We start from the raw sequence: 144,179 nt of genomic DNA, 5'->3' as shown, positions 1-144,179 counted from the left end.
ACCAGCCAACCAACTCACCAACCAACCAACACATCAACCAACCAACACAACCAACCAACCAACCAACCAACCAACCAACACACCAACCAACACACCAACCAACCAACTCACCAACCAACCAACACACCAACCAACCAACACACCAACCAACACACCAACCAACCAACACACCAACCAACACACCAACCAACCAACTCACCAACCAACCAACACATCAACCAACCAACACACCAACCAACCAACACACCAACCAACCAGCCAGCCAACCAACACACCAACCAACCAACCAGCCAACCAACACACCAACCAACCAACTCACCAACCAACACACCAACCAATCAACACACCGACCAACCAGCCAGCCAACCAACACACCAACCAACCAACCAACCAGCCAACCAACACACCAACCAACCAACACACCAACCAACCAACACACCAACCAACCAACACACCAACCAACTAACTCACCAACCAACCAACTCACCAACCAACCAACTCACCAACCAACCAACACACCAACCAAAACACCAACCAACCAACTCACCAACCAACCAACACATCAACCAACCAACACACCAACCAACCAGCCAGCCAACCAACACACCAACCAAACAACCAGCCAACCAACCAACACACCAACAAAGACACCAACCAACCAACTCACCAACCAACCAACACACCAACCAACCAACACACCAACCAACCGACACACCAACCAACCAACCAACCAACCAACCAACCAACCAACCAACCAACACACCAACCGAAACACCACCAACACTCCAACAAATACACCATCCAACACACCAACACACCACCAACACACCAACCAACCAAAACACAAACACACCAACCAACCAACCAATCAACCAACCAACCGAAACACCAACACTCCAACAAATACACCATCCAACACACCATCCAACACACCAACACACCAACCAACCAAAACACAAACACACCAACCAACCAACCAATCAACCAAACAAACAACACACCAACCAACACACCAACCAACCAACACACCACCCAACTAACCCGACAACCAACACACCAACACCAACACACTAACACACCAACCAACCAATCAACCAACCAACTCACCAACCAACCAACACACCAACCAACCAACACACCAACACACCAACCATCCAACCAACTAACACACCAATCAACCGGCCAACCCACCAACCAACACACCAACCAACCAATACACCAACCAACCAACACACCAACCAACTAATACGCCAACCAACACATCAACCAACACACCAACCAACCAACACACTACCCAACTCACCAACCATCCAACCAACTAACCCACCAGCCAACCCACCCACCCACCAATCAACCAACCAACCAACCCACCAACCCACCAACCCAAGAATAATATCATCATTATTCTTTTAAATAAATTATTTTACAACTTCTTGTCTTAGAACCTTTGGCTAAAACCTTATTATAGTGCAGATACTGTAGACTTAAATTATATGATCGCATTTCGCATTCACCTTTTCAGCATTTACTTTCTCTCTTCAAGGGCCAAATTATAATAAGTAGCTCTCTTCCTATTTAAGTCCAGTCAGCCATTAAAAAAAGGAATTGCACTTTCTGAATTTGTAAAATCACTGCTGGAATTAACTTGTTTCTGATTCTACACAAAAGACAGAACTTCAAATGGGAACCGCTGAGCACTATTCGACCACATTTTATTTAATTTTTTTTTACCATGATCACACAGATGGCCACGCCGACACCTGCCGTGCCAAGTACGATCCAATTATGCTGTTTGGTGTTCACCACCTCCATCATCAAAACCACCGACTGGTGAGATAAGCGAGGGGAGGGTGAGAGAGGGGGGATAGACACGTAAGAAGAAAATCATGAAATAACTGGAGATTTCCTTCTGAATGCTGTCTTCTCTTTCATGGAGACACCGAGGCTGGCGGTGGTGGAGGTCAGCGCTAGTACTTACATCCATTCCGAAGATGGGGTTACAGGGCAGGATGAAGCCCAGATAGAAATCTATGACCTGCAGGGCTTTGTAGATGGAGGAGAGGGGCCCGTTTCCTTCCACCACAAAGAACACCCAGTAGCCCTGGAGGAGGAGAGAGGAGGAGAGGAGCAAATTGCGACTGAGGGTAAATAATCTAGAGCGGAACTAACATTGAGGACTGAATAAATAGTATATTATGATTTATTGATTCAGTTGAATATATTATACATGTATTGTTATATATTTTTACATATGCAAATTCTTATGGGATATATGACAAATTGATTAGACAATTAATTCATCACTTGAATGAAATTGTGGTGTTACAGCAGCTCACCTCAGAACCAATGGGTGATAACAATGAAGTAAGAAAAATAGAAGATAGAAAATAAATGGCACCGTACAAAATTGAGATTTTTTTGGGCCAACACAATAAATAATACACCTACAAATTCACAATAAGCAATAAACCAGTAAACTTACAGTACGTATCAACAATTCAAAGTTTTGTTCTCGTGCTAAAAGTTTGGGAATCACTGCTGTACATAGACACACGGACACAAACACACACTCATTTTGTGTGTTTGAGGGCTCTCACCCTCTCCACCTCTCGACAAAATAACTGTCTTAAAAATATGCAAATTGAGCGGTAGCTTGACACCAAAACCCCATTTACAAAGGTTTTATTTAAGATATGATAATGTTTCCCCTGTATGTTTTTTCAAATTTTTATTAAGTTCAGAAAAAAGGAGAAAAACTGAGAGAATATTAGGAGATGCGTCAATAACACCTGATGGGAAAGTACGACGTGACCACGTACGAGAGCGCACTTGAGTCAGTATTCAGTCCTAATAAGGTCTCTGACTGAAGAGAATCTCCATAAGTTAAAAGAAGAGGGGAGAATAATGTGGGCCAGTGGCAATATTACCATTGCAATGCACTAATTACAGGACTTGGATTTACAGAGCGCTACATCGCGTGCAGGGCTGAAAACTGAAGCTTTTCAGGGGGCAAATGGTTTCAGACCTTTTCCATCCATGCATTGAACATGAGAAAGGAAAACTATCTTATCAATGATGATCACTTTCTCTATCCTTAGGTTATCTTACAAATACACGCAAAGCTACAACCAGGTTTTGTTTATCCCTTCTTCCCCTATAACACTTGTGTGTTGTTTTTTCAGTGATGGGTATATATTAGTAGGGGGGTCCAGCCCACAGGAAAAATCGGGACACACAGATATAGTCGCGATTGGACTTTAACGAAAAGAATATATGATACGAACTCTGAACCATACAAAGTTACAAAGTGACAGGCATTATTTCATTACTATTAAACTTTATTAGGCTTGAAAAAAAAAAAAATTATTACCAGAAGACAATTGGATTAAACAAAGCGCAGCGTATTAAACGTCATAAATAGATACACTTCGGAGCACAACTGACACGCACCAGAGTAAGTTCTACAAAATAAAAACCCAATAACATCACTATCAGAATTTATATATATTCCATTGTAATCAATATATACAAACTTCCTGAATTTGAATTACTAGTAACAATAAAACCAATATTTATTGTCTTTGTGTTTTGAAATGTGTTCATTATTTTTGTGTTTTTGGTGTAGCCCACTACACACAATTCCCTTCATTATATATCCTCTACAACTGAAGTCAGTTAAACCACTTACATAAGTTTATTTATTTATAGCTTCAGAAAATACCTTATTATTGTGAAGGCAGTTTTCTGTTGATTTACAAAGTGCTATAAAAGAATTCTGTTCCCAGAAATGGATGAATAATCGTGATAAATAATCGCCATCACAATATTGACTATAATAATCATGATTATCATTTTTGCCATAATCATGCAGCTCTACTTCAGAATGATAACTGTTGTTAGTTGCGGCGTAGGAAACCCACCCACAGCCGATCATAGAATTACACTGTCTAAATACATCTGCTGATGGCTCTGGACACATCATCAGTGATGTTCCTGGAATCATTGGGTGTTTCGGGTCTTTCAACATCATACACCCTCATCCAGGTGACCCAGCCAGGGCTGATCAGACCTCGGCTTGTGTCCAGATGGCTAACTAACTACCATGTCTCCACTGTTCTCCTCTCTTGAGCCACAGCCGTCTTGAGGCCCTCTCTGCTGCTTCGTGGTACTGCGGATGGCTCTCCTCTTCCTCTCTCCCTCGTTGCCTAAACTGCTGAAGGCTCTGGCCAAAGAACGAGCCGCAAAAACCTCTGCATTCCACCTCCACTGGGAGGCACCTCGCTCTCCATCCAGCCTGCTGACAGTCGCTGACCAGTCCCGCATACTTGGAGAGCTTCCTCTCAAAGGCTTCTTCCAGGCGGTCTTCCCACGGGACTGTCAGCTCCAGCAGCACGGCTTGCTTAGTGGTCTCAGACACGAGGACGATGTCTGATCGCAGAGCGGTAACAGCAATGGGGCTGAGGAACTTCAGCTGCCGCTCGAGGTCCACCAACAGCTGCCAGTCTCTTGCGGAGGTTAGGATGCCTGCAGGAGGTTAGGATGCCTGCAGGAGGTTAGGATGCCTGCAGGTGTTCTTCTGGCACAGGTGGCCTGCTCCCCAGCTCTGACAAAGGCGATGGTTTTCTTGCAGGGATGTAACTGCTTTGCCCATCCAAGTCCAGTGCTGATGGCTTCAGCGATGGTATAAGAACTTGGTCAGGCCTCTTCACAACTATATCAAGTTTGATCCACATCAATCTATATTTGGAGCAGACATTTGTGAAAAACTGTTGCCAATCTCCCGGAAGTAGGGAGAACGTTGGTGGAGCAGGGCGGGCTGCGGTGGTATAGCTGGCTGTGGAGCGGGGCGCTTCCACCTAGAGCCACAGCCTGCACATATATAACAAATTGGATGATGATGTCACAAAGGGCCCCGCGACATCATCATCCAATTTGTTATATATGTGCAGGCTGTGGCTCTAGCTGGGCATCCACACGGGGCCACGTACACGGTGCACTGCAGTCTAGACTTCATTGGTGTGTTCGCGCAGGATCTACGCCAGGTTGGGAGAGGGACCCGATGCTGCGTTCCATGGGAACTCTGAAAACTGTAACTGATAATTGGTAAAAATTAATGCTGCGTTCCATGGAAACTCTGAAATTTTATGGAACTGATGCTGCGTTTCGGCTCGATAGGAAATGCTGCTGTGTTTCACGGGAACTCGGAAAACTGTAATTAACTGTAACTAATGCGAATAACTTGGACCCCATGCATTGCTGCCTGCACCTATATTTATTATTATTATTGTTTAAAATATGACCTTTCTATCCCTTTTATCCTATTTTTTCTTATTTTCTCTTCAAAAAATTCCTGTAGGGAGGGTCCTATGACTGACTTCTATTGTTATTGATAAGTGTGTCATTGATAAGGGTGATATTATTTATAAGTGCTATTGATGTTTTTGTGTTATTGATAAGTGTGTTTTGATAAGTGTATGATGGAATGGAATTGAGTGTGTTATAATTTTAAGGAATTATAAGCCACATAAGGGTGCGTTTAGGGTTTTTTCCACCTGTTCCAGCCTGTCCACCTACCGTGAGCTGGGAGAGGATGAACAAAGCGGCCCAGCAATGGATCTCCACCACCAGCGCGTACACTTTGTGCATGAACACTTCCTCCGTCCCCCTCTTCGGGTCCCGGTGTCCGGGCAGGAGGATACCCTTCTCGGACTTGAGGGCCACCACTGGTTTGAGGGCTCCATCCCCGAACTTGTCGCCCCTGGTGGGCTCGTCCAACCACACGGGATCCTCGTCGGGCTTCAGGAAGATGGAGTCCTCGGTGTGGGAACGGGTGGAGCTGCTCAGCCGACGGTTCATGATCTCCCTGAAAACCAAAATAACGGAGTTTAGAGAATGTAGAGTAAAACGATGGAAGCAAGTACAGTAGATAGATAGATACTGTAGATACTGTAGCTAGATAGACAAACAGACAGATAGATAGATAGATGGATAGATGGATAGATAGATAGATGGATGGATAGATGGATAGATAGATAGATAGATCGATAGATAGATAGATAGATAGATAGATAGATGGATAGATAGATGGATAGATAGATAGATAGATAGATAGATCGATAGATAGATAGATGGATAGATGGATAGATGGATAGATAGATCGATAGATCATCCCGTCACACTCTTTGTCTTTGTGACAGTGATATACTGTACATCCGCACTGTCGCCTCAGCTAAACTGGATATTGATTCTCTTTCCAGCTCAGTGACGTGTACTAACTCTGTTTGTCAGGTTGTGTGTGTGTGCGTGCATGTGTGTGACAGAAGAAAGGCTGGGTTTATTCCACAGGCCTATTCACAACTATAGCTGTGCGGCGTGGAGAGGCTCTCATCTCCGGATCCTCTTGTCTCTCTGAGATTGGACTCTATTGTGTGTGTACGAGCGTGCGTGCGTGTGTGTGTTCGCGCACGCGGGTGTGTATGTGTGTTTGAAATAGAGAGTGAGAGAGGAAGAGAGAGACAGAGATAGAGAGATAGAGAGAGAGGCTCTATTGTAGAGGGATGAGTCAGTGGTAGCTTGTTTACAGCCCTGTCCGTTGCCTTGGAAACAGAGTAGCTCTCATCCCTCTCATCCATCCTGAGCATAATCATCCACCGACAACATGCGTGCTCGCGCGCCCGCGCGCGAGCACACACACACACACACACACACAGCCTTTGTGTATCAATCAGTAATATGTCTTAAGTCCTTTTCTGACCTTCTGCTTTACCCTCCAACCAAAAGAAAGGGGGTGCACACGTGCTCTTGATTAGTGTGTGTGTGTGTGTGTGTGTGTGTGTGTTTCTGTGTGTGTGTGTGTGTGTGTGTGTGTGCGTGCGTGTGTGCGTGCGTGCGTGTGTGTGAGTACAAAGTATATGTTATTGTGAAAATCCCAGTTTTAGCCATAGTATATATCAAAGCAGCCATATCCCAGAGACTCGAACCACCTGAGCCATTCATATGACTCACCTATGGTAGGTGGAAGGGAATCGGGGAGGGGAGTCGGATCACATGATCAAGGTAAACGCTGTATCCCGTGGCAACCACCAGTTGTCAGCCATGGTGTGGCAGAATCGGTTCTGAATGACAAAAAAGATAGATGGAAAGAAGTAACAGTCACAAAGTTATTATTACGCCGACTCACGTCCTCAAAGAAATGGAACAGTTTATGATATAGGGTCTAGCATGTACACGCGATTCGGTGGCTCGGTAGGAGTCGTACATTCTGTACGATTGGCACAATTCACACCATTTGTTTTAAATTCGTCTTGACACACTGTTGGCTGTGAACAGCCGCAATGTATTCGTTGCGTTTCAAAGAAATGAAAGGGCTCGTGATACGGGGTTCACGAGCCCGCACGGTTGGGTGGATTCCGTACGATCGGCACGATTGGTTTTAAATTCCGTCTTGACAAAGTGCTGCATGTAAACATGGCATGACAGAGATTAGTAATCAGGTTTCATATCGCAGCGGATGGGAGTAGCACTCTCGCTGGCCTCCAGCTGTGCTTTCATGAGTGGAGGATGGTGATGTAAGGTGACAGAGTAAACTGTTAATTTCTCTCCTGTGCACTACTTTCCCCTCTCTCTCTCTTTCTCTCTCTCTCTCTCTCTCTCCCTCAGACAGATGGACAGACACCGACCAGAGTTTTGGAAACAGAGGATGCCCCCCGAACTGTTCAGCCTCCTCGGAGTCAGGTGTCCTCTGATCCCTCCCCCCATTTTTTCCTGATCCACCTTGTTTTCCCTTCGCTTCTTTCACTGTTCGTCCATCCTCCCCGCCTCTCCTCCCCATCCCTCCTCTCGTCTACACTCCTCTCCTTTCCTCCTCTCCCCTCCTCTCCCTTCCTCTCCACTCCTCTCCTCTCCTGCCCACCCTTCCTCTCCTCTCCTCCACTCCCCTCCCCTCTTCTCCTCTCCCCATCCTCTCCTCCCTTCCTCCTCCTCTCTTTCCAGTAGACCTGTTGAATGAATGGCGTACGCTCAGCAGGATGAGACCACGCTAGTGGCAGGATTCATGTCTGTGTTGTGTCTTAAGCGTGTGTGTGTGTATATATGTGTGTGTGTGTGTGTGTGTGTATATGTGTGTGTGTGTGTGTGTGTGCGTGCGTGTGTGAGTGTGTGTGTGTGTGTGTGTGTGCGTGTGTGAGTGTATGTATGTGCATGCGCGTGTGCGTGAGTGTGTGTGTGTCTGTGAATGTTCGTGCATGCATGCATGCTTGAGTGTGTGAGTGTGTGACTGTGTGCGTGCATGCATCAGTGTGTGTGTGTGTGTGTGTGTGTGTGTGTGCATGCGTGCGTGTGTGAGTGTGTGTGTATGTATGTGTGTGCGTGCAAGTGTGTGTGTGTGTGTGTGTGTGTGTGTGTGTGTGTGTGTGTGTGTGTGTGTGTGAGTGAGTGGGTGGCAAACAGAGGGGGGGCCGCTTTGAGTCCCTTCTATCTCTCGTTGCTCGCTGCAAAGGTGGTTTTGAAGTGATGACGCTCGCCAGCCTGCCTAGTATCCATGGCGATGCGTGTACATACAATGGTATACTTTATACTGTACACATAATGTTTACACACACACACACACACACAGACACACTCGGTCCACACTCTCCCTTTTCTGAGGCAGGAAACTGGTTGAGCTGCACTGTGCGTCTTCCTCAAACAATAGATGGACAGGTTGGTGGCAGGATGGAGGGATGAATAGAGGGAATGTATCATTATTTTGTCTGAAGGTTGTTGGAAGCGGTGACGCACTCCAGGTTGACGCTTTTGGTAACTGTGGCAACAAACTTACCCAAGTTCACGCACATGCACACAAATTTGCATTTAAGTGATATTTTAAGAGATTATTCACACTCGCATTCACATTTCTCTCCGATTTGGGCTGTTTTTCCGAGGCAGGCTTTAAAGTCGTTGATAATAAGAAAAAAAGGAAAGGAAGGAAGTATTTCTTTCTTTAACAGTTACCCAAACCCTACCCTTTACAGTCCATTTCCATCGTTTTCCTGAAATTTTGAAGAAACATCCGAGAGACACGCTAATGCAGCGGTTCTTTACATCGGGTCCTGGTCCCCAGAAAAAAAAGTTTGGACTAAATCATATCTAACTAAAAATATTCTCAGTTACGGGGTTTGTGGCATAATATGTATGAAACTGAGGGTCCTTTGCATGAAAAAGAGAACCGCTGCACTAATACATACTGTACATGGCAGGGATTGATTGATTAATACAGTAAATCACGGTAAATACCAAAACTATAGGGAGGATATTTCTTAGGATGTGTATCAAACTGGACTCTCGCTGTAACCATCAAAATCATGTGACAAATTACAATCTTGTATTTAGAGTTGACATTTTATCCCAGAGGGGGTGTTTAGACATATTAGTCTTCATTACTTAGTATTCAACCGCTTGTTTTTGTTTTAGCGTCCTCAGCATTCCTTTACCCCTTAATTCCCCCCGTTATCGGAGCTTGGTAAAAGACAGGGTTTCCCTCCTATGAGGTTGTAAACATCACGGAAACACTCCAACAGAGGGAAAGGCAGCCCGGACCTGCTAGAGAAACTCCGCAGCTTATTCGGAATCGCCCTCCACTGAGGACACGCGCGCTGCCTCTGAATCCTGAAAGACTGAACGACTCCCACTCATTAGTCAACAATGTGCGCCGATCTGTGTTTTCATCAATCGGGCGGCGAAACAAAAAAAAAAAAAAATGCCCATCGTCCAGCCTGTTCGCTGCTGAGACTTCCGGAAGGAGCCCCACGCGCCAGGTGACTTTGCTTGACTTTGAGGAGGAAGTGCCGCTGGGAGATCCTGTCTCAGGAGAGCGTGACGAAAAAACAAGGCACTTTACACCCACCGATGTGTTTAAAGCTGGAAGCCAAGGTAAAGGGTAAAGGGTATGTTCCTTCCCACATACAGCATCTTTGATTGGGTATAGTCTTTATGGGATTCTAGATTTCCTGGGATGATAATCCTTTAATCAATGAAAAAACAAATCCTATCATTTTCACATGTTTACCTCCCGGACACATGAGTGCGAAGGGCCGGTTTAAGGCGTGCGCTTTCTGGGCGAGGTGCGAGCAAGACGCTGTCGCTACGCCTGCAAAGTGCTGCCGGGGGCAGGTTGACAAGGTAAGAGGAGGCTCCCCCTGGAAGTGATGACGACTCGGTAATGCGAGACCCAGTCACGAGGGCCCAGACCCAGACCCAGAACCAGCCTTCCCCTGTGATTCACCCCTCACACACACACACACACACACACACACACACACACACACACACACACACACACACACACACACACACACACACACACACACACACACACGTAAACCCCAAACTTGATGTGTAGGGCTGGTTGATATCTCGTTATAATCTCGATATCGTGATACAAGACTAGATAACGTCTGGGATTTTGGTTATATCATGATGGAGTTAAATGTTGTCTTTAACTATATCAAGGCTCCATTACAGTGAATGATTGCATTTTTCTGAACTTCGTAGACCGTCAAGCAGTTCTGATCTTATAGCATGACATATAATGGTTTCTCTATCTTGGGAAAATATCATACGAAAGCAACAATAGTCATCGCGAAAATATTGTCACACATCAAGGATATTGAGGTATTGGTCTTTTTTGATTTTGTCAGTGTCTCTGCTCACATGTACTGTACATACTGTACAAACATACAAACACATATGCTCACACTAACTTTTTGTTAAATACACACTTGAAAACGACTAAACAGTTGTAGGCAGAGATTAGAATACAGAAATTGCCCCCTTTAGTCACAAACCAGGAACCTCAAGTCTACATATTTGTCCCGCAGGCCCCATGTTTACAGCAGCATCTTCTAAAAAATAAATAAAAATAAAATCCCAACCACTCACTGTGCAATTCAGAGGGGGCTGGACTCGTTATTTAAAAATGCTCTGCATGGGAAATTGATTTTTCAGGCAAAGGGGATATCGCAACGCCATCAGAACATTGACAAAAAAACAAAACGGCCCCTCATTCATAGCGAAGACAAAACACCATTCATTGTATCGCTACGGTGAGCTGGAGCGACCACACAGCGCAGGGGCTGGAGGATGTGTGGATTAGTAATGAATCACCCGGGGAGGAGGTGGACTGTTGCATCTGTCTGTGGTAAAACTCCCACGTTGTAACGAAGGGGGAAATGATGCATCCTGGATGAAGCCAGGGACGTAGGAAACACAACAATGGACAACAAGAAACTAAGAGAAATACATCGGTATGGGTGGAGGGTGGAGGGTGGTGGTGGCGGGAGGGGGTGGGGGGGGGGTGCACAGGCTGTGTTATGAGAAGCAAATTAAGGGTTTCCTCCGTGGCTCCAGTCAACAAATGGGAATCGCAAGTGTTGTTAGATCCTCCGAAACGCCATCCATGCATCCATACACAATACCCACAAACACCCAAAGCAAAGCATCCCCCTTACCTTGTCCAAGCAGTCGGGAAAGCGAAGCGGCCATGGAGTGTGGGGCTGAGGGGCTGAAGCATTGGTATTCATCCCGTGTCGCACAGACACACAAGGAGCCAGAGAGAGAGAGAGAGAGAGAGAGAGGGAGAGAGAGAGAGGGAGAGAGAGCGAGAGAGGAGGAGCGGAGCGGGGTGCCCCGTCCAGAGCATTAAGGCTGGTTAAGGATAAGTCCTCTTACCTGGATGAGCTGCTTCTCACATCGCCATCTGCCGCTCCGCTCCCCCCCCGTGATCCTCCACCTTTTGACACACCAGCGGCTGAGACGCACCGCCGGCCAGGCCGAGAGAGAGAGAGAGAGAGAGAGAGAGAGAGAGAGAGAGGGGAGGAGGAGGGGGGTGAGAGAGAGAGGGAGAGAGAGACAGACTGAAAGAGCGATAACTCCAGAGATAGAGACGGAAAATGAGTGTGCTAGAGCGAGGCAAGGAAAGAGAGATTGTACCAATCTCTGAGTGTGTGTGTGTGTGTGAGATAGAGAGAGAGAGAGAGAGAGAGAGAGAGAGAGCGAGAGCGGAGTGTGATGGCTTTTCTTTTGTTTGTTTCCTAGAGGAGAGGTAGATCCACAGGCGGCAGCCTCGTCTAGGTATATGCAGCAAGAGGCTGTTCGGTAGCCTTGGCAACAGAGCTTGGATGAGGGAGAGCGAGCGAGGAGGGGGGGGGGAGTCTGTCTATATGTGTGTGTGTGTGTGTGTGTGTGTATGTGTGTGTGTGTGTGTGTGCGTCAGAGTGTGAAAGAGAGGGAGAGAGAGGAAGTGAGAGAGAGGAAAGGGGGAGGAGGTGGAGTGGTATAGGAGTGTGTGTTTGGGGGGTGGGGGGTGGATCATAACACATCACTGAGCACTGAACACACACACACACACAGACACACACACACACACACATACACACACACACACACATATACACACACACTGTCACCTCCTCCTGCTTCCAGGCTTTGGGCTCCGCCACCCACCTCTTCCACCTCTTTCGCACTCGTCTCGATTTCCATCCCTCCGTCCCCCCCCCTCTCTCTCCCTCGCTCCCCGTATAGCCTCCACCACATCTCATCGTCACCCAGTGCTCTACTCTCTTCCTTCCGTCCTTCTGCTCTACGCACCATTTGTCGTCCCATGGTCTCTCTCTCTCTCTCTCTCTCTCTCTCTCTCTCTCTCTCTCCCTCTCCTCCCTTGCTCACCCTTCCCCATTTCACTCCTCATCCCATTGGTCCCCTCTCCCCATCTTTGTCTCCTTCATCACCTCCTGTCATTTTCTTTCAGTCTATACCTCCACCACTCTCTGATCCCCCCTCCCTCCCTCCCTCCCTTCACCTTCCCCCGCCCTCTCTTTCTCTCTCCCTCCATCCTGCTCTGCCATATGGTGGCTTCTGTCTGTCAGCTCCTTCCCATGACCAGCAGAGAAACACAGAGACACCTTCTGAACAGTGAGGTACATGCAAACACACATGCAACACGTGTCCCCCCCCCCCTCTCACTCTCTCCCTCCCCCTCCCTCCCCTCTATCTCCCCTCTATCTCCAATTGTATTTATGACCCACTTCACTGCCCTCTCCTCAATGTCTATATATCACTCCCACACAACCTTGCCTGTTCCCCATCTAATCAACTAATTGAACACCGCCCTTATCCTACCACCAACCTACCTTTCTACACTCTCTTCCCCGCCCCTACATACACACACACGCGCGCGCGTGCACACACACACACACACACACACACACACACACATTCTTGTACTGGTATCAAGGTGATCTTTAATACACTTGGTAAGTTAGGACCCCGCACATGCACATACACACACACGCACAGATACACACAAACACACACACACACACACACACACGCACAGATACACACACACACACACACACACACTCACACACACACACACACACACACACACACACACACACACAGGTCCATCTAGCCTTCTGTCCCTGTTTTATTGAAGCATCATCATGCCTTCTTTCCTCACTCTACTATGCATCCATCCATCCACACACACACACACACACACACACACACATATTCTTGTACTAGTATTCTTGTCTGGCTAAATACACTTGGTAAGATAGGACCCCGCACATGCACAAACACACACACACAGACACACACACACATGCATGCACGCAAACACACACGCACGCACACACACACACACACACACACACACACACACACACACATGCACACACGCACAGATACACACACACACACACACACACACATTCACTCCACCCTCTGAGCCCACTTTCAGGTTGTGTAAACAATGGAAGAAGGTTATTGGTACTCGAGAAAGGTTGAGTGAACCGGCTCTGCATCCATGTAAAAGGTTAAAAACAGTTACATCACCCCATCACCACCTTCTCCAGCTGACCTGCTGCATACAGCGCTATTTGGAAATAATACAACTTCAGCTTCAGAAATAGCTGCTTACATACGATTCTTAACTTTAACTCGATAATTCGTAATTGTATATGAATGAACATTTTCAAGGTTAAAATGTCTCACAGCCTCCATAACTTCATCAGTTTCAAAAACAATACACCAAACAATAACTGAATTATGAAGGAGCCCCTGTTTCAAAATGTCGCCATCTAGTGGCCATGATAGGTAACTGCCAATGCCTGTGTCAAACGCTCATGGACGTCTCAGTGTGCTCTATACAGTATATAAGCATCATTTGAGCTCATCGCTCAGTGGTTGAGGAGTAATTTGACAAATTTACTCTATATGTTTGGTTATTTCTTTTCTGTATATTTGGCTTTTTTTTCCTAGTTTATTTTAACACTGTTAACCTTTTTTACGCTAAGTGTCTGCAGGCACTCCGCTTGGGATTCAAGGCCCCATGAGAAAAGCCGAAACCGTACATCTAAGAGAGCTATTATAGTACTGACACAGTCTTCTGCCTTTAATTTACTGGAATGTTCTGAAACAGGAAATATTTGTTTGCAAGACAAATGATGAATTAATTACTTAATAATTTGAATTTGATTTCATTAGACTCGCATTTGTCTAATCTCGGTATTCACAAAATTTACAAAACTATTTCCACAGGCGGTGATGGAACGGTCCAGACCCGGTGGACCGCGGCTCCTGGAGTAAATGAGCAGAACTGAATTCCACGTCTCCCGCTGTGGTAGAAGCAACCCAGCCCGACCGACCCATCTCCAGGCCTACGGACGGCTGCTTCTGGAGGCAGAGCAGCGGTCTCAAGCAGCTTCCAGCGTTTCTCAAGAAAAAGCTGAGGAGTCTCTCCGACGGCCAAGGGTCAAAGACGGAGGAGGGAACTGTCCGACGTATGTTGAGGGGATCAGGAAGGAGAGACCGAATGTCTGCCAGATCAATTATTGGGGCTCTCGTTGGATCGGGAACTTAAGGCTGAGAGGAACTCACAAATCAAGACGCTGAACGACGAACAACATATAAATAGACTTATTTGGTCGTGGAAGGGACATGACAGTTCCGGTGCTTCTCCATCTACAGCAGGGGTCTCAAACTCAACTTACCTGGGGGCCGCAGGAGGTAGAGTCTGGGTGAGGCTGGGCCGTATCAAGTATTCCAAAAAAAAGTACAAATTATTTTCCCTTTATCATTGCAACACTATGCTGTCTTTATTAGGTCACTGATTACTCTTGTTGAGTCCGCCCACTTCCTAAGTCCTCTGTACCTTGCAGTGGGTGACAGGATATATTTTCCTCCCACTTAGTGCCACTCCGGAATCACCTTTCAACTAAGTGACTAATGCATTGGCTAACTTGTCAACAAACACCACCGGAAGCTGTCACGAGCCTGAGCTATGGTAGCCCATAAGTGATAAAAGAAATAATAAAACGCCCAGGGCAACGACTCGCGCAACGACTCAGCAATGTGAGGAAAAACGCGCAGGCCGCACTAACACTAAACTTTGATGTCAAGTAAGGGGCCACAAAATATCATCCCGCGGGCCTCAATTGGCCCGCGGGCCACGAGTTTGAGACCCCTGATCTACAGAGTAGCTTGAGAACCGCCTGGGACTGTAAATTCACCCCGTCATGTTGAGGATGCGGTGGTTCTATTCACACAGGAGGTCACACAGCGTTGGACACAACATTAATGGTAAACGCGATACTAATCGATTTCTCAACTCTTAAGACTTTAGACTGGTCCGTCTCCCACAAAACCATTAAAGCTACAGTACACTCTATTGCCCAGTCAGTTGTTTCATTACAGTCTCATCAGTGATGAAGACTTGTCCTACGGTGTCATTGAGATGCACAAGCTTGTCATCATACACACGAAGGCTGTGAAATGTCTTTCCTACATCCTTCCTCCAGGGGGCAGGCCAGGAATGGTGGGCAGCGGGGACCATCTTCCATCGCTGGTCAGATGATGTTTCCAGTGGGGAGTTCTTATATATTGTATGGAGGAAACCCCACGTGACCGCATGCAAACTCCACCCAGAAAGGCCACTCACCGGTAGATAACCTCCAGAGCACCGTGCCAACGGCGTCCCCGGCGGGAATCGAACCCAGGACCCTTCTTGCTGTGAGGAATTGGGACATGTGGACGCTGCTCTGAAGTGATCTCAAATGTGTCACGCTGATTCTGCAACACTAAATTGAGAATATAAATAACAATATTTATAGGTTTGGCTGTCCTGTCATAGCTAATAGCCGTGATACACCTGCCGTGGCTGTGTCCTGGGCGCCCTCCCTCACCTGGCCAGCAGGTGTCCTCGGCGTTCCCACATGCCCTACTGTGTTTGCCCAAACTCTTTCACATTAACCTCATTATTCCTCTCGTATATATACACTGCCCCTCTGTTGATCTCAGTACTTGTTTGTTTAGTCCAACTCACAATGTGTGCTATCTTGTGTAAGAACGTGATTCTCTGTCTTTGTTCCCCTACCTTTACTGCTTTTTGCACTCTGCATGTTTCTCGGAAAATGGTTGAACTTCCCCCGCCTCTGCATTTGTGCCCCTGCTGGTGTCCACCTCTAGTACTAGTTCCAACACCTCCTGCTAAACACGATTGGTGGGATTTCCTTGTTTTGAACACTCATGTTTGAACTTATTTTCTAAATAATGCCGTGTTTTCATGAAAGAGTCAGGCAGCACGTGTTTGCTGAATTGTATCTCCGGGAAAACTTATTGTATCTGGTGAGGCATTAATATCCAAAAGGGGGAAATTAATATTGTGAGAAATTCGATTCTGGCTCCCGCTAAGCAGCAGTCATCGGATCATACGGAGAAGTTCTCAATAACGGTTGTATTTGTCCGAATTTGGTGGGGGGGAAGAAAGTAGCCGGGTTTCACAAGCTTGAAATAACGCCACATTTTCATCAACGCCTCCCGGTTCCCGCTCGGTTTTGGAAATGCCTTGACACGTCTCTCCGTTGCCTGAAGACGCAGGGACGTGGAACTAGAATGTGGCCGGACGGACCCACGCGTAAACACACACTGTCACGGCTGTTTGCGCCGGAGTTTAAAACAAGACAACAAGCAATGACCCTCACCACGAAAACAAACACCGCTGGCCATGGGTGACCGCGGCAATTATGACAATTTGCCCAACATAAACAAGCAACAGAGAGAGAGGGAGAGAGCGAGAGAGAGAGAGATGGGAGAGAGATGGGAGGCAGAGATGAGTCCTCCAGGGGATCATAGCGTAAATAGTTTCATCTTGGCAGAAATCCAACCTTTATGTCTCAGCATCAGATACAAACAGTGGTTTTTCAAAGGAAATGTCCTTTTAAAACTCAGTGTTGGGAAACAGAGTTCACGGTCCAGTAAACTCTCACACACACACACACACACGCACACACACACACGCACACACACACACACACAAACACACACACACACACACACACTCTGGGTCTTTGTTGTTGTTGTTGTGGGACTTTGTCTAAGTAAGAATTAGAAACACATGAATTCTCGTTGCGACCGAAGCCGCCCCCCAAACCATCCCATAATATTTAATATTCTTATATGGTTTGTATGAAAGCTCTGAGAAACCTCCGTTTAAAAAAAGTTTAATTTGTTTCAGCTCGAGACGGAATGGGACTTGAAATGCGTGAGACGATGCTCCTCCAGGCGCTTCGTAGCCTTCACGGCCCCCGGTCGCTGGATGTTCGTCCGTGTTTGGGCAAACTAAAAATAAACCAATTTTTGGAAATATAAGTGACATAGTTCCGGAGGAATTGAGCGGAGATTGACAGGTCTGGGAGCTCGGAGCAGAGAGTCCAGACCAGGCCGCTTGTTTGGAGACGTCTCAGCGGCCACGGAGGTGACAGTGGAGCGACCGGCCAACGATCAATGACTTATACGAAACCCTGGTACAATTTGTAGCAGGGAGCGAACAAAACACAAAATATTACACCTTTAAATCGCCCTGGCACCATCGGATTAGATTGTCACTAAAAAAAAACCCCGAACCCTCTCGAACAGACTTCTTCACTCAAGGGCAAGGGGTTTGCCAGGGATGCAACTTATCTCCAACCCTCTTTAATGTCTACATTAATAAGCTAGCCGTGTTGGTGGAACAATGTGCAGCCCCTGGCCTCACCCTGAAAAACAAGCAGGTGAAATTCTTGCTCTCTGCAGACGACCTGGTGCTGCTGTCACCCACAGAGCAGGGTCTACAGCAGCACCTGGATCTGCTGGAGCAATACTGCCAGAACTGGGCCCTGACAGTAAACTTGAAAATGATCCCAAAATTGTGATCTTCCAGAAAAAGCCCAGATCTCAGGAAAACAGACACATATTCACCCTCGGAAACATCGCACTAGACCACACCCTGTCCTATGATTACCTGGGGCTCAAAATCAGTGCCTCTGGATACTTTTGTCTGGCAGTAAATGCACTAAAAGAGAAGGGCCGTAGAGCCTTTTACGCAATTAGAAGAAAATTTCACCAAATAGACATGCCATTCAGAATCTGGACCAAAATATTTGATAGTATAATTGTACCAATAGCCCTTTATGGAAGTGAAGTGTGGGGTCCACTCAGTCAGCATGACTACACTAGATGGGACAAGCATCCTATAGAGGCCCTGCATGCCCAATTCTGCAGGGTATATTGAACATACAAAGAAAAACACCCACCAATGCATGCAGGGCAGAATTAGGTCGATATCCGCTATTAATAAACATTCAGAAAAGAACAATCAAATTTTGGATGCATCTTAAATCAGGTCCCCAAGATACACTGCAATTTGAAGCACTGCAAACCAGAACACAAAACAAACTCCATTGCTATCTGACCCTAAAAAGAGAATATACATTGCAGATGTCTCTTTACTGTCAGAGATATGAAGCAGAGACAGATCTTGACCAAGTACAGGCTCAGTGACCACAGTCAAGCCGTTGAAAAAGGCGGACACAAAAAAATCCTGGCTGCCTAAAGAGCAAAGACGATGTGGTCAGTGTACGACAGGTGAGGTGGACAGAGACGCACCTCCTACTACGCTGTCAACCACACCAAGACATCGGACAACAATTTTTTTTTAGGCGCAATCTCAACCTGCTGTAACCTGCCCTGTACATACTGCTGCTTTTTGTTTATTTACTTTTTACTTTTATTGTAAATATTCATGTTATTACTGTTATTATTATGAAGTTCGTCTGTTGTTATTGTGTGCATTGTTGTTGATGTTGTTGTTGTTGAGTGCTACCTGCCTTCTAGCTTTGGCAATACTGTTGTAATAACTGTCATGCCAGTAAAGCTGAATTGAATTGAATTGAATTGAGAGAGAGAGAGAGAGAGAGAGGAGGAGGGGGAGGTCTGGGGGAGTGGAGGGGCTTCCCATGGGGCAGTTCACGGCTCGTACAGTTAATCACGCCCTCGCATGGCGACAGTTTTAGAGATCGCTCCATGACCCTTCCTGTCTGTTTACATGTCGGAGGGATCCGATTTCCGGATTTGAAAGCTCGTGTTCCACGAGCGGTACACAGAACGGGGAGGGGGGGGGGGGGGGGGGGGGAGTTTGAAGGGTTTCAAAAACTATTTGACGAAAGCCTCCCTCTCGACGAAAGCCTCGCAGAGACTCGAGAGTCTCGCGCCTGGGCCCCCCCCCGCGCCTGGGCCCCCCGCGGAGCCTCTCGGACGAGGGGGGGGGGCCGAGGCCTCCGAAGTGAAACACCGCTGTGGAGTTCGCCTCCTCTCTTCCCTCCTCATCTTTCTGCCACCTCTCACTGGTTCATTGTGTCCCATGTGACCCCAACACCACCCCCACCCAACACCACCCCCACCACCACCACCACCACCCTAACAATTTTCAGCCGGAGAGATTTACCACTTTCACTACAGCTTTACTCCACTCCCAGACAATAAAAATGGATAATTACGGTTAAGGGTTAATATTGCTTTTCCCTCTGTGTGCTTTAAGATGATCAGTTACAAAAAAATGTGACCTTATGGAAAATGGAAAATGTCCATATGTGAAGATATGCTGCAGGAATCAGCTGTTATTTTTGCAAGATACAGCCAGTGGTTTCAATTAAATGTGAACGGTGCAGTGTAAACGTTTGGAAATTGTGCAAGTGTGAATCAAGTTCAAGTTTATATATATACAAATACATATAACAATGTGAGAAGCTGAGCAGAAAAGGATAAAAAAGCTCCTCAATGTGCGAAATGTTCCTTTCCTGTCACAAACACCCAGCTCTGGTGTCATCTCTGCTCTTACCTCACTCCATGTTTTAGGTTCAGGTCTGGGATCAGCACCCAAACTGTGTCTGTGTGTGTGTGTGTGTGTGTGCGCATGCGTGTGCGGGCGCGTATGTGTGTGTGTGTGTGTGTGTGTGTTTTTAATTCATATCCTCATCATCACATCGAGTCATGTCACTTCCCTGATGACTTGAACCGGTGAACCAGCGTGCGCTTCGGGTTCCTCAGAGAAACTCCTCCGGCTCCAACGTGTGGCCGGCGGCCAAAGAATATAACCGCTCGGTCTTAATTAGGAAATTCTTCCATTGTCTGGAGTGTTTGGCTTGGAAGGCGAAATGCTTTGGTCACTTTCCACGGCTCGTCTTCTTTGAAGAAGAGATCAGCTTTTCAATGTTTGAACCCGAAAAGTCCTAAAATCTGCGAGCCTTTGAAGGTCTTTCAACAATATATAATATTACTCATCACATAGAGACCATCTTATCGCATCGCTTCCAGTCTTTTCTCTTTCTGGATGGTGCAGATACCTCCCTTTATTTAGTTCTGATCGCCTCTCTTACGGAGCAGAACAAGACCGAGCCCGACACACTCAAGGGGGAAATTGATCAATTCGACGACATTTTGAGATTTCAAAAGAATGTTTAAGGGTGCGGTCTAGAGAGAGAGAGGAATACAAATGATGTGAAAAGAGAAGACAGAATGCGGTGGGAAAAAAAAAAAAAAAAAAAAAAAAGCAGAAGTAACGCGTCAAAAACGACATGTTCATTTGTGTTTCTCAGCGATTTCCATCGAAGAGAGAAGTAATAGTTGACCAGACAGAACAGCGCTTTTCCACAAAATGCCGTCGCACTTCCCTGTGCGCTTTATAAGAAACCCCGAAACATCGGTTACATGGACGCTGCGTAGAGATGCAATGAATGTATGCGGTGTTCCGTCTGGAATCTAAAAAAACAGAAGGCGATATCTGTGTTTACACCCGGCGGTAAAACTGGTCTCGGTCACGTTAATAAAATGTGGAAGCCAGCCCAGACACCGCCGATTGAATTTGTGTTCGAACCCCCTCTGCAATAAAATGGCTCATAATGTGATTGTTCACACAATGTCATTTTTCACAGAGGTAATAGTTATCGGCACTGGGAGTGGTGTTTTTTTTATTGTGCTGTTTATTATCATGGACGGTTATGATTTGACAAACAAACTAAGACAACATAACATGACATAAGATTGTATTAATACCAGAGGGGAAATTCAGGCTTTTACTTGTATTGATATATTTATTTATTCATTATTTTGTTTATTTGTTTATTTATGGATTTACTTTTAAGATAATAATAATCAGAAGGAGAAGAAGAAGGAGGAGAAGAAGAAGAAGAAGAAGAAGAAGAAGAAGAAGAAGAAGAAGAAGAAGAAGAAGAAGAAGAAGAAGAAGAAGAAGAAGAAGAAGAAGAAGAATATAATAATAATAATGTATTGCATTGTTGTGTTTTGAATATTTGTTTATCCTACTATTTTGGGTGATTTATTAGCCAACCCTTTGATTAACCCCTCACCTGTTGGAATGGTTTTCAAACTCTTTGGGGAGCTTGTTACTGTTAAATAAAATGCAGTTATGGCAGCCATGATACAGTGATCCCCGGGGGGGTTATGTAACATTTCCTTGGAAATAGTGGGTCATGGTAACCAGCGAGAGGAGCTCTTAAGACCCTCTCTGTCTCCATCCTCCATTATCAGCAGGACGTCCACAGCAGAGGAGGCCACAGGAGGTCAACTGGCGTCCACTGAGACACATCCATGGCCAGCAGTGACAATTAAGTATGAATACAGCACATGAAAATTAATTGTTTTTTCATTACAGTATATGATCATTGGGGGGGTGGCAGACCCTGCCACCAACAATGGAAACAGTGCATAGATGACTGCATGCATTATGCAAATACATCCAATAGCTCTTTTTTAATTTTTATGTGCCATCTAAATGAATCTGCTATGAATTTTTTTTTTTGCACCAAATACTCTTACGGATTTCCACTTTAGACATTTGCCTTTTCCTCACCAGCCAAGTATTGTCCAAGGGAGCCCATCTACACATTCCTCCACCCAGTGTCGTGGAGTTATGGCAAGAATGTGGGGTGGCTTGTAGATTTCAGGCTTCTGAAAACACCCCGGTCGGGTGGTGGTGGTGGTCGTTGAAGGAGGAGGCGAGGAGGAGATGGCGTTGGGAGGAGGACCGGCTCTGCTGGGAGCTCCACCCCGCGGCAGTGCCGGGACCAGGAAGGTTCCTCCTGAAGTAATGTAGAGACTCGGCGCCGTATGGACGGAGCAACAACAACCCTTTCCTTCCTGCTCCGTTCTGCTTCTACAGCGTGAATTGCCGTGCGGGTGATGAAGCTCCGCGTCGGGTGGTGAGGGGCGCTCCAACCTTCCTGCAACGTGTGCGCCACCATGAAGCGACTCCCGCTCCACGGTGTTTTACCGGGGACCCTCCTGATCTTCTGTGCTTTGCTGCAGGTGAGATTTATTTATCAGCTAATGACTAAAAACAAAAAGAGGAGAAGGTGTTTTTCACGGATAAACCCCCAGAAAAGGATTCTTTGTTGCGCGTCGGGCGCTCCGCACGGGCGCGCACCTGTTGCGCGTCAGGAAACTGTTCAACATGAGGATCCAGTGTAGAAAAAAAAGTTTTCAAGTTTTAAATGGTTTTCGCAATGTCACTTCATTCCGTTTTATGAATATGACACGTTTTAAAAGTTTTAACCGTGACACTTAAATGTCATGAGATAGTCTTAGGATATATGATTACTTAATGATTACTTCATTTCAATATAGACATTTATCGGATTTGAGCCAAGGCTGTGCAGCTTGTGCATCAGACTCAGCCTTTCTGATGTCAGCCCTAACCCAAAACGCTATGCCTACAGTAATACTTGCTTTCATAGGTAAGACACACTTACTTACAGTATACTATAGATGAACCCAATTCACTTCATGCCTATCTTCATAGTTATCTGTAGAGAGGAAGCCCCCAAAAATACTTGTACTTACCTCTCCAAAGTAAAAAAAAAAAAAAAAAGTTTGATTTATTCCAATACCTAATCACTTCCTTATTAGTAGTTAATTACCAACCTTGTTTCTCACCAATCTATACTTATCTTTATACTGTACTTAGATGCAATGCTTTATTAAATAAGGGAGCGATGATTTGTCCAAAAATCAGTATTACATTTTATTAGAATTGTCTTTAAAAGACAGCAAAAAGTATTAGGTTTAACTCTCTTAAACCTGCAGACACCCTGCTCTAGTAGTCAGCCATCAGCTCTGTTATCCTGAGCTTATGGAAGCAGTTGAGGAGAAGTTGTATTGAGTTTTTAAAGAGCTTTAATGGGACATCCAAAATTGGTGTTGTGGTGTTATGGATTGCATGATTGTATAATGTCTCTATAAGAATGGTAATTCACATTCAGATGCATATTCATGTCAGCAAGTCATTAATATGCTGACCTTCTCCATAGAGTTTTAACAATGGTGAGCTATTTATTTGGATTTGCAGAAGGAATGTTTCATCCCAGAAGACGTGGGAGCAAAAATGTTTTAAGTATGCAACTTAAATGGAAGATTGTTGACATTTTCAAATGACACTTTCATTCTTTATGAACCACAAGCCAATAGTCTGTCTCGTTGGCAGCAGTTCCTATGTGGAATCTCTTTGCTGGGAAAAATAAATCATTATAATTCAAGCCAAAAGCCATTCTACTTGAACCCCGAACCATCATGCGGATTCATTCCTGTAGCCCAAATAAAAGTCAACCACGGAGCTCCATCACCTCATCGCTTCCCCATTCCGTGATGTCCCAGTCACCTGGCCTGGTCCTACTGGTCTTTCAGGAGCACCGGGGCCGTGGTGCTCCAGAGGTTGAGAATGGCATGCTGGGAAGTGTGTGGCCAACACAGAGGAGTCAGGAGCGAAATGAGGTGGAGCGCAGTGTCCGTGTCACTCTGCTGAGGAGGCTTTCTCAGTGTTTCAGGGCAAACGCACTATAACCCCAGTGATGGTACAGCGGGGTGGGAGTTTTTGGTCATTTTGACCATTCTGTGAGGGCCAGTAACAGTCCATTGAAAGAGATTTTGACCTTAATTTGTTGAAGACATCTCTTCCCTCGATGGGGAAAGGAGGAGCATCTGCAAGAAACCTGCATGGTCGTTGTGTTTTGATGGTAAGGCGCAAATGCTTAAAGATTAAAATACAATTTAAAAGAAAGACAGTTTGTGGGGTGTAGGTAGGGGATGCCCTGGATTTCTGTGTGGAATTTTTGGAAGTTTTGTGAAGCCCTTTGAGAGTAAGGGCTTGAAAAATAAACGTACTGGACTAGAGGTTTGGTTTCTTGTCCTACACAGAACGATAAGGAGTCCATGCTTGTATCAGAAGGCATGAAAGACTTGTGGAACTTATTATTATTAATACATTTGAGGGGATCTTTATATTAAATGTTAATTTCTATTTAGTTTGTTTGTTTATTTAATTGCTCAAAAATGTTTTGGTTTTTTTTGTTGTTGTTTCTTTTACAATTTCTTCTGTTGTAAACAAGTTCCTTTGAAGAATGGTTGATGACTTTGCGCTGTGTCGTTAGAAAAACAAACAAACGGTACAGCACAGATTAGATCTTTGGCTCCTCTTTGGTTTTGGGAGAGACTTGTCAACAAACCCAGATTTAATTGTCAAAACACCTGTATCTGTAATTGGATTTGATATCAGTATGAATAGTCCCTCTTAAGCGAGTGTGTGCGAGCTATAAATATACCACAGGTAATTACCTAATTTGTATTTGTCCCGTCCCCAAGATTCTGATCTTTAAAGCTCATACGGAGTTGGAAAGACCTCTGAGAAACAAGCAGCAGTTTCAGAACTTGATCAAGCTTTGACTTGTGCTCCAACTTGACCTTGGGGTAAAAGAGAGGCATCCTTTGGGTTAGAGCAGGGTTGGTTCATGTTCAAGTTTACCAGTACCATTAAAGCAACACTATGTAACTTTTTTTTCTACCTTAAAATAACAGCTTCAAAATCATTTTGATGGTACACTGACTTGTAATATGGAGAATGGCTCCTCTTTTATTCCCACCTTCCCTCTGAACGCCAGTTCTTGAACTATGTAACTTCTGTGTTTGGGTACGAAACCGCGGGAAAAGTGCGTTACGCTTTACGGCACTACCTCACTTCCTTGATGTTTGGCCCCGGAATTTAAAATTTTTTTACCTGGTAAAATTGATTTTAAAAAACCCGATAAATTCTAAACTTGCTGGTCAAAATGTCCGGTAATAAAGCTCATACAAAACGTAGCCGCTCCACCCCCCCCGACGGCGCAGATGAGACGGGCCAGTGGCGCCCGCACCTCAGCTGACGCGAGACGGCCCAGTTTGTTTCACCCCCTGACTCGTGTGTGCGAGCCGATCTGCCAGGCAGAGCACATCTGGTTCCTACAGCAGGGGGCTCATCCACATGCTAGTGAGCACTCAGTCCACGGCCCCCCCCCCCCCCCCCCCCCGGAGCTTGTCTTCTCTTCGGGAGCCGTGAACTGAGAGCTCGCTGAAGGGGCGAGGTCCGCGCAAGATCTGCTGTAACATTTTACAACGGTGGTTTAAAAGTGCAGAAACTGTAGGGGCGCAAAATCCTAAATACCAAAAGCTACATAGTGCTGCTTTAACAGACCAAAAGCTTGAATAATGAACATTTAAAAGGGCATGTTAGGTGTGGATATACCCTCCATTGTTCTGGGAGCTCAGTGGACATAATCGGACAAATATTTGACTTGAGGAACCCTCAGTTGTGTTCCCAATTGTTTAAATTAGGACATGAAAAAAGGCCCAACACCTATTGTAGGTATGACAGTAGACGTGTTTCTGTAAATGTGTGTGTGTGTGTGTGTGTGTGTGTGTGTGTGTGTGTGTGTGTGTGTGTGTGTGTGTGTGTGTGTGTGTGTGTGTGTGTGTGTTTTATGTGAGATCACAGACATCTGTAACAGATGGGGTGTGGCTGCCCCCTCCTCAAAGCCCCCTGGGAGCTCAGAAATGGGAACAAGGCAAACAGGTGTGACTTAGATGATAAACCAAAAAGAACAACCCTAACCCTAAATCTAAAATACTCCCCAAATGTTTCAAACCCACTGTGTGAAGAGTTTGAGTGTGAGTCTTTAATTTTTATTTTCTGATGGGTTAGAAGCTGTCTGGAAGTTATTTTTTTAAGCCAAAATGGGCAAAGTTTGTAGAAAATAAAGGGTTAAAAAAAGTAATAATTAAAAAATTCTCTAACTCTACCCATGCTGCTATTCCTTATGCTACATATACCAAAACAATACATAAGATAAAAAAAAATTATATAGAATATAAAAATATAATTTTTTTTAGTATTGGAAAAATGGCCTGATTTAAATAAAAAAATCATAATAATAATTACAAATACTTGAAAAATATAATACAATAATAATACAATTATTCAAATTTCATAATTCATAGTGATTATGAACTTTGTGAATCATGTGGTTTTGCAGTCTGGGTGCTACAGTATAATACATTCTCCCTTGTTCTTAGTCACACTGGACTGTTTTGTACTGTTTAAAGAAAAAAAAGTCTGTTCTTCAATGAAACATACATATACATGATCGTTTTCCAATGATCTATAATACATATATATATATTTATATATACAAAATGGATGAATCCATTAACTTTGGTGTGGGCATGTTAATATTCATCCCTTCACGTACCAGGGACAAGTGACTTTGCATGTGTTAATCACGGTGTGACGTCGTGCTCCGCTCTTTCTTTTTTCTCTCTTTTCTTTATCTCTTTGTCCTTCTCGTTGCTTGCAAATCTATAAGCGGTGCCGCCGCGGTGACGTGACCACTACAGCGAGACCCATTTGGAACAGGGAAGTGGAACCTCTCTACCACCTTTCTACTTTCTACTATCACAAGAAGCGCCCGGACGCCCTCGTGCACGTCCTCTCACGACGTTTAATACATATCAAATGTGAACTCACATTGCCACACTCGTAACTTTGAAGAACAGTTTTTCTCGTGCCTCTGATTCCCAGCAAAAAAAAACAAAAAGGAACCATGACGTCCGAGCCACCACTCATCGCCCGTCAGTTCACACGAGGGCATTTCGCTCTATCAAAATGACCAAAAAAAAAAAAAAAACCCCACAGGCCTCCCTGTGTCCTGTGTCTGGCTTTGCGTTATTTGGACCGAAAGTGCTGAAGTCACAGATCAAGTCGTCCTTTGTGGAATGCTGCTGCTCCCTCCACCCTCAACCCCTCCACCCATTCCGACCGAATCAAGACAGTCCAGTTTCCCCGATTTACATCCCCGAGCGTGTTGCTCTGGGTCGCGTGTGATGTGGCTCCGCAACAAAAGAGACTCAGTTCCAAAAGCCCGATGTAAATGAGACGGTTCTGTCTCCGGTCGTGGCCTCAAAGATCATCATTGTCGGCGTCATCGGGTTATCCAGTCACTCAGCGGACGAGGGCAAGCGGAACCAGGCGAAGTGATTCGAACGAAACGAACAAATAAAGAGGTTCAAAGAGTCATTCCACGAGTTGCGCTTTTTTTTTTTTTTTTTTTTTTCTCGCCCTGATAAAAAGTGCCTCGCACCTCGCTTTTTACTTTCCTACACTTCCAAGTGCTCCGTGTGTACTTTGCGTGTGCGCGCGCGTGTGGATTAATATAGTCTTATCTTATCTTATCTTAATCTAACTACAACAATGTATGTTTGTCAGAAAGTGAGTGAGCACATTTACAGCAATGGGCCACCGGGAAAACTGCTTTTTATTACAAGACATTTAGTCATATGGCGTTGCACCAGTTTATTGTTAATCTTCTATCTTATTGAAAGGGACCAATCGACACTGATGCGACTTTTGACCCCCGAAGCCGGCACACCCGCGTCTGTTCCTGCCGGTGCCGCGGCGAGGTAGCTAAAGAGGAAGCTGCAGCATAGAGAAATACAGTGCTGTCAGATGTGTATCTGTCACACTGCAGGGCAGCGGAGCTGGTCCGGGGTCAGTTCGCTGCGATGTGCTAATTTCCATAGTTCCTGATCAGGCCCCTGATAGCGTCAGGGGAACTGTGGTGTGGGAGAATGCAGTAAACACGGCGACACTGAAAGCCATTATAGGCTAGGAGATGCTAGAAAAAAATATAATGACACACATTGTGGAAGTTATGGAAAAACACACACGCACGCACGCACGCACGCACGCACACACACACACACACACACATACATATACATATACATATATATATATGTACACACATATATATATATATGTACACATATATATATACACACACATGTATATAGACATTATATCATACATTATATTTACTCATGTGCATGTGTCATGTTAACTCAATTAAATTCAATAAAAACATACATACAACACAAACAAAAAGAAAACAAAATAACAACAATTCAAATTTATTTACAATTTGTTATTTAATCGAACTTTTTCCTGTTGCGACAGCCTGAATGCCAACATTTCTGCCTCCGTGTCCATTATTAGTCCCGGCTGGCGACACCAGGTAACTAAACCCAACAATTTATTTAGGCAAATAAAATAGGCAAATTTGACTTTTTTCTGAAGGGAGTGAGACTTGGGGGATTATTGACGACACCAGTCAGGACAATTATACAGGAAGCACATACTTTTTTTGATCGTCACATTTTATCGGCTTATCGTTTCGGTAAATTCCCAAAACAAAGGGCGCAGTTCATCAGTACGGAAGTGACTCTGGAGTTTTCAAATATCGAAACACTATTAATTCCGGCGAGGTCAACAAATGATACATTGAAAATTCACCAAAAAAATCCAATTGAAGACACTAATTGGCGTTAATATTTGGCCTTCTTATTCCTTAATAATCCGTTATAATTCATCCTATTTCACAAAGTTCCAATCTGACTGTATCATATAATGCTTACAGTATTGTGTGTACTGTATAAACACATTTTTATCGTGTTTTAAAGACAAACGCACGACAGCAAACAGTCCTCGCGAGAGCTGAGCAGTCCGGGAAAACCCAAGGCGGTGGACAGGCAATGTATGTCAGAGCATTCAGACAGTGCTCGGCGGCCGCAGGAAGCCCAGCGCTGATTTATCAGCCGGTGTCGTGCCACTCATTCCCCGCGTTTGTTCGACCCTCATGAGGTTGGAGATGCAACGAGGAGCATAATGGACGGACTGAAAAAAAAAAAAAAAAGCCCTTTATGATTTTCCAGTTTGTTATTATGGGTTCCTCTGGGCGTTGCCAAGGAAATGTCAAGATATTGTCCGAGTCCAACAACAATGAGTAGTTCACTCCTGAGGAACTGGCGTAATGTCTGGCTCGTGGGCCCCGCTGCCAAGAACATACAGTAGGGGTTGATCAAATACAACAAAAATGAAATCCAAATCATGATGAAAAATAAGGTTTTTATTTCTACATGCTCACAAAATGATTGACAACCAAGGTGCCACGGGGCCTCACACTTCCTCCGGATGCCCTTTTTGGCTATTACTACGTACACACACTGTGGACGTTAATTTAGCCATTTTCCGCGGTCAATTTGTTGGTACGTTTATTTCCCTTCATTTGATTCAATTGATTCAATATCAGCCACAGTCTGTTTGTATTGTGTTTTCCAGGAAGGCCAGGTATCAATAGTGATGATGACCCTTGACCTTTTGCCCTCCCTTGTTGTAGATCTCACCCCATCATTAAATGATCGTTTGCTTGTTTGGCCATCCATCCTTTACCACCCCCCTCTCTCTGATGATATTACGTTATACCATACATTTTAGATTATTTTTATATTACATTTAATTTAATTTGATTTAATTTTATTTTATTTTCATTGTATTTAGTATCATTTTTATTGTTGTTAATTAATATTTTTTGTTTAATAATAATCAACATAAGCAAGGAATTAAATTCTTAGTTTACTTATTTATTTACTTATTTTTGATATTATTTATTTGTAGTATGGTGGTATTTTTCGCATCGGGAACAAGAATAGAAGTCAACTCAACTCAGCTGAGTGTGAGAAAAGTTCCTCGGGGAGAAAAGACGCCTTCCCAGTTGTGCTGTAAATGGATCTTATAAAGTCACACACACACACACACACACACACACACACACACACACACACACACACACACACACACACACACACACACACACACACAGACATTGTGATGATTGTTGACTCCAATGGTAGAATTAACAGATGTAATAAAAAGATAAAATAAAATACATTCATGTCTCTATAGCGACTTAATACATCATAACCCTCCCAACCGTTTGACTTGAGGGAGTTTTATTATTATTATTTTTTTAAACCATGGCATCGTTCGGGGGGAGTTTAGCTTAAGCTGGGCTGATCCTTGAACAAACAGCTTTGTTTAAGGTGATTTCTTCATTTAATTGTTATTGGACCCCGGGTGTTATGATAGAGGAAGGAACTGGTGGTGGTGTTATCAGACTGGGAGGAATGAGTGAGAGAGAGAGAGAGGGAGAGGGAGAGGGAGAGGGAGAGAGAGAATCGCCCCCTCCCTTTAGGGTTGATGTAATGTTTACTTAGTGGTCAGTACAGCTATTTCCTCCCCCCTCACATCCCCCCCGATGCAGACTGGTCCAGCCGAAGGGCACAGATACAGTGGGCTGGGAGGCCGACCCGGGCCCAGGCCGGAGATAAATCACGACATCAGGGTTTAGGTTTTTGAGTCTCCCGGGGCGGAAAAAGAAGTATATTTGGAGAGTCGCTAAGTTGTACTGGAGCCATTTTGTCTTTGAGGATTCTCAGGAAGTTCTGTTGGTGCAGTCCATAATCACAGTCTGAGTCTCAAAAGGCTCTTTAAGCCGACATTAATGGGACAGTTTGATGACATTACTGAAAATATCTGAAAATCTCAAGGGGGGAAGCAGGAAACTGCGAGAATACATTTGGAAGAGGAAGGACTTGGAAGACATGTCATGGCAATAAAAAAAGCATAAAAATAACAAAGTGTGTAATGGAAGCCTATTACATGACAGCATCTGCCATCAAACTGCAGAGTTATTGGGGCGCCGGAATAGGGGGGACACCGCAATCCTTTGTCCGTGTCCCCCCACCACACTACCTGGTACAATCCAGTGCCCATGAAAAGATGTATAAAAGTATTCCACATCGTCTCTTCTATCTTCCTACAATCACACTTCCCATAAACCAGCCTCTTGAATAGATAATTGAACAACGCAGAGTTTTTTTTTGTTGTTTTTTTTTAATAAATATGTCATCCAGGCATTGCAGCATTTCTGGAGCAGCATATGTATCCAAAATGGAGTGGGAGGGCTGGGGCTGAGCTCTGTCTGATTCGCTGCCAAAGGCGTAATGACTCCTGTTGCTTGACATCTTGTTTTGTTTATTTAGTCAAGCCAAAAATAATTGATGCTCAGGACGGGGGCCAAGGAAAAGAAAGATCAGGGAAATTAAGCGATAGAAAGTCCCATGCGCAGAGATCGATGAAGCTTCAAAACGCCGGCCTTGTCTGGCGAGGCTGTGGTGGTAATGAGACGCAAATGTTCACATATGAGAATGTAATCCCTTTTTCATGTTTTATTGGAGTGGTAAGAGGGTTTTATTTTTCTCTCAGGGAGAAGTTACCCATTATTACCTCTGCTAAAGTCCGAAGCTCAAATGGAGAAGGCTTTTAGCTTCATTATTGAATTTTCATATTAAAGAACTGTCCCATGACCTCGACTAATAACTGAGCCCTTGTGGTCCGGACGCTGTTCGACCTTCTGTATTTAAACCATGTCAGTCATTTAGTCCCTTATCAGGTCAGTCAAATAGTGAGTGCTTTGTGTTTTATGGGATGACGTGCAGCCAGCCGGTCATTATCGCAAAAATAATCCCCAAAAAGGTGATCAGTTCTTTTTGAAAGGGTTGCCCGTGACAACGGTCATTCTTAAAAAGACTTTGGCCATTATTCAGAAATAACTGACCTGCTGATTGCCGCTACCGACCAATCGGACCGACCGTGTGGGTTTTCCAGCAACACGTGACCTTTCTCAAAAAAATTGTCCAGTATTGTTGCACTTTTAAAAATGAAGTTGGTGTGTTCGTACCAGATTGTGAACCGGTGCACGTGGGACTGTAAGAGCATCAAAGAGCACGTGAAAGCGCCAACGCCCAAACTCAGCGCCGTGTGGTACCCCTGTCCTTTCACGAAGAATAGGGTCCCAGAGGGGACGGAGGAAGGGCAGAGGGGTTGTTATGAATAGAGGAGGAAAGGTTGGTCGGGGGGGGTCTCTAGGGAAGGTTTTGCAAAGTAAAGCTCAGAATATACCGGTTACTGTCCTGCTGGAGACCATTGTTGGGTTGTGGGGGCTCCCTGGTCTGGAGGGGGCCTGGGACGCATGGTAACCCAAATCAATTCTATTCTATTCTAATACTTTTCATTACATCACTGTTGTATGTTACATAAGTATATTACTTCTCTAATCTTTTACCATTTACCGTCACTGAACTTGAGTCAAATTTCTTCCAGGTGTGTAAGCAAACTTGACAATAAGCTGTTCTATTATATGTATGATTTAAAAAGGAAAAGCCCTTTTTACACACCGTCAGAGATGGGCTCATTTCAGTTAGTTGCCGTGCAAATATCATATGTAACACAAATGCCATTAATAATTGCATTATGAATGAAACTTATGATAATACATGTCTACCTATCATACTACCACCGGAGCATAATATAAGTAATATATCAAGTGCATAGTTAATTTGCTCCAACCCAACTCGCCTCATTCACATTTTATTCTGTGAATATAACGATAATGATATTAGCAAAGAAATAGATAATCGCGATCAGGCGGCTATTCATTAATTGTGGCCGCTCTGGCCTCGTGTGTTCTGTTCACTCTATGGCTCATGCCGCTTAAAATAGCCGTGATCTCTCACCACATTCAATACTTTCTAGCCTTTTGTTTCGGCGGTGGAGTGAAGGACGTTACTTAATCCAGCCTGTGACCTGTATCGACTCGAGCAGCGCGGGGGGAGTTAATAAATGGCCCCGTCTGTGGGTGAGTTCGCTGTGGGGGAGAGAGAAGTGAGAATGTTGAGCCGGTGAAGCCAAAGGCTTAATATTTAGCAGCACGGTAAACTGGTGGAATGCATGTGTCAGCCTTAGTGTGTGACTGTGGACTTTCTTTACTAATAAAGGTGGGAGGGTCTTTCTTTTCCCGCATTAGTAATACAAGGAAAGACTTAAACAGTGCATTCCATTATGGAACAGGGAACTTCCTAGTCACGTACACATGTTAGTTCTTGAAAATGAAATATCACGACATTTTTGACGAATACATTAATATGCATAATTTGACTATATTTTAGGGATGGCGCTTATGATTGGGGCTATCATGAGATATATACCAGATTTAATGGATATTATGAGAAATCAGGTAGAGGCATTGCTAAGAACAGCTAGAACAGTCTATGAAGTTGAAAAAGTGTCATAACTTCACTATAATACAGCATTCAAGACAACATTGACCATTTAACTGTGTCACAACATTACAACAACCAAAATCCCAGCCGAAGTCTAGTTTCATCCATCTATCGGCCTAATCGCCCATCCATTGGAGCATTAATATTTGTTGGCAAAGGCTTGAACTTGTATTTAACATTTGGCTCTTGGTTCACGGATATGCATTCTTGAATAGTTTGGTTTCTTTCCATAGCCCTGTACCTCCCTATCTGGAAAACCAGCGTCCAAATTCCATTTTCATATTGACAGATAAACTTTAACTACAGTGCGGGACGCATTGAAAAGACCCCTTACTTCCTTGTTCCTGGTTTGTTCTCACACATCACACAGCCGTGGAATACAACACCCACTGCCACAGTGCAAGAGAGTTGTTTTTTTAAATATTTCCCAGCAATCATTGCATATCATAACAGAAACACCGAAACGAAAACACCAAATAATTGACCACAAGTTGTTGAATTGAAGAGTTTGTATTTATTTATGTTCTCTTGGATCTACACATGGTACAGTAGGTGGTCTCTGCTTACCGCCTTACCGGTCAAGGTTTATGCATTTAAAGGGTGTTTTAGGGTTGGCATTGTTGGTGGCAGGGTCCGACAAATAAAGAGACCAAGAAAAAATAAATCTATTTATCAGAAGACGACATACTTTAAAGAAAATAATTTCACCGTCTTGAGTGAGGATGAGGGAAAATTGGAATGCTGAAGAAAAAACACCTGTCAATCTGATGAATTACAACTTTAAACAGAGATTATTACTTTTGACGGGAAAAAAAAGGTCAGTTTCAGTCTTTATTGGATTCAGTGGTATGACAAATCCAAAGTCCCTTAGTATAAATCATTATATTGTATTTGATTTATTTATTTATTCATCCTGCATATGTATTCATTAGAGCGGTCTTCCCAGCCAGTCCTACATTGAGCCAAATCTTTACATCACAGGACAGGGGAGACTTAAGGACTGGATTGGGAAACACTGAGAGAAACCCCTTGTGTTTTGTGTATTTTGACTAATTGCTGCCCTCTGTTGGTAGAAACTGACATTCTTTACTTCTTTCCTTTTTGCCTAGCGCTCAAAAGCGGACTGCAGCAGTAAGTAGGCCCTTGCTATTTCTTCATTAATATTTTTGGGGGGAAAATATCAGTTGCTATATTGAATATAATGAATGTATACTTATAATTATTATACCACTATAATTATGTAATAATTTTTTTTTCCAATTCTTTTTTTTATTATCAGTTGGCGGCTGCTTGAACTTTAAGGAAAAAGTAACAACTACGACAATAGATTTGACACCTCTGTCAAACTGCAGCTTAATACTTGACAACACAACCCATGAAGCACCGCTGATAAGTGGACTGACTCCTGGCGTCACCTACCAAGTGAATTTCACATGTCACAACTGCTGCAAAGAGGTCACAACAAGTCAGTATTTTTATACAAAACATTATTTATTATTATTACGGCTCTGCAGAAAACTGGATTCTGATTGCTCAACAGCGGCCATCGGCGGTCAGTTATTTCTGAATAATTTCCACTCTCTGTTAATATATCCACTGTCATGGGAAACAACTTCTAGGTCTGGGTGGACGTGACTCCAGACTCCAGCTCTGTTGTTAGAGTGTGAGCTACATTGTTGTGGAACTACTTTTCTCAGTGGAAGCCATGAAACTAGTAATAAAGTAATAAAAAAAAAAAAATTCAGCCTCAATGTATAGTTTTATTTCATAGGTAGCCGTGAAATAACCAGGATAACGTGCAGCCAGCCCATCATTTTTGCAATATATATGTATTTTTTTGCAGATAATGGCTGCACATTATCCCTTACTCAGCAAGATCGTTAAAAAATCGAAGTCGTACAGCATACCGTTTCTTGGTGAATTTACAGCACAGTACCAACGATTAAAAATATACCAACAATTTCAGGCATACTTGTAGAGATACTGAATAAGATAAGAGTCAAACAAGGGAACAAACTCAGCCTCTGCTTAAACTTCTCCTTCTCCGACAGAACCTGAAGCTATCACGAACATCACTTTAACTGATGTCACAACAACGTCCCTGTCGCTGAGCTGGACCAAACCAGAGGGACAAAGCTCCTTCTATAAACTAAATTTGATGGATGGACAGTTTTATTCCAAGATGATGAATGTGGCTGAAACCTCCAATGTCATTTCCAACCTAACGGCTGGAGTCCAGTATCATTTCACCATCACGGCAGTAGCGGACGATAAGGTCACTGAGGGAAAGCCTACGACTAGAAGTTATTATACAAGTAAGTTATAATTAAATGTTGCAGAATATTAAAAATTGTTCAATACTGTCGCTGTTATGTATATGGCAGTGGTAATACTGTCTATTTCACAGACCCCGACATAGTCAGAAATCTGAGTGTGACTGACATCACAACATCTTCTGTGTTGTTGAACTGGACTGAACCAGAAGGAAACAGCTCCTTCTATAGAGTAGAATGGACCGGTGGGAGTAAAGATGTGAACACAACATACCTGAATGTCACTAAACTGACTCCTGGGGTTGAGTACACATTTAGAGTCAGAGCAGTAGCTGGAGACAATGACACTCTGGGAAGGGAGGAAACAGAAACTCGATATACAAGTAAGAGGCAAAGTTGTTCTTTAATTGGTGTTTGATGTTTTTTTAACACGTTCATTCTTTTCCTCATAATTTTATTTTGTATTTTCACCTTGACCCAAACCTCACCGACTTACCTTCCTACTTACCGACTTATGTTCATACTTACCGACTTACCTACCTACCTAACCACTTCCCCACCAATACCTATCTACCCATCTAGCTACCTATCTACCAACATAACCTTTATTTACCTATCCTGCCTACGCTAATGACCTACTTAAACATACCTACCTACCTACCTGTCTACCTACCTATGTATCATGTATTTGTTCATTGATATAACTTGTCTTTCGTACTCCACTCGTCCCTGACTTGACATTCTCAGAGCCTGAAGTGGTCAGAGATCTGAGTTCCATTGAAATCACAACATCTTCTGTTTTGTTGAACTGGACTGAACCAGAAGGAAACAGCTCCTTCTATAGAGTAGAATGGACCGGTGGGAGTAAAGATGTGAACACAACATACCTGAATGTCACTAAACTGACTCCTGGGGTTGAGTACACAGTTAGAGTCAGAGCAATTGCTGGAGATGGTGAGACTCAGGGAAAGGAGAAAACAAAAACTCTCTATACAAGTAAGATGCAAAGTGGTTCTTTAATTGGTGTTTGATTATGTTTTAAACATGTTCATTTGTTTTTGCATATTTTTCTCTTGTAACTTTTCACTTTAATCTTATACTGACCTATCAACCTTTATTTACCTGCCTATCCACCTGCCTACTGACCTACTTCCCTACCAATACCTACCTACTTGTTTTACCTACGTTCATACCTGCTCATCTACCTGCCTATGCCTATCTATCTACTTACCTACCTTCCTACCAACCTATCTTTAACGACCTACCTCATTAAACCTCCCAACTTACACCTACCTATCTACCTATACCTGTCAACCCACCTACCTACTTAACTACCTACCCACCTATCTAGCTACCTATGTATGATATATTTAGTCATTGATATAACTTATCTTTCTTACTCCACTCTGCCCTGACTTGACATTCTCAGAGCCTGAAGTGTTCAGAGATCTGAGTTCCATTGAAATCACAACATCATCTGTGTTGTTGAACTGGACTGAACCAGAAGGAAACAGCTCCTTCTATAGAGTAGAATGGACCGGTGGGAGTAAAGATGTGAACACAACATACCTGAATGTCACTAAACTGACTCCTGGGGTTGAGTACACATTTAGAGTCAGAGCAGTCGCTGGAAATGGTGAGACTCAGGGAAAGGAGAAAACAACAACTCTCTATACAAGTAAGAAAAAAATGATTAGTGGTTCTTTATTTGGTGTTTGATTATGTTTTTAACATGTTCATTCTTTTAGTCATATTTTTCTTTTGTGACTTTCCACCTTAAACCTATACTGACCTTCTTACCCTCCTACCCATATTTATCTTCCTACATACCTACTGACCTGCCTATGTCAATCCATCTACTTTCCTACCAACCTATCTTTAACTACCTACCTTATTATACCTCCCAGCTTACATCCGCCTATCCACCTTTACCTATCAACCCACCTACCTACTTAACCACCTACCCACCTATCTACCTAACCATGTATCATATATTTGTTCATTGATATAACTTATCTTTCGTACTCCATTCGTCCCTGACTTGACATTCTCAGAGCCTGAAGTGGTCAGAGATCTGAGTTCCACTGAAATCACAACATCTTCTGTGTTGTTGAACTGGACTGAACCAGAAGGAAACAGCTCCTTCTATAGAGTAGAATGGACCGGTGGGAGTAAAGATGTGAACACAACATACCTGAATGTCACTAAACTGACTCCTGGGGTTGAGTACAGATATAGAGTCAGAGCAGTTGCTGGAGATGGTGTGACTCAGGGAAAGGAGAAAACAACAACTCTCTATACAAGTAAGAAAAAAAGGCTTTGTGGTTCTTTATTTGGTGTTTGATTATGTTTTTAACATGTTCATTCTTTTAGTCATATTTTTCTTTTGTGACTTTCCACCTTAAACCTATACTGACCTTCTTACCCTCCTACCCATATTTATCTTCCTACATACCTACTGACCTGCCTATGCCAATCCATCTACTTACCTACCAACCTATCTTTAACTACCTACCTTATTATACCTCCCAGCTTACATCTACCTATCCATCTTTACCTATCAACCCACCTACCTTCGTACCCTCCTACCCATATTTATCTTCCTACATACCTACTGACCTGCCTATGTCAATCCATCTACTTACCTACCTTCCTACCAACCTATCTTTAACTACCTACCTTATTATAACTCCCAGCTTACATCTACCTATCCACCTTTACCTATCAACCCACCTACCTACTTAACCACCTACCCACCTATCTACCTAACCATGTATCATATATTTGTTCATTGATATAACTTATCTTTCGTACTCCATTCGTCCCTGACTTGACATTCTCAGAGCCTGAAGTGGTCAGAGATCTGAGTTCCATTGAAATCACAACATCTTCTGTGTTGTTGAACTGGACTGAACCAGAAGGAAACAGCTCCTTCTATAGAGTAGAATGGACCGGTGGCAGTAAAGATGTGAACACAACATACCTGAATGTCACTAAACTGACTCCTGGGGTTGAGTACACATTTAGAGTCAGAGCAGTTGCTGGAGATGGTGTGACTCAGGGAAAGGAGAAAACAACAACTCTCTATACAAGTAAGAAAAAATTGATTAGTGGTTCTTTATTTGGTGTTTGATTATGTTTTGACCATGTTCATTCTTTTAGTCATATTTTTCTTTTGTTACTTTCCACCTTAAACCTATACTGACCTACTTACCCTCCTACCCATATTTATCTTCCTACATACCTACTGACCTGCCTATGCCAATCCATCTACTTACCTACCTTCCTACCAACCTATCTTTAACTACCTACCTTATTATACCTCCCAGCTTACATCTACCTATCCACCTTTGCCTATCGACCCACCTACCTACTTAACCACCTACCCACCTATCTACCTAACCATGTATCATATATTTGTTCATTGATATAACTTATCTTTCGTACTCCATTCGTCCCTGACTTGACATTCTCAGAGCCTGAAGTGGTCAGAGATCTGAGTTCCATTGAAATCACAACATCTTCTGTGTTGTTGAACTGGACTGAACCAGAAGGAAACAGCTCCATCTATAGAGTAGAATGGACCGGTGGGAGTAAAGATGTGAACACAACATACCTGAATGTCACTAAACTGACTCCTGGGGTTGAGTACACATTTAGAGTAAGAGCAATTGCTGGAGATGGTGTGACTCAGGGAAAGGAGAAAACAAAAACTCTCTATACAAGTAAGAAAAAAATGCTTAGTGGTTCTTTATTTGGTGTTTGATTATGTTTTTTAAAATGTTCATTCTTTTAGTCATATTTTTCTTTTGTGACTTTCCACCTTAAACCTATACTGACCTACTTACCCTCCTACCCATATTTATCTTCCTACATACCTACTTACCTGCCTATGCCAATCTATCTACTTACCTACCTTCCTACCCACCTATCTTTAACTACCTACCTTATTATACCTCCCAGCTTACACCTACCTATCTACCTTTACCTATCAACCCACCTACCTACTTAACTACCTACCCACCTATCTAGCTACCTATGTATCATATATTTGTTCATTGATTTAACTTATCTTTCGTACTCCACTCTGCCCTGACTTGACATTCTCAGAGCCTGAAGTGGTCAGAGATCTGAGTTCCATTGAAATCACAACATCTTCTGTGTTGTTGAACTGGACTGAACCAGAAGGAAACAGCTCCTTCTATAGGGTAGAATGGACCGGTGGGAGTAAAGATGTGAACACAACATACCTGAATGTCACTAAACTGACTCCTGGGGTTGAGTACACATTTAGAGTCAGAGCAGTCGCTGGAGATGGTGTGACTCAGGGAAAGGAGAAAACAAAAACTCTCTATACAAGTAAGAAAAAAATGCTTAGTGGTTCTTTATTTGGTGTTTGATTATGTTTTTTAACATGTTCATTCTTTTAGTCATATTTTTCTTTTGTGACTTTCCACCTTAAACCTATACTGACCTACTTACCCTCCTACCCATATTTATCTTCCTACATACCTACTTACCTGCCTATGCCAATCTATCTACTTACCTACCTTCCTACCCACCTATCTTTAACTACCTACCTTATTATACCTCCCAGCTTACACCTACCTATCTACCTTTACCTATCAACCCACCTACCTACTTAACTACCTACCCACCTATCTAGCTACCTATGTATCATATATTTGTTCATTGATTTAACTTATCTTTCGTACTCCACTCTGCCCTGACTTGACATTCTCAGAGCCTGAAGTGGTCAGAGATCTGAGTTCCATTGAAATCACAACATCTTCTGTGTTGTTGAACTGGACTGAACCAGAAGGAAACAGCTCCTTCTATAGAGTAGAATGGACCGGTGGGAGAAAAGATGTGAACACAACATACCTGAATGTCACTAAACTGACTCCTGGGGTTGAGTACACATTTAGAGTCAGAGCAGTTGCTGGAGATGGTGTGACTCAGGGAAAGGAGAAAACAACAACTCTCTATACAAGTAAGAAAAAAATGATTAGTGGTTCTTTATTTGGTGTTTGATTATGTTTTTAACATGTTCATTCTTTTAGTCATATTTTTCTTTTGTGACTTTCCACCTTAAACCTATACTGACCTTCTTACCCTCCTACCCATATTTATCTTCCTACATACCTACTGACCTGCCTATGTCAATCCATCTACTTACCTACCTTCCTACCAACCTATCTTTAACTATCTACCTTATTATACCTCCCAGCTTACATCCGCCTATCCACCTTTACCTATCAACCCACCTACCTACTTAACCACCTACCCACCTATCTACCTAACCATGTATCATATATTTGTTCATTGATATAACTTATCTTTCGTACTCCATTCGTCCCTGACTTGACATTCTCAGAGCCTGAAGTGGTCAGAGATCTGAGTTCCATTGAAATCACAACATCTTCTGTGTTGTTGAACTGGACTGAACCAGAAGGAAACAGCTCCTTCTATAGAGTAGAATGGACCGGTGGGAGAAAAGATGTGAACACAACATACCTGAATGTAACTAAACTGACTCCTGGGGTTGAGTACACTTTTAGAGTCAGAACAGTTGCTGGAGATAGTGTGACTCAGGGAAAGGAGAAAACAACAACTCTCTATACAAGTAAGAAAAAAATGATTAGTGGTTCTTTATTTGGTGTTTGATTATGTTTTTAACATGTTCATTCTTTTAGTCATATTTTTCTTTTGTGACTTTCCACCTTAAACCTATACTGACCTTCTTACCCTCCTACCCATATTTATCTTCCTACATACCTACTGACCTGCCTATGTCAATCCATCTACTTACCTACCAACCTATCTTTAACTACCTACCTTATTATACCTCCCAGCTTACATCTACCTATCCATCTTTACCTATCAACCCACCTACCTTCCTACCCTCCTACCCATATTTATCTTCCTACATACCTACTGACCTGCCTATGTCAATCCATCTACTTACCTACCTTCCTACCAACCTATCTTTAACTACCTACCTTATTATATCTTCCAGCTTACGTCTACCTATCTACCTTTACCTATCAACCCACCTACCTACTTAACCACCTACCCACCTATCTACCTAACCATGTATCATATATTTGTTCATCGATATAACTTATCTTTCGTACTCCATTCGTCCCTGACTTGACATTCTCAGAGCCTGAAGTGGTCAGAGATCTGAGTTCCATTGAAATCACAACATCTTCTGTGTTGTTGAACTGGACTGAACCAGAAGGAAACAGCTCCTTCTATAGAGTAGAATGGACCGGTGGGAGAAAAGATGTGAACACAACATACCTGAATGTCACTAAACTGACTCCTGGGGTTGAGTACACATTTAGAGTCAGAGCAGTTGCTGGAGATGGTGTGACTCAGGGAAAGGAGAAAACAACAACTCTCTATACAAGTAAGAAAAAATTGATTAGTGGTTCTTTATTTGGTGTTTGATTATGTTTTGACCATGTTCATTCTTTTAGTCATATTTTTATTTTGTTACTTTCCACCTTAAACCTATACTGACCTACTTACCCTCCTACCCATATTTATCTTCCTACATACCTACTGACCTGCCTATGCCAATCCATCTACTTACCTACCTTCCTACCAACCTATCTTTAACTACCTACCTTATTATACCTCCCAGCTTACATCTGCCTATCCACCTTTGCCTATCGACCCACCTACCTACTTAACCACCTACCCACCTATCTACCTAACCATGTATCATATATTTGTTCATTGATATAACTTATCTTTCGTACTCTATTCGTCCCTGACTTGACATTCTCAGAGCCTGAAGTGGTCAGAGATCTGAGTTCCATTGAAATCACAACATCTTCTGTGTTGTTGAACTGGACTGAACCAGAAGGAAGCAGCTCCTTCTATAGAGTAGAATGGACCGGTGGGAGTAAAGATGTGAACACAACATACCTGAATGTCACTAAACTGACTCCTGGGGTTGAGTACACATTTAGAGTCAGAGCAGTCGCTGGAGATGGTGTGACTCAGGGAAAGGAGAAAACAACAACTCTCTATACAAGTAAGAAAAAAATGCTTAGTGGTTCTTTATTTGGTGTTTGATTATGTTTTTTAACATGTTCATTCTTTTAGTCATATTTTTCTTTTGTGACTTTCCACATTAAACCTATACTGACCTACTTACCCTCCTACCCATATTTATCTTCCTACATACCTACTTACCTGCCTATGCCAATCTATCTACTTACCTACCTTCCTACCCACCTATCTTTAACTACCTACCTTATTATACCTCCCAGCTTACACCTACCTATCTACCTTTACCTATCAACCCACCTACCTACTTAACTACCTACCCACCTATCTAGCTACCTATGTATCATATATTTGTTCATTGATTTAACTTATCTTTCGTACTCCACTCTGCCCTGACTTGACATTCTCAGAGCCTGAAGTGGTCAGAGATCTGAGTTCCATTGAAATCACAACATCTTCTGTGTTGTTGAACTGGACTGAACCAGAAGGAAACAGCTCCTTCTATAGAGTAGAATGGACCGGTGGGAGTAAAGATGTGAACACAACATACCTGAATGTCACTAAACTGACTCCTGGGGTTGAGTACACATATAGAGTCAGAGCAGTTGCTGGAGATAGTGTGACTCAGGGAAAGGAGAAAACAACAACTCTCTATACAAGTAAGAAAAAAAGGCTTTGTGGTTCTTTATTTGGTGTTTGATTATGTTTTTAACATGTTCATTCTTTTAGTCATATTTTTCTTTTGTGACTTTCCACCTTAAACCTATACTGACCTTCTTACCCTCCTACCCATATTTATCTTCCTACATACCTACTGACCTGCCTATGCCAATCCATCTACTTACCTACCAACCTATCTTTAACTACCTACCTTATTATACCTCCCAGCTTACATCTACCTATCCATCTTTACCTATCAACCCACCTACCTTCGTACCCTCCTACCCATATTTATCTTCCTACATACCTACTGACCTGCCTATGTCAATCCATCTACTTACCTACCTTCCTACCAACCTATCTTTAACTACCTACCTTATTATAACTCCCAGCTTACATCTACCTATCCACCTTTACCTATCAACCCACCTACCTACTTAACCACCTACCCACCTATCTACCTAACCATGTATCATATATTTGTTCATTGATATAACTTATCTTTCGTACTCCATTCGTCCCTGACTTGACATTCTCAGAGCCTGAAGTGGTCAGAGATCTGAGTTCCATTGAAATCACAACATCTTCTGTGTTGTTGAACTGGACTGAACCAGAAGGAAACAGCTCCTTCTATAGAGTAGAATGGACCGGTGGCAGTAAAGATGTGAACACAACATACCTGAATGTCACTAAACTGACTCCTGGGGTTGAGTACACATTTAGAGTCAGAGCAGTTGCTGGAGATGGTGTGACTCAGGGAAAGGAGAAAACAACAACTCTCTATACAAGTAAGAAAAAATTGATTAGTGGTTCTTTATTTGGTGTTTGATTATGTTTTGACCATGTTCATTCTTTTAGTCATATTTTTCTTTTGTTACTTTCCACCTTAAACCTATACTGACCTACTTACCCTCCTACCCATATTTATCTTCCTACATACCTACTGACCTGCCTATGCCAATCCATCTACTTACCTACCTTCCTACCAACCTATCTTTAACTACCTACCTTATTATACCTCCCAGCTTACATCTGCCTATCCACCTTTGCCTATCGACCCACCTACCTACTTAACCACCTACCCACCTATCTACCTAACCATGTATCATATATTTGTTCATTGATATAACTTATCTTTCGTACTCTATTCGTCCCTGACTTGACATTCTCAGAGCCTGAAGTGGTCAGAGATCTGAGTTCCATTGAAATCACAACATCTTCTGTGTTGTTGAACTGGACTGAACCAGAAGGAAACAGCTCCTTCTATAGAGTAGAATGGACCGGTGGGAGTAAAGATGTGAACACAACATACCTGAATGTCACTAAACTGACTCCTGGGGTTGAGTACACATTTAGAGTCAGAGCAGTCGCTGGAGATGGTGTGACTCAGGGAAAGGAGAAAACAACAACTCTCTATACAAGTAAGAAAAAAATGCTTAGTGGTTCTTTATTTGGTGTTTGATTATGTTTTTTAACATGTTCATTCTTTTAGTCATATTTTTCTTTTGTGACTTTCCACCTTAAACCTATACTGACCTACTTACCCTCCTACCCATATTTATCTTCCTACATACCTACTTACCTGCCTATGCCAATCTATCTACTTACCTACCTTCCTACCCACCTATCTTTAACTACCTACCTTATTATACCTCCCAGCTTACACCTACCTATCTACCTTTACCTATCAACCCACCTACCTACTTAACTACCTACCCACCTATCTAGCTACCTATGTATCATATATTTGTTCATTGATTTAACTTATCTTTCGTACTCCACTCTGCCCTGACTTGACATTCTCAGAGCCTGAAGTGGTCAGAGATCTGAGTTCCATTGAAATCACAACATCTTCTGTGTTGTTGAACTGGACTGAACCAGAAGGAAACAGCTCCTTCTATAGAGTAGAATGGACCGGTGGGAGTAAAGATGTGAACACAACATACCTGAATGTCACTAAACTGACTCCTGGGGTTGAGTACACATTTAGAGTCAGAGCAGTCGCTGTTGATGGTGTGACTGTGGGAAAGGAGAAAACAACAACTCTCTATACAAGTAAGAAAAAAATGCTTAGTGGTTCTTTATTTGGTGTTTGGTTATGTTTTTAACATGTTCATTCTTTTAGTCATATTTTTCTTTGGTTACTTTCCACCTTAAACCTATACTGACCTACTTACCCTCCTACCCATATTTATCTTCCTACATACCTACTGACCTGCCTATGCCAATCCATCTACTTACCTACCTTCCTACCAACCTATCTTTAACTACCTACCTTATTATACCTCCCAGCTTACATCTACCTATCCACCTTTGCCTATCGACCCACCTACCTACTTAACCACCTACCCACCTATCTACCTAACCATGTATCATATATTTGTTCATTGATATAACTTATCTTTCGTACTCCATTCGTCCCTGACTTGACATTCTCAGAGCCTGAAGTGGTCAGAGATCTGAGTTCCATTGAAATCACAACATCTTCTGTGTTGTTGAACTGGACTGAACCAGAAGGAAACAGCTCCATCTATAGAGTAGAATGGACCGGTGGGAGTAAAGATGTGAACACAACATACCTGAATGTCACTAAACTGACTCCTGGGGTTGAGTACACATTTAGAGTAAGAGCAATTGCTGGAGATGGTGTGACTCAGGGAAAGGAGAAAACAAAAACTCTCTATACAAGTAAGAAAAAAATGCTTAGTGGTTCTTTATTTGGTGTTTGATTATGTTTTTTAACATGTTCATTCTTTTAGTCATATTTTTCTTTTGTGACTTTCCACCTTAAACCTATACTGACCTACTTACCCTCCTACCCATATTTATCTTCCTACATACCTACTTACCTGCCTATGCCAATCTATCTACTTACCTACCTTCCTACCCACCTATCTTTAACTACCTACCTTATTATACCTCCCAGCTTACACCTACCTATCTACCTTTACCTATCAACCCACCTACCTACTTAACTACCTACCCACCTATCTAGCTACCTATGTATCATATATTTGTTCATTGATTTAACTTATCTTTCGTACTCCACTCTGCCCTGACTTGACATTCTCAGAGCCTGAAGTGGTCAGAGATCTGAGTTCCATTGAAATCACAACATCTTCTGTGTTGTTGAACTGGACTGAACCAGAAGGAAACAGCTCCTTCTATAGGGTAGAATGGACCGGTGGGAGTAAAGATGTGAACACAACATACCTGAATGTCACTAAACTGACTCCTGGGGTTGAGTACACATTTAGAGTCAGAGCAGTCGCTGGAGATGGTGTGACTCAGGGAAAGGAGAAAACAAAAACTCTCTATACAAGTAAGAAAAAAATGCTTAGTGGTTCTTTATTTGGTGTTTGATTATGTTTTTTAACATGTTCATTCTTTTAGTCATATTTTTCTTTTGTGACTTTCCACCTTAAACCTATACTGACCTACTTACCCTCCTACCCATATTTATCTTCCTACATACCTACTGACCTGCCTATGCCAATCTATCTACTTACCTACCTTCCTACCAACCTATCTTTAACTACCTACCTTATTATACCTCCCAGCTTACACCTACCTATCTACCTTAACCTATCAACCCACCTACCTACTTAACTACCTACCCACCTATCTAGCTACCTATGTATCATATATTTGTTCATTGATTTAACTTATCTTTCGTACTCCACTCTGCCCTGACTTGACATTCTCAGAGCCTGAAGTGGTCAGAGATCTGAGTTCCATTGAAATCACAACATCTTCTGTGTTGTTGAACTGGACTGAACCAGAAGGAAACAGCTCCTTCTATAGAGTAGAATGGACCGGTGGGAGTAAAGATGTGAACACAACATACCTGAATGTCACTAAACTGACTCCTGGGGTTGAGTACACATTTAGAGTCAGAGCAGTCGCTGTTGATGGTGTGACTGTGGGAAAGGAGAAAACAACAACTCTCTATACAAGTAAGAAAAAAATGCTTAGTGGTTCTTTATTTGGTGTTTGATTATGTTTTTAACATGTTCATTCTTTTAGTCATATTTTTCTTTGGTTACTTTCCACCTTAAACCTATACTGACCTACTTACCCTCCTACCCATATTTATCTTCCTACATACCTACTGACCTGCCTATGCCAATCCATCTACTTACCTACCTTCCTACCAACCTATCTTTAACTACCTACCTTATTATACCTCCCAGCTTACATCTACCTATCCACCTTTGCCTATCGACCCACCTACCTACTTAACCACCTACCCACCTATCTACCTAACCATGTATCATATATTTGTTCATTGATATAACTTATCTTTCGTACTCCATTCGTCCCTGACTTGACATTCTCAGAGCCTGAAGTGGTCAGAGATCTGAGTTCCATTGAAATCACAACATCTTCTGTGTTGTTGAACTGGACTGAACCAGAAGGAAGCAGCTCCATCTATAGAGTAGAATGGACCGGTGGGAGTAAAGATGTGAACACAACATACCTGAATGTCACTAAACTGACTCCTGGGGTTGAGTACACATTTAGAGTCAGAGCAGTCGCTGGAGATGGTGTGACTCAGGGAAAGGAGAAAACAAAAACTCTCTATACAAGTAAGAAAAAAATGCTTAGTGGTTCTTTATTTGGTGTTTGATTATGTTTTTTAACATGTTCATTCTTTTAGTCATATTTTTCTTTTGTGACTTTCCACCTTAAACCTATACTGACCTACTTACCCTCCTACCCATATTTATCTTCCTACATACCTACTTACCTGCCTATGCCAATCTATCTACTTACCTACCTTCCTACCCACCTATCTTTAACTACCTACCTTATTATACCTCCCAGCTTACACCTACCTATCTACCTTTACCTATCAACCCACCTACCTACTTAACTACCTACCCACCTATCTAGCTACCTATGTATCATATATTTGTTCATTGATTTAACTTATCTTTCGTACTCCACTCTGCCCTGACTTGACATTCTCAGAGCCTGAAGTGGTCAGAGATCTGAGTTCCATTGAAATCACAACATCTTCTGTGTTGTTGAACTGGACTGAACCAGAAGGAAACAGCTCCTTCTATAGAGTAGAATGGACCGGTGGGAGAAAAGATGTGAACACAACATACCTGAATGTCACTAAACTGACTCCTGGGGTTGAGTACACATTTAGAGTCAGAGCAGTTGCTGGAGATGGTGTGACTCAGGGAAAGGAGAAAACAACAACTCTCTATACAAGTAAGAAAAAAATGATTAGTGGTTCTTTATTTGGTGTTTGATTATGTTTTTAACATGTTCATTCTTTTAGTCATATTTTTCTTTTGTGACTTTCCACCTTAAACCTATACTGACCTTCTTACCCTCCTACCCATATTTATCTTCCTACATACCTACTGACCTGCCTATGTCAATCCATCTACTTACCTACCTTCCTACCAACCTATCTTTAACTATCTACCTTATTATACCTCCCAGCTTACATCCGCCTATCCACCTTTACCTATCAACCCACCTACCTACTTAACCACCTACCCACCTATCTACCTAACCATGTATCATATATTTGTTCATTGATATAACTTATCTTTCGTACTCCATTCGTCCCTGACTTGACATTCTCAGAGCCTGAAGTGGTCAGAGATCTGAGTTCCATTGAAATCACAACATCTTCTGTGTTGTTGAACTGGACTGAACCAGAAGGAAACAGCTCCTTCTATAGAGTAGAATGGACCGGTGGGAGAAAAGATGTGAACACAACATACCTGAATGTAACTAAACTGACTCCTGGGGTTGAGTACACTTTTAGAGTCAGAACAGTTGCTGGAGATAGTGTGACTCAGGGAAAGGAGAAAACAACAACTCTCTATACAAGTCAGAAAAAAATGATTAGTGGTTCTTTATTTGGTGTTTGATTATGTTTTTAACATGTTCATTCTTTTAGTCATATTTTTCTTTTGTGACTTTCCACCTTAAACCTATACTGACCTTCTTACCCTCCTACCCATATTTATCTTCCTACATACCTACTGACCTGCCTATGTCAATCCATCTACTTACCTACCAACCTATCTTTAACTACCTACCTTATTATACCTCCCAGCTTACATCTACCTATCCATCTTTACCTATCAACCCACCTACCTTCCTACCCTCCTACCCATATTTATCTTCCTACATACCTACTGACCTGCCTATGTCAATCCATCTACTTACCTACCTTCCTACCAACCTATCTTTAACTACCTACCTTATTATATCTTCCAGCTTACGTCTACCTATCTACCTTTACCTATCAACCCACCTACCTACTTAACCACCTACCCACCTATCTACCTAACCATGTATCATATATTTGTTCATTGATATAACTTATCTTTCGTACTCCATTCGTCCCTGACTTGACATTCTCAGAGCCTGAAGTGGTCAGAGATCTGAGTTCCATTGAAATCACAACATCTTCTGTGTTGTTGAACTGGACTGAACCAGAAGGAAACAGCTCCTTCTATAGAGTAGAATGGACCGGTGGGAGTAAAGATGTGAACACAACATACCTGAATGTCACTAAACTGACTCCTGGGGTTGAGTACACATTTAGAGTCAGAGCAGTTGCTGGAGATGGTGTGACTCAGGGAAAGGAGAAAACAACAACTCTCTATACAAGTAAGAAAAAAATGCTTAGTGGTTCTTTATTTGGTGTTTGATTATGTTTTTAACATGTTCATTCTTTTAGTCATATTTTTCTTTTGTGACTTTCCACCTTAAACCTATACTGACCTACTTACCCTCCTACCCATATTTATCTTCCTACATACCTACTGACCTGCCTATGTCAATCCATCTACTTACCTACCTTCCTACCAACCTATCTTTAACTACCTACCTTATTATACCTCCCAGCTTACATCTGCCTATCCACCTTTACCTATCAACCCACCTACCTACTTAACCACCTACCCACCTATCTACCTAACCATGTATCATATATTTGTTCATTGATATAACTTGTCTTTCGTACTCCATTCGTCCCTGACTTGACATTCTCAGAGCCTGAAGTGGTCAGAGATCTGAGTTCCATTGAAATCACAACATCTTCTGTGTTGTTGAACTGGACTGAACCAGAAGGAAACAGCTCCTTCTATAGAGTAGAATGGACCGGTGGGAGAAAAGATGTGAACACAACATACCTGAATGTCACTAAACTGACTCCTGGGGTTGAGTACACATTTAGAGTCAGAGCAGTTGCTGGAGATGGTGTGACTCAGGGAAAGGAGAAAACAACAACTCTCTATACAAGTAAGAAAAAAACGATTAGTGGTTCTTTATTTGGTGTTTGATTATGTTTTTAACATGTTCATTCTTTTAGTCATATTTTTCTTTTGTGACTTTCCACCTTAAACCTATACTGACCTACTTACCCTCCTACCCATATTTATCTTCCTACATACCTACTGACCTGCCTATGTCAATCCATCTACTTACCTACCAACCTATCTTTAACTACCTACCTTATTATACCTCCCAGCTTACATCTCCCTATCCATCTTTACCTATCAACCCACCTACCTACTTACCCTCCTACCCATATTTATCTTCCTACATACCTACTGACCTGCCTATGCCAATCCATCTACTTACCTACCTTCCTACCAACCTATCTTTAACTACCTACCTTATTATACCTCCCAGCTTACATCTGCCTATCCACCTTTACCTATCAACCCACCTACCTACTTAACCACCTACCCACCTATCTACCTAACCATGTATCATATATTTGTTCATTGATATAACTTATCTTTCGTACTCCATTCGTCCCTGACTTGACATTGTCAGAGCCTGAAGTGGTCAGAGATCTGAGTTCCATTGAAATCACAACATCTTCTGTGTTGTTGAACTGGACTGAACCAGAAGGAAACAGCTCCTTCTATAGAGTAGAATGGACCGGTGGGAGAAAAGATGTGAACACAACATACCTGAATGTCACTAAACTGACTCCTGGGGTTGAGTACACATTTAGAGTCAGAGCAGTCGCTGGAGATGGTGTGACTCTGGGAAGGGAGAAAACAAAAACTCGATATACAAGTAAGATGCAAAGTGGTTCTTTAATTGGTATTTGATGTGTTTTTAACATGTTCATTCTTTTCCTCATAATTTTATTTTGTCTTGTCACCTCAACCCTATACTGACCTACCTACCTAACTACTTACCTACCTATTCCTACCAACCCATCTAGCAAACTACAGTATCTACCTACTTACCTTCCTTTACCCATCTACTAACCTACCAACTTATCTTTATCTACCTACCTCCCGAGGACTTTTTGATGACTGAACTTCTAAATTGTGTCAGATGTTAAGTAGTATACTCTTCCTGTGTCACTAGTTAAGTAGCTGCATGTAGTCGTTAACTCGTAAGCATTTTTGTCCAACTAGTTGGTCCATAATGGAAACTGCTTCGCATCAACATATTGATACCAAATACAAGCATCTATCCTGTTAAATAAAAGTCAAACTCGTCCCTCACAGTTTCCTACTAGTGGGAAAGAAACGCAACTAGTTCCAAGAAAGGTCTTCGGGTTTGATGATGTTTTTAACGTGTTGATTCTTTCAGTCATATTTTTCCCTTGTAACTTTTCACCTCAACTATATACTGACCTACTTACCTACCTACCTATATTTACCTTCACTGAACTGACTCCTGGGTTTGAGTATACTGTACATTTAGAGTTTAGAGCAGTTTCTGGAGACGATGAGACTCCGGGAAAGATAAGACGGGAACTCATAAAAAAACGTGTATTGTAGTTTATTAATTGGTATTTGATTATGTATTTTAACATCATTATTCTTTTCTCACATTTTTTATTTTGTGACTTTTTGATGCTCTCGTTAAACAAGTCTCAATAACTATATTCCCAACTAGTTATGGTTTGTTTAACAATTTCTCGCGTCTTTCCACCTCAACTTGCCTGCATTGTGAGAAACTGAAGTAGTCAGTAATTTGAGTGTGACTGAAACCACAGGAACTTCTATGTTTCTTAACTGGATAGAACCTGGAAAAGGAAACAGCTCCTTCGATAGAGGAGAATGCGCTGGTGGGAATATCTTTCAGACAAATTATACAATTTAATCTAATATGATTACATTTAATCTAAGATTTATGACCTGAGACCTGGAGGGCTGTATTCGTTCAGTGTGAAAGCGGTAACTAGAGATCAAACTCAAGGAAAAGCAGTGTCTGTGTCTAAATCTATAAGTAAGTGAAGATTTAATTGGGCTGTTGAAAAAAATGGGGTAAATTTTCCTGTTCTTTTGTCTCCTCTACTTCCACTTTCCCTCTCGTCTCCTCTTTTTAGGACCAGGTATGATTGGGTTGCCCACTGTGTTCTCGACAACCTCCTCCATCTCACTAGACTGGAGAAAAGCTGCCGGGGAGGCACTGAAATACCGGGTGGCGTGGTACGAAAGTCAAACAACATCTCCTCCAACCAGTATCACATATAATACCAATATTGTCCTTTCCAACCTGATTGCCGGCACCAATTACACCATCCAAGTCTTTGCCGTCGCCCAAGATAATCAAACAGAAGGAGAGCCTCGCATTTTCAGTTCATTCACCAGTAAGCCCCTTTTTCCTTCGTCATCGTTTTTTGGACAATATAGACTCGTTGCACCATTGCTGAATTCAACTGCTTTATGTTACTCCCCTCATATTGTGTTTGATTTTTCACCAACAGAGCCTGATGTCATCAGAAATCTCACGATCACTGAAGTCACAACCTCCTCTGTGTCTCTGGAGTGGACTGAGCCGGTGGGCAAAGTCACGTCATACAGGATATGGTGGACGGCAGGAGAAGCGGTGGCAGTTCAAAGGGACAGTACGAATAAAACATCCTTTAGTATCACCGCATTGTTAGCAGGATCCCAGTACCATATGACTGTTGTTGCTGTCGCTGGAAATGGAAATGAGGGAATGGAGACCAATAAAACCACTTTCACAAGTAGGTCTATGAATCTTATCTGTTGTTCTAATGTACTTTTAGGTAACCTTCTTTCATTTATTTACTGTGGTTCTGCCCTTTGGGTTCAAGGGGTAGTTGGGATTTTTTTTTAATCATCCCTGTTTCATACTCCCCCCTCATGTAGGTGGAGGTGCTGTAGGTTTCATTGCTACAGCAGTCCAGCACTCTCCATACTGGAAGCGTGACTCCATACTCCCATCCAGAGTTCAATGCAAAAAATTGGGGACAAATCGACAATCTGCATCCAGAGCAAAAAAAACCCACTACATTTCAGGCAACGCTAACATGATGCCAGCAGCAGTCTGACTTTGTAAATTTGATGTGTTATTTGTAGAAAATTACATTCACTGTTATGTCAATTCTCTATGGCTGGTGCTATTTTCATTGCTGTGCTGCAGTGTTGTTACTGTGTTACATCCAAATGGGTGACCTGCCGGATTGTGTGCTCGATGTTTTGACTCCCTGAATGCTCCCTGAATGTGTCAGACTGCTGTTAGATCATGTTAGAATTGTCTGAATTTGGGGTGGATTTGTCCCTATTACTTGCACTGAGCTCCTGATGATGGTACGGAGCCACATGTCCAGTTTGGAGAAATGTTGGACTGCTGCAAGAACGAACCCTAACTACTACATGAGGGGAGAGTATAAAACAGGGATAAAAAATAAATAAAATTTAAAATCTGGACTATTCCTTAATATGTGGCATCTCAAAACCTCATCCACATTGCTAAATAACATAATTTTGCTACACAATGTAACAATAGAATGAAAAGTTGATTTATTTAATGTTGCAATTCATAGGGCCAGAGAAGCCAGGAAACATCACGGTCATAGCAAGAGGAACAAGTTACCTTAAGATCAGTTGGACCCTGCCGAGCGGCAACGTGAGCCGCTATGAAGTAAGCGCCTCTGATTATCAACAATGCAGCGCGACAAGTGAGGCCACACAATCCAGCTGCAGCCCTTTACATCCTGGGAGAATCTATAGGATTGCTGTGACTGCTGTTGCCGGCAATTTCACGAACACATCCTATCCAACGCCGTTGGCCACCGGTAAGTTTAAGCCGGTGTTTAGTGGTTGTTGTTGTTAACTGTTAAACATGTCATCTCAGTGTATGTATCTGAACTTTTTTTTTTTTTTAATTTTAATTTCCTCTAACATTTCAGTTCCCACTCCTCCCGGTGCCATCATTATAACACAAAAAACAAACAATTCCCTCAATCTGGAGTGGGGTACGCCTGCCTCGATGGAGGGGGAGCCACACAATTATTCCATAACCTACCGACCTGAGGGGGGTAGCACAAAAAGCACCATCTCCACAACTAACTCCACAGTTCTTGGTCAGCTGTCTTCTGGAGTTTCCTACAATATAACTGTGGAAACAGTGGGACCCCAGGATCTACGGAGCCTAGCCATCACAAACTCCACCCACACATGTGAGGGGGAAAAAACTGATTGTCGAAGAATATTTGCATGTGCACGGATACACTTTTTCTGGATGGCATTTGTAGTGTTTGGTTTATATCTCAAGCCTGTATTAAAGCAGAAAACCCAATACACCAACTAAGTTGCTAACGTGTTCCTCCTTTTCCAATTTCAGTGCCCAATCCTGTGCTCGACCTTGTTGCTCACCCTCAGTCCACCACATCCGTGAAGGTGGAATGGTCGGAGCCTCTCGGTGCACAGGAATATTACACGTACAGGGTTCAAACCAGCGTAAACGGTTCAAACAGTGGAAATACTGTAGACGAAAGTACAGTCAATACAAGCAGTACCTTGGTCAGCGGCCTGCAACCCGGCACGGCGTATAAATTCACCGTTACCACAGTAGCAGCAGAAGGAAGTGACTCCGCTGTGAATCACGTTGTCACTTACACAAGTAAGTCCTTACATAGCCAAAGTAGTTCCTATGCAAATGCAAAAGTATAGAGAAAGAATTATTACACGCTTTCATGTACAACTTCTGATGTATTTTTAACGCAGTGCCCAAAGCAGTGACAAACTTAATTGAGAGTTACCTCAACCTCACGGCCGTCCGGTTGACCTGGGTCAGGCAAGATGATCACAAGGAAACGTACTCCTACCTTGTTACTGTTCTGAAGGACCAAGACGTTGTCCTTAACACTTCAACCACGATGGAAACTTACGACGTCACGCTGACTCCTGGTGTATTCTACACCTTTCAAGTGTATACAGTGGTAGGAGGGGTCAGATCCACTGTCGAAAGCATCTCCAATTGGACAAGTGCGTACCTGTCGCTCCTAATGGGATTTTGTTTTATGTATACTGTATTATGTATGGTATACCTAAAATATACTGCTTTTTAATTTATTTGCAGAGCCTGGGCCGGTGTCTGAAATAGTTGCCCTCGGATCCACGACCAACATGTCCGTAAGCTGGAAAGCCGCAGACGGACGGGTGGAGTTCTATTCCGTGCGGCTGCACAGAGACGGCCAGTTGGTGGGGGAAAAGCTCAACCTGAGCAACGCAACGTTAGAAGCAACTTTTGAAAACCTTTCACCAGGAACGCTGTACACAGTTGAAGTCGTCACCAACAGCGGGAATCTGTCTGTCAGCGTGCCCCAAGACAATGCCACTCGTGAGTCATTTTGTGATTCCAATTTCCTGAAATGTACACCTTGCAACAAGAGACATTTGAGCTCTATTTGTGTGACCTACACATAGTCTGGGGCCGGGCTGTGATAGTGAGTTTTTTGTGATATCTGACACTTTTTAATTAGTTAATTGTTAAACTGCATGCATGGCAGTTAATATGTTTGGGAATCCCTAGTCTTGACAAAAAAACAGAACCCTAAGATAAAACAAACAGTTGCAAATTTTCTTTTTGTGCAGTTCCCAACCCTCCTGGCCAGATCACGGTGGTGTCCCAGACCACCGACTCTATCAATATCAGCTGGTTTTTACCAAATGACATGGAGCTTGTGCAGTACAATTTCACGGTGGTTCTCCTGGACCTGTACAGCACAACTGGAAATTACTGGCTCGCTCTGGAGAACCTCAAGTCTGGGACTCTCTACAACATATCAGTGTTTACTGTGGGTGCGCTCGGCTACTGGAGCACAGCGGTGAGCAGACAGGTCTCCACCAGTAAGTGAAACATTACTGTACATGCCTTTCAGAGCAACTGGCGGATTTAGACATGTAAACAAAGAAAAAAAAGAAATAAAGCACACACACAGACGGACATTTGAACTAAACAAGTATTTTTACAAGAGCATATACTGTAGAGTGCATGGAGGTTTTGATTGAGTGCAGAGAAAAAAGTATGTTTTGCACACCTATGTCACAAGGTTCAAGTGAGGAAACATTTCAGTCAATGGATCTTCATCGGGCACACAATTATTCTATTCTATTCTAATTCTATTTCTAAATAAAATCATTATTCATTTGCATATTGTGATGGGGTGGGGAGAAAATTCTTGATAAATACTTGATCTTCTGAAGTCTTTCAATATGTAACACTGCCTATTGGCTTAGTCTTTAAAAAGTCCTCTGGTGTATTCCCACCATTACCCCACTTTTTAATTTGTTTAAATTGGTTGTGTAGCCACCTTCCTCCTGACTACTAAGTCTATATACATTGAGTGATATTTAATTCTCCATCTCAATTAGGGTTTTACTCACCCTTTTACTTTACTTAATCTCACCCATCTCTGCCATAGCTCACTGCCATTCTCAATTCCGTCTCCCTTCTCACAGGACCGTATCCGGTGAGCATGCTGGAGCAGGCAGGAATTTACCCAAGTCAGGTGGTCTTAACGTGGAATCAGCCAGCGATGAACCCAGGCTACTCTTACTTGGTGAAGGTCACCAATTCATCTATTCAAGTCTTCAACACCACGTACACAGTCTCTGATCTTGAGTCCGGGAGCATCTACAACTGTACCGTGACCACTCAAACCACAGACGGCACCAAGGCAGCGCCCGAAACAGAATCCTGCCGTACACGTATGACTTCTTCGAGATGAACCGGCAGAAATATGTAACGCGCAGAGATCTCTCAGCGTCAAGTAACACAACCCTCTTTCCTTAATTTCCAGAGCCCTACAATGTTGATGGTTTGAAGGCTACCACCTTGAACACCACCGCAGTCCGCGTGACGTGGGTGAAACCGCAGCAGTACAAGAACACTTATAGATACCGTGTCGAGACCAGCGGCTGCTCCTCCCAAAACAAAACCGTTTCCAGAGAAGAGGCGGTGATGTCGGCGCTTGAGCCCGGAACAAACTGCACGTTCTGCGTTCTCACCAGGACGGAGGCCGGCATAGAAGCAGAATCACGCTGCATCTCTTTATATACTTGTAAGACCCCTATGCTTTCCAGCTTTGCTCAGTTAGTCTCTGTTCTCGAGCCTCAGATTTTCCTCCTGTTGAGTCACCTCCTTCCCGCTTATGATCATTCACCATCTTTTCCATCATCTTCAACCCCTCTGCCTCGAAAGCGCCCGATGCCGTCAGCCCCACCGTCTCCAACAATGGCTCCAACAATACAATCCTGGTGTCGTGGACAGCTCCCATGGGGAACGTGGATGGTTACGTCGTCCGTCTCTGCAGCAGGAGATGCCAGGTGTTTGCTCCTTTGGAAGTAAACACATCCAGCACTTCCCACCTGTTTGACGGACTCTTACCGGGAAGGGAGTACTCCGCCAGGGTGGGCACCATTAGTAATGCGCTCATTTCGATGTCTGAATTCGTCACCACCGCCACTTGTAAGTGTCATGAGGTTGAAGTGAGAACTACACTAGAAGTGAACATTACAACATTAGATGTACGTTTTATTGCTTGTTAAAGTCAAATTAGAGTGTACGTCAAACAATCTATTTCATTTTCTTCCACAGTTCCTAACCCTCCGGGGCCAATTGGTATCCTGTTGAAGACAACCAGCTCCATTCATTTGGAGTGGGGAGAAGCCCCTCTGATGTCCAACGCCACATTCCATTACCTATTGACGTACGCCCAATCGGACGAGACAAAATCCGTCGTCATGATCAACAGCACAAATTACACATGTTCTTCCTTGTTGTCTGGAACGCCCTACAACATTTCCGTGGCAACTGTGGGAGTCCTGGATTTCCAGAGCGCAGAGGTCCGGAACCGCTTCGTCACAAGTAAGGACAACCACTCTGCGTGCAAATATGGACAAAAAGCGCAAAGTACACAATTAAAGTGGTAATCCGTGAGATTATTTTGTTAAAAATCTCCTATTTGATAGTTTAGTTTTGTTGGAACATTTTAAGAAACAGCCATTGGAATTCATTAATTATGCATGTGCTCCTCTATATGCTAGTTCCATTGTCAGTGGCGGGGTCCGCCTTTCCCGGCAAGAACGTACCAATCAGGCATGTGCTAGAAGTGAAAGGCAACCACACTGAAGCTAGTGTTTTTCAATAAACTGTCACTATGGATTAAGATGCAGTTTCGAATGGACTTCTGGGACTTGTAGTATAATGCACCCATCACAGACAATGTTACGGATTACCACTTTAACACAACACAACACACAGGCACGCACGCACGCACGCACGCACCCACACACACACACACACACACACACACGTGCGCGCACACGCAGGCACACACACACGTGCACACACATTTGCAATACATACAATATATTCAAGCCCACACAGACATAAAATCCTGTGATCATCATTCTGATTCTTCTTACCTTAACATTTCTCCTTGTTTTAATCAACCAGGACCGGAAAGTGTGAAATCTCTGGAAGCTATTCCAGAGGAGGAGAGCATCAGGCTGACGTGGACCAAGCCCGACGGCTTCAAACAAAGCTATCGCTACTTCGTAACCTGGGGTAACTCATCTGGACCCATCAGCAAAAGTGAAGCCACTCAGAAAGAATCAATTCAGATCGGTGCCCTGGCTCCCGGAGGCTCCTACAACCTCAGCGTGACCACGGAGACTTCCGATAGAACGCGGGCAGCTGCCGTTTTGCTTTCAAGCTGCACAAGTAAGTCCATCCGAGTTGGATGTATTTGATAATGAATTTATGTCATCTTATTTCGAGGGCTTCGGTCCGGCTTTTGTGTGGGAAGAGATGATTCCAGAAACCGGTTTTTACTTTTTAGTCATAAGAATGCTATTATAAAATGAGGATCAAGATTTAAATTGAACAAAAGACATTTGGATTTTTGACGTGACATAGTTATTTTTTAGATTCCTCTGAATTAGGTTGTTTTTAAAGAATGTAAACAGTCATTCACTGCATTTGATGACACTGTCCCAGATAGGCCTGTGTGGCGGCCCATGGGGGTGTGGTCAAGCCGCCACTGCAGGCTGTGACAGGCTCCCATCCAGGGGCCTGCCACAGCCTGGTTTTGTGTGTATGTATATATATATATATATATATACTGTATATATAAACATTTAATTATACATTTAATTATAAACATATAAATACATTTGCTCTATATATGGTATTTTCTCATTTCTAAAAAGAATTTACCTTTATTTGACATTTCTGAAATTATATTGCTGAAATAGTGTCAATTTTTGTACCAACGCTTTGGGTACTAGTGACCTTATGGATTGAATAATCCTAATCAATTTAACCGATAAGCAGAGAAAGCGCATTGTTTTAGGTCAAACGAATCAGTCTTTTGTCATCTCTTTCCATAGACGCCAGCCCAGTGAAAAATTTGACATGCTCCAGTCCAAACGGCACCGAGGCCCAGATTATGCTGTCCTGGACCAGACCCGTCGGCCTGTTCTCTGGCTTCCGGCTGACGGTGGAGGGCGAGCCGCATTTCAGCCAGCAGGACGCCTGTAACCTGAACTGCAGCTACAGGGTCACCGGCCTGAAATACCACACAACGTATGAGCTGATCATGGAGACTCAAAGCTGCGGACGAGCCAGCACTCCTGTATCCCTCAACTGCACCTCAGGCATCACTAGTACGTTTTTATTTTTTATTTATTTTTTTCATATAGTCAGGAGATTTAGAAATATTACGGAATTACAAGGCATTTATTCCATTTTCTTTTTTTGAAGAACCGTTAATCCCAGTCAGCTTTGAGTCATTGGCCAATGTGACAGCGGTGAAGTACAATATGTTCACCATAAGCATCGACCCCACCCTGCTGAAATCCACCCAGGGCCCGATCAACTACTACGGAGTACTTGTGACGAACACCATCAACGGTGGGTCGTCTTTCTCCCTCCTGTTTTCTCATTGTTTTAGAAATATAACACTTATAATACAACATTTTCATCACACTGCTCTGTGAAATACTCGATTCTGATTGGTCAATCGTGGCTCTGGGCACTCAGTTATTTCTGAATAATGGCGCTGTCTATTAATAATGACTGTTGTCCCGGGCAAACTGCTTCTGTTGGTCGTAATTAATATATTTAAAGAACGTGGAAGACATTGCTGTGAACCCACCATTGGTTTTCCGCTCCAGTAGAGAAACTGAACCACGTCTTCTCCGAATACTCCTCTCTAGGTGTACTGCGATTGAATCAGTACGTAGCCAAGACCTATCGGGACTGGAGCGAAGGCACCACTTCCGCTTACATGGCAACCGTCAGAGAGAGCGTCCTCAGTGGCAGCCGCACTGTGGGGGGCCATCTGACTGTCGTTGTAGGGGACCAGAGTGTCTGGAAGGGCTACACCAACGGCCCCCTAAAAGCTAATCAGCAATATCGGTATTAGTATTAATATGGATTTTAATTTGGACACAAAATAGAACATTTGTAAAATTTTTGTGATTATAGTTATCGAACTTTGCATTTAAAGCTTGATGTTTTTGTTTATTATTATTATTATTATTATTATTATTATTATTGTTATTATTATTACTATTATTCTATTGTTGTTGTTATTGTTCAAAATAATATATTATATATAATATCTAGTAAATATACCTTTCTGAAGTATAAATAATACATATAGAGCACACGGTCAATATGTATTTCACAAATTAAAGCTTGAATAGGAATTGTTAATGTATATTTGTTTTGTTTTCTGTTGCAGATATGCCATTGTGTTATTTACCCAACTGAACGTTCTGCCCAACAACACTGTGAATACAGACTTGTCACTTTTCACAGTCACGCCCTTCTATTCGGTAGTGGCACAACTCCCACAGAACCCAGGTACCACTTTCAAAACGACTATTCTCAAATGTTGGGAGGAAACTCCATATTTGTCATTCATTTTTTTGCTCTTCCAATGTCATTGTTTCAACATTGAAGCTGTTATCGTCACCATCGCTGTTGGAGTCTCGTTGGGAATATTCAGCGTCCTCTTTATCATCACCATCGGCTTTATCATCTACTGGAAGAGGTTTGTTCAGCGCCGTCCAAGAATGGGATTTCATCTTTTGGACAGGGGGTGCAATTTGCTTTTTTTTTTTTTTTTTATAGGATAACCAAGAAAGAGACCTCAGACATCCAGATTCATTCCATGAGGTGAAGGGTTTTACCGTGTTTTATTTGGAAAAAATGACTATGATCTAGTGGACTGGATTATTTCAACTATATGTCACAATCACTGTTTCTTTTTGCCTTTTCAGAGATAAAGTGTGAGTACGCAAAAACATTTTTCTCAAATTTTTATTTATTTTGTTGTCATTTAAAGTAAGCCGAGGATGAGATCTATTGATTTCATGGCCATGTAAACACAGCTTGATAAAGACTTAAGTTACTGTTTCATCTGACCCTGGTGTGGGTTTTGAACAGGAATCTGGCGATCAGCGTAGAGAACTATGAGACATACTACAGGAAGCAGAAAGCAGACTCCAATTGCGGCTTCGCTGAGGAGTTTGAGGTAAAATATGAGGCCGATAACGAGATACAGATCCTGAATTCACCCAATTATTTTAAAATCATATTTGACACATTTTTATTTAATTTTATTGTATTTTTTTGTTTTTCATTTATTTATTTTACTTATTTGTTTATTTATTTATTTATTTGTTTGTTTATTTATTTACTTATTTATATATTTATTCATTCGTTTATTTATTTGTTTGTTTGTTTATTTATGTATTTGTTTGTTTGTTTTTATTTATTATTATTATTATTATTATATTTTTATCTTTTTATGCATGTCTCTGTCCTGTTTTGCGTTTGTTTTGGGATACTATTCTTGTGTTTCTTGGCAATGCCATTTTGAAATAGGCAATCAACTTTTCAGTACATGCAAATAACGTTTTTCTTTTATAATTACATCCATTAATGACTCAAGATTATATGTGAAATTGTCAAACCGAGGGTCATTACACTATTAGCTACTATTCATCTATTCTATTCACTATTCAAACTTCATCTAACATATGGGTTTGATGAAGAAGAGACATTTACTTAAAAGTAAATGTCACTTCTTAGGATAACTCAAACACCGACAACAAGCTGAATTTGACAAATCCTTTCCTGCAGTGCCAAAATGTGTGTGTGTGTGTGTGTGTGTGTGTGTGTGTGTGTGTGTGTGTGTGTGTGTGTGTGTGTGTGTGTGTGTGTGTGTGTGTGTGTGTGTGTGTGTGTGTGTGTGTGTGCGTGCGTGTGTGTGTGTTGTGCGTGTGTGTGTGTGTGTGTGTGTGTGTAGGACCTGAAGTCGGTCGGAACAGCGCAGGCAAAGACAAGCGCCCAAGCTTTGGAGAACAAGCCCAAGAACCGCTACAACAACGTGTATCCCTGTAAGAAAACCCCACCAGCACACACGCGCTCTCCGGACGGTGCGGGGTGTGTCCACTAGGGGGCGATGCCTTCTCTCCGTCCCTTTCCATCATAGAGTCATTCTTCCCTTTCTCTCACCTCTTAGATGATTCTTCTAGAGTGAAACTCTCTGTCCATGGAACTCCATTTGACGACTACATCAATGCTAACTACATGCCGGTGCGTACTTACTCTGTCATAGCTGCCTCCATCCATAACTTTAACCACACGTCATACATCATACATCAGAATAATATTTTACATTTGCAAAATGCATGTTCCTTTCAAAAACTCACTGCTCATTTCAGGCAAAGCTGAACGTGATGCCATAGCAGCCTTATGCTTTGCAAATCCGTGTACAAAGCGAAAATGAAATGGACGTTTTTGCACTGAACGCAGATGGCAGATTTGTCCCCCATTGCTTGCATTGAACTTCAAAAAATCCAAACTGTTCCTTTCAACCCGAAAGACATCAGATGCATCGTACTAAATCCAACTGTCCCTCCTTCATCCACACTGACATCGAATACACAGACATTTAGAATAGACATTTACAGATTTTTTTTTGGGGGGGGGGGGGGTTTGGCGGCTATGCTCTCTCAAATTCTAGGGTTACAACTCCAAGAAGGAGTATATCGCGGCCCAGGGCCCGTTGCCCTGCACAGTCAGCGAGTTCTGGCGGATGATCTGGGAGAAGAACGTCCAGACGCTCGTCATGCTGACACGCTGCAACGAGCAGGGAAGAGTGAGTACAACCTCACACACACACACACACAAATGTACGTACACACACATGCACACACGCATACACACACACCTACTCATAGTACACAAACACACACAGACACAAACGCACACACACACACGCACGCAAGCACGCACACACATACACACTCACTCACAGTACACACACACACACACACGCACACACAAACACACACACATAAGCATGCACGCACACACACACACACACACTAACTCACAGTACACACACATGGACACACCCAGTTCATGATCTACCTGTCTGATATCTCTTTTCCCAGACAAAATGTGAGAAATACTGGCCCTCCGAGACAAAGCACTTTGGGAACATCACTGTGACAACCACCTCCGACATACCACTTGAAGACTGGACCATCAGGGACTTTGATATTAAAAATGTAAGACACCCCAAAGTGGCAAAAACTGTGTTGCTTTTTCACAGTGAAAGTATATCTTTCGTATATAAAGTGTGTTAAAAGTATGCTACGACATTTTTTGTCAGTATACTTGAAGACTATATAATTTTTGTACTTCTTATTAACTGCATATACTAATTTAAAGTACAGTTTTGGTGTACGAGTCATTAATATGCTGTGTAGTGTAAGTACACTCATAAAAAGTATATTGAAACATTAACATTAACATACTGTAATATACCTGTAGTCAAAATAGATAGATAGATAGATAGATAGATAGATAGATAGATAGATAGATAGATAGATAGATAGATAGATAGATAGATAGATAGATAGATAGATACTCTTTTATAGAGGTCAATTGTGTATATTTGTTTTTGTTTGCACTTTGGGAACATTACATAAAGTACGTTTTGAACTCTCATTCATGACACTTGAGTTAATGTCTGAGCAAACTATTGGCTGTTGTTCTGGAAAAAGCGACATTTTTCTTGACATATTGAATGCCATGCGTCAGGTGACCGAGGAGGATCCGACTGTTGGACGGAATTACGCATTCGATGTGAACAAGGCTTTATAATAACTAGTGCATACCCGTTCAAAATGTAAGACTTTTTGAAGACATTTTAATGGCAGAGTTTCACAAAGCGTCAGTGATTCAGTCCTGTGATTCGGTCCACAATGGAAGATGAAACTGACATGTAAAGTTGTACACCAGGGAGAGACGCTCTTTGTGACTCACAGAGCCCTGAAGCCCCGCCTCATTGAACGTTTGTTCATATTACACGTGTAATAGCGATACACCCGCCAAGTGTGAAGAAGATGGGATGAGCGGTTGTCGAGATAATTGGAGGACATACATAGGGACAGAGATTCCTTCCTTTGTCGTTAGACTGGTGTATTCCTGTTCAAAATAGACTAAAAAAAGACTTCCTAAGACATGTGAGGGGCACAGCTGAACAAAATGTCAATGACTCAGTCCTCAACGTGCCCGTTCAGGACACTCTCTGTGACTCAGTCGCAGAAGCCCTGAAGCCCCGCCCCCTCGCCGGCTCGCTGGTCACTGTTCAAGTTCAAGTTCAAGTTCATGTTCAAGAGATTATTTGTCACATACATATGCATACGGTCACACATATATGCAGTGAAATGTCATGACACCCGGTGATTATGCACAATAAGCTCTATAAGCTTTAAAAATACTAAAAATACTAAAATGGGCATAATCGACACAGGGTGCTCAGACAGACAGACAGACAGACGGGCGGACGGACAGACAGACGGACAGACAGACAGACAGGGATTCCTTCCTTTATAGTTCGATAAGATAAGTAACAACCATCAAATAAACATCAGGATAAGGAGGACATCTGTGTGTGTGTGTGTGTGTGTGTGTGTGTGTGTGTGTGTGTGTGTGTGTGTGTGTGTGTGTGTGTGTGTGTGTGTGTGTGTGTGTGTGTGTGTATTTTGCAGGTTAGGACAGCAGAGACTCGCTCGGTGCGTCACTTCCACTTCACTGCGTGGCCGGACCACGGGGTCCCGGAGACCACCGAGCTGCTGATTAACTTCAGGCACCTGGTCCGAGAACACATGGTTCAGTACTCCAGAAACTCCCCCACCGTGGTCCACTGCAGGTACACACACACACACACACACACACACACACACGGTTAGGGTTTTTTGGTTTATTGTATTGCTTCTTGTTAATTGTCAGTTGTATATTGATTGTTTATTGTTTATCTTTATGTTATTACATATTTCTATTGTTCATTGTATATTTTTAGGTTTATTGTTACTTTTGTCTGTCTTTTTTCTGTTCACTCTCTCTCTCTCTCTCTCTCTCTCTCTCTCTCTCTCTCTGTTTGTTGTATTGTCTGCAACTGTGAACTAGAGAAAATGTTAAAATAAAGATGCTTTAAAAATCTAAAAAATCTCTCTCTCTCTCTCTCTCTCTCTCTCTCTCTCTCTCTCTCTCTCTCTCTCTCTCTCTCTCTCTCTCTCTCTCTCTCTCTCGCCACAGTGCTGGTGTGGGCCGTACCGGTACCTTCATCGCCATCGACCGTCTGATCTTCCAGATTGAGAGGGAGAGTGTGGTGGATGTGTACGGCATCATCCACGACCTGCGCATGCACAGGCCCCTCATGGTGCAGACCGAGGTAGGACCAGCCCAGCGGTCACGCATTCAAATAAAAATAAAAAAATGCATTTTTCTTCAATACTTTCAACAGTGGTGGAAGACGTACCTAGGTAAAAAAAATTAGAATTAATAAAAAAAGACTGAGAAGTACCACTTTGACATTTTTACTTAAGTAAGTACTTGCTTGTATTAAAAAGTAAATGTACAAACTCTAATATAATATAAATAATATTTTATAAATCTTGTTTGAAAAAAACAACTTATGTTAGAGTGAAAGATAGAGACATTTGCATTAAATGGAGTAGAGTAAGAGTCAAAAATCTCTAAAACGAAATATATTTAAGTAAGTACAGATACTTGAAAAATGTACTTAAGCACAATAACAAAGTACTTCTACTTTATTGCTTTTCACCACTGACTTTCAAAAACGCATAGCAACACCAACACCATTACACAAAATTACACAACACAATTCATAGATATATACCGTATCTAGATAAAAGATTAAAAACATGTCCTGATCTGACAATGTCTAAAGGTATATATGGCCTATACAGTATATTGGCCTGTAGCATTCTTCCTCATAGAAAGGTTGTGGATTTAGTCTTAAAAAAATGCCTTTAATGCTTTGTTTGTATATTCATATAAACTGTACTATGGCTTATGTGCGGCATCCACAGGATCAGTATGTGTTCCTCAACCAGTGCGCGATGGACATCATCAGATCCAGGACTGGCACCAACGTGGATTTGATCTACCAGAACACTGACGCTCTCTATATATACCAAAACATAGAACCCAGGAAATGCTCGCCCAAAAATGGCTACCACAACACATAGGCCGCAACTTCCACACCTTTTTGGCAAAAGGATGGGAAGAGGTGAGGAAGGGAACTCTTCTAAGAGGTTGTTTTTATTTTTGTATTTCTCCATATACACTGTATTTTTTATTTCCCTTCAGTTAAGCCACTGTTATATTTTTATTTATTGACAACCATGTTAAAGGGAAGTAACCATATATACAGAGATACACCATATTCAATGACCAAAAATATTTTGATGAAAATTTAGATGTTTTTAATATATTTTATGTGTTTTCTAAGTGTTTTGCACATGTGGGATTTTCATTTCTGCTTGCTTAATATACAGTACATGATTTATATATGTATATATGTCCTGGCCCCTATATATACAAATCACAAGTCAGTATATGATCTATTGGAGATAAAAAAGATTTTGCTCAAGTAAGATTTTGTTGGTTGCTGGATAGTTTCAAAAGAAATACTTCGAAGTCAGTTCCATCAAACGTCAAAGTAATGAGCATTTTATCCTTTCTTATTTTATTATGGTTTTATTTTTCCTAAAGATGACTGCGATGATTATTTCCTTACTTTTTAAAACAATGTTGCTCGAAATTGAAACACAGAACGATGAATCATTACTGCCGAGAACCTGTAGCTTCTTCCAACACCAGGTGGTGCACTTCTATTATATTTTGCGCGCGTCAAGGCGGCAGAGTTTGGTTTTTGTTTTTATATTTTTCGTCTTGTTTGAATGCCTTACAAGGGGGTTGAGTTGGAGTGAGAAAAAGAAAAGGTTTAAAACTGTAATGGATCCGCTGACCAATTCCCTTTCAGCGACTTTGCACTGCACCAAATGGAAATACGCCTTACGTTTCCCGAAAGGAAAAACAGAAATGTCATTTTGTTGTAGAGTAGTTTTTGCATTTTTATGAACTCTTCTGGGTAATGCGCTGGATGCATTCTGGTTCACCACTGGCTTTTTTTTCTGACTGTTTTTTTTTTTCAATATATATTATTGAGATCAATTATGTAAATATGATTTTTATAGTGGAATCCTACAGATGAGAGAGCTGGAGAAGAATGGTAAAAAAAATAAAAATAAAGAAATATGTGCTCCTCTCCTCTTTCTATATAAACTTTTACGGTCAATATTCAGTTTAACTGGAACTGGAGCAATATCTGAAAGTCAGACTTGGGGGTCCCTATAGGGCCATGGCTATTTCCTTCAGGTAGTTTATTTTCCTTTTCTACACTTTCTACAAGAATCCACTACCCACGTTATGTCACCTTCTGCTGCGCCTCACAGCTGCTGCATCTTTTGACATTTTGGTGACATTTGAACCCAGGGAGGAGCACGGACTTTTTTTTTCCCGAGAAGGGCATATTTGCCAGGACCAGTGTGTGGTTATGTCGGTTTTAAAAGGCACTGTTTTTTCTTTGGGTTTTTATTGTTTTTATTGTTTTTTTTAATTTATTGTTTTATAACCATGTTTTACTGCCTTTTATATTATAATGTATATTAATTGCTGGCAAAATAATGTTTTTTTAGAATGTTTTAATGTACTGGATTAGTGGAAAAGAGAAAGAGGGAGTGAAAAATGTTGTGTATGTCTTTTGAAATATGATTAGAGGCTGGTATGTTTTAATTCTCTCTATCTCCATATTTATGTGCGTGTGTGTATGTGTGTGTGTGTGTGTGTGTGTGTGTGTGTGTGTGTGTGCGTGTGCGTGTGTGTGTGTGTGTGTGTGTGTGTGGGTGGTTTAAAAGACACACCCACCAGCATCATCAGGACACCGGGATCGTCAGGACACATTTAGCATCCCCATAATCTCATAACTAATCTCACAATTTTGTCCCCGTAATATTGTGCCCTAATAATTCAAAACATTTCTATGTATTTGATTTCCTTTCATCTAAATTCGAAATGTGTGTACGTATATACATCCCCTAATTTATAATAATAATAATAATAATAATAATCTCATCTAAACTCTGTTACATATAAATATACAATTTTTCTAGATGACTATCGACCACCTATACCTGTGTGTGTGTGTGTGTGTGTGTGTGTGTGTGTGTGTGTGTGTGTGTGTGTGCGTGCGTGCGTGCCTGTGTGTGTGTGTGTGTGTGTGTGTGTGTGTGTGTGTGTGTGTGTGTGTGTTTGAGAGAGCCTATGGTGTGTGTTACATTGCATGTCTGTTCAGTGCACCTGTCCAGACTGCTCTATTGTGCCCTCATTAAACCGCTTAGTCTAATGCACAGCAAAAAAAAAAAACAACCCCAAAAAAAAACAACGACGCTGATAAATGAAAATTAAAATGAAACGAGCGACAGCTGAAAGAAGCTGCTTCTGGAACTCGAGGGATCCAAACCGGAGCGACGGCACCGTGTCAGGAATAGAGGGGCTTTGCTGCAGGGGAGGGCTGAGCTGGCACACCTCTGCATTATTCAGAGCAACTACTGTATGACTGTTTCAGGCAGATAAGTGCACACTCAAAGACTGAATAAATAATGAAGGCTGTTTCTGTATCTGCTGGAAGCGGGGGATTTTGCTTTTTCTTTTCTTTTTTTTAATTGTATTTTATTTTATTTTTTTTACAGAATGACATGGTTTTGTTTTTATTCTATTGTTCCGGGCGGGGACAGGCCTATGCTTACGACACGCTGTGAGGTATTATGTTGGGCTGCAAGTCATGGAGTTTATACCTTAGATGTGGGCAAGGGCCAAGGAGGACCGGCATTAGGAAATGCATCCCCTTCTAATTTCCCACTATTACTCTTGTCTATCCGCTATTCCCGTCTTACCGCCCTCGACCAAATAGAAGGCCTCCTGTGTGGTATAATAAATGACTCTTTTTTTTTTTTACTTGATAGACATATTGGTTGTGCATGACTGTATAATGGGAATGGATGGGCACTGCCCCTCCTGAAGAACAGCTGCATCGGGAACAAGACCACGGATGTACCAAAGATCATTTCAAATTCAGCCATTAATCAGCTGTTAAAACCCAACACAACTGTAAATTGATGGAATAAACGACCGTAACGCCGCTTGGAATAGTTGTAACAAACTGTTGACATCGGGGGCGCTAGAAATCCCCCGTATTAATGCTGCCTTCACGCCAAGGGGATTCGTGGGAATTCCGATTCGCGTCTGCTTACGCGCAGCAACAGTATGCCCGCATCGGTTGTTATTATTGATTAACTTTTTTAAACCGACTTGCAACATTCCACCGAGAGTTCCATTAAAAAAAAAAAAACCCCTCATATAAAAGGAAAACACCTTCAACGAATAGAGGTATTTACGAGTTGAGCGGAGGCAAAGCGGGCATTTCTAGGGCGCGCGACGACGATCGCGTCCAACTCTCCCGTGGTGACGTGAACGCCGCACGAGCCCCTCCGCTCGGCCAGCCCAGCGCCGCTCCGCAGCGCGGCAGTGCGCGCCTCACCGCCGCGTCCGATGGAGTAGCGGGCTGCGGAGCGCGACGCGGGGAAGGGAAAGGGTCTGGGGGAGAGAAAAAAAACAAAAAAACCTACACGTGGACGACCTCGAACGGTTGAAAAGTAAGTTTCCCCACCGCTGTCTGATGAAATAACACGGGAACGACACCGCGGACGGAAACCGAACCGCTATTTTATCCGGCGTTTGGTTTAACGGTGTGACGTGCTAGCTAACGTCGGCTAGCTCCGGTAGCGCTGGGTGGCACGGCGACGCGTTTTCTGCCTTTCTGGATACAGCTCGCTCGCACCCGAAAGGCGAATTTGATATATTTGGTCACACCCATCGAGGCGAAGATCGGGATTTGTCTTGTTGGACTGTCAGCGGCGCCGCTGGTCCGCTGTCCAGCTAAAACACCCAGTTAGCCGGACGGAGCGTGGGGTTTGGGGCTTCAGCCTGTCAACATGAACCCAGACCAGGGTGGTGGAGGGCTCTGCGGGATCCCCGATCTCTAATTTTACGTTGGATTTAGCCTCCTGGGTTGATTTTCAATGGATATGTCTGTGGACATTCCGTGAACGAATATTTGTATACCATTATTAGAATTACAATTGGTGTCTATTGCTGCTTATTACAGATCCTACCTAAGTCAACAGTATTTACATGTTCTTCTCTAATGTTGCTTCAATTTTTCTTAAACTTCCCTCGTGTTTTATGAACATGTTGAATACATCTGTACGACTCATGCACCTTTATGAGAGTCTAATTCTTTGTATGTGTAAGCATACTTGGCCAATAAAGCCTGATTCTGACGTGAAGGAACAGCCCATGTTGTAAACCTACCGTGTTATTTCCCTTTTGCTGAAGCTGATGTTATGGTGGTCTGGAAACGAATACATTCTTCATTATGATCATCTTATGGTTTTATGTCATAGGTTAGACAATGAATGCGAGCAGAAGGGGCTCTGGTTACGGTCACTAAAGGTAGAACGTGAGGAGGTCATTATCTTTCATTTTGTGGGTGGATTTTGAATTAAAGTGGTAATCCGTCAAATCATTTTGTCAAAAGAAAACCCCACATTCAGGTTTCAAATGGAATTCTGGGACTTAGGTTGGATTCCACCCAACAAAGACGACCTACCTATCCTTTTTGGTATTAATTATTTCCCTAGTCTAGTTGTCTATGATATAACACATCTAAATCTGCGAGTTTACCAACTTTCCCCAGTATTGGATTGTTAGTGGAGCAGTATTGACAGGAATCCTGCTGTGCCAGTATAATCTAATCCTTGAGAGTTGATGTGAATCTGTTGCACTAATCAGGCAGAATTTAACGGTGTTGGCCCCAAAACCTATCAACTAGACCTGTGGCTTCCCTCCGCCGGGGGTGACGAATGCAGTGGGGATGTGGGAAAAGTCAGAGATGGTGCGAGTGTGGGGAGTCTTCTGAGTCACCTCCTCGGGGCAGTGTGCCTTCATCAATGCATCCTCTGTCGGGAAGCAACAGCAACAGCCTCTGTCCACACTATCTACAGTAGAATAGTGAGAAAAAGCACAATCCAAACACATTGGGCTTGACCTGCAGACTAGATGTTAAGGTCATGCTGTCAGAACAAAGGTCAGGATTTGGGCTAATGATTTTATATATATATACTGTATAAATCTAGTTGATCTTGTGTATTTAGTTTGTGCTCAGGATGACAAGGGATTTATACACTCAGACATGCATGTCAGACTGGTCAGTGGCAAAAGATGCTCTGCCCTGGTACATTAATGCTTTCCCCAGCATCTAATGGAAGAATCTAGGCTAATACTGCTCCATATTGAATCTGTCTCGATCTGCCCCCAGAGAATATAGTCACTATTCACAGCTTTGGGTGTGCCAAGGTTTCCTTTGCATGGCCAAATGCTAGCCTTCCCTTTTTTATTGTAGTGAATGATATTATTTTATGTGTTAATTTAATGCCAAAAAGTGACCTTTAGCCTGTGTGCTGTAAAACAGGTATGTTGTCACAGGATGTCATACTTCTGAGGGAAAAAAAACTCCCCCGTCCAAAGTAAATGTAAAAAAAAAACAAAAAACAGCTTTCAAGATTATTCAGGTACATTTTAAGAGGGGAAAAAACTGTGTTAGTGTTTGAAAGTTTTAAAGATGCTTGTCTTTTAATGTTGTTTTTCATAAATTATTAGAGAACAAGAAACAAATAATGATTGTGTAAATGTCAATTAAATATCCTTGAGAGAATTCTTTAATTTTGCTTGTAATTTTTTATCATACTTAAGCGTAAAGGTGATAGAAAAAGTTTGCTTATGCACCGTGTTGGGAAATGTCACTTTATTCTAACTCTGAAAGTGTAAATAGGTGAAGAGACATGAGCCTTGAGAGCTGTCAAGACAAACGGCACTAATTGATTCTGTTACATCTAGGGATGTTCCTAACAACTAATTTCCCTGACATTTAATCAGAAGTTTAAACGTAGACTAGTCTAAAAGTCCCCAAAAAAATTGCATATATTAAAAAAAAAAAAATTCTGTATATTATAAGAGCCATTTGAAACCGTTATTCACATTCTTCAAGAACCAAATCGTATTTTAAATACCGCTGCCCAGGCATAGTTTACCATCTTTCGTGTATATGTCGCACGCACTCAAGCGCCACCTCCCCGACAGAGCGGGCGGAGGCAGGCCGGCAGTGCGCCGAAACGGGGAAGGCGCAGCAAGTAACCAAGTCCGTGGCCCCGGGAAATGCACCCGACGAGGGGTCCCTAACAAGGGGAGTCCGACACCTGGAATACGATCTTCCGTTCACCACATTTCAGTGCAAATTCTGTCATTATATAATTTAAATGTGTACATTAATAAAATATTAATAGGGCTTCATAAGTTTAACCGACTAGTGTTTTTGGTGCCGACTAGTGTGGGTAGCAGCGTTTAATCGGCTAGTCAACTAATCCCTAGTTATACCTTTCTTCTGGCAAGAATACCCCATGCTTGATTGTCGTAGCACCGTTTGTAAGCTCCCTACAATGTTTCTAGGCAACCACCTTTTGAATAAATATTGCATAAACCTTATTCACTCTCTCATGCCATCTTATTTGACTCTCTGTATCAGAAAGGCGTTGTTATTCTAATTTAGGTCCTCTCTGAGAAGCCAAGACATTTATGTCATTGTGGCTTCTTTCCTGCAAACTGTCTCTTTTTCCCCCCTCTTTATGTCACCCTTTCAGAGAGTCTCTGCTTCAACTCAAACACAGTCTAGGCTTTCGACCCCCTGAGGTGGTTTCGTGGGTCAGGTGAGCTCAGCGGGTTGGTTTGTATGGAGTTGTTGTCAGACGGTAGACCCACTGTTCTTCTCACATCGGCAGAGACTGGAAGGGCGCTCTCACGCTGGTAGCTCTGCAATATCTACCTGTCACTCAAATCCAGCCTGATCTATGGGTCTGCCACTCGCATAACTGTGCAAACTTTACCTCGCTGTTGGCAAGGATCTGCACTGGGGGCACAACATGCAGTTTTTAAAAAATCATTCTACACATTAAGATACAATCATATGCAGTATATAATTCTGTATTACTCTGGGGTCTGTGTTTGTGTCATTATTTCTCCTTTCAGCCTTGCTCTAGAAATATGACAAGTAGCTCTTAATTGATCCCTGGAGGAAATCTGTGAGAATCCATCAAGGAAAGAAGGAAAATACAATACAACACAGTAAGAGGTTTTCCTCTGAGTAATATCTTTAAAGCCTTAAATATAAATTATGTTTTATATGTTATGACTGTGTATGTAAAATGCACAGGAAAGCATGGTATTTTAACACCTATTTAATGTGTTTACTGGTGAATTGTGTGCAGGTTTACACAAAGAAAATATAGACATCATTACACAACAAGAACTCTTAAGATAAATTGGGGAAAAATTGGGGATTTGTTGAAAGTTATTCAGGGGGTTCTGTTCCCAACTGCCTTTCAGGAAACAACAATTATGTCGCCATTACTGTCTGACTTGAGCGCTGGATCTCCATCATTTCACTGCCATTCTTTTTTTATCGCTAAGAATAGACTATTATTGAAGCCATTATTTACTGTAGGGTTTCAAATTGCTGGATGAATGCAGTGTCTTATTAGACTCTGCCGTGCCTGGTAATTACAGTGCACAGTCACATCGATTTAATCAAGGCTAAGTAGTTACCAAGCTCATCAGTTGTCATCTGTTTTCCTCATCAGTTCTAAAAGCTGCTGCAGAGCGCAACGCCAGGCACAAAGATTTTGTCGTGTCCCTGATGTTAGATGCTGTTAATCTGCGGTATAAACTGCTTGCCAGTGGCCCCTCCACTGGATTTACGGGACAACAAACATGGGTCTTCATCACTGTTTGACACATTTAAAAACATTTGGAGTGAGGGGAGCGTTTTGTTATAAAATAAGTTATGGATTTTTGATAGAGAATTTTAAGGGGCAAAACATTTTTTTTTAATATATATATATTTTCAGCTTTTGGCAGAAAATAAATGGTTTTCGGAAAACATTCCTTTATCGGGAAAAAAATGAATGTGTATGAATAACATTGAATGTATGATAAAATACATATTTTCAATTAATAACTAACTCAAATACAATCAGTTTGAACTGTTAAAATAATACCTCAAATAACAGTTACACTCTGTCCAGTTCCTTCATGGCATTGTACACACGTTTATTTATGCCATGGGCACTCTACACGACTTTCAAAGTCATCATCGCTGTACTCATCACTCTACACAACTTTCTGTCTTGTGATCGGAAATCTTGCAGTCTTGTGTTTTGCACACTACATGACTGATCTGCGACAGGAGTCACACATTACAAGATCTTTCACCAAGAGGAATCCCCGACACGACCAGATCTCTGCGAGCCAACGGCGAGCACTCTGCGAGCTGTCGCATCGCGTTGTGAGCACTTCACACCACACGCTCATCGCTCACAGGAGCGCACTAGGATTTTCCTCCGATCTGGGGCTTTGCTCGGCAATCTTCAAAAACCTGTCGGCGAGTGGAAAATCAGGCCAGAATCACGTAGTGTGAACTTGGCATTAAAGTAACAAATCTAAAATGAAAATACTGGTAGTATTTTATAAAAAAAAAATAATAATAATGATTTAAATCCCTCATCTTAATTTGTTACCGTTTTGTTTTTGTCTGTCTTTTTAATAACAGTTCTAGGACACATCCTGTAGGGGAGAACAAAGCAGGTAATGACGGGGCTTGTCGCTTTAAGACATTGCATTGTGGGTAATGTAGGAGCCCTGTTTCACGCATGGCTAGAGGAGGATATGACGGAGAGATCGCTGGTGAGAGCCGATACACTTGTTGCTACTTTATTACTTTATTCTAAAAGTTAGAACTGTCTTGCGCAAGTCCAAAGAGGACTGCCTCGCGGTGTCTCTGTGGAAGGAAATCACTTATTGTTAAAAGTTACTAACAACAAGGTTACATTGAAACGGACTAATCACTGCGTGTGAAAGCCCTCAGAGATATATCATCAACTCTATAAACTTTTGGGACTAAAATAAAATGGACACGATTTCACTCGTTCTGTTCTGGATCTGCAAGCAAACTCCATGTGTGAGGACACAAACACAGAATATGTTTTTGACTCTGGTGGGGGTCTGGAATGTAAAAATTTAAGATTTAGGGTTAAAACCCTAGCAGGGATGAATATAATGTTATAGTATGCTTATCGCAGCAGTCATCGCCAGTTTACCATCGACACTTACAATCCTTTAATGGTTATTTAATATTCTCCAAGATTACATTTAATCTTCTATAAAATTATATGTCCACAGACGTTATTGAGTTATTTCAAGATTTTGTTAAACAATGGAAAGTTATAAGAACATTTATATCTTTACTTACTTCGACTCGGAGTTTCTAAATCTGTTCATGCGTGGTAACAAACATTGGTAGTTCCTATATCTGCATTTTATCTGCAAAACTTCAACCGATAGCAATAGTTATTTGGAACCAAAATATCGGCAAGTATTACCGGCCTACCGATATATCGGTTAGGCCCTAGAAAGAAGTTCTGCCCAGAGGCTTGATTGCATAATGGCCTTAACATCAGGCTGGTTAAGCCCTGTTTTGAGGCCACCAGGCTCTGCACAGACTATGTAGGATTGTCTCTGACTTTGGCACTCTGTGTCCTAGATTATTCTCACATTGTTGTTTCAACTTGCACTTTAGTTGCAGGCTACTGAATGCCATTAGTATGATTATATCATGCCTCTTCATTGCTTTAGGAAATTAATTTGATTGCCCCTTTTGAAAGAGTGCACAGTAGGTTGAAGGTAGTACACAGTAGAGCAGGCAGTGGAAGGAAGGAAAGGAAAGTGGCTGTGTTAGATTACAGTAAGTGGGGATCTGTGATACCTGAGCATAGCTGTCTCTTTGCCAACCAGCTCCTAGAAAGACCTCGGGTTTCATAGCGTGGACTGTTTCCGTAACGTGCACAAGCTCATCACTTGACTACCCTCATAATAAAGTGATGGCAGCTAAACATAAGCATTACTTAATCTCTGTAATGAGGACTAGAATACTTTTTTTTTTTTTAGTTCTGATAATCCAAGCTATTCATGCCACACTGCTCAGGTCTTGCAGTTTTTTCTTGAAGTCATATGTGACCTTTGTTGACAATTAAACAATGGTTAGTTTCAGCCAACCAATGTGATTGGGCAGTGATGTCTCCCCGACTTTGTCAATTCCTATAAAGCATGGCTAGCTGTGTTTGAAGGCTCTGTGTGCCAGCTCTAGTGGTAATCAAATAGGTAGTGAGGATTTTGTTTGTTGCTTTCCCCTATTCTTGTTATTTAAGTCAAAGCCTGCCTGACCACTCAGTGATCCACAACACAGTATCCTTTTATCGGGAAATAATGGGTGAGGAGGAGGCAAAGAACCCCTCTGCTCACAACGCGGAGTTTCCTCTGCTGAGTCATTTATATATTTTTGTGTTTAACCCCCCAAGGATCTGGCTAACCCTCACCCTTACTTCAATGGACCAAACCCCCACTGTGAAGCTTTTGACATTTACAATTCATGTTTTACACAGATCATTCTTCACCAACTTTACAGTTAGCAAACATTACGCTAATTTTGATGCATCCTACTACAAACCTTAAACTAATTTGAAAAGCCTTGTATTGGAGGAAAGGATTACAGTTGGGCTGTAAGAATCTGTTGTAGACAATTGCGGCTGACTCTGGGCTCAATATGTCCAGGACTCCCATGGATTCTGCCCCTTGCTAGTTATATTCTGTATCTGCCTAGAACAAAAGCTGACAGAAAATACACAGGGTCCCAGGGGAAAGGGGACACGAGATGAGCAGTAATTAGTCTACAAGGCATTTGGGTACACTGTTGAGAGCTCTTAGACCCAGTGCTATTCCCAAGAGCACTAATCTGCTGCCATTGGGAACAGTGGGTGCTTGCTTTGCCTCTCTGCTTTGCCTCTCCTGTGTCTTCTAACTGCTGGTCTGGGGTGAAAAATTAAGTGTGCTGCGGGCCTCCTCCCACAGTTTTCACGTCACATAGACATATAATATAAAAAAAAAGACTGGTTTGATCAGGGATTGTGTGCTAAAGTTTTGCTTGAGACAACTCCAGTCGTCAGGGAAACGCATGTAAACATATTGAGGAATTTCCCACATAGTCCTGCCCCCCAGGATATGCAGCAACCAGGGCCATCATCACGTGATGTCACAACTCTCCCCCTATAAAGCTTAGTGTTTGGAGATTTGGGCTCCTCCCTTGACATGCTGAGGAGGGAGGACACAGATTGTCAGTCACACACACAGGATATAGCATTTAGTAACAATACTGGATGATAATGTAGCATTACAATTGGATGCAAGTTGGTGTTAAAATTCTAGAAGATGAAGACAAGGTGAGGCAGGAGGACACAGTCCTGCTAGACACACATAGGATATAGCATTTAGTAACAAAGCACATAAAGAAGCTGCTGTTAGTTTACGTGAAAGAAGGCACATATGTATGTGTATTCAAATGCCAGGTACACACACACACACACACACACACACACACAGAGCCAACACACTTTTATAATTTCACCAGAAATTGTCTAGTTGAGTCATGTTCTATTAATCCTAGTTGTGTCCTAGCCCTGCTAGACAAACACACACTATTTACCTGAGGCATTGACTTTGACTTGTGAATACTTGCCTAAATGTCTTTGTAAACAAAGCATGATATATTATTTGGCTTTTTAAGGTCATCTGCAATCTACTTAACCCCAACAAACTAGACGCTACACTTACCTGGGCCTCGCCTAAGTGATTACAACAAGCTAAGTGGGCTTAAAGTGAAGCGTTGAGGAGACGGAGTTAAGTGGAGGGTTGCTGCTGATGAGATGCTTGACTTTTAAAGGGCTGCGTTTTTCAAAGTAGGACTGTAATCAGAAAGCAGTGACTTTGTCACGACTGCTTAGCTCTCTTTTTTTTTTTTTTTTTTTTTGCGAAGAGGTTTTGGGGAGACGGCGGCTGGGGGGCATGGATGGGTGGTTGGGAAGTTTTTACAGAAGAAAAGCTACGATAGTATAGCGAGTGTGGAAACAAATTTATTGAAGGACAATACGGTGGAACATGAAAACTCCCTTTCAGGAAATTGAGCTAGATGATTGAAGTGTATGAAGTGTAGGGCATATGCCATTCATAACTGTACAATACATAAATTTTACATTATCAAGGTACTAATGTTTTTTCAATTTTTCCTTCCCTCAGTAGATGTCTTGTGACATAGATAAGCTGGGAATTGGTGTTGGAATTGGAATTGGTATTCTACATTTCCAGTGTACCATCTATTTTATAATAGTTTCTATTTATTATGTCTCTGTTTCTTACACACTCACATTTATTTTGTGGAATAGGTGTTTCACACGTACCATTATTATTATGCCTATTATGCCTTATCTGGCCGAAAGCAATCTAACATAGTGGTGTTTTCACAACCTCTCAAAGTGATTGGGCAGACTCAGACCGGCAGTGATCCAATGGGAGAATGTCTCAAAAATCCACAGATGTTTGCAAGGAAATCCTCACATAGCAGATCAATGACTCACAAATGCAGAACCACCTGTAAATTTATGTGTGAATACCATCATATCTTTATCTTGTTTTCTGAATTGAAGAATACATTTGACCGCTTTGTTCGCTCGCAATACATTACGTTCATTAGCATTTTTGAATCTTATTTTGTATATTTATGATGAACACTTGTTATTTTTGTTTGTGTGAAGCTTATTTAGTTTGTGTTTCTGAGACAAAAATAACCCCAGAGTGAAATCTGGCATCAACCTGGTGACTAAACCACAATATACCCACACCTCCAGGCTGTAGACACATTTCAAAGCCATGTCTCCATCGAGGCGAAGGACATTCTATTACTCTGGGATTCAACTGGAATGTTTAGATTGTTTACTTTGGTTAACAACATTACAACATTTGAATTTTTAGCTGTGAAATTCTTGAAGATGAAGATGAACATGTTTGTAGAATCTAGACAGCTTCTCAATGGCAACAGCTACTTATTACGTTTGGGATTATAGCAAGTAAGGTAGTTACAAAAAATGAGGGGAAAGAGAAGAAAATACAAATCAGAGGAAACAAGGAGGAGAAAATTTAGTATTCAAACCAGGTCATGATACAAACTAAATGAATGCACTTAAGTCCACTGCAGTGCTGCTATGGCCCTAGGTCCAGTAACTTTCAAGAGCCGTCCACGGAAAGTAGGGCAAACGTAGACATCAGCCCTCAGCAGTCTCTACAACATAGCAGAGAACTCCAACACTCAGTTGCCAGGGACCTCTCCTCTAAACTACGTCACGTTGTGGGTCACCATGATTTCCTCTCCTTCTACTTATTTCCCTTGATGCTCGCTCACTCTTTCCCTTCACCTCTCACACTCAAAGACTCACAGCCACAGTTCAGATCAGTCAGTTAGACAACATGTTGAGAGGTGCTTTGGCCCAGCTTTATTCTTTGATTCCTTCTCAGTCTTAATTTTATCTAGATTCTCTCTCTCTCTCTCTCTGTTATCAACTCAAGAGATTCTTTCAAGGTTCAACTTCTTATTTATATGAGATGATTCAAGGCAGTACTTCTTGACTGTGGTATTAAGGCCATGGCTGATATTCAATAATATAGAATGTCGCCATGGTCGCATTTGCCACCATATGCAATTTTTTCACAGTATGAAAGTATTCCCCTGTCCGTCCGTCCATCCGTCTGTCCATCTGTCTACCGCAGGACCGGGGGAGTGACGGATGGAGCAGTAGAGTGCACGGACAAAAGCTCATTCACCTTCGCGCACAAAAAGGATGTATGTGGGCGAGGGAGTAAATTAAGGATTTGGACATGGTGGCGCGGATGGTCCTGTGATGAAGTGGCTACTAAAATGATATTATAAAAAATGTTTTTCAATAATTGTCATACAGAGCTGCCAAGTCTCAGGCTTTGACCATGAGACTCACGCATATCAACCAGTTCACATGCCACACCTTGTATTTCTCATGCTGAGAACCCAAAAATGAGTAAAATTCCTTTTTTATTTAAAATTATTCTACACATACATTTCCTCAAGCGTGCTTGCTTGGTGCCCGTCACTGTTCGTGTGGTGAACGGGAGATCTCTTCCACAGGCACGTTGCGTGAACGCCTATGTGCAACTATTGTGAACTATCGCGATATTTGGGCGGGACTGCATCGACTATTACCCACTTTTGCGGTACTGTTACATTATCAAGACCAAATCATTATTTGAAATGCTTAACATAAGGAATCTCATACAATTTTCATGTGAAATCTACTAAAAGTCATGCAATATTTTGTTAGTCAGGAAATTCGTTCCATTCAAACTTGTTGAGCTTATGGTGGAGAAAAACAAATTTGAACTGCAAGAGCCCTGAATGGGTAGACGATCCAGCAGAGAGATTGGAGGAATACTGAAATGCTCAGTTAGGCGATTTTCAAATTTTGCACTGCAGAGGGGAAGCTGTTGTCGACAGCTGTTGTGAATGATATGAAACAATATTATTCTGATTCATGGCTTATCACACAACCCAGCTGTTCCAGATTGCATTGTTCTTTTCTCAGACGGGATTACCCAGCATTTCACAGGGGGGGGAGGGGGGGAAGTTAAGAGTATTGGCAATATATCCCAGACAGTCTTTGAATCTCCATATGCCAAGTGCATCCATATCACGAGAAGTTAAAATCGTTAGCCTCAATTAAACTGAACAAGAACAGAGGAGTTGATTATCCTCTGCATTCCAATTTTCCTGGCTTTTCTTCCAACCAGGGTGTGTTTTGTTTGGTCGGAGCACACCAGTTCTCTCTCTCTCTCTCTCTCTCTCTCTCTCTCTCTCTGTGTGTGTGTGTGTGTGTGTGTGTGTGTGTGTGTGTGTGTGTGTGTGTGTGTGTGTGTGTGTGTGTGTGTGTGTGTGTGTGTGTGTGTGTGTGTGTGTGTGTGTGTGTGTGTGTAGTGTGGTGTGTAGTGTGTCATAACTGCTGCTGTAGTTGTGTTGACTCAGTAAACACTGCACCCTCTGAATAGAATCTCACTCCCATCAACGAAACACCCTTCTCTCAAATCCAGAGTATATATAAGTTCAGAACCACTTGTGCTTTCAGGGGTTCTACATGTACTACCTGTTTTGCAAAACCTGTGTTCCCTTTGATATACCTAGACCAATGCAGGTTGTGAGTAGCCAGTCTCAACAGTGTTCATTTTATTCTTAAAAAGAACACCTGGCTTTGAAACAAATATAAATATAACCGGTCTCTCGTTCCACAATGACTATGGTGTGTGCGAAGGATAAACATGCTGTTTGGCCCAGACTGTGGCTGAACAGGGCTCCACCCTGGCCTCTGGTGGTGTGACCAGTAGGAGGGAAGAAAGGGAAGTGGGAGGGAAGTTTGTCTGTGTGCACTGCCTGAGTAGAAGTGAAACCTTATTCCGCTTCTTTCGCGCTCTGTCTCCGTGCAGGTAAGACGGGGTGCTCCAACTGAGGGTTCTGGATGTCGTGCCCCCAGCGCCTAAGGTGAAAGGTAAGCCAAGCGCCATTCCAGCAGCCCGAATAAGGCAGCCTAGCAGTCGCATGGTTCTGTTGGAGACTGTTAGTTACTCAAATCGTTCAATTGGTTTGCATATGCCGTTCAGCCTCCTGGTCAAACTGTCCACACGTCCACTGTTTACAATTGTCTGTGTCCACTTAATTTTGAGGAGTTGTCACTCTCTTTTGAAGACACTATTCAATCCTTTGAACAGAGGAATCACTAGCGCGCCATGTTGGAAAAAGCAGATTAAACCTTGTTTGGAAGTTGAAAGGCATCATAATATTTCACTTCTGTATTAGACTGCATTTGTTCTGTGATGTATTTTTGTAAGGCGTGTCAGATGGTATACTGAACAGTTGGTAGCATTGTCATTATTATTTTAAATGTCAATATATCATCGAATTGTGAGCCAATATTGGATAAAATTAATATTGAGTCATGACTAATCAATGACCTTGCATGCTGATGAATGGTTGTCTTAATTTAGATACCCTAGATTTGCTGATTGATGTAAAGATTAACAGTGACTCCAAACTTGATATTTGCTAAATATTTGAAGTTTCTCTGCTACGACCAGTAGCTGACAAAATTGGTCATCAATTATGATTTACAATTTATAATTTAAAAATAAGAAAATAACAAAAATGTTATCAAATAAAAGCAAAGCATAACAACAGTTATTGTTTTTGCTTTTTATTATGTTGTCCTTAATTGCCAATGTTCCAGAAGGAACGGGAGGAACTAACTAACTAACTAACTAACTAACTAACTAATTGCCTTGGGTGTTTGATCTTGTGTTATTGCTGCACAACCAATTACCCCTCTGGAGACGAATAAAGTTCAACTTAACTTAACGCAACAGAAGCATTCATTTACCCCCTGCAATTCAACTCAGAGGGGCCAGCTCTTATAGTTGGGCCTCCTGACCCTCATTCCCTGGGAGAACCATAGCTCAACACCCTGCCTGGCAGCGTAGTCCATCAGTTCTGGCCCCTCAACACTGATTCAGATGAGGTCCTCTGCCGTATCAGTATGCAGACATGCCTACTGATACGGCACGTCTGACTTCTGTTTTGTGATGAGAAGCCTCTTTCGCAGACTGCTGCAGATATTAGGAGCACCAGCATGATTTTGACCAGGTGTAGGATATTCTATAAAAAAACGAATATACTGATCAAACCAATTGACCAAATCACACTCAAAATAACAGAGCCTACTGCATAGTTTGAGCAGTAGGGCTCTTTTGTCATCATGACTTCCCACGATCCAAGATAGCTATTATCTGTGAATGACGTGTTTATTGTCATTTTCATCTCTTGGAACTGCCTGTTCTTTGTTGCACCCATTTCTGGAACGAGATGGAAGAATGAGAAGGGAAAAAAAAGGTCCTCATCAACATCATTTCAGTCTTAAATGTCAACAGAAATGACAGATGTAGCATAAAAAACTCACCTGCCCAGGATAGTGGGCAGGTGCTGTCAGAGAAACTTCACCTCTTCTATATCATGGTCCAGGACCTCCAACTTATCGTCTCGCCAAGATTCATGGTTGAAGACATGGAAACACCTCACTGCCTTGACTGTTGGGGTATCCTTTATGTTCTCTTCTGTCAGCAAGGGACAGAGACAGAAAAAGGTGAAAATACATAGGCCTGTCAACAGTGCTGTAAACATGTCAGTGTGCTTATGATATAATGGTAAAGTAGAACAACCCACCAAGTAGGCTGCTAAATCTGTTCTTTAGGTGTTCCACTGTGGACTCACAGGTCAGCTCAATGGCTCTTTGCAGTCTGGGGGCACACTGGCTGATTGGTTGGCCTTCTGCCAGCTTTGCAGCTTCCCCTTTTAAAAGGGGAACAAAAAACAATTAAAACTCTTAGTACATTTTATTAACATGAAATAAACATCAGATTTTATATATACAGTAGATATGTGTACCTGATACTTTAAGCCAATGCCACCCAATGCTTTAAGCTCGCTCATTGATTTGGGGCTGAAGTGAGAAGTTTTTCCAGATTAGATGGAGCAGGTCCTATGCTTGCCCAGTCTTAGACACATCCCTTTTTACACTCAACAACCCCAGCTCTAATCTTTAGATAGAACAGAATATAAAGTTATCAGGTATAATACATTTAGATTTCAGAGAATTAATACGTATATAGGCAGAGGGCTTGACATTAATCTTTTTAAGCCCCTTGCTCTTCGGGAAAAAACATGCCTTCGGGCAAGTGGCTGCGATGTTGTCCTTGCCCGATAGCCAGATGGACTTGTCCGAAATGGAAAATGTAGGCCTATTAAAAAATAAACGAAACCAACAGGATTTGGACAATTATTATAACATATTAATGTACAAAACGTACAATTACCAGGTAACAATAAATAAGAGTTAAGAAAAGTATTGGCAGTATAAAACTTTATTTAAAACAATAGAATAGGATTTTTTTTCATTTAAATGTCTTGCTTTCATTATAATTGTTTAATTTGTTTTAGAGGATGCTAACTGAGTCCAGTCACATCAAATCATTATGAATAATGTTATTTCTTGTCGAATAAATATAAACAAAATATTTCATACAATTTCATAGTTAAAATAAATGCTTGGGAGCCGTAAGAGGCCACTGGCTCACTGAAAAGAGACAAGCTTTTCAACACTACTGCAAGTGCATGTCTCTTCTCCACCCACCACATCCGTGTCCGCTCTGTACATTCTGTAATCTGACTTTTTTCCCCCTAATTTTACTCATATCACAACACTATGTTCTGTTTAACATTATTATCTTCTCTTTGATGTCACAATCCAAATCATATCCATAATGTTCACTGCTCTTATGGAGCATGTACCATGAATCAGCACTTCTGACAAGCTCTCTGTTCTGTCCTCTGAAGTGGACAAATCAAGTGGACGTATTGTAAAATGAATCATATTTTATTGAATGGGAGCACACTTTTTCTTTAAATTATTAGAACCCATAAGCTGCTCCTGCGGCTCGGCTTTGGCTTGTGCCCCGGCTCACGCCAAAGCCCCCCCACACTCATGCACGCAGCTCAGCTGGAAAAACTCGGCTTTACAGTACTGAAGTACAGTTTATTTTCAGATAACGTTACAATAGAGATCACATTTATTTTTCACTTGTTCTGTAAAAGTCGTTCCGTAAATTTCCCCACTCTCTCAGTATCACATTTCTGAAACTACAAACAAATTGTCGGAACAGCTGTGAATGCAAGTATGTCGGAATGGAAGCAGTAACATTTCCGTAAAGTAGGGGTGGAGCTGAATTGTGATAAAGCACAAATAGTGGGTTTTTATGAATATTTATTTGGTACAAATATTTCAAAACTTATTAGTGTTTCCGAGAAGAAAAAAAATCTAAGCAAGTCCCATCAGAACCGTGGAGTTCGGCTGCAAAGACAAGAAACGGAATCTCGTCCAGTGTTTATGGAGACAGGTCTTTGTATTCTTCAATTTTATCCTCTTTCTTTTTAAAGAAGCCACTCTGACACTAGACGTGTCTTTTACCGTTTGGGGTGCTGTACGGGCTTGTACCTGATGCCACTGGAGCGCAGAGCTGGGGAAGGAGGGAGCGGACAGGGAGCGGTAGAACGGGTGGTTCATTCTCCAGAGGCAGAGAAATGATCACACTGATTTAATGACTTTGGGTTAGGGTTATTGCATCTGGGAAAGGGGAAGATCTGTCCCCTCTCAGTCAGCTTAGGGAAGTCTGTGGGGTGGGGAGACGGGGAACGAAGCGCTGGTCTAAAAAACGATTCTGTTGCCTAGTTTCGCTTGGTATTAAACACCTCTCGTGCGAGCATGAACAGTTAACTATATGGGAACAGACTCAATACGGAACTTTTGTAAGCACTTTTGCCTACCACACGCTACTCAAGTGGCGTTTTCATAGACCTCCGGCACAGAGACACATGGTTTCAGACACATAGTTTATTGTAGAGAGTGGGCTAGTTGGAATAAGCCCAGGAGTCTCCTGAGAGTGTGACACTTGTGTGAGGATGGGGGTTTTACTTGTTGGTCGTTAAACCAATGAACGAGCAACAGACAGCAGCCTCTGATCCTGGGCCCCAATTACCTAGACCCAGGACAGTTGCTCAAACCACACCATCCCCACACCACAGATGCTATGTGGGAACGACTACCTACTGCCTTTGTCGGATATTTTTTATCCAGCAATGTTACGGATTCCATGTGGGAAACGGGCTACAAACACCTCTTACCTTCTGCATGGCCGTGACTCAACCTCAATATGGACAATTGGGATATTGGACGGGCTTCCATTATCAATGACACAGGCATAGACAATCTCACATTCTTTGGCGGAGACGTCGGTGGCACCATCTATCATAAATGATAGGTAGGGGGCGGAGGCAATTCTGTCACCAGTTTGTCTTGGTTGGAGGTTGTCTTGACACTCCTATAAACTGGGCACAGGCACCTGTTCTTCTTCATCAGTGTGAACTGGGATTTAATTTTTGTGAATGGGAGTTCCTCTTTTGCTATGTTAAAGGCAGCATTGAACTTGATGAACTTCACTCTCCTCCGTTGAGCAGTAACGCTCATCTAACTGCCAAAAAAAAATGGGGAGGGGCTCAGATTTTCGGGTGAGGCATCGGTCCCTGCAGATTTTGTGTTTCTCACTGTCGTGCAACTTCAAAGTTCCAAGCTTAAATTGTGTTGACCTGGTAAGAAGTTTAGCATTCCACTTTTACCGCAACCACGGGTACTGCGTTAGCCATTGTGGTCGAAAGTAGTACTTTCCCTTCTTCACTGGCTTAGTCGGTCTCTCCCTGCCTGCACCTGCACTCTCCCTGCAGCCTTGCACTCTCATCATCAGTTGAGTCTGAGTCTGGGCCTCTTGTTGGCTCTCCCTCTCCACCAGCCTCCTCTCTCTCATTTTGTTGCATATGCAACCATTTTGGTCGCAGTCTGGAGCCCTGCTTTTTATAAAACTCAAATAGATACTGAGATCCCGCCCAATAACTATCCGGTATCATGAGAATCAGTTGGAGCAGTAAAGCCCACGTTTTTGCCCCTTTTTGAAGACCCCATTTCCAAGCGGGTGATTCCATCGTGGCTTTGCCAACCGGAAGTCAGAACGTGGCTGAATCACTGGACTGATTTGAACGAAGGGTGATCGGCATCTTACAGGGTGTGTCGTAATGCTTTGGAGTCTGATGGAGCATTGGGGGTTGAACGAGGACAGCCGGCTGCAGAATGATGCTGCGGAGAGATAAACAAAGCCCCAAAACAGGTCGTTTGCCTGAAGGAAATGTTCGTTGAGCCAGGGACGATAATTTCTAATGACTAGTTTCTATTTCTATGTCTTCCCACGTTATTACAGGGTGTATTTCTGTACTCCTGGCCATGGCAGTGTTCTTGGGTCTTAACCCACACTGGCTTTTTTTGGATAAACAGTCTTGAAGACAGTCAGCTGTTCTGAACATCTATTTTTCTGGATTAAATATAGCAACCAGGTGTTTACGCTAGCAAGTGGCCACTCTTCCAAGCGGATTAAGCCGTCTTTCAGTCCGGATCCTTGGCTTTGCATAGTGGAATTACAACAGAAGTAGTGACCCTGCCTGTCCTTTTTAGCCTGGGAATGTGTTCATTTGAGATCTGGTTTTAACCTTTTTCTGTAGGCTACAACAGAACTATGGCCAGCTGCGAGAAAACGCCAATTGTCTTCTCATGTTCAGCAGCCAGGGAGTGTTTACCTCCAGTCTCTTCCAGACTGTTTTTCTTGGCGTGTTAAGCAGTGCATGAGTTATATGATTAAACAGCAAAGTACACACGAACTGGACTCAGTGTCTCAACCCATGGTCCACCCCACAGGACCCCGAGCTACTGTTGTAATAGTGTTTTCATCTCCCTCTCTTTCTGTCTCTGTCTCTCTCATATGCACGTTTTACACACACACACACACACACACACACACACACACACACACACACACACACACACACACACACACACTCACTCACTCACTCACTCACTCACTCACTCACTCACTCACTCACTCACTCACTCACTCACTCACTCACTCACTCACTCACTCACTCACTCACTCACTCACTCACTCACTCACTCACTCACTCACTCACTCACAATTCCTCTGATTTACTACATTAAGTGACCTTAAAGGTCACCACTTATTTTCCTTTTCAACGAGTTAATATAGGTCTCTGAGGTCCCCAAAACACGTCTTTTGAAGTCTTTTGATAAAAAATACCACTCAGATTATGCATTCTGTCATGCCTTTATACCCCTCTGTTTCATTCCTTTTCTCAACCGGCTGTTTCTATTTCTGTAGCTTTACATGCAAATGAGCTACTGCTCCCCACACCCCACTCCAGCTACTTGCTGGACGGAGGCGGAGGTAAATGGCCTCCGGGTTTCAGGGCACATCAGTAAACTTCTTGTGACTCTCTATGAAATCAGCAGCAAGAAACACTCCGAGAACATCACCACCCATTCTGTCATTTTACTCTCCTGCTATTTAAGAGTGTTGATAAGATGGAGTTCATCTTACAGACATTCAACTAACAAACTAATACTGTAAACGTTATTGTGGATCCGCAGCAAGTAACGCCGAGAAAGTTACATCTAATGTATGACCTCAGCTATAAGCGTTAGCTAGTGCTAAACGGCAAAAGAAACACACAGCACAATTATTTTTTAAATGCTTACATTTCCCTCTTCTGCAGTTTTGTCACGGTTTTGGACATTGCCATCAAAAATAAACTTTATCCACTCAACTCTTCTGTCCTCTCAGGCTGGGGGCGGGTGTAGTGATTTGTGCTGATCTGTGCAGCCAATAACAGAGCATTTCCCATGCTTAGTGCTTAGCTTCGATATAATGTTTTGCAGGTCTGACGCTTGCGAGGAAAAAAATGGCGCACCTTCGCAAAGGTAGTTCTCAAGCCGTGGGTGGAGATACTCTCATTCTAATGAGCCCCCACTTGACGTAGGAGGGAGAGGCAACCCTGATATATTCCCATCTATATATTTTCAAACGAGATATAGGATGAGACAACCGTTTATATACATATAGTTTGATGTTACGTTAAAATGCAGAACCTGTTTGTTCCGTAAAGCCTCGTTTCCATCGTCTCTCCTCTCTCTCACTCTCCGATTAACCCCACAGCAACCGCACAGAGGGAGAGTGGGGGCAGAGAGACAGAGGGAGTTTGCTTACGCAACTCTGGGCTTCTTTTTTTTGTGAAGTCGCGTGAAAAAATCACAGTTCGTTTTTTGGGCTTGATTTAAAAAAATTAATAATAATTATCTATATATATATATATATATATATATATATATATATGGTTGCCTCATAGCAACTTAGTGTTTTTACATCACTATTTTCCCCAATGCAAAGGTTCCTAACCACTGGACTGGGGGCATTTGCCACCGGGTCGTGGGAAGACAGGCGACAATTCTTTAAGAAGCAATCTCTGCTCCGCGTGTAAAAGAACAGTGATCTGTTCAGAGGCTGATTGGTCTGATTACAGCTGTGATGGACTTTAATTTTGCAAATGCAATTTTATTTTCTTTGCATGTGCTATTTATGAAAATGGAAGGAAAAAAGAAAAAAACCACACAGCGCCCAAGTGGCGTTTTAGGGTCCTCCGGCAGAGAGACACAGATGACAGGGTTTCAGAAACACCAGTTTATTTTAGAGAGTGGGCTAGTTGGAATAAGGCCAGGAGCAGATGGACATGTCATGACAAGGGCTCCTCTCCTGAGTGTGTGTGAGGATGGGGGTTTTACCTGTTGCTCGTTAGACCAACCAACGAGCAACAGATATGCAGCCAAGGTGAGGCTGCTCAAACCACACCACACATCCCTACACTTCTTCATTTAAAGGCAGTAAGGTACCCTGGAATTATTATTACACTTTTTTCGATTTTTTTTTTTGGGGGGGTGAAGAATTTTGAAAATAACAAATTTAACTGCGCTAAATATCGGTATCGGCAGCCAAGGCAACCAAATATCGGTATCTGTATCGGCCCTTAAAGACCTATATAGTTCGAAACCTTCTTATCAGCACTGCATTCTGTTCATAAAGCTCAATATTGTGCATGCTGTGTCCATTTACTGAACATATTAGAGACCATGGTGTTCACACACTTGGGGTCAGCAGATGGATGACGGCTTAATTTCTGTCCACATGTCCAGTCACATATGCCAGCTCTGAATCACTCTGCTGCTACACAATAACCTTGTGCAGAAATCAAATCGGCCCTATTGTTATCTCACCCTTTATAGTGTAGTTGGAGTTCAATGGAAAAGATAATTATTTCCTTTGCTTCCTGATGGGCAACTTCCTGCCTTGCCATATTTATCCATGGATAGGTGCGATAAAGGACCATACCGAAGAGTATGAGTCAGTAAGTCAGATTGAGTTTTAGCCAATTTGCTTGTCAGCACACACATTTCACATAGCCCCTGACCATTTTCCGATGATGGCTCACAATTTTAGTTGTTTAATATTGATTTTGTTTTCTGGTTTTAGAAACATACTTTGGTAAAACATTTTGGTCAGTTCATTAATTTTGACATGTTTTTTATTTTTATCTTTTATTTTTAAAGTGAGGGTGCTTCCGCCTTCTCAAATGGAATCAACAAGGACAAAATACTGCAAAATGAACAAAAACATCAGATGAGGGATCACGGAAGTGTAAATCTGATCAGAATATCGAGAGGAATGAATCAAAGCTAATGACTAAATTGCCCATATATTTATTACTAGCGACGTCTGACTGCCCCTGTGCCGCCTATTGTCGAACTCCAACTGTGGGAAAAGACCGAGCGCTCTGTGCCCCCTTTTGATCAGCAAAGCAAAGTGTGATTTAATGAGCTTGATACGGAGGGATTCAGGGTGAGCTTCATGTTTATTCATTGTGACGCTGATGGTCGGTAAGTGGCCTCGTCCGGCTGCATGTTTGATCTCAGCCTTTCCCCCTCAAAAAAAAACACCACGAAACAAATGGTGTTCATTCCTCTATAGGGTCACACAATAATTTCTAAAAATAACCCACTACCTCACATCCGTTGGGCTCTCTCTGTTATTTTGAGCAGAGATGGTGATCTGAGGCTAAACTTTTAATGTAATTGTACCAAAAGCCCTAGTCCAGCCCCTCATTCTCTTGGCTACACTCAGACTTTTAGACCTGCTCAGTCTTTATGCTGCATCTCCTTATTTTGTGTCTGTTTCGAGGTCAAAGAAATTCAGGTTTGGCATCCTGGGGGTGACACACATATATACACATAACACACAAACACCCACATAGTATATATAGATGAACAGGTCTGTTCTGGCCTAGATAAACCAATGTATATGTCTGTTGAAAGCCGGTCATTTACTGACAGTCTTGGGCTGGACAATATTGTTAAAATTAAATAACAAAATTTTTTTGACGAATATCTTGATAGATCGATAAGTTGAGGATATTTTGGGTATCACTATTGGTTCTCCTAAGTCTTACCCCCTGTGTAAAATAAACATGTGCAATACAAATGAATATACATACACACACGAAAATCTATATTATATTTGTTCCAATTATAGTGTACATGTCTCATACCCATTTCATGACCTCTAGCCCTCTCATTGCCTCTTTGCCTTTCACAACTTACATAATTTACAGTTCTTAATAACTTTTGATAAACCAGTTGATTCTTTGTTCACTATTTGGTAAATTTTTTGCCAATATTGCGTTGCTTTTTGTCTTTCATGCACCTACCTCACCCAAGTCACTTTCCTTGTATGTGCAAATATACTTGGGAAAATAAAATAATTCTGATTCTGCTTTCATAGTAATGTGGATGACCAAGCATGAATAGAATAGAATAGTTGGATAGAACAGTCTATGACTTTCAGAAAAGGTCATTACTTTACTGTAATCCAGCCTTAAGGACAACATTTAACTATATCACGGTATTGTGATAACAAAATATCAAAAGATATTTAGTGTCATATCATGATAACAATATTATATCAATATATCACCCAGACTGTCAGTATAGGATGAGGAAAATAATGGCTGGTTACGGGGGAACTGCAACAGCAAGATGTTGGCCAGTATCACTAATTAAGTAGTAAGTAATTAGGACACAGTCTGAGCACTTGTGTGATGTGTGGACATCCTTTACCTAAAAGATGGACATTTTAAGTAAAGTTAACCCCATGAGATGATTCTGAAGGAACAGTTTGTCAGGGGATTAGTGATTGTGATTATAATATCTTTTTTTTTTTCTTTTTTTTTTTTTAAGGGGGGGGGTATTCTTAGTACAAACTTTGCTCACTGGGTTGCATCTGTCTATACTGTAGGTGGGACGATCTGCTCCGTAACTGTGACTGCATGTGTTTGTTAGTGTGCATTTTTTATGAGGATTAAACCCTCACAAAGAGACAATCTGACAACAGCGAAAGGAGGGAAGCTGAAGCAAGGTGGCTGTTTGGCCAGCAGACCTACAGAGAAAGAGCAGCCGTATTGTATTACATTCCCTTGCCCCTTGGGCTGGCTTCCTATCGATGACAAAAGAGCTGGAGTTGCACTCCTAGCGGGGATGACTTGCTTAGTATTCACCTACTGCTTTTTTTTAAACCATGAAAGTGTGTTATGTATGTGGTGGTGTCCATTTATCTTGTGGGCCATGCGGCTGGTGAGCCAGTGTGCCGCTGTAGAGCCCTTTTAACAGAGGACTTTCTTGCCTAGATGAGAAATGTTGGGTGGGTGGCATCAGCTGGCTGAGGTCAGCATGTTCTCTCCTTGCTGCTGTACAAGGCTCCACGCAGCGTTTAGCTGTGGAAGAAGATGTTCAAGATTCCTGTGAATATTTCAATTCTCATAATCAAAGTGGGCCAACGACAACGCTCTCAACCCCCCTCCCCTCAAATCCCAGCAAACAATGAACAGTACAATGAACGCAGTAGAACAGCGTGAACAGGTCGATTCATGACCAAGTCAGTCAAAATGGACAAAAATAAGAGTAAAATGAGGAAAGGCAGCGTTGAAAAGGTTAGAGATCAAAAAAATGAAGTCACTTCAAGCTGATGCTACAATGTGCATGAAGATAAGTGATCACTAGCAACAACACTTAATAAATGACTTAAAAAGTGTTATTAAAAAGTGTGAGTGTTGCTGAAAGGAGTATAAGCAGGAGTATAAGCCTGTTTAAGTATCATTAGTATTTACTTTACTTACCAATTCCCTCTTCTATATAATCCAGCCACATAACTATCCATTCATGAAATGAAATTGCACACTTGATGATCCTCCTTATCCTGGGAATATGCACCGACATTAATGGTTTGTAAGAGCTGTATTTAACACGAAGGGACGTGCAACAGCAATTATTTTTTTTTTTTTCAAGTTGCAAGGGATTTTCTCAATTCTAGCACCGCTTCATTCAAGACCTGTCAGAAATGCTTCTGTGCTGCCTTTAAACATCAGAAATATAAATTTTTGGTATTATTTATAATTTATTGACCATTAATACCCTAGTACTAGTACAAATATATACAAGCTGGTGTTTGTTTATTTTAATATTATTTTATTGTTTATAGACCAGCAATACCCAGGCCAGGAGTAATGGTCTGTACCTTAGCAGCAGGCCAAAGAAATGTACAGTACTTCATTTTTATAAAAATGTTTATATTATTTATTAGTTTGTTTGTTTGTTTATTTGAACATGATTTATTGTTTAACTGCACTTAAGAAATAAATGTGTACAGTCAGTACCTGATGTTTGTAATTATTTATTGTTTATAGACCTGCCCTGAAGAGTTAAGTCCTTCAAGTTTCAAGGATCATGTGATCAAATTGGCAATAGCATGATCTGACTTATTTCCTGTGTTGAAATAGGTTATATGGCCTGTTCAAATATAAACATTCATGAAATACTCACTGCCTAAATCTATCATGGTATCCTCACAGTGGTGGCCTGCTGGCAACAAACCTTTCACTTGGTCCCAAAATAGCTCTGTTTTAGTGTTACAGTAGCCTAGATTATCCATCCATTATACTTATAAGTGATGTATCAAGGGCTGTGGGGTGTGTTAGTATGTACATCCATGGGGCGGGGGTGGTGGAGTATCCATGGACTGGTTGTGGTGTGCTGGTCTGAGTAAAAAAGTCCAGAGCCAATTTTTAGTTCCAGTCTGACCCTGCCCAGGCCTAATATTAATCCAACCTGATGAATGATGATGTTGAATTGCCTAACAGGTAGTGGCCTACCCGAATACACTCACACACACACTCACACACACAAACACACACACGAACACACGCACATGCACGCACACACACAAGCATGCTCTTCTCTTTCCAGCAGGCTTTCAGCGCACTGACTCCCATGTGGCCCACCCTTTCTATGGCCTCATCAGACAGCCATTTCCCCCACGCTTCTCTCTGTCTCACTCGTCATACAGCCTCCACATCTTATTATTCCCTTATCTGCCATTGAGGTTTTTCCGAGTGCTATAAAAAAAGCCTTGTCATGATGTAACTGAGCCTTTAAAATTGCCGCAGAGACTGGAAATGGAGCAAGAGAAAGGATCCAATTTGCATAGCCCTTATATATAATTCAGGGTGCTATGCAATGACTCAAATTGGGTGAAGCATTTTCACACCTCCACTTTTTCAGTTTTCGGAGTGGAAGTGGAGTCGTGACATTTTAACCAAATGGCATGATAGATTAAGGCCCTGATATGGTCTTTTGTATAACATCTGGCCTCATTTTTCATGCAATTGACATCTTAAAACCCCTAATTTGATTCTGTCACTTGTGATTTTAGTTGCTGGAAGGATTCATTTTGCATTCAGACACTACATTACAAGCGTTTGCTTTTTTTAATTAAGTATTTCAGGACAAGTTTCAACCTCAATTGATATTTCAAAATCCCTTTTTTTGTCCAAGGGTTTTCAGTCTTTTTTGGAGGTGATGGGTCATGGTTTACCTTGATTTACCAAAGTTTTGCTCACCATGCCGTTTCACACATTCTCCCGGGGGAGCCGCCGCCCAGTGATCCCACGCTATGACACTACGTACCATGTGACACTAGAAACGTGTCCAGTGGTGAAGATTTATCAAAACTTGTACTGTACAGCATTATGACATGAAACAGGCAACTGGAATGTAAACGGAAAAATCTGTGCTGGCAGGTCACAAAACTAGGGCCGCGCTATCATTTAAAATTGTTTGATGATGATGATGCTTTGACTTTGATGCGGTTCTTATTTCATTTTTCTTACTAGAAATATTGAGGTTAAAATACAGTATGTCAGCCTTTTTAAAGATTTTCTTTTTTTCTTTATTTGATAGTGACAGTGCGGAGAAAAAGGGAAGGCAGGGGACAGAGAGAGAGAGGGGATGACATGCAGCAAATGCCGGAATCGAGCCCAGGCCGCTGCGGTAAGGACTCAGCCTTGTATATGGTGCGCCCTACCCGGGGCGCACCCTGTATCACCCTTCTAATGAAATACATTCTTATTCTTGTTTTCTTCCTCACTTGCCAGACCTTTCAGTTTAATTTTGAGTACCTTGACAGTGTTCAACAGTTTTACTTGGTGATTTAGCCAATGATTTTTTTCCAAACGTGACTGACGAGGACTATTTCACTACCAAAGTAGACACTAAAACAATAAATGGGAACAGGCGGGTGTTCAAAGATGTGGAGTTCAAAGACGCCAAGATGAACGGCGATCTTTTCTCTGAGCTGATTGGAAGAGGTCAAACAAAGTGAAAAGCTATTAGTACATTTTTCTTGGCTTTTATCAATGAGGAGTTGTGATTTCATTAAAAATCTTCCACTTCAAATTGACTCTGGCCTCCCACCAGCCCATTCCAGTAATGAAGGCAGACACATTATAGGTAACGTTTCCAAAATCTTTTGTGAGTGTGATACCCACAATGATGTGCCTGAATGTGTGTGTGTCTGTGTAAGACAGTAGTTTGCGGTACCCAATATGTTTCTCTGTGACTATTCATTAACTTGAAGTCATGATGACTGTAAAAGTGGAACTACGAGTTTACTTGATGCTACCAGAAAGAGTAAGGCATTGAATTGGAGATGGAGATTGGGTGTGTGAAGTGGGCCACGGAGTAGTTTAAGTCATGGCTGCAGCCTTTCAAGTTGCAATATAAATGATGCATTCCTATGGGACGAGGTAATTGTCTGTGCCACTGAATTGACAGGGAGCACAATTAATTTTCTCACTCTTAAAGCTGCTGCTGCTCTGTCTCGGTGGCTGATCTCAGTGGCACAGCTAACTAAAAAGCCTTCTGGGTGTGTGGTCCCGCCTTGCATTTTCCTGGTGCGTGCGTGTGTCAGTGCCATCCACGCAAAGCAGTACCACCACTATTCATTAATCACCTGTAAAAACATGTACAAAGCCAAGATCAATTAGACTTCACTGCACAAAAACTGCCAATCATTTCATTGATCCACTGGAAACATGAAAAGTTTTTTTTTGTACCATCCTTAAAAAAAACCTCACACCCATACCAATATTTTAAAGATGGAAAAATCCAATTTACAGAAACATCAGACCAGAATATATTATCACTGGATTTCTTTTTTTTTTTTTTTTTTTTTTTTGTTTATGTTGCACGACTGGGAGAAACTCCTCTTAAAGCGGGCAAGTGGGACTAAATGCTGAGAAGTTTAATCTTGAAGCATTAACCAGGGTCACCATACAAAACATACAGATCTTAAATTTTTACTGAAATGCAAATGCCTCACGCTAGCGTGCACAACTGTGTTAGTGTGTGAAATAGGACAGAAAGTTTGAAATTGAAGCATAAGAACTGCAAATGGCTCATGAGAAACCAAAGGACACTTCCGCATTTTACGGTCAGAAGCACTACCTGTTAAAAATGTTCAAAATGACGGCAAATTCGACTTTCATTGAGCAAGCATAAATCCTCAGTTTTGTGCGTACATACTATGTTTCCTCAAAGCTAGCAATAATTTATATTAGTATTTGGATAAACTGGTACAAAGTTAGAAGTAGTTCCAGAGGAATAAGCGCTGTGTTGCTGTGACAGTTCCATGAGTGCTGCCCTGTGGCGGTCTGGAAGCCCACTCCCTAACAGTGACGTATGGGGAATGGAATATGTTTATGGCTTGTTTAATTGTTGAATATCATCAGATGCTGCTGCCTCTTAGTTCAAACTAGGTCCATATAGCAAGCAATAAAAATGTAATATATATATTGCGTTACCATTCACTTCTATCATTTCAATTTCTCAGTAAATTAAGAAAATTGGAACACATGTACTACTCACTTAATGATCGAGTTCAATTCCTAGGATCAGGTCGTTAAGTGAATTGGTCGATAAGCAAGGAGCCGTGTTATTTCACGGTAAGGGAGCGTGGCCATGACGAACGCGAGTGTAGTGAATACTGACAGACTGCGGGAACGAGACTGAGAGCGGTGATGAGATGTAGACAGTGTATATAGTATCTATAGAGTATATAGTGCATATATAGTGTATATAGTGTATACAGTATATAAAGGGTGATGCAGAGATGCTTGACTCTGAGACGCCGTGTTATTGTACGCAGCGTACAATACTGACTGGTCAGAGAGCTTGTCCTAAGTCCCAACGACCGTTAAACAGGTAGGTCATTAAGTGAGGACTACCTGTATATAAAATTGTAATACTACTCACACAAATGAATTGAAACATTTCATTTCTGTCTTGGACTCAATTTGTTCCGTCAAATATATTTGTAATGCACATCAGATGGTATACTAAAACGTTTGTTTGTATAATGATATAGAATCATATTGTGAACCGTTTCATCATTATTGGATTTAATCAATATTGAATCAAATAATTATTGAATAAATGAAATTGTGAGATCCTGCCCAATGCGCAGTGCCTTTGCAGCTGTGGTACATCTTCATTTATTAGTTTCAAAATACATCCTAGAAGATTTCTGTTCTTCCCAAATTTCACACCAAATAAGTTCTGTGCAACCTTTTTGGTTTGAGGCCGTTCTGTTGCCTCTGTACTTTGTTTTTTCCTCTCTATCCTCTGTCGAAAGAGGCATGCTGTGCTCACTAAAGGCAGGAGGCAGCTCCTGTCAGTCTCACCTGAGGCAAAAGCTACTGTGGAGGCATTTAGCCTTCAAAGGACAATCAAAGGCTCTGCCTCAATGTCCTCCACAGAGGATAGGGACAGACGGAAAAACAGACTTGCAGCTGAACTGATTAATGTCCTCTTTGTCATCGCTGCTGGATGTCTCTTGTGATGAGCTCTTCTTTTTTAGACCTGTGTAAGGAAGCATGTTGTGGTTAAGGATGTGATACGTCCAAGTGGTGTTAACGGTAAATGTACACTGGAGCCGTGAGAGAAGGACCGAATGTGTTGATAGATGTGAATATCAGCCAATTCAGGCGGGTGCTCGAAAAACGTAGATGGGGGGTGAAGCGAGTCATTGTGGTGAGATTGCAGCAAACAGGAACAGGGTACGTATACAAACCACTTAAACTCTCCTGCAACAAAAGTAGCTTCCCACATCTGCAGTTGACAGGCGGCATAGTTCTGATTTACCTTGTGCTGAAAGAAGATGATTCCCCTCTCCTGCACTATGCGACCTGGGTGGTTAATTAATGAATATTCAGTCACAGAAACCAGAAGGGCGTCTGGATCTTTTCTAGCTGATGATAGTCAGTGTAGAAGTAAAAAAAAAAAAAAACAGAGCTGTGAAAGAGCCAGGGTTTGTGCTACATAGCAAACAGAAAATGAAAAGACCTGTCTGCTCCTGGTAGATTCCTGCGCTCTTCTGCTGTGGCACGTTGTGTGCGTTTTCTTTGTACGGAAGATGGCTATGCATTGACGGCGAGTCCAGAGACACTGTAGGATTTAAATGGGTTGTCTGCCATCTGTGTTGCTGTGCACGTTGTCTGAATGTGAGCGCACAATTAGAGAGACACCAGTCCTGTGTTTATGTCCAATCGTAGCCCCGCCTCACACGGAATATAGGTCATCTGGCCAGCCATGAAATGTTGTCTTCATCCCAGACAAGGCTGGGTTGGGGGGCTGGCGTGCGTGCGTGTGTGTGTGTGTGTGTGTGTGTGTGTGTGTGTGTGTGTGTGTGTGTGTGTGTGTGTGTGTGTGTGTGTGTGTGTGTGTGTGTGTGTGTGTGTGTGTGTGTGTGTGTGTGTGTGTGTGTGTGTGTGTGTGTTTGCTCGCGCTGGGGGGGGGCATTGAATAGGACCAGGATGGAGAGTGGTGGAAGGGTGTACCCTGTCTGTCTTTGACTTGAATTTGCTCAAAGAGAAAAGTGATCCACAACAATGCTATTCTACTACTCTGGTTCAGATTCTGGGAGAAAAACTAGTAAAGGACAGTGCAGGCTAGAACTGTAGGGTTTTATCTGTGGTGTTTAAAATTTTGAATAAAAAATATAATATCGATCGCTCAAGATATAGATTGATCTTTTGATCTGACCTAAATTTCCAAATCTTTAAGGAAAGGCAGGTGTGTTTATTTAGCACATTTTTATAAATGAGGCAAATTCATAATGCTTTACATAAGCCATAAAAGTAATTCTATAAAAGAAAAGAATAAAATAATGAAAAAGCTAAAAGTTATAATAAAATAATGAAAAAGCTAAAAGTCATAGTAAAATATATCGAAAGAGATATCATGAAAAATACATAAAATCACAGATTGACGTGCAAGGCTTGTCCGGGTGCCACCCATTTCAGATAATCAGGCCAAGTTAAAAGCTGTTATTGACATGCATTGAAAAGTCATTTCAGATGTTCCCAAATCTTAACTCATTTTGATCTATGAATTCTATATGCCAATAACACTTACCGCTGGACCGCTGTAGCATGAACACCCAGACGAAAGTCACAGACAGGAAGATTCGTCTAATGAATTAAATTAGCTTTGGCATCTATAACTTCAGTATGTAATTGATTTTCATTAATGTTGTTGTTGGACTTTACTGACATCATAATAACACCAACTGTCATGATCCTGACAAACACACACATACACACACACACACACACACACACACACACACACACACACACACACACACAGTGATGTGCATGCCAGACGCATACCACGAATTGCACAAATAAACAAACTGTGACACGCTGTGCGATACTTCAGAAAAGGCCGTCATTCATTCATGCCGCCTGCTCATATCCATTCACCGCTCATGCGGTCGCATTGCAAACCCAGCGAGGGTCAGTGCAGCTCGGAGTTCCCCAGTTTATTCCTGAACTCAGAATACCAAGGCAAGGTGATTTTCTTTTGCCCACCAATCAGATCTGCCCACTGCTAGCTACCCTTCTGATTGGCCTGCCCTGTTGTCCTGCACTTCTCTTCTCCAACCTAGGCGTTCCAACTAAGTTACACACTTGAAATAAATGTCAAAATGTGCATTGCTATCAGCAATGAGGTCCATGGCACATCCTCTAGATTCCCACGGCGCAGCCAAACATCGACGGTCACTAATGTACCTTTTGTTGATTCAGAATGAAATATGCCCAGAGATGAAGTATCTTTAGAGACCGTTTATCATTTTGAAACTCGTCTTGATGGCACAACAAGTACAAATACTCACAGAATGAGTAATCAACAAAATGTTATCAGCTCCTTGAGATGTTCTCCAAAAAAGAACGAGGAAGATTATATTGAAACGAATGGGGAAAATGCACAATATATGTAGTCCAATGCAAATGGGATTTGCAGAAAATTCTGTATCCTTATCTGCATCAGAAAGGAGTTTCCTTTAAGTGGCTTTTGGCTCACGGTGAGACTTGAAGGGAAAGACGGCAAGAGAGACGGCTGAGAAGCCGTGCGGGTGGATTCAGGGTGCTTCCACAGGAGCTGTCGTCATAAAGATTTTGTGTCAGATTCTTAGGGTCGCTAGTGTAAAATAAATGACCTGCTTTCCCACTGATGTAAGTTCTAGTGAAGGAGCCAGCATGGTGGTGACCTGCTGCTTCCGCACGGCACTGGTGTCTGTCATGTCTAGCTTTGCATATGGTTGTATGTAGGGCTGTGATGATAACCGCTATACCACGGTGATGTGACGTCACCGTGCTATTGAGCTCATTACTGTCATCACCAAAAATAACACATATATATATATATTTGCATTTCATTTTTATTTATTTTTTGCTGGTGAAAGTTACAGGAGGATATCAAATATGACCACAATAATCATTACGTTATCATCATTGACTTGTCTTCCATCCTCTATTCAAGGATTTCTGGAGGATCTTTTCAGTTTCTCCGCTCCCCCTCGTCACTTCAGCTGCAACTTCAGCATACCGTCACGGCCCTAGTTGTATGCACATGCGTAAATGTCGGTAAAATTCATTCTTAGTGACCTTCTAGTGGAATGAACGCACGCGCACACACACACACACACACACACACACACAGCCCAGCCAAGGTCACAGTATAGCCCTCCTGTCTTGCTAAAGGTCTTCTTGAGAGGGTTTCTGCCTGTGTTGCTAGTTGAGTGTATCCACATCGTACAGGTTGCAACATGTCGACATTTTGGCTCTGGGACATCTCCCGTTGCACCCCCCCCCCCCCCCCCCCCCACACACACACACACACGGCCCTCCTGCACTCTCCCTGTTCCCATGAGGTCTAATGATTAATAGAAAACAGCAGGCCCCCATGTGACAATATGGCTTAACACCTAGTTAAAGTAACTGTGTATCCAGCTCTTGACTTTGTTTCCTATCTGTCCTTGATCACTCAAGGTTACTAGAGGACAACAAAATGTTTGCGTTATTGACCTTCCGCCCCCTGCCGCCTCGATGTTATCTTTTCCACAGCTAGTCCTTCATAAGTCTGTATCGCTGGGTAAATATTAGCCTAGCGCCTGTGTTGCATATAGCTCTAGTGAATGAGGTTAACGTTAGCCCAAGCCGAGCAGACGGTAAATATAGTAATGTACAATATGAGGGAGCCGTTTCAGTACAGATTCTGAATGAATACACTCAAGGTAACTAAGTAAATAGTACTTTCTTTTCTTTGCCAAGCAAGTAACTAAGTAAATAGTACTTTTTTTTTCTTCGCCAAACAATGTGCCAGGTTGATATAATATTTGACTACATTTTCTACCGGACACTGTAGAGATTTGAGCTTTTATCATTTGTGTTGTAAATTGGAAAGGACTTTGACACTCCGTCCAATGTTGGATAATAAAATCGGTCACTGTCAAAAGTTGAACCGGCCGCTTAGTTTGAACTGGCCACAAGGCGGCAAAGCTCCGTGCTGCTCCTGTCACGCAAAAATGCAAAACCCTTGAAGAGATTCAATTACACTGTAGCACACAAACTGCACTATATATAAAAAAATATATATAAAAAAACCATGGAATGAAACAATATCACATTTATGTAGATATTGTGGATGAAAGTGAAGTAAATCAAACAGATGTTACGAGGCCGAGCTGCACCGACTAGCCCGCTCGTGCGTCATGGTTTGTGTTTCCATTTAGTGGTGGAACTGGAAGCAGCACCAGGAAGCTCTTACGCAAAAATGGAATGCAATGGAGAATTTTGATTTGTTTGAGTATCTCCAATTTTTTTTTCTTCTTGAAATGAGTCTCTTAACAATGGCACAGTTGGCTGCAAACATAAAACACGTACCGGATGTAACGGCACTGCATGTCATGAGAAACCCGTCGTTGGACACTTATTTCATTCAGCCCTCTCTCCGGCGCACTTTGCCCTGCATTCAGCGCAGTGACTACAACCGGGCCGAAAATCCTGGATTGGGAACGGTTCACAACCATTCCTTGCCAAACCGTGCACAGTAGAAATGCCAGAGTTTCCGCTGACCTTTTCTCCCAACTAAAGATATGAACTCATGCTACTTGAAGGTACTGAGCAGGTGAAATTATTCTTGGAGAGATGCCTGTCTGGGGTACGGTTTCATACCGGTATAGAAAAGGACAGCGGTCCTTTCCTGACTGCGCCTGACCCTTACTTCCTTTCTTTGCTAACACACAAATAAAAATATACCGACCTTGCCCCGCTCTATTTCTGAACAGCCTGTTTTAATAGGCTACGTCTCTTTTTAATCACTGCCCTGTGAACTTTTACCAATGTCATTACTTTTGAATGTCCTTGTGCGTCCCACCTCAGCAGCACCTTCTCTTTTACCCACGTGGGCTGTCTAGTGTTACTGCCGCAAAGGCCAATGCTGCACTTCTAACCAGCACATGCAGCCAAGATAGAGCGGAAAAATCAAGTCATAGAAGAAAATAATAGTTACACTTTTAATTACACGTTTATTATATAATAGCCTTCAAGCTGCAGTTATTTTGCGTGTCATTCCAAATGTCATGGGAATATTCAGCCAATGTTAAAAAGGTTCCAACAAATATAATGTCGATTTGTGAGTTGAAAAGAATTGAATGCCTACCAACATTAGTATGTTCTGATGTTCAATGCCAATAAATGGCCGTTCTTCATAAACTTACACAATAATAACATGGACGAAGGACAACTAAGTCATTAATCACAATTATTTGTATTATTTATATTTTCAGCTAAAATTTCACGATCAGGACAACCTACTTGTGAATCCTCACAAACTTTGACACTTCCACAGAGATGTACACACAAATTCAGTGCGTTTACACGCACTCTATTGTTCTGCTTTTACTCAGAATAAGGCAATATTACGATAACACTTGATTCAGGATTAAGGAAATACCATAAATACCATATTAGCATAAATATCATCTTAATATGTCATTAGTAGAAAAAAATGACTGTTCAAATTATATGAATAAAAAAAAATCTGATAATTTCTTTTTCAATGATCTGACTTGCACATCAGACAGATGGGGTCAGTAAAACTGTGGATGACCGTCCAATTGCACAAGATCCAGTCAGCTTATTGATCCGCAGAGCTATTTCCATTGGTGATGGAAGCTTTACCGCGCTCCAGCCAGATTCAATAAGTTGATCCGATATCGCGTTGCCTTGGGCGCGGCCAGGGAACCCTACGGTCTGAATGATACCACGCCGTCCCAACAAATCCAACATTATTACTGGGTTATATGCAGTACTGTCACGCTAATGCTGTGCCTACCATCGATCCCGCCAGTTGACCCTCTGCAAAGGGTGTGCATGTTTGAGTGTGTGTGTGTGTGTGTGTTGGGATTAGTCCTGGTTATTCAGTGCAGCATAGTGGGTCTCGCTTGGCCCAATGGAGTGGCACTCTTTCTCCTCCCTGCAGCTAGATCCCATGTAATCCTCCCTCTAGTCTGCAGCAGCAGACGGATGCAGGGCACGCGCAAAATGAAATATAAACACATGCACACAACAGAGTGGACAATCTCTGTTGGGTAAGCATGCACCCACACAATGTTGGCATATATTCACACACATGCTAGCAGTACCTGTCGTGCTCACATCTGAGGATCCGTCCAAGCGAATCCCATCCTGCAAATGTGAGAACCTGCTGCGATTGGTTCCATTACCTGTCAATCAAGAAAACATCCTGACCCCACCTCCTGTGATGCTGCTGGAAGGTGTGTGTGTGTGTGTGTGTGTGTGTGTGTGTGTGTGTGTGTGTGTGTGTGTGTGTGTGTGTGTGTGTGTGTGTGTGTGTGTGTGTGTGTGTGTGTGTGTGTGTGTGTGTGTGTGTGTGTGTGTGTGTGGGGGGGCTTTGTGCCTCTATTTACAATTTGGCTGCCCCATGCTGTCTTGAGAGGTGTTCCAGCTCTACTATCTTCTACACACAGCCCGTACCCCGCCTAGGGTTAAGCTCTGCATTGCATGTACAAGCACACACACATACAAAACACTGCACCGTTCTAATGCTATTTATAGACTCAAGCCAAGGAGAAATCAGGCTCATTTTGTGAAGGATAGTGTCACCTTTCCAGTCCCTCTTATCTTTGTCATCGCTGACAACCTTTCTGAAAGGACAGATGCTCACAGGGTGGGCTGAAGAGGTGGGACGGCCTCATTAGAATTGAGGAGGGAATCGCGAGATGAGAATGAGTCACAGAGGCAGAGAATGGAGCTAGATAAAACCAGCAGCAAAAATGTGTGCTTCATACATGTTTGTGTATATGACTGCATGCTATACACACCCAACACCCCAGACCCACCAGTGGAATGATACACCTGACCTTTTAACCCGCAGTCCCTCACACACAAGTGCCCATAGACTTACAGCTGCAGGGCCTTAATACTCTCACTTTGTCACTCACAAACTGTTTAACAGCTTGCTTGTTGAAGAAATAATACCAAGATTAAAGGACTATGTACTTTCCAGCTCTGCTGATGCACGTTGTTAAAGTAGCATTATCTTTGCCCGTTAACGGTCGGTTGTATGAACAACTCTGGCAACCACAGGATTTGGTAACAAATGGCATTTTTATCATCCAACTCAGGAGACCCAAAAAAAGAACAGGCTTGACGAAACTTGTCCATGAATGAATCTTTATGTAATCCGCCATTGTTTTATTTTGCGGCTGAAGGCATGTAGGCGTGACTGTGGCGTAGGCTGCGGATCAGGAGGTCTAGCCTGCTGCGCGCACTGCCCTTGTGCCGGGGAAAAACAATTTTGCGCAATTGATCTTGAGTAGAGCACTGTGCGGCTGCCGAGACACAGAACCAGGTGCTAATGTAGCAGCTCTGCATTAACCCAAGGTGGATTTTTCCTCTTCTTGTAGTGTCCAATATGATCTTCAGTGAACACGCCTCATAATCCATCAGGACACAGTCACGAACCTCCACAGCAAGAGCCGGCTGCCATAAATAGTCCTCTCACCTTGTCAATAGCCATCGAGCTCAGTGGAGGAGAAAACTAGGGAGGAGGAGGAGGAGGAGAAGGAGGAGGAGGAGGAGGGAAGAGAGGGTGGGGGTGGGGGAGCGCAGCAAATTGCCACGTCATCCTGTCTCCAGGGACCCAAAAATAAATATATCCCACTTATTAGCAGGCAGATGTGCAAAAGACCTGCATCCATCAAACAGCTGTGGGTTTGTGTACGTATGCCTGAGTGTGTATGCTTGTGTTTACTCCATTTTGCTTTCTGGGCATGTTGGCCTAAAAACATGCTCCCCTTTCCAGCGCAGTCAGTCGTAAACAAGATAAAGAGCCGCAGAGCCGCCACTGCCTGATCATGTCTGGGGACACACAGGAAAGGAAAGGTTTATTTTTATTTTTTATTTTTATTATACATGCTGGTTCGGGGGAAGCCGGTATCGTTATCAAAGACGCAGGGGGTTGTGGAACACCGTCAACCTCGGTGGAGTGGCAGAGCATGGTGGTGCGAGGAGGAGGAGGAGGAGGAGGAGGAGGAGGAGGGGGGACAGTGTGGCTCTGTGTGGAAGCAGTGACTGTGGACTGTCTGGTGAGGCGCTCTGTCACGTACACTCACGTGGGTCAGAACGAGCGTCCTGGCGATGCCGCGTAAAGTCTCAGTGTCTCTCAGCAGGCCTGACGTTTCCTCCATCCCCTGCACAGCAGCGCTCTGTGCAGGGGATGGAGACGCAGAAAGAAGATGACATCACAACATTGGAGGGACATACTGTATACTGTGTATAAACCAAATGTAGGGCAGGGTGTGGTGCGGCATATACCTCGATTCGATTTGGATACAAACGGTCACGGTACAATGCAATATAGATTCCAATTGTGCATATTAGATGCCTCATGGACATTTTTAATGTAGCCCTCGGAAATTGGAGGAATTTTTATTCCCTTTTCTGATGTCATTGCTAGGGCTGGATCTCACGATTCAAATCAAAAGGGTCACAATTTAATATCAAATTGACTCAATCCGATGAGATGGCTCATACAATTCTATTTTGTTATATAGACATTTCATATACAATGGGAATTGCCAACTTTTCAGACTTTTCAGACTTTTCAGAAAAATATTTAATAATATATCAGTCTAATACAGAAATTAAATATTGCATTTAATGTGTGTCTATGGTGGTATTTCATTTTAGGGTATCAATATTACAATAAGTTGAGTTCAAGAATTTTTTTTTACCCAGCATTAGTCATATACTGTTTGTAGAAATGACAGTGCTTGTATGAATATGCGATTGACCTCGTAGTTAGGCAGTATGACCGCAACACGGACCGTGACACTCGAGCCTAGAGTCAACAGCCTCGAAAAAGGTATCGACACTTACCTTTTTAATCACCCTCCCTCTCTTTCTCTCTCTCTCCCTCTCTCTCGCCAGAGGACGAGCAGGGCGACAGGATGAAGGAGGAGAACTTGTTCCATCGGAGGTTTTCTCTGTGCCCCAATGCCACCTCTCCACCGAAAATTGACCCTCGCGCGCTCACCCGGAACCTGTCCTACGGAGGCGACAACGACCTTTACCACCTCAGCCCAGGTAAAACACCGATCACCAGAAGGACTTCCATCTTATGTGGTGTCAATTTTTTCATATTTTTTTTTGTGTGTTTTTTTTTTTTTTTCGTATGTCAGCAGGCTTTCACTACTGATCTTTTTAATGGGTGACCTTTCATGTTGGTGCTGTGTGTTGTTGTGTTTTTTGAACCAGGCAGCGAGATGGACGGAAATGGTCTCTCCGTTCTAAGTAATGAGCTCAGCCCGGCCCAGTCCCCCAGCAGCAAGGTAACAGTGTTCCTACCCCCTCTAACCCTTCATGCTTCGTTAGCTGATCTCAGCCTTTGTACCTTACGTTGGTGTGTTCTTTGTAATATCTTCTATTTGCTGGATCTTAGCATTAATTGACATTTCATTTTAATGGTAGACAGGCTTGAGAATGCCTTCAGTTGCACAGCCAGGTATTCTCTTTGTTGTCGTTCTTTGTTGTTCTTGTGCAGTGCTTTATTGATCCTGTTCGAAGGAGGCCGCTCATTACCGTGAACAATTATCTGTGATCACTAAAAGTTTCCAGCGGTGTCAGTCTATTCGAATATCTTCTGTCTCCCATTTCTCATGCCATCTCATATCGTCGTCTGTCCTCTCCTCCTTTCTTAACATGCTTGTGCCTGGAGTGATTCAGAAGCATCTCTTGGACTTTGGCCTTTGTCAATCTTCTAAAATCCCTAGCGGGACGATGGGAGTGTCGGCCTATTCCTGGCGCCACATGTGGCCGTTTACGCCGGGTTCAAATTGTGTGCTACACTAAAAAATAAAGATGGCCTCTTGTATCCATAAGTGTGAGTCATAGCCTCAGTGGGCACAGCAAATAATAGTGCGGTTCAGACTGGTTTGGTACATAACAAGCGTTGAGAAGGTTAGTAATCTAATCTTTTGGATGACTGCATCTCTGTAATTTGACCTGACTGCTTTGATTACTTCAAGCGAACCCTTTAAAACTGAGCAAAAAGATGTTTCCTTTCAAGAAATATTGAATTTATGAAACAAAGACTGCCTTTCATAACACAAGAGTATGTAGCAACAAGAAGATATCTTACGATATATTTTCTTTTGCCAACATAAAGAGAAAGCACGTGTGTCAGATATTAGTCATTGAAATCAAAGACATGTATGTTAGGGGGTCACTCCTGTCGTTGCCCCTGACCAAGGCACTGGCATAAAGAGCCGAAGTTGGTCCCCGGGCGCTGCACTGCGGCTGCCCACTGCTCCTAGGTATAGGATGGGTCAGATGCAGAGGACAAATTTCCCCCAGAGGGAATAATAAATTATAATAAATAAATAAATAATTTACAGAAACGTTATTGGGCAACAGAACAGGGCGGGCTCAAATTGGACGCATAGGCCTCATCCCCAGATGTTGACTGTAACCTGGCTGCAGGCCGGCACTCCATGCTGCACCTTCCACGTTTGAACATCACGTTTGCTGTTGTTCCATCCTGTAAACGCATTTCAATTGGACAAAATGCTTCTGAGCAGCTTTTTCAACCCAAACTCAGTGTCTTTGTACTTTTTATTTTTATTTTTTTTATTTCTATTTATTTTTCAATTTTTATTTTTTTGATGTGTCGCAAACATGCTTAAATGTAACCTCCAGTCATCGGAGGACTTTTGATTTGTTCTTCTAATCTAATAACCAGGGCTTCTGAATCACAATTGAAACGATAGAATGCGATATAATTTTTAGAATGCAATGCAATTTATTTTTAGCTGCTAATCACTCCTGAAATACACATAACTATGGAGTGAATACAGTTCAACATGTCTTTCCTAAAATATCAAATGTGAATTAAGTTTTGTGTCGATATAAAGGAAAGCACAAATTCTTGCATCCACAGATAAGGAAGAATTTGGTGCGTGTAAATGAAGATATGTGATCCACAAAACAGGTTTTATACAAACATAGGGAGCTAATCGTCTGCATTTGTCAGTATAAATTTGTGTATGTCATTTCTTCAAATCTTCAATCAGAAATGTGTGATTTTGTTTTCAAACGTTAACTTAATTCACTTTTCTGAATCGTGAAATGTGTGTTAAAAACAAATTGCACTATATGCGCTCCATGTATAAATAATTGATGTGTGGTGAGTAGTACTTAAAGAATAGCAGTTATTTAATGGGAATCCTCACTACCACCATTTTAACTGGGACAGAAACAGTGCTCTGGAGACCACAGAGCACATTCTGGGCTCTAAACGACCTCACTCAGGAGGTTGGAGGTTTCGCGGATCAAAATAGCAGGCTGCGCTGACCTGCAGCGCCCCAACTTTGACTCAAACCTGCAAACAACCAAACAGGATCGACCAGGAATTGACTTAATTGTTATTTTTTTGCACCACAGTCTCACTGTGCAGAGTGAGATTCCCTCGCAGCGACATTTACAGCACAAAAAAAGAAGAGGGAATTTTGTTTTGATGATATATTGATGAAGGTACATTTTGGAGCCCTGATATTTATTTTAGTTGAACAAGCAAAAAAAAAAAAGAGTTATAGTCATTCACCTCTTCTCCAATCTCGATTTTATTATCAATGACGTCCTCCTCACCCCACCCCCCCTCCAGTCTGAGTCCAGGATGTTCAATGGTGTGGACAAAGAGTGCCCCTCCCCCACTGAAAAGCTGGCCCGGAAGGAGTCTCTCAAGGTACACTTTGTGTTCTGTGTCGTCATTATCACAAACATTATCACTATCAGAAAGGGCTCCCAAAATATGGAGGCCTCGAGCTAATTTGCATTTGTTTTATCAGTCATTTTCTTTTTCAAAGTACCTTTAATTTTCGTTTTTATACATTTATGATTTTCACTGCGCTAAAATACTTTGGCTTGCCTTTTTTTTTTTTAATGAATTGAATCAATTACAACCAAAGGCTGCAGAATGCCTGTTTCAAATCTGTGTGACTCTGCTTACCCCTAGTGGTGGGGGTATGTTATTAGTTTTACGTCTACCTTCCTGAGCAGTCAAAACGGGATCAGTCACTCTTGTGTGTTTTTCTATGTCACAGGTCCAGAAGCAGAATTATAGGCAGGAGAAGAAACGGGCAGCCAAAGAACTGTTTACTGCTCTCAAGGACCCCAGTGTTGTTATAATGTCCAACTGGCTGAAGGTACAGAGATGCAGTTCTATGTTAATCCTACCTCATTTTTTTTTAACTTTGAATTGTGCGAGTTTTGATTTATAGGTTCTGTCAACGTCATAGCGAATCCTACACAGCGATTCTCAAACTTAATAAAAAATAATCAAAGACCCTCAATTTGATACACATTAGGCCACGGACCCCATTTGCTAATATTTTGGCCCAGTCTGAAAAGGTTTATATTGTTGAATATGATTTAGTCCAAACATTCATACCTTTCTGTACTATAGATTAATTACAGACGACAGTGGAACTCAACAAAACAGTCGTTACTCTACGTTCCCCAAAAGGGCTGTTGTATTATAAATTAAATGATTGTGAACTTAACTATTTATCATTTTGCTTGGGTCCCCCTGTAACCTCTTGAAGGACACCGCACCCCACTTTGAGAACCACTACTATAGTATTAACATTTACTTGCTATGTGTATGAATTCAATCCAACTTCACACGGTCTCTTTTGAAGCACTTTATCTAAATAATTGTCTCTTTCTCCTCAAATCGGACTGCCCAGATTCCTTCCTTACCATTTGATCTTCACACTCAAAAAATACTGGTTTTGGGTCTCCCACCTCCAGATCCGCGGCTCTTTAAAGAGCTGGACCAAGCTGTGGTGCGCTCTGAAGCCCGGGGTCCTCCTGATCTACAAGACGCCTAAGGCCGACCACTGGGTGGGCACCATCCTGCTCAACGCCTGCAAGCTGATCGAGAGGCCCTCTAAGAAGGACGGCTTCTGCTTCAAGCTCTACCACCCGCTGGAGAAATCCATCTGGGCCGTTAAGGTTGGAAATTCTGAGGAATGTGGATTCATACGCAAAATATCTGTCTGTCTGTACGTGTAGAAAACTTTTTACGCTTGTGAAGCACAACTTGAGATAAGGCGCGTTTTGATTTATCGGTTTCCAACGTGTGTCCAGGGTCCCAAAGGAGAGAACGTTGGCTCCATCACCCAACCGCTTCCCAGCAACTACCTGATCTTCAGAGCCGCTTCCGAGTCCGACGGTGAGAAACAAACGTCCTCTCTCCGATTGGAAAATGTGACACCTTCACACCTTTCATCTGCCCAGTGAGTGTGGTATTTCCTGCCTCTTCTCACGGGCGTCTCTGGTTCCCCCAAGGCCGGTGCTGGATGGACACCCTGGAGTTGGCGCTCAGCTGCTCCAGTCTCTGCAAGATGACGGCCAAGTCGGGCAGAGAGGGCGACCTGAGCACGTCGTCCGAGTCTTCCCACATCCTGCACCTGCTGCAGTCCACGGCACTCAGCGACGCCGAGCTGCTACAGTGAGTCACAGAAGCACTCAGAGCTTTTACTTAAGTAAAGGTAAAAAATACCCGGTCACATAAAGTGAAAGTACCACTTCATTTTTGCTTACAGTCCCTGTAAGGTCAATTCAGTAATTTGAGTTAAACTGTTTCTCACCATTTTTGTGGTACGGACACAGTACAGGGTTCATCAGAACATTCAAACATGGACTTTAGTCCAATGTAAAGGTTTAACACAATTAACGCGATTTTGCGTGGTTTCAGCGGACACGCCCCCAGATTTTCAGAACAGAGGGAACTGCCTTCTTTTCACGATGTTGAAACCTAATTTTATATACTTAGCGATTTTTTTTAAATCATTCAAATTTGGCTGGGTGGTTAAAAAAAAAAAAATTCTGTGGTGTGACAAACTCAGAACACATGTTTATCTTTGCTTTATAGGGACTAAGGCCCTGTGTATAATGTGTAGAAACAAATCACTGAATTCAATTTCCAGGGACTTTATGTAAAAGCCTACAGTATGTGCTTGGATTTAAATTAACTTCAAGTAAAGTATAGGTACTTGTCATTTCGAGTACACTGATATAACAGAGCCTATAAACTTTGTGAAGTACAATATTTGCTTTGAAATGTAGTGGAGTAAAGTCGAAAGTCTCCAAAGCTGAGTTTGTTGTTGCCGAGTAACTGCACTTACAAATACTTTGTTTATCTGAATGCGTTAGTTTCATTCTATGTTCCATTAAATGGCAACAAAATAAACAAACAAAAGCAATACAACGCCGCTCAGCTCCTGCCTGGAGAGGTTTTTTTTAATTTGCTGTTTGCTGAAAGAGTAGCAGAAGAAAAAGGGAAATGCGGCACATCGCAAAGATTTTGACGATATTTCCGTTTTGATGGTGCACAGAAATGTATTTGTAGTCGTTTTATGTTATAAATATGTACAAAATTCTCCAATTTCACATTGTCAATTACGATAACACTCTAGCTGTGAATGCTCTTTTCCACGGATGAATGCGACGGCGCAAGTGTAGTGTTTACAAACCATAGTGTCTGAACCTTGCCCCTGGATATCTAGACTCCCTGCTCCTTAACCAACCAATCACGGTGGTCTGCCTGGGTCACGGGACCAACAGAGAAGCAGGAAGATTGAGGAGAAAGGGAACCTTACACCGCCCAGACACATGAGCAACGCTGAAGCCGCACGCTCACACACACTCTCACACACACACACACACACACAGGAAGCAGGCGTGCCATAGAGAAGAAAACTCATTCGTACCTTTCGTTCGCCTCGTTTAACAAGTTACACACACATTTTGTGATTCAAACGGAGGCCACAGGAGACTGAACAGCACCTGTGCTGGGATTTTACAAAAGTGGCGTTTTGAGGGGAGCTGAATACTGGTTTTATGTCTTCAAGGTAAGGAAACTTATTATAATAAGTAACCGGTTGGCCGGGGAGTCGCACATTCAGCAGGAATGTGGTTCTTCAGGCCCATTGAGATGTCAGGCTTTTTTAAGACTTCGGATTAACTCTACTTGGCTTTGCCGGGGGTGTTGGGTTTTTCCTTTTTCGCAGTTTGGGTCGGTGTGAACATGGGATGGAACTTAAAATGCACGGTTATGCGGTTAAATTTTTTCAAGATCAAAAATATGAGGTATGCTGCGTGTTTTACCGCGGCCTCTGAGGGCGCACACCACTGTACATTGTGGGCCTTGATTTCTATACATGTGTTTTTCTGAAAGAGAAGATACGTGCGTGTGTGTGTGTGTGTGTGTGTGTGTGTGTGTGTGTGTGTGCGTGTGCGTGTGTGCGGTATCTGGCAGCAAGACATTAGCAGAAGATCCTTTAAGTCATGTAAGTTGCATGTGGGGTCCCCATGGATCGGGCTTGTTGTTCCAGCACATCCCACGGATGCTCCATCGGATCAGACCCTAACCCCGTCCATGCACATGATGTGACGCTAATGCGGAATTACGGCTTTCAGTGCTAGTGGGAAAGGGACTTAGGTAAAGTGGTCTAGGTAAAATCAATAAAAATGCTCACCTCGTTTCAGTGGCACCTGTCAAGGGGGGGGATATATTAGGCAGCAAATGAACAGACAGTGCTTGAATTTAATTTGTTGGAAACAGGAAAAAGGGACAAGCGCAAGGATCTGAGAGACTATGATAAGGACCAAATTGTGATGGCTAGATGACTGGGTCAGATCATCTCCAAAATGGCTGGTCTTGTGTTGTGTTACTGATATGCAGTGGTTAGTACCTACCAAAAGTGGTCTAAGGAAGGACAACCTGTGAACCGGCAGCAGGGTCATGGGCTCCCATGGCTCAGCCTGTCTGGTCCGATGCCACAGAAGAGCAACTGTAGCACAAATTTCTGAAAAAGTGAATTCTGCTATGGTAGAAAGGTGTCAGACAGTGCATCACAGCTTGCTGCATATGGGGCAGCGCCTACAATGGAGACGTGAGCATCAGAACTGGACCATGGAGCAATCGAAGAAGATGGCCTGGTCTGATGAATCACGTTTTCTTCTACAGCATGTGGATGGCCGGGGTTAGGGTCAGTTACTGTACTAGGATCCGAACCTTTAAAAAAGAAAAAGTAGTGCTTAGAAAGGTAGTCGTAAATCCTTGAATTTCATTTTGTAATGCCAGAATGAACCATGGGAAAGACTGAAACGCGCAGATACCCACCGATCATGCAAACATCATCAGCGGCTGGGTCATGATGAAACTGACTTAAAGTTTGGACCTCTTGTTCGCTCTCAGGCTAAACGACTCGGTGCTGCTGGGAAACCATCAGATGGAGGCCGACGGCTTCTCGGACAAGTCGGAGCGCGAGGCTCAGGAGGACTGGGAGGCGGGGGCCAACGAGAACGGGGGGAGGCTAACGGAGGAGAGTGACATGGACCAAGCAGACGAGCTGTCGCCGGAGCTGCAGGCCACGGTGTACGTGGAGCAAAGCGTGGAGGAGATGGCTGAGGTGAGGAGGAAAGAAGAGGATCAGCTTAGTCTTGTCAAAGCTGGTTTAGTGCAATAAATACACTGAGATACACTCGATCAGCATCGGTCAATTTTCTGCCCGATCTTTCGGTTTATTTGGGCACGGAATCACCTTGTCTGTTAGACATAACCTGACCAAGACTGACTTAAAACCACGTGTCGCACACATGCACCACACAAACTCTGGTGGGCCAGAATGGCCACCGTGAATGACCACTGTGAGAATATTCCCACAAAAGAGCCTTTTGGGGTCTCCTATTTCCTGGCAAAGCAAGTCAGAAAGACTCGCCAAGATAACACTCATGTTCCACATTCCCTATTATTCCCTAAAATTAAATTAAGAATAGATAAGAGTGCTCCAACAGGTGACTCCATAACATATTTATGTGCATGTAAACCCACTGAAAGATGAATATTGACCTAACTGTGTCGTATCAGTACTTTTAGCGCTTTGTTCTTTAAATCATGGGGCAGCAGCAGTAGGGTAGAGCGGGTCGTCTAGTAATCTCAAGGGTGCTGGTACGATCCCCGGCTCCTCCTGATAGCATGCTGTAGTGTCCTTGAGCAAGACACTTAACCCCTAATTGCTCCTGATGGCTGCATTCATCGTTGTATGAATAATTGAAAGTGACTTTGGACAAAAGCTTCTGCTAAATGACTATGTAAAAATGAAATAGGGTTAAAGTTTTAACCCCTGTATGCATCGGCAACTTCAACCCCCTAGAATGCATATGTCCGGTCAAAAATGATTTAGAAGTTTGTAAATGTTATTTAATTAATTATTGTTGAATTAATCTACCGTATTTTCCGGACTATAGAGCGCACCTGTATATAAGCCGCATCCGCTCTATTTAAAAAAAAAGAGATATACAAGCCGCACCGGGATATAAGCAGCAGATATCTATGTTGAAAAATTAGATATTTACTGCATGTACAGAACGATTTTGAACTGTAAATGTACATGTATGTACCTGAACAGATTCTTTCCGAACAGTGCCTTTTAACACGGCAGCAACTTTGCTGATTAAAATGTAACAGAACCAAGAGAAAAAAACCGGCATTTATTTACCTTCATTTCTCCTGTGTTTGAAACCACAAGTCACTTTAATCGTCTTCGCTGAAACCCATGAAGTCGTCTTCTTCAGTGTCGGAGTTGAACAGCCTCAGAAGCGCTTCGTCACATCTGTCTCCATCAGTCTCGCTCCGTGTCACTGTCATCCTCCGGTGAAGTTGACTCTGAAGGTCCGCCGCTCTCTTCGCGTAGCAGTCCAGCCTTTTGGAACCCGTTGGTGATGGTGGATTTTTTCACAGCACTCCACGCTGTTAGGGTCCACTGACAGACATCAGAAAAAGATGCTTTTCGCATGCGGCCAGTTTTTGTGAATGACTTCTCACCATTTGAAAATAATTACCAGTTGGTAATTTATCGTCCGCGTTCTATCTGCTAAAGAAAAAGTAGCGTATTCTTCTTTGCATTGATTTTTCGTCCATCTTATTTTTGATTCTAATTCCGGTTAGAGCGCCCCTAGCGGTGGAAGAAAAATCCACAGAATAGCCGCACCTTTGTATAAGCCGCATGGTTCAAAACCTAGGAAAAAAGTAGCGGCTTATAGTCCGGAAAATACGGTAATTGAGAAACAATGAGTTCCATCGTCAAGAAAATACTTGACTTAGGAAATCCTGATATTTTAAACAATTAAATTATTCTAAAGCAAGAAATCATCTGGGTCATTTTTGACCCATCACATGCATTCTAGGGTTAAGCGTCTCACTATTTAAAGCATAATCTTTGCTTTGAAATGTAGCACAATTTCTGAAGGACCAGTGCAAACTAAACATTTTAACACATCCGTTTACACCTCCTCCATTAGTCTTCCCTTGTATTCACTTGAACACGTCTAGCTCATTCCAGTGATTCCTTGTTTGCAAGGTTAGTGTCCCCAGATCTAGACACCCCCCCCCCCCCCCTCGACCCCAGTCCTAGTCCCTTGTAGCTTACCTCCGTGGCCCCGCCTCTGCTTGGTGTCCTCTCTCCCCCAGGCCGGCGAGGCCTCGCAGGTGGAGACGGTGTCGGAGGAGAACAAGGGTCTGATCTGGACGCTGCTGAAGCAGCTGCGGCCAGGCATGGACCTGTCCAAGGTGGTGCTGCCCACCTTCATCCTGGAGCCGCGCTCCTTCCTGGACAAGCTGTCCGACTACTACTACCACGCCGACCTGCTCTCTCAGTGCGTAGGCTGAAATTAGAGTTCCTGAGGTCTTCATTTCACTTCTTGATTTTATTTACAGATATACTATTTGTCAAAATGAGTGGTTAAAATAGTCTTAGTCTGATACTTGCTTGGCTTGGGCGATCATGCAAAATTCCGATTGGTGATCGCGGTGCGTGCGCGCATAGAAAGTAATGTTGCAAATGCGGTCTCCCCATTCCAGAAGTGCAGGATTTATTATTTACAAGTAAAGTATTGACACAAAAACATACAGTTTTTACTATATTAAGTCCCATAGCAACAGAAAGCAGCGGGGAGATCTTTTTTTTTTTTTTTTTTTTGGAACGGGATGGAATGGGACAGTCCATTAACCTAATTGTGTTTAAAAATTCCGTCTTTTCATACATGTAGGAAACAAACTTAAATAAATAGATCTAAAATAAAAACACAGGCCCGGGAACCACCGCACACGCACGGTTCACCGCTGTATGGGGGAGAAATTAAAAAAAAAAAAAACTGCTCCAATTCTCTGAGTTAGGTTTATGTTTTTCATTTTCCATACAAGTAAGAAACTAAGGAAATGAAATAAATCAAAATCTTTCTTTTTGAGATTATATTCTTATATTACTATATTATAATCACATGATTTGCATATAGAGCGGGGAGGTTAGATCCAATCACAAGTGGTTACTAGACAGCTCTGAGAGGAGATGGTGAGAGCCTCCTCCCCCTTTCTCCCTCTTCCCTTTCTCTCCCTCTCCAGTTTCAGAACATGGTGAACTGCATTTACACTGTTTCAATGCTCTCATTTTTCCTGGCGGATTAAAAAAAAAAAATGTAAAAATCATCCGTCATCAATGTCAATCGCCATCAATGTAGTCATTTGCCGACTCACGATTTAATCCTTAATCTACCCACAGACAGAAATGTTATTTCTACCTGTGAAGGGAAGCGTTCACAGACCTGATGACTTCTGATGATCGTTCTTTCTGACAGAGCTGCGCTGGAGGAGAGTGCATACGGTCGGATCAAGCAGGTGTTGTGCTGGTACCTGTCTGGCTTCTACAAGAAGCCCAAGGTGGGTTCTGCTCGGGCCCCAGATGGCTGCTCATTTAGAGCAGGAGGCGAATCTCCTCTGCTGAATTAGCACTAGTTGTCTAACCAGAAGGTTTTGGCATGACATCTGCCAGATAGTGAAAGCAACGACTTGCATTAGTCAGCCTGAGGGGGTTTTCTAAAAAACATATTTCACACTGATCACGAGTCACTGTCGGTTATGCTATTTTGAGGTATTCTAAATCATGACTTAACCTCATGCGCCTCCCACCCCAGTGTTATGTAACGCCTATGGATGCTGTTTGCAGAGTGCGCAGTGAGTCACCGTGTTCCACATGTTGTTTTTTCTCGCAGGGTCTGAAGAAGCCATATAACCCCATATTGGGAGAGACGTTTCGCTGCTGCTGGCTCCATCCTCAGACCGACAGCTGCTCCTTCTACATAGCCGAACAGGTGAGAAAGTCCACACATCGACACAGGGCATAATAATAATATATTATAATACATATGTAATGACTTGCAATGTGACACATCTGAAATTCATACCTGCTGTAGGATACCTGACACCGCTCTCTTTCTCTCTCTTTCTCCGGCTGTATCTCTTTGTATCCCTCCGCCAGGTGTCCCACCATCCTCCCATCTCTGCCTTTTACATCTGCAATAAGAAGGATGGGTTCTGCATCAGTGGGAGCATCTTGGCAAAGTCCAAGTTCTACGGTACACCACGCAGTATTCATCCATCCTGACCTTACTGTTACAAATTCTGTACAAACTGTACTGAAACTCCCAGTTACCCCCTCATGGCTGCAGGTAACTCTCTGTCGGCCATTTTGGACGGTAAAGCCAGGCTGCTGTTCCTCAGCAGGGATGAGGAGTACGTCATCACCATGCCTTACGCCCACTGTAAAGGTAACCAGACCAATGCTTTGTTGTCTGTTTTGTTTTGAATGTTAGAATTGTAGGGTGTCGATGTGTGTCGGGTTTCCGGATTATTCTCTGAATTAAATATGCATTTGTAACTTTCTATTCGTTCTGATCTATGGTAAAGTTATGGTTTGAGCTGGTTTTTGGTTAATATATACTTGGAACAGTAATTATTTCACACTTTGTATTCACTTCATATTCACAGGAATATGACGCTTTCTCTGATGTTGCCTCCTGACTGTTGCTTTATTTTTTATTTTTATTTTTATTTTTAATTGATTTAATCGTCTAACAATGTGCTATTTGCTTGTTCTCTACCGTAGGTATCGTGTATGGCACCATGACACTAGAACTGGGAGGGAAGATTACCATTGAGTGTGAGAAAACCAAATGTGCCGCAGAGCTGGAGTTCAAACTAAAGGTATACACTGTTTTTATTTTGTGAAATTGTTCTTAAAAACATCTTAAATAGTATTAATTTCAACCCTGATGTATGCAGATACTGGGTATCAATTGCAATATTTACACCTCTTTCAATATAATTTTTCTTTATTATTATTTACATGCTTTAAGGGCTATTTAAATACTCAAGAGTATTTAAAGGCTGTTTTTAAGGCTGTGTGATGACAATATACTGTATATCATAAGACGATAGAAAAATTACTATCATCTATATATATATATATATATATATATATATATATATATATATATATATATATATATATATATATATATATATTTTTTTTTTATACCATTTCTATAACCGTGTTGCAAATCAGCAGCAGAACTGCTTTACGGTAATGTTTTACGTAATTTGGAGTCATGGTGCTTTGCGTTATCTGCACATGGGAACGGATGTAAACAAAACATGGCTCTTCGGGAAATTACTCGCGAACCAATCACGGTGCACAGAGCTTAACACGGAGAGGAAAAAAAAAAGGCTGTCCTTCGTTTTCCAACTTTTTTTGAAGTGTGTTGATGAAAAACTTGTGTTTGATAAGGATATATGTCAAATTGCATGATGGCACAATTCATGGATTATTACAACATTGAGGGTGACTACCAAGCCAAACCAAATACCTATTTGTTTGCCAATTGCAGCCTTTCCTTGGAGGCTCCTGCTCTGTGAACCAGATCTGTGGGAAGATCCTTGTCGGGGAGGAGCTTCTCGCTACTGTAGAAGGACACTGGGTGAGGAAAAACAGGAGTTGCGTATTCTCGTTCCAACTCTTGTCTCCCACAGTCTGTCTACGTCTATTGCCTCCTGGTTCAGCCGTGCATCCTGACATACTGTAGAAATAAACTCTCACAAAACAGTCTTCGGGTGCCAAAGTACCACTTATAGTAGCAGGTATGGTAGTAAGTGATAATCAAAGTTTACCGTCAGGAGTAGGACTGGATGATATACTGTTTAATATCAGGGTGCTTATCAGGTCCTAAAAAAGTCTTACAATGTCAAATATTATGTCAAATATATAATTATTAGTCTTAATTTCAACATATACACTTTGTCAGATTAATCTATATATTTATTTTTCGTCAAAATGAGTCAAGTTATTGTGCGTTCCCAGGACGACGAGGTGTTCATCAACGAAAAGTGCTCCGGGCAGCAGAAACTACTGTGGAGCCCGAGTCCAGAGGTCCGAAGCAGCCGCCTCAAGAGACAGGTGGTTCAGTTTGACCAGCAGGGGGAGTTTGAGTCTGAGAGGTGAGGAGACTCGCACGCAAATTTATACCCCTTTCCCCACTGCGCCAAAAACCCGCTAACACCCGCTAACATCCGGCATTTGTCATTATCATATGACCCTGCAATAGACACAGGTTTTTACTGGCTCCAGCTCCGATCGGCTCTGATGTAAACAGGACGCCCAGGTCGGTTTTCTCCCGTTTACCTGTGTGATGCGACGGACATTGAATATAAGTGTATCATTCCATCATTACATATCTCATTCAGAATCCAAAATCAAAATCAGAAGTTATTGAATTTTTTCCCACATGGGGGACCATGAAATATTTTTAGTGTGGGGATCGCTCCGTGGGTAGCACAGCGGGGGGTCCGAGCCACTGGTCCAGTATAGATATACTAACGATGCGATTCTTTTGAGCGGCTTATTTGAAGGAACGGAGGGAAGCGAGTCTCGCTGGGTGATGAGCCGATTTATTTATTTATTTATTTATTTATTTTTGCCATGTTTTATAGTTTTATGCCGTTGTTGGTTTAAGTTGCCGTCTCCTTTCTGTTTTTTTCCCCCCAATCCCGCTGGAATCATGACACGTCCCCTTCCGGCATGTTCGTGACATCGAACGTGACACACTAGAAAAAAAAAAAATAAATAACTGCATTTCTTTTTACTGTTTCTCTTTACCCGCATTAAAAAAAACAAAAAACGGGTATTCCTGCTCATTTTGATGTAAAACAGTATAAAACACTTCATGAGAATGAATATTTTGATGCGTTCTTCAGATGCCTCTTGAGTCAACCCTTCTTATCCTAGATAATTGTAGCTGAAGAAGGAGCAGGCATTGACACGTCTGTCCCCTCATTTTTTTCTGTACGTGTTGTTTCAATCTAGACTGTGGCGACGTGTGACCAGCGCCATCTTGGACCGGGACCAGAACCAAGCCACCCAGGAGAAGTTCGTCCTGGAAGAGGCCCAGAGGAGAAGCACCAAGGAGAGAGGAGAGAAGCCCTGGAGCCCCCGGCTGTTCCACCAGGATCCTGTCACCTCGGAGTGGACCTACAAGCACATTGAGTATGTCCACACACACACACACACACACACACACACACACACACACACACACACACACACACATGCAGCACACAATGTGGTCTTTATACTCCAGTGTTAACCACGAAGATTTCAAGGGTTTAAAGTACTTGTATCTTTAATTTTCTTGCGTTCCCCTACAATTTCCTCCTGGCCCACCAGGGGGAAATACCCCGCAGTCTCAGTACCATTGTACCACTCTACTCAAATTTAACGGGGAATCGAGTGGTATTAACCGTTCAACCGCAAATGATGCATGAAGGTCAAAGACTAATTTTGGGCACCCCGGTGACGGCAGCACGCGGCCGTGGGACCCAGACTGCTGCCTGCTGCAGTTTGAGAAAGACGGAATCGTCCAGACCCACAAGAAAACCCAGAGACGACACAACAGGCTCTCCTACAGCCACAGCTGGGCAAGCCAGCAGAAGGTTGGACACACTCGGCTTATACACACACATCCGAAATACAATAAACTGCATTCTAGCTCAAATCTCTTCTTTGTTCAAACACCTTTTGTTCGAATGTCCTCTACGGATTTCAAAATGTTAAAAGAATGAAAAACATTGGTATTTGCAACACATGCAAGATACTGGTTTGTCTAAATCTTGTATTAGCTCGTTTTTAGCTCTACTGATGTAGACAAAGTATTACAACAGCATGTTTGATGAAGGAAAACTTAAAGGATTTTTTATTTTTCATTTTTTTTTAAATCTAAACCTTATTCTTTGATCATTGGGCGTCATGGGCATCAGAGAAGAGCTTCAGCCGACACTGAGCTGCAATTGTCAGTACATTTGAATATGTATTGCAGCTCACATTCTGATGCCAATCACTAGGGTTGACTCCCCTTGACTGAAAAATAAGGTTTAAGTTGAAAAAATTCAAACTTCAAGATAAATCAGCCCTCCCATCACTTTACCCCTCTGTTCCTCTTCCACCCTCATCCATGCAACATCATGGCTTTGAGTAAGGATGGGTATGGGAGGCTATATATATATATATATATATATATATATATATATATATATATATATATATATATATATATATATATATATATATATAAAAATAGGGGGGTGAGAAATACAACAAAGCGAGCTGAGGAATGTAGGAAAAGCAGTGACTGACACGGCTATGCTATTTTATCTTCCAGACGGAGGTGAACGGTAAGCACAGGAAGGCCAGCAGCCAGCCGTCCAGCTGCAGCCAGAACACAGAGAGCAGCAGCACCACGCCGGAGCCCACGCACGAGTCTTCCGACAACGAGGGTAACACACAGACACACACACACACACACACACACACATCTGGGGCAACAGTAATATAAAATATATTTCGGGGGGGATTTTTCCTGTAGTCTGTGAATCATTCCGACCTGTTCAAGAATTTGTATCCATTCCAGACTAACTTGTTCCAATTCTGGAAAAAAAGTAGATTAAAATCAAATCACCTTTTTCTGGATTAGAAGTATGCGACTTTCTCTGCATCCGTCGTCTTATTTATTTTGTGTCACAAGAGGCTTGTTCAGTCACAGAGCCTATTATTTGGGGGTAGTGGACAAAATGACCGTTATTGAATATAATATCTTTCTCTCTCTGTGTGTGTGTGTGTGTGTGTGTGTGTGTGTGTGTGTGTGTGTGTGTGTGTGTGTGTGTGTGTGTGTGTGTGTGTGTGTGTGTGTTATCTCAGGTTTTTCCAACCAGTGCTCACGGTGCAACAATGAGATGAAGAACATGGCCTTGATAGAAGCCTCTGTCGCTTCCATACAGAAGGCTCAGCAGGACATCCAGAGGTGAGACACCCACACACACTCACATATTTCAGAATTGTCTTTATTTATAGTAAGTTTACACCTACTAGGAATTTGTCTTGGTGTTGGGTGCATATAGGAAACATAAATGAAAAATAGAACAATAGGTAAACAATCTGTAAATATATAAGAATATGTCAAATAAGGCTTTTTTAAATTTATTTTTTCAATAAAGCTGTAGAGTTTGTGTAGGAATGTGCAAATGTTCAGAGTATGAAGTATATCAGTATGTGCAGTGTGCACGGATAATAGTCCACAAGAATGAAAAATGTGCGATAATGTAACGCATTGACATATCCATTCAATCCAAGGGGGCCAGGCCATGTAGTGTCTATGGGGGGAGGGGTGAGGGTCCGTTTCAGTGGGGGTACCGGCCTAGTTGATAAGGCCAATCGCAGACTGGAAGACACTGTTCTTGTGGCGAGAGCTTTTGACCTTGTTGGACCACAGCCTCCTGCCAGAGGGAAGTGTTTCAAACAGTTTGTGTCCGGGGTGGGAGGGGTCAGCCACCATCTTACCTGCACGCCTCAGGGTTCTGGAGGCGTGCAGGTCCTGGAGAGCAGCCAATCACCTTCTCAGCCAAGCGAATGACATACCGCAGTCTGCCTTTGTCCTTGGTGGTTGTAGCAGCGTACCCGATGGTGATGGAGAAGGTGAGGATGCACTCGATGATGGAGGTGTAGAAGTGCACCATCGTCGTCTCTGGCAGGTTAAACTTCCTCAGCTGCCGCAAGAAGTACATACTCGGCTGGGTTTTCTTGATGATGGAGCTGAGGTTCAGCTCCCACTTGAGGTCCTGGGAGATGATGGTTCCCAGGAAGCGGCAGGACTCCACAAAGTCGACTGGGGAGTCACAGGGTGGTGGGGGTGAGTGGGGCTGCGGTCTTCATGAAGTCCATATCTCCACTGTCTTCACTGCGTTAAGCTCCAGGTTGTTCCGGGTGCAAGAGGTCACCAGATGGTCAAGCTCCCACCTGTAGGCCGACTCATCCCCACCAAAGATGAGCCCAATGGGGGTGGTGTCGTCCGCAGGAGTTTGACAGACTGGTTGCTGGAGCTGCAGCTGTTGGTGTACAGGGAGAAGAGCAAAAGAGAGAGAACGCAGCCTTGAGGGTAACCGGTGCTGATGGTCCGGGGTTTTCCCAGCTTCACATGCTGCTTCCTGTCAAACAGGAAGTCTGTGATCCACCTGCAGGTGGAGTCAGGCACGCTCAGCTGGGAAAGCTTGTCCTGCATAAGAGCTGGGATGATTGTGTTGAAGGCAACGCTGAAATCCACAAACAGGATCCTGGCGTAGGTTCAGGTGCTAGAGGGTGAAGTGGAGGGCCAGGTTAACTGCATCGTCTACAGACCTCTTGGCTGTTGGGTAATTCCAACATAAATTTTAGTTTTTATATATATATATATATATACACACACACACACAATTATTACCCACTATCCTGGACACCTCCCCTTAAATCAGATGAAGTTATGTAAATTATAACAACCCACCAATGAACTTGAACCTCCTCCCTCGTTGCACTATTTATTTGTGGCAGACTCCTATAAAAACATTTTTTACACCTTTTTAACTTTAAAAAAAAAAAAAAAAAGTATAAATTTTTCTTGAATATAATGATACCGAAACCGTACAGTTACTGTGGCCCCAAAAGCGTTGCACATACTGAACCATGAGCCCACTGTACCGTTGCATCCCTAGTAATTACGCGTTGTGGACGGTGGTCTTGCGGTGCTCCAGCGGGATCTCCTCCCTGCTCGGATAGTTGATAGACTGCTTGTATTTTGGGAGTCCGTTACACTGTACTCCTATCATCATCCTTCGAGTGCCCTGAGATCTGAGACACACTGATTCCACTGGTTTCTGTTGCTCATTGCCACACCAAGTTAATTTGCTGTTAGTCCTGTATCATTAGTGAGAACATCTGGAAATATGAGTGTTCTACTTCCTCTTGATGGGCAGGGAAGCAGAATATCCCAGATTTCCCTATAATTACAACATCTTGGCAGCTGTGGGTGGGATTCGCACGGCTAAACTTAACGTTGGCGAAATGACAAAAACGCACCTTAAGAAAAGGATAGCGTCAAGCCAGTGCCTCTGTGCGCCACCATCTTGATCAGGTCCTGCAATAATGAATGATGCAATCAATAGTCTACTCAGTAGTCAGCGGTGATTTCACGTGGCCGTGTCAGAGATGAGAAACGCAGGTTTTTATCAACTTCTCCCACAAAAATGGACCAATATGGATCAAAATCAGGCGACGGTGTGTCTGAACTGCCCTGCATACAAAGATCATTTATTTGTGTCTGTGGGTCTCTCTCTCTCTCTCTCTCTCTCTCTCTCTCTCTCTCTCTCTCTCTTCCCCCCCCCCCGCCTTCTCTCTCCCTCCCTCTCTCCAGGAACCTGGTGGCTCTGAGTCGGCAGCTGGCTCGGCAGCACGGGGCGGAGGAGGGCGTTTCGCTGAACGGGCGTCACTGCCTCATCTTGTGCATCTTGCTGTTCTCGCAGCTCCTTCTCAACTACTTCCTCACCTGAAGCTCCGCCCCCTGACGGCCCCACCCCCCCCCACCACCACCCCCCGTCCACCCCACCAACACAGAGAGGAACGTCTTTTTGGGAGGGGGGGGGGGGGGGGGGGGGCACGAACACCATAGCAATAATCGCATCCACAGCCACCGCCCGTCAGTCACACCTGTAGAGGAGGAGGAGGAGCGGTGCCCCCTAGTGTAGCCAGGCTGAAACACAACAGGCACAACACGCACTTTGGCAAAGGAGGAGGATGAGGGGACAAGACCAGAGAGCAGGAAGAACGAAGGCTTTCTTTTTTTAACTATTATTATTATTATTATTATTATTATTATTATTATTATTCATTTTAAATAAAAACAAGAATTGTACCGTGATGAAGAATGACTTTGTAGAGCGGGCGACGGAGTGTGTCCTGCCATTCCCTGGATGTGTCTTTTATACAACGCCCTGCAATACTGTCCGTGTGTGTGTGTGTGTGTGCGTGTGCGTGCGTGTGTGCACGCGTGCGCGTGCGTCGTCCATGCTTTTACTTATATTCGGCCCAGGTATAGGTCCCTGTTGTCCCCCCAACACCGCTCCCACTACAGACTTTGGGCCTTAATGCTGAAGCCAAAAAGAAATGGTTTAAAAAATAATAATAAATAAATATAACGTAAACATAAAATGAAGACGGATAGACTCAGAAGAAAAAAAAATACAAAAAAAAAAAAATACAAAACAAATATCCAACTTCAACAGTGCAATTCTGTCTGTTTTGTATCCACGTGTGCTCAAATACGCTCTTGTCTCGTCTTTTGAATATTAATAACGATAGATGATTTTACCAAAACAGTATTTATAATAATCAGAGGACACAGAGTATTTGTTTACAGGGTGTGCATCCTTTGTGTCTTTGTATTTGTGCCTGTAGTGCCATGGGGCATAGCACTGCATCGGTCTAGACCGCCACTAGTGTGTGTGTGTACAATCAGTTTTCATGTAGGAGCAACGGGTGGAGGAGGAGGGCGGAGAGACTTGAAACAGGGTGGTGTCGCAGTGGACCTAATAAAAGGAGCAATGGGTAGAAAATCCGGGTTCAGATCGTAAAATTCCACTCCGGGACGTTGAGCCCACCGTGTGAACAACTGATGGCTCAGTGCAGGGCTAGAGCAGAAACACGGCAGGACTTTTACTTTCTGGACCTGGCATTTTTCAGGGAGGGGGGTTTATGTGTCCGTGTTCACAATTTTTCAGCGTGCCGTTTTAAGATGTAAACACTTAGTACTGTTTTTATTTCATGGTTGAATTTGTATATATTTGTCTGGAGCACATTTGCGCGCGCACACAAAGTCTGTGTCCCAAAAAAAAAAAAATGGATAAAAAAAAAACGAAACAAAAAGAGATTAAAGAATGTATTTATTGATTAGTGATTAACCTTGATTTCCTGATCTTTTTGCTCTGATTGGAAGGAAAAAGAAGCCAAGGGTGACAATCGCTCTCCTGAAAGTGTGTGTGTGCGTGTGCGTGTGCGTGTGCGTGTGTGTGTGTGTGTGTGTGTGTGTGTGTGTGTGTGTGTGTGTGCGTGTGCGCGCGCGCGCAAGAGGGAGCGAGTGAGCCATAATGGGCGCCCAAAAACGGAGAGCCAGTTTGTGATTGTTTGGTTTTTCTAACCCTTGACCTTCAGTGCGGCGTCGGGATCCCAACCCCAAAAACAAGACTGGGTGAGAAGTTTTACTCTCACTCGGTCGATCCTGACCCTTCCCACCCCACCGGAGATGAAAGGAAGAGCACACGACCACTACGTAGACTCTTTGAATGCTTTTTATTCACACTTCGTTTTCAGTTTGTCAATTTTACGTTTCCTGTATTTTCTTTTTTTTCTACTCTACTGCCATGTTGTGGGTATATATTTTACACGCCAGATCCTTGGTCACACAGAATGATAAAAACATGATAATGCCTAATGGTTTTTTTTTCCGTTCATACCTGTTGCATACTGCATTACAGTAAAGAAATTGACATTTTAACCCAAAATTTGAGTTTTGTTGTTACTTTGCGCAAGAAACATTTTTTCCCCACCCCTCACAAGTGTACTCTCACAATTAATGACAATCTACAGAAAGTGAAAAGGATCGATTTTAGACATTGATGTCTCACATTGCAATGAAATTGCATGTGCAGTGTTTTCCAGAATTTAAACTCAGGCGTGTAGGAAATACCATTTGTTTTCACTAGAGGGCGCTGCTGATTCAGTTCTTCATTGCATGATTTCATGACTAGGCCTGAATCGCCAAGTACTGTGGAATGTTACAGTTTCACCTATAGCTGAAATCTCTGAATGTTCCCTATGTTAATCAGTCTGGAGGAGTCACTTAAATACATCGATCAACCACAACATAAAAAAACGCCTGCCTAATATTGTGTAGGTCCCCCTCCTGCCGCCAAAACAGCTCTGACCCGTCGAGGCATGGACTCCACAAGACCTCTGAAGGTGTCCTGTGGTATCTGGCACCAAGACGTTAGCAGCAGATGCGAGGTGGGGCCCCCGTGGATCGGCCTTGTTGTGCCAGCACATCCCACAGATGCTCGATCGGATTGAGATCTTGGGGAATTTGGAGGCCAAGTCAACACCTTCAACTCTTTGTCATGTTCCTCAAACCATTCCTGAACATTTTTTTGCAGCGTGGCAGGGCGCATTATCCTGCTGAGAGTGGCCACTGCCGTCAGGGAATACCACTGTCATGAAGGGGTGTACAGTACTTGGTCTGCAACAATGTTCAGCTAGGTTGAACGTGTCAAAGTAACATCCACATGAATGCCAGGACCCAAGGTTTCCCAGCAGAACATCGCCCAGGGCATCACACTGCCTCCACCGGCTTCTTCCCATAGTGCATCCTGGTGCCATCTCTTCCCCAGGCAAACAACGCACACGCAGCCATCCACATGATGTTAAAGAAGACGGGATTCATCAGACCAGGCCACCTTCTTGCACTTTGCACTCTAGGTGCTTTCAGCGGTGGACAGGGGTCAGCATGGGCACTCTGAACAGCAAGCTGTGATGCACTGTGTGTTCTGACACCTTTCTATCACAGCAGCTTTAAGTTTTTCAGCAACTTCTGCTACAGGAGCTCTTCTGTGAGATGGGTCACGGTCATCAATGAGCCTTGGGTGCCCATGACCCTGTCATGTTCACCGGTTGTCCTTTCTTGGACCACTTTTTGTAGGTATTAACCACTGCATACTGGGAACACCCTACAAGACCTGCCGTTTTGGAGATGCTCTGACCCAGTCGTCTAGCCATCACAATTTGGCCCTTGTCAAAGTCTCTCAGATCCTTATGCTTGCCCATTTTTCCTGCTTCCAACACATCAACTTCAAGAACTGACTGTTCACTTGCTGACTAATATATCCCACCCCTTGACAGGTGCCATTGGAACCAGATGATCAATGTTATTCACTTCACCTGTCAGTGGTTTTAATGTTGTGGCTGATCGGTGTATACTAAGATTCAAGAGGTTATTTGTCATGCATGTAATGGACTTACCTAAGGGACTATGTCCAGCTCCTACTGGACAAAATTAAAATGCTGTTTCAAGTGGTGCAGCTGCCCTGGCTCGTGGTCTGAAAGGGCCTGTGTCCTCATTGTACATTGTACACTTGAGAACGTCAATAAGAACAAGGTAAACAGCATTACCATTATGCATTATTTTCCGCTCTACTTACATAAGCAAAATCATCTCCGTCATGGTCTTTACACTGTTTTGACCAATAGTCTACACAAACATATCAGACTTCCATGTGTGTCAGGGTGAAGCTGAGAACCTTAAAATATAAACTCTTGCACCGGGGCCCTGTTCTAACTGGCCGCCGCCATGGATACCCAGGAGATTCCACTCAAGAACCCACATGGGGGCGTAGGCGGCGTGGGTGGCAGGATTACGTCGACACGACAGTTTTAGCAAAGTCGAAACAGCTCTTCGACCACAGCGATGCAGGGGAGCGAGGCCTGTGCAGGTGAAAATCCCACTCGCCCAGACAACACACACACACACACACACGCACGCACACTACATACACATTCTGGGACGCAGGATTCCGACCACACACACCACGAGTCCCACACCGAGTTAATCTGCAGAGGAGTCCAAGGAGCTGGAACGGTGACGCGGCAGACAGCTGAGGTGCGAGGCCGCGGCTTAGTGAAGCCCTGCGTGTTGTGATTCCCCAGATCCCCCCGGCAGCTTTACGATGATGGATCACCCGTGTCATTTCCCCACACACCAGTTTTTGAAACAATGACGTGTGTTTATGTAGATTCCTCCGGGTTACAGAGCTGATCCTGTTTCAGTTAATGATCAGGAAGGATGCATTAAAATTAAAAAGTTGTGTTTGTTCCCGCTGCTCTCCTAAATGGCATTATTTGTCCGTCAAACTTTTTTAAATTCGGTCTCCCGCCTCTCCTTTTTTTAGTCAGAATGCATTTGAAGTCTCTTCAGGTAAATTCCACGCATGTCGAGCTGTCCGGTATGTCAAAACACGGACTTATCTCTCGGAAGTGAATCTGCACTTGCCCTAGCCTCGTGAGCCAAAGTGAGAGGGAAAATCAGGGATTTGATCGATAAAACTGTTGATTTAGGATCACTCATTTGCACACATTAAAAAAAAAAAAAAATTGCATAATCAGTAAATTACTATGAAATCACCATTTTTTTTTTGTAAATTGAAATCAGGATATGCATGAGCACTGGTCTGCAGAAAAAAAAGTTCCACTACATATTATGTTAGTATTATATGCTCTGGACATGACAAGTACTTTTAACTTTAATTTTTTATTATTTAAGTACGTTTAAGAGGAAGTACTTAAAAATGTTTACTTACGTAGAAATGTCAATTAGGTATATTCACTTTTATGTAATTTTGTGTCAGGGTATTTGTACTTTTACTGAAGTAAAATATTCCATGTACCTCTTCCACCACTGAGATTGATAAAGTACTATCGCATCTAATCGTATCTGCAAAGGGAATACGTTGTGGCTCCAAACCGAAGCCTGAAGAAAGAGAAAGCATTGGAGACTGAGAAAACACACAAGATGGTGGCTCCAAAGCGCAAGGACGAAGAAGGGCTGAAGGAAGCGCAAGGACGAAGAAGAGCTGAAGATTTGAGAGTTTGCGATACGCCTAGACGACATCGAGAACCTGAAGAAGGAGTATGACTTGGAGAAAAGGGAGCTGAAGCAGGGAAAGACCAGGTTCCAAAAGTATAAGAGGGTGCTGGACAAGATGTCTCTGAGGTCAAGCTCCAGCAGACCAACGTGGAGCAGCAGGAGAAGGAGGCCGAGGAGCTTGAAGTCAGGCAAGCGGACCTCGACCAGACGATGGCCATGATCTCCATGCACGAGGAGAGGCTTTTGACAGCTCTCCATTTCCAGATTGAGCAACACAGCCACACCGCGGCAGTTATTGAGCTCCACGTCGCCCTGGATCACAGCAATGAGCAAGGAGTCGTCTTGCTGCAGGTACTCGATAAGCTCAGAGCTAGAATGGACGCTGAGAGGCCATGGAGAGGGAGAACATTGTTGAAATGGCTGAGATTCACACCAGCCTAGTAGAGAGCGAGGCGCAGAGGGTTGTTCTTCTCGAGGCCATGGGGGAACTCCAGGCCCAGCGCCTGGTTATTGACAAAGAACGGGAGGCGGAGAGGCAGATGTGGAGCAGCTTCTGCAGCTCCATAGAGGAGGAGATGACCACCCTGAGGAAAAGCCCGCACCAGGAAGCCTCTGAGCTTCACGACCAGCTGATGTCTGTCCTGAAAGGATGCCGACACAATGCAGATTCGCTGCGATCGCAGACAAGGAGAACTGAGGCGTCTGGAGAGTAGTCGGCTGAGCTGCTGCACACGATGATCCAGGCTTGGCAAGGCGAGAGGGAGACCATGACCCATGACTTTCAGACAGCCATGTCCTCCCAGAGGGATGTGGTGGCGCGGTTGATCTCTGGTGTCTGAAACGGACGTGTGACGTCAAACTCCAGCACCCACTCACGCACGTAGGAGCCAACAACCCAGAGCTGGAGAACCAAACAGCTAGAAGAAGTTGGAAGAGGTGAAGGCTGAGGGGATTCCCGTGCTGAGGAGCTGAGGGCAACGATCTTGCTGACGAAGGAGGGAGAGGCAGCGCGCCTTGGAAGAAGGAGCGCAGAGCTCTCGCTGCGGTCTCTGGCAGGACAACCGGCAGGACAATCAGACACAGAGGCGAAGATTGCTGAGACTGGACGCCAAAGATGGCCTTTGTGCCATTAATCCGAGTGCAAAAACCATTGCCACAATTTACAACTGCCGGCAGAAATCATGAAAATGATTCAGACTTTTGATGTGCATTCCTTTGGGTAAAAAAAACAACTATTAGACTATTTGATGTATGACTTGTAACTGATGGCCTATTTTACCTTTAGTGTAAAGAAGAAGACCTAAAAGTGTCCACGGGGGGCAATGAAAAGCCAACAGAGAACTGGAATAGTCAGACTCTTAAATATGAGATGACGAGGGGAAAAATCACCTAGATGCATATTATCCATATCCCGTGTGCCAAATGTATCAAAATGAATATAATTTACTGTTGTAAATAAATGTATTAATTGAAAATATAAAGATAATCAGGGCGCTCTACCTCTTTACTCCACTATAATAACCTTCACCCCTTGTCCAACAGGAACATTTGCTGAGCCTCAGCTATGTCACATCAGGTTTTCAGAGACACAATCCTCAACAGTGGGTCTAGGTCACACAATCCAACCACAGCTGCAGAGAATCCATCAGTGCCGTGATCTTGTTTGATCCGGGACCATACTGGATCTGCGGCATTAGTTCATGGCGAATAAAGTCCGGGATCTTTGCAAAAAGATTACGATTAAGAGGGAGAGGCAGAAAGAAGGAGTAGAAACAAGGAAGCATCCTCCCCAGTCCCAAATGTTGGGTGCAGTCTGGAGTGTGATCCCAGCCTCGCTGCCAGGAGAGAGAGCGCGAGAGGTGAAACCACAGCAGCTTTCAAACACTCACTCTCCCAATCTCCTGCAGCTGCGTTCCCTTTCCGGTTGCCAGTGCTGGGTCTCCCTACCTGCAGATGGCTGCGAAACCCCTCCCCACTACCACAGTCCAATTCGACATTACTAACAGCAAATTGGTTACTCATATGTAGGACGGAAAAATAGGTGTTGGTTGAATAGTTCGCTACATTTGCGCAGTTACGTGGTTGCGTGGGCTATTTTTCTGAGCAGATGCTCTCAAACTAGCGAAAAATAATTTCTGTATCGATGTCTTAATTTCTTTAGTACAGTAAGTAGCCGTGCAATAAGTGTGATAATGTCCACCCAGACGGTCAGAATCGCAAAGTAAGGGGAGCATTTTCTACATTTTCTACATTTTCTTATAAAACTTCCATCCCTTCGATTCCCATACAAATTAACTTGCGATTAAGCTTGTGATTTGATAAAAAAAAAAAAATCACCATATATCGTGTTGTGTATGCTGTTGGACTACTCTGTGAATGAGCTCCAACCCTCTCCACCTCCCGCCTGCCTTTCCGTTCAGGTGCCGCTCCAGCTGCAGCGAGGCGTGTCTCCTTTGTCTTGGCTGGAGGGCAGTCGGCCAAAGTCAGACCGGATCGGATGTTTGTTCTGCAGTTTTTAGTTTTGCCAGCCGGTCCTCCCAATCCCTCTGAACCGCGTTGAAGCCCAAGGCGGAGGAGGAGGAGGAGGAGGAGGAGGAGGAGGAGGAGGAGGAGGAGGAGGAGGAGGAGGAGGAGGAGGAGGAGGAGGAGGAGGAGGAGGAGGAGGAGGAGGAGAAGAAGAAGAAGAAGGCGATGAGGTGCAGACAGGCATCATGTCTGGACATGCCTCAGCAAGAAGGGGAGGGGAGATTTAAAAAAAAAAAAGAACAGAGAGAGAGAGAGAGAGAGAGAGAGAGGGTGGGACCCTGAGGCGATCTGCTCCGTGTCATGTGTCTTCCTCCCTTATCTCCGCTCTTATCGCAGCTCTACACTTTGTCAACACCCTTCAAGTGTCACCGGCATTGGGATCGAATTCCATCCGGTCCAAAAACGATAAATCAATCATGGAGTCCTGCGCGGCGGCTGGTTTCTAGTGTCCTGTAGCAGCTGAACTTTGTACTTCTTTCATTAAGGGTGACTCAGTGATCATTTCAAAATGTTGCGGAGGGATTAAAGTGCCCCTATAAAAAGAAAAGTCAATAGAGCCCAAGTAGCTGCTTGCCCGGCCCGGCCGTGATGAAAGTGATGTGTGATGTGACCGGCGTTTAGACTCGAATCTCAGATAGGAAGCGATAAAACCAGTACAAAGATGATTCAGGGCTGTAATGTCTCTACTTGGACAATAAGATTCAACCGCAGACATTATGGGGTTCCGGGCCCTGATGTGGTGTCCGTAGGGCTTTCGTCAGGTTCGCTCCAGCTGAGGGATTCTGGGGGATTTTGGACCTGGCGCTTGCCGTGTCTTTTTTTCCCCAGAACACACACACACACACACACACACACACGTTGCATTCTCAGCCCAAAATTCCCCTCCCACACTTTGATGAGACACCAAAGCAGGAATCACACTCAAAGCGGGAAGGTTTTTCGCACGACACTGTTTTCCTTTCAGATGTGCAGTGAGGACGTGCTTGAGGCGCCATGATCCAAGCACCGCGTCTCTAAACTCGAACCGAGGGACGTGCACGTGGTGTGTTCTATAATCCATTGTTATTTTAAACAAACTTCGGACAGAAGGTAGGAGGCCATGTCCAAAATAAATGACACGGTCACAGGTTGCCGTTCCAAAGCAGTGATTTTTTTTTTAGTTCTATTTACAATGCTAAAGGAGGGGAGAAGGGTGTAAGGTAACTTAAATTGTTCTCAAACTGGTTTTCCTTTATTTATGCCTTGATTTCAGTCTTTGTCACAAAAGAGGCGGGTAATGAAAGCCCCACCTGAGAGAACAGAAATTCTAAACCTCTACTGGTCCAATCCCGAACGTCAAAGGGAAATAATACTGCTTCTCCAGTGAGAACGAAATTTAAAAACCCCCCAAAAAAAACAACTCAATAACTGGTTTCACCTTGCCCAACATGCCTCTGTAGAATGAGGAGTAGGCTTTATGTTGTTTTATAATGGTAAAAATACTGAAATGTTCATCATGCATCCCTCGCCGAGTATTAGTCTAGTAACTAGTTACTACATTCATTTACAAATTTGTCACTGTCAGTCAAATTTGGTTTTGGGATCATTTTCCCACCTGTCCCAGTGAGTCTTCTAAGATCAAAAACTCCATTGCATGAACACTGCTTATTTATATCTCGGGGTCCAGCTCCAAAGGGGCTGGAGCCCTTTTGCTATTGTTAATGAAAAATTGACTGATTGATTGATCTGATTGATCTGAACTTTATGGACCCGCTGCACTCACAGACAAGACACGAATAAAATGTGTATTCGGGGCAGTCCCAACATGCCATCGTCCAAGTCAGATCCAGATGGGTCCATTATTGCGGAATCATTTAGTAAAAAACAATTTTTTATCACCGCCGCAAGGCGTGCACATGTGTAAATGACGGCTCACACAGGTCACATAATAGCATTGCAGTGATTGGTCAACAACCGGGTCCTCACCAAGATGGCGGCACGTGCAGATGGGACTGACGTCAGAACTTTGTGGATGTCATGGAGCCGACGAATCCACAGACAATCTGAAGAAGATGTGCATTCAAGGCAGCTCCAACATGCCGTTGTTCGAGTTTTATCCAGATCGGTTCAGTATTGTGTGATCAACAACCGAACCTCAGCAAGATGACGCCTGCACAGCACGCATGCACAAGTTGACGGAGTGTTGACGGAGTACACAGATCATGTGATAGTACTGCAGCCTAAACACAGATATAGTCGCAATTAGACTTTTACTAAGATACAAACTGGTGGATGGCGGGTGGTTGGTGGATGGCGGCTGGTGGCTAATGGCTGGTGGCTAGAGGTGGGTGGCTAGTGGCTAATGGCTAATGGCCTATGGCTAGTGGCTACTGGCTAATGACCAGTGGCCAGTGGCTAGTGGCTAGTGGCTAGAGGCTGGTGGCTACTGGCTAATGACCAGTGGCCAGTGGCTAGTGGCTAGTGGCTAGAGGCTGGTGGCTACTGGCTAATGACCAGTGGCCAGTGGCTAGTGGCTAGTGGCTGGTGGCTAGTGGCTACTGGCTAATGACCAGTGGCCAGTGGCTAGTGGCTAGTGGCTAGAGGCTGGTGGCTACTGGCTAATGACCAGTGGCCAGTGGCTAGTGGCTAGTGGCTGGTGGCTAGTGGCTACTGGCTAATGACCAGTGGCCAGTGGCTAGTGGCTAGTGGCTAGAGGCTGGTGGCTACTGGCTAATGACCAGTGGCTAGTGACTAGTGGCTAGTGGCTGGTGGCTACTGGCTAATGACCAGTGGCCAGTGGCTAGTGGCTAGTGGCTAGAGGCTAGTGGCTACTGGCTAATGACCAGTGGCTAGTGACTAGTGGCTAGTGGCTGGTGGCTACTGGCTAATGACCAGTGGCCAGTGGCTAGTGGCTAGTGGCTACTGGCTAATGACCAGTGGCTAGTGGCTAGTGGCTCGTGGCTCGTAGCTAGAGGCTGGTGTCTACAGACATGGGTAACCCACTCCTTCCACCTGTAGAAAGGCTGACTGGAATAATGTTCCTCCTGAACATTCCTCCTTGGGCCACGTTGCAGCCGTGTTAAGACAGCATATATACGTCAGATGTATCTATATATGGAGAGTGGATTCCGTATGTAGACCATGAGGTAACATGTATAAATAGAGCTTTGCACGTCTAATTCTGCACCACCATGCTGTTAAAAAGCAACTTGTACTTCCTGTAAAACTGAGCAACTTTATAACTTTGTCCCAGCGTGTCCTCTCAATATTAATATTGGCCCGGACAGTAAAGTCAAAGGGGGGGGGGGGGGGACTCTTTGGCTAAGCCTTTAATTTGGAGGCTCGTTCCGTTCAAAGTCACACTTTCACCACCGGCTTCGTCGCCGCTCCTCCTCTCATTCTGTTCATCTCCTGCTTCTCCTCTGACGGTTCCACTGCGCGGCAAACAGTTGTTCCTGGTTCGATAAAGAGGAGAGTGAAAGCTGTGACATGAGGTCACAGCTGGTGTGTGCGCGTGTGTGTGTGTGTGTGTGTGTGTGTGTGTGTGTGTGTGTGTGTGTGTGTGTGTGTGTGTGTGTGTGTGTGTGTGTGTGTGCGTGTGTGTGTGTTGGTGAAATCCTATACGGACGTCATGCTTGCCGCTGGGATCATTGTGGTCATAAACACAGCGGTGTGACACGAGAGATGTGTTTTCAGCCCGAGGGTCGTTGTTTTGCATCAGAGCGCACACCTGCCGTAAAGTACTCTGTTACTTTACTTCAGTGCCCTTTTTACGCATCTGCACTTCTTAATTTTTTACCTCTACTTTATCTGTGCTGAATAACAGGTACAGTGGTTACTTTTAGAGTACTACTGGTTCTGTTATATCGGAGCACTGGATATGACAAGTACTTTTACTTTCAATACTTGAAGCACATTTAAAAGTGGTGCTTTCCCTGTCACTTGAGTCATTTGTGTCAGGTATTTGTACTTTTACTGAAGCAGACGGTCTGAGTCCTTCTTATTGAGTTATTTGAAAACTTTTCCAGAACAGGAAATGTCCCCGGGCCACTAACTAGGCCATTCGAGTTCATATTCTTAAAAATATACCAAACAAATGAATAAAGACCTTTTTGTTTGCAGAAGAACAGAAGAACCCTTATTTGGGCAGAATGGTGGCAGTTGAAAGAACCCTTGCAAAATGGGATTTCATGGTGGTGTAAATGTCTGACATATGATTTGAACAGAGCTTGTATTGGTGCATTTTGAGCCATAATAATCAGACTGTACATGTATTCTGCACAGATCCACATGTATGTTCAAGTTCACTCTCATGTGATAGGTAGAGAGAGAGAGATAGATACATAGATAGATAGATAGACAGACAGACAGACAGACAGACAGACAGACAGACAGACAGACAGACAGATGGATAGATGGATAGACAGACAGACAGACAGATAGATAGACAGACAGACAGACAGACAGATAAATAGATAGATAGATAGACAGACAGACAGACAGACAGGTAGACAGGTAGATAGATAGACAGACAGACAGATAGACAGACAGGTAGACAGGTAGATAGATAGACAGACAGACAGATAGACAGACAGGTAGACAGGTAGATAGATAGACAGACAGATAGATAGATAGATAGAAAAATGTATAATTAACAAGAAAATTAATCCTCAAATAAAAAAGCAACAATTGGCAATGTGCAATAAATAACAATACAAAATCATACAATACAAACAATGACAACAATACAAGGAATAACAATCAAACAATACAATCAAAACAATAAACAAAAAATCTGAAAGATCCGCCACTAGTAGAAACCTGAGGGTCACGCTTTGTGTCCCGACAGGGAGATCCTGACCATAGTTTCAGTATGAGGAGAGCGCGTGTGTGTGTGCGTGTGTGTGCATGTGCGTGTGCGTGTGTGTGTGTGTGTGTGTGTGTGCGTGTGTGTGTGTGTGTGTGTGTGTGTGTGTATGTATCCCTGACGTCCACTCTGGGCCGACCTCCCTGTTTCGGGTGGGTTGGGTGGTGGGTGTGGGGTGGAGGATGGAGGGTGGGGGGGGTCGGAGTGCAGGCTTTGAAGGGAGCTCCAGTGACTCATCCCCAAAGCATCCGCCCACCGCGCCACCCCCGCCCTCCCCGCCCTGGCTCCGGTTCCGTCTCCGGGTCTCGTCCTCTGGCCTGCGCGGCCCCCGAGAAAGAGGGATCGTGTTTCCACTCCCGGGGAAAGGGGCGATCGGGAGCGCCGGCCCGCTCTCAATGACTCTTTTGTGCGTTTGCCTGCGAGTGTGTGTAGGAGGGAGATTATCAAAAGAGATTTCGAAGGGTATTCGCACACATCACAGAACAGGTGTCAGGTTCAGGAGTCCAGGGGTTCGGTTGAGTTTCTTCCCTTTTCCCTTGTTCGGAAAAAAAACCCAAAAGCTTTCGACACTCGCGAGGAAATCCTACCCGACCCTTTTGTATTTCCGATTTTGCCCCCACGAACCAAACTGCTCCCGGAAGCTTGTGTTTCACGGGGCCGTCGGTGAAACATTCCCCCGTCTCCCGTCGGCATGGACATCTGCGCTCTGCGTTTCTGCCATTGTTGCAGAGCTGCAGGCGCGAGCATGTGCTTTTATCATCATGCGGACGTCTCCCTTCGGCGCGGCAGGAGGCGTCCCCCCGCCCCAGGGGAAATCAACGCGCCGGGAAGGACGTCACCGAGACTTCCGGAGCCGACGGAGGTGTTACTTTAATTCAGTTTTACTGCTACCAGCAAACTTAAAGGATAGGTTGGTTTATTTTGTTTCGACCCAGGCCTTATTGAAATGTCGCTTCCCATCGTTCACGACACAAGCCTTTCCCGTTGTCGACAAAGGCTTTACCGTTTGCCCCGTTGGACTTCATTCAAGCACATTTGCGGTTGATGGCATTTGGATACATTGATTAAAGATAAATGGACAAGTAATATATTTAGACGCCCGGGGCGCCCGTTTTCTGTCACATGCCTACTTGGACACAGTGAATCACTGTGAGTTTGGAACGACCCTTGGGCGTCGACAAACGGGATTTCCTCTAATGGTCCTTGCATCCACAAATTGCTCGCTTTTACCGGACACACACAGCGGCTTCTTTGTTAGCTCCATGAAGCTGTAAAAATCCATCTTTACACAGGCTCCGACACGGCCTTTCAGCGGAACGTTCTGCAGCGGCGCAAATTATCTTTCGTACGCGACGGCCATTTAAACGTTGAACGCCGGAACGACCCAGTGTCCAGTAAACGACACAGCATGAAGATGAATCACTTTATATATCAGAGCGGATATCCGTAACATTGTCCGTGCTGGGTGGATTACACCACAAGTCCCAGAATTCCATTCAAAACTGTGGAAATTGTTGTTCGGTGTATACCCTTGTGTTGCCGGGACACGGCTGACCCCGCCACCAACACTGGAAACAGCGTATAGAGAAGCACAAAAATAACGCAAATACATCAAAATGGCTGTGTCTTGAAAAGTTCCAGCTCAAAAAAAAAGGATCAAACATGGGGATTATGTTTTTTTTAACCGGAATAATCTCATGGATTACCACTTTAAAGGGTTGACAGAAAAGACCGGTTCGGTGTCTTGAGAAAGAGAACTAACTAACCCTGGTCGCAGGGGTCACTCCATGTCTCTCCGGATGGCAGCCAGACCTGTTCCTGTGTGTCAGACCAGAGTTTCCTGCCTTTTTTTTTTCCCCACTCCTCCACCCACTCAGGTCTCCACTCAGCCTCCGCCCCCACCCTAGCCCCCACCCTGACACTGTTATGCACCGGCATGCAGACAGACGCACAGGCAACCACCCTCCAAGCAACAGAGCAGATAAACCCAACGACTGGGTGGAAACAATGCCCTACCAGGCGATGGACGGAGACATTTTATTGTCCTGTCAGTACTGTACCTACCATCCACATCCTTGGGTGATAGGCCAACGTACAATCAGGGGCGGGTGGAATGAGGAACGCATTGTGCAAGAACCTGCATTACAATACGGGGATTTTCCACGTAGCCGGCTCGCCGTGTCCTCATGGACCCGTCGCACTGAGAAAGTCCTTTTCAGAAAGACGGACAGCTTCAGTTTCACCGGAAGTCAGGGTGGAGGCGGAGCTGCTGCCGCTGCCGCCGCGGCTACTGCGACTACTGCGGCTACTGCTGCTGCTGCTGCTGCACCATCACTTCCTAGCGACGCCGATTCCAAATGTTCAAGTTCCTATGGAAAATAGAAATCACTAACCGTTTTACTTCTTCTAGCAATGAAGTCGCAGATTTTTGTTCATTGTTCTTTCTATATTTCCATTCGCCCCATACTATCCAATTCAATAATTTAATATTCGAACGAGAACTTTGAAGGCCGAGGTGGAGAAGGCTTCCATGAGAACAGCAGTTGAACGTGGGTCAGTCGGTCCTAAGCCTCTGCTTCCTTCGGCTGCCTCCTGACAGTCCAGTATTCCTTCCTTTCTTCAGCTGCTTTCGATTCAGAGCCAATGCTGATGTTGTTGATTTGACAGCCCTCATTGTCTAATAATGACTTCACATAATGGCCAATACTTTGACGAGGAAAATATTAATATGAATGTTATAACTAACTTCAAGATTACAAATAACCAAATGAATGGTCTGTAATGGAATACAATTTAATGTTATAATGGCGATAAATCTGGCTTTGACTATGTGATATAACAGTTATTGTAGACTACCATTTCTTTGGAATTTGACTTTCGATGGAAGGACTAATATACATTTTTGTAACTGCCTTCAAAGACATGCCCCCTAATTGTTCAAACAAATCCATCTGCGTTTAGCTACAGGCAGCTGAATGTAGATGAATTGCCTTCAAAGGAACCGTTTGCCTGTAAACCAGGACTTGTCATTCTAATAACTCACCCTGGTGCCTGTGGGAATAGAGCCCCACTCTCGGAGGCTGACATATGACGTCTCAGCGCCTGTGATCCAGACTGTGACACGAATTCTGCACGGCGGCGCAGCGGCAATCCCCTGTGTTTTACCTCTCTGCTCGGACAGTTAACACACTGCTTGTCTTTCAGGAGTTCATGTCTTGTATTCCCTTGTGTGCCACGTCGGCGCAGTGAGGACGCAGCGACAGACACTCGACCGTTTGATGCTGTGTGGGGCAACGATGACGGAGTGATGTCATGACATGGTCTGTAGCTAATTATAGTTTTCTGAGTCCTGGTGACATGCAACATTATTACTAACACAAGTTACAATTTTCCCATGGAATGCATCCTCAGCTCCGACAGTCTGTTTGTTACGACTGGCTTTAATGCTGCAAGATAGGGAGGGACACAATACTGCATCTAACACGGGGTGAGATGCAAACAGAATGCCTTTATTTACAAGAAGGGCAAAAGATGAAATATCAAACGAAAGGCTGGGTGTTGTGTCAGGTCGTCTCAGTCTACACCACGCACCTTGCATGACGTTTTTTCACTAATTCCTGCTCCAAATGTTGATCGATATGGATCAAACTTGAACAACAAGATGTCTGAAACGTCCCAGTTCCAACGAGGCCTCAACCATGTCCATGCGTATGGCGATTGTTGTGTTCCAGATAAACCCCCAAGGAGAAAAATTATAAAAGTATGAGCAAAAGCAATAGGGATCCAGGCTGCTGGATCCCTAATAATAATATTTTATTTATTAAAAAGTAAATATAATATTGCTTTTTATAGCACCTTTCATATACAACATATGTGTGTGACTTAAAAAGGGCTTTACATGACTAGAGTTCATATCAGTAATAAAAAAAGCGACAAAGAAAAGTGTTATTAATTAGATGATAGAAGATATTATGCTCAATTGAAATTTTTGGTCATCAATTTAGACTTTGAAAGATCACGATCAGTTCTCAGCGAATGATTTCCATTATTATTTCTCTTGAATTATTGGTCTTGAACTACTCCAAGCTATTCTCAAATCACTCTCCAAATAATCCTCAATCGTTTGGGGCCCTTTATCAAATGGATTCACTACCATTCCATTCCTTTCAAATATATTTTTGTTGAATTACTGCTCTCCAACTCGCTTCATTCTCAATCACTTCTAAAACATATCTCTCATCACAGCTGAGTTCAGGGCCCTTTTCTCCACAAATTCCTCCGGCGGACTTACAAATACTGTCATTAAGAAATAGCAACATAATTCTGGGTCCTCGCTATGTCATTCCTGTTCACCTTTCGCAGTGTTTTCGCTTGGTGCGGCCTCCAAATGAATGGTCAGTTGGTGTTTTGTTGACTTAGGTGTGGCCCTGTAGGAATCTTTTATTGTCTCCATTCCAGACCCTCCCTTTTACCGCCTGTTGCTTTTACCGCTTACCTCCGCTCTGTCATCCTCCTTTCCCTTACTTCTGTTTACACGTCTGTCTTTCCCCCGGGCTGCGCT

The 144,179-nt window shown here is 43.0% G+C and overlaps 3 protein-coding genes and 1 long non-coding RNA gene across 5 annotated transcripts in view; 2 read left to right on the top strand and 2 right to left on the bottom strand.

Annotated features, from left to right (window-relative positions):
• ptpn5 (protein tyrosine phosphatase non-receptor type 5) overlaps window positions 1–5,856 on the bottom strand; it is a gene marked incomplete at both ends in the record, with an annotated part of 23,371 nt that extends 17,515 nt beyond the window's left edge. The window contains 3 exons of the mRNA XM_080001751.1: window positions 1,732–1,827; window positions 1,979–2,101; window positions 5,575–5,856. Coding sequence (XP_079857877.1) covers window positions 1,732–1,827; window positions 1,979–2,101; window positions 5,575–5,856 — 501 coding nt within the window. The remainder of the gene's footprint in view (window positions 1–1,731; window positions 1,828–1,978; window positions 2,102–5,574) is intronic.
• A 49,458-nt stretch (window positions 5,857–55,314) lies between these two features.
• LOC307231924 (receptor-type tyrosine-protein phosphatase eta-like) lies at window positions 55,315–68,572 on the top strand (the record flags this gene model as incomplete). The annotated part of the gene is made up of 22 exons (XM_080002799.1): window positions 55,315–55,369; window positions 55,637–55,897; window positions 55,992–56,252; window positions 56,507–56,761; window positions 57,374–57,616; window positions 57,715–57,975; window positions 58,116–58,382; window positions 58,512–58,781; window positions 59,373–59,639; window positions 60,308–60,583; window positions 60,681–60,830; window positions 61,136–61,337; window positions 61,666–61,787; window positions 61,887–61,977; window positions 62,373–62,460; window positions 63,238–63,328; window positions 63,454–63,527; window positions 63,958–64,092; window positions 64,391–64,507; window positions 65,996–66,156; window positions 66,543–66,678; window positions 67,340–68,572. The coding sequence occupies 22 exons, from the start codon at window positions 55,315–55,317 to the stop codon at window positions 67,496–67,498; spliced, it is 3,942 nt and encodes a 1,313-aa protein (XP_079858925.1). The 3' UTR covers window positions 67,499–68,572.
• A 2,333-nt stretch (window positions 68,573–70,905) lies between these two features.
• Window positions 70,906–128,511, top strand: osbpl5 (oxysterol binding protein-like 5). Of its 2 annotated transcripts, XM_080002121.1 has the most exons (24): window positions 70,906–71,026; window positions 82,929–82,990; window positions 96,338–96,427; window positions 108,235–108,390; window positions 108,562–108,635; window positions 110,966–111,046; window positions 111,405–111,506; window positions 112,114–112,317; window positions 112,453–112,537; window positions 112,654–112,816; window positions 115,568–115,781; window positions 117,842–118,026; window positions 119,005–119,086; window positions 119,419–119,517; window positions 119,685–119,781; window positions 119,875–119,973; window positions 120,312–120,409; window positions 121,093–121,182; window positions 121,563–121,699; window positions 122,565–122,744; window positions 123,061–123,190; window positions 123,916–124,030; window positions 124,452–124,554; window positions 126,973–128,511. In XM_080002121.1, exons 3-24 carry the CDS (start codon window positions 96,391–96,393, stop codon window positions 127,106–127,108), a joined length of 2,667 nt encoding a protein of 888 aa, XP_079858247.1. In that variant the 5' UTR covers window positions 70,906–71,026; window positions 82,929–82,990; window positions 96,338–96,390; the 3' UTR covers window positions 127,109–128,511. The 2 variants fall into 2 exon arrangements, with proteins under 2 accessions (XP_079858247.1, XP_079858248.1); XM_080002122.1 differs by lacking the exon at window positions 96,338–96,427.
• Window positions 83,477–84,841, bottom strand: LOC307231424. The gene is made up of 3 exons (XR_013844203.1): window positions 84,715–84,841; window positions 84,493–84,605; window positions 83,477–84,347 (listed from the first exon to the last, which is right to left on the bottom strand). It is a non-coding gene; the product is annotated as an uncharacterized lncRNA (long non-coding RNA).
• Window positions 128,512–144,179: the final 15,668 nt, after the last annotated feature.

Source organism: Zeus faber, assembly GCF_960531495.2.
Source record: "Zeus faber genome assembly, chromosome: 6".
Classification (NCBI taxonomy): domain Eukaryota; kingdom Metazoa; phylum Chordata; class Actinopteri; order Zeiformes; family Zeidae; genus Zeus; species Zeus faber.
Note: the sequence above shows the minus strand (reverse complement) of the source record. Positions and strands in the feature narration are given on the sequence as shown.

What these genes read in the sequence shown, in the direction of transcription:
- osbpl5 (XM_080002121.1), top strand. Translation starts at nt 96,391, where the DNA reads ATGCAGCAAATGCCGGAATCGAGCCCAGGCCGCTGCG. An exon ending in CCTTTACCACCTCAGCCCAG is followed by an intron (nt 108,391 to 108,561) that starts GTAAAACACCGA and finishes TTTTTGAACCAG; the next exon opens with GCAGCGAGATGGACGGAAAT. An exon ending in GCTTCTACAAGAAGCCCAAG is followed by an intron (nt 119,087 to 119,418) that starts GTGGGTTCTGCT and finishes TTTTTCTCGCAG; the next exon opens with GGTCTGAAGAAGCCATATAA.